Here is a 144,179-nt window from a genome sequence, read left to right as displayed (position 1 = left end):
CACCATTACACACAGGCCTCTGAACATTCAAGGTCCAGTACCTCTGACGTAGATCCCTTTAAAAATTTCCCCTGAAAGGAACATAAAATCACATCCGTCCTGTAAATACTCTGTGGGCTTTGGGAACATTGATGGCTGAATATGACGCTGTAGATAAGTCTTGCCAGCCTTGTCTTTCTGTCCTTTTTCAAGGTTGCATGTTTCTGTCATTGTGCAAATGTCCCTGACGATGTATTCTGTAGAAATGAATGTTTCCTCTATCCTCTATCTCACACAGTGGGAGGACATGTTGACTTTGAGGACTTTGTGGAGCTGATGGGGCCTAAGCTTCTGGCTGAAACAGCTGATATGATCGGGGTCAAGGAGCTGAGGGACGCTTTTAAAGAGGTGAGGATAAGGGATGGAGAGGAAGGGGGCTGGTATGGAATGAGAAAAGAATAAGAGAGCGAGTGATGGAAGTAGAGTGAGAGGGAAAGGAAGATAATGAAAATAGAAATGAGATAATAGAGAAAGGAAGAACCAAATCCAAAGGCGATGAAAGAAAGTTTACGCTAAAGGAAAGTTGATTCAATGAGGAGAAGCACGACTTACGAGGGGAACTCGATATTCATTTTGGAGCGATGACGGTGTTTGGAAAGGGCAGAATGATTAACTAGTTCACTATTAATTACTCGTTCAGTTTGACACCAATGGTGACGGCAAGATCAGCACATCAGAACTCAGAGAAGCAATGAAAAAACTTCTCGGTCAACAGGTAAGAAAAGTAGTCTTTCGCTTTGTGTGTTCCCTCACTCTTTCACTCAACTTGTCCACGCATCTGTCTGATCCTGTCACTGTAGCCTACATCGGAGTAGTGTCATTTCTCGGTTCTTTCCCTGTTCTGCTAGGTTGGTCACAGGGACCTAGAAGACATCCTGCGGGACATTGACCTGAATGGAGATGGTCACGTGGACTTTGAAGGTGAGCTGTCTAAGTGGGTTCTACGATACCTCTTCATAGGGCGTTTTTTGACCGGTATTATCGTCGTTGTTATTTTGTTGTGTGAAACATCCCAGGGGGAAGGAACTGGTTGAATCAACGTTGTGTCCACATCATTTTCAACAAAAGTCAAACGTGGAATTGAAAAAATCCTCAGTGTTAAGGAATTCCTTGGAATGTTTGTCTCTTTTTCACCCAACGTTTAACCTAAATCCAATGACATGGTTCAAATTGTTGTTGATTTCACGTTGAATTCACATTGGTTGAAAACTCAATCAAATGTAAATCCAAACTAGATGTTGAATTGACGTCGGTGCCCAGTGGGATTAAATTGCAGCACCTGACAAATCCCTCTCCACTATTCATGTCCAACCAGCCCCTTTGGGATTGCTGATATTGCTCAACATGAGCTCCCTCATAATAACAAGTCCTGTGAGAAAAGTGAGCTCCCTCATAATAACAAGTCTGCACAAGATTTTTTAGCTTGCTTTATTGAACATAAAGCAAGCTAGAAATCTTGTGGAGTCTATTCCCTTCGGACACTCTCACATACTCAAATACAAACACAGTGCACAAACACTCTCTGTCTCTCTACCGCTCACACACTCTCTCTCAATCACACATACACTCTCTCCTGCTTCACACTCACATTATCTATCACACACACATACAAGCACATACACATGCATCGACACGCTGCCTCAGTGCCAATCCTCACACACACACACATTTTGAGTCAGGATACTCCAGCACCATGCTGAGAGTGAGACGGGCGGATGAAGGGAGTCGGGCTGTCTGTCAGATTATCTCCACACCAAGGGATTATGTCACCTCATAGATGACCAAGAGAACAAGGAAAGCATGCTCTCTCTCTCTCTCTCTCTCTCTCTTTCTCTCTCTCTCTCTCTCTCTCCACCTCTCTCTCTCTCCCTCTAGCCTTTTCCTTTTTGAACAATCTTTTATTATTTCCTCTCGCTCCCTCTCTCTATCTCTTCTCCTTCCCCTAACACACACTCGAAGACAGGCGGGATAAAAATAGCAATGTGCTGCTTTTCTTCCTAGAGTCATTACCCACTAAATCCATCCATGTTTATGATCCCCAGTGCTCAAAATACATCTTTATTTTTATTGGCTGATAGCAGCACGTGCAGTTCTTCAAAGCGCCATGATCTTCAGCCCCTACACTTGATCTAAATCATGTTAATTCTCTAACTCTGTTGTTTTATTCATCTTTCTCCTCACCCCTCAGAGTTTGTACGTATGATGTCTCGCTGAGTGACAGGTTAAGCACCTGTAGGCCATGTTTCTGACTGGCCCCTTTCCTGGTAAGAGAGGAAGAGAAGGAGAAGAGATGCCGGAGCCCTTACCAACAGACCACTTACCTCTGACTTCTGTACAACAGAAGGGGGAAACGACATATCAACAACCGCCCTGCTACTGCCACATCCGAAGACGAGCACAGAAGCTGACGGAACAACGTCAGCGATCATGACGCTGTATGCTGCTGTCTCTAAGAGCAAAAGAGATCAACAGCCAGCCTCCCACAATTTTACACTGTACATTTCCGATATTAGAGAAAACATTTGTAGGTGTTTACAGGGGCTAAAGAGCAATGTGACGTTTGAGCTACTTACAATCATTACCATGGTTGGTTAAGGCTATGGGAAAGTAAAGGAGACATATTGACATTTTTAGCATTTTCTCATGCCAGCGTCTCCCATTACCAACCTAAAGCACTATATTCCCCTCTGGGCCTTTGTACTCCTAAGCTAAACTTTTTAATGGCAATATTATTTCAACGTACCTACTGTCAAAATATGTATTGTTCATGTGTGCGTACGTGTATGTTTGTGTGAAGCTCAATTCTCCCATATTGTACGATTCCATATGTCTTAAGCTACTGTAGAGTTAGTTTCAAACCCATGGCATACGCTAGCCAACTGTCTCTGTCTTGAAATACATCTCACGTATTAGCGCTGATGCACTTCTTCAGATTATCAAACACATATCGAGTTACATTATACAAGCTCTGAACATAGATGGGCAACTGTTTTGATAAAGGAAAGAGCATTTTGGTGAAAACCGAAGACTGGGGAATGGGGTAGCAATCATAAATAAACTGTTTACGTCTGGCCAACCCAAGACCCAAAGATGTGCACATTGTTTTTTGCATGAATACTGAGATTGCAAGCTCCACTTTTGATTTAACCAGACACACTGTCACGCTGTCCCTCCGTACAAATCAACAATGTGCACCACAGACAAACAAACACACTGTAATTTATTGTGGTGATCAACATAACACTGAAACCTGTGTCTCTCTATGTGTGCGAGATCAGTGTGTATCTCTGTACTGATGAGAGTGTGTTTGTGTTTGAGTGTGGAACTTGTGAGTTTTTGTGTGTCTCCCTTATGCAGTCTTATTTGTGACTTTGTCTTGTGCAATTCTATGCATGCCAAATACTAAAACAATGTGTAGTTGAGAATAAACAGCTTTATTGCAATTATCCACTTTGTGTGTGTGTGTGTGTGTGTGTGTGTGTGTGTGTGTGTGTGTGTGTGTGTGTGTGTGTGTGTGTGTGGTTGTGCGTGCGTGCGTGCGTGCGTGCGTGCGCGTGTGTGTGACCTCGTCTATGGTAGTAGGTGCCAGGTGTTTGTGTCAAGAACCGCAACGCTGCTGGGTTTTTCACACGCAACAGTTTCCCGTGTGTATCATGTGTGTGTGTGTGTGTATCATGGTCCACCACCCAATGGACATCCAGCCAACTTAACAGAACTGTGGGAAGCATTGGAGTCAACATGGGCCAGCATCCCTGTGGAATGATTTCGACACCTTGTAGAATCCATGCCCTGACGAATTGAGGCTGTTCTGAGGGTGCAACTCAAGGTGTTCTTATTGTTTTGTACACTCAGTATACTTCCATTAGCCTACAGGTTGCAAAAACCTGTCAGATACAGAAATAATGTAATTGATTACAAAATATTTAGAGAAGTGAAATAGCATATGCAAAGACCAAGTTTGCTTTACAAAAGGAGGGAGAGAGAGAGAGAGAAAGAGAGGGAGGAAGAAAGGAAGGGAAGAGATAGTGTATTAAGAGAGAGTAATAACAGAGAAAATAGAGAAAATGCAGGAGCGGTATCACAGAAAAAAGACACTCACAAAAGGTTCCCTTTAAACACACATACCACAGATATGGTTAGGCCTACTCACAGTTCATGTTGCTCTGCTGGCTCATCTCTATCAGCTCTAGCTTAGGCATCACAGGAGGTTGATGCCACCTTAATTGGGGAGAACGGGCTCGTGATAATGACTGGAGCGGAATCAGTGGAATGGTATCAATTACATCAAACACATGGTTTCCAGGTGTTTGATGCCATTCCATTTGCTCCTTTCCGGCCACTATTATCAGTCGTTCTCCCCTCACCAGCCTCCTGTGGTAGGCATGTAGCCAATGGTTCTCATACAGTTAGTTGCCCAGGCCTTTTCAGCCGATGATGCCTCACGCAACTCTGAGAGAGAGTCACAGAATCAAAATATAACCATAATCAAACACCTGTCGCGTACAAAAATGATAGAATTGATGACAAAATATTTAGAGAACTGGAACTGTATACAGAAATAAACAATTAGCTTGAATTAGCTTGAACTGTTTTCTCAACCGGCTGGTAGAACATGTTTTGACATTGGATTTAAAAGTAGATATAAAAGGGAAAAAACATCACTAGAACTTGATTAGTCAACCCTCCCAGCCCTCCTGCATCAATAATTCCTATTCTTTTGGGTAGCCGCAGTTTGTAATTGTGGCACTCGCTCGGAGGGCTGTAAGAAAACTCAAAATCAGGATAAAAGGCAAGAATTCAGTTGGTGGGGGATGAATATTGCACCAATCCTGTTAGTAAAGACCTTGAAAAGAAAGAATATGTAAATAAACAGTTAAATGTAAAAAGGCTTTAAAAAAATCTAGACTTTGGAAAAACTGTGCTCAACCAGGCATTTGATGTGTAAGGTAGGCTACTATGAACTAAGAATGTGGTAAATAAATGTTTTATTAAAAATACTAATTTTGGTTAAACATTTTATTGAATTGTTGTCAACACACTATATTATGCAATATAAATTGTTTAAACTACATTCGCCTTGGTGTCAATTTATCAATATTTAGACTACAGATTGTCTCTAAAATAATGCTTATAATAGTTTTAAAAAAGCTGCACTTTGTCACATTATGTCAAAATGTAGTCTAATCATGTGGGAAACATGATGGAAGAACATGGATCATTTGAAAATGAACTATATATACCATCTGAAAATGCCTTAATTTCAATGTAATTGAATATTTATGTTTGGAAACCAAAGAAATCCATAATTTGTTCAAATTTGATATCAGTCCTCATTTAACAATCCTTAACTAGGCCTAACTATAAATGCCATTAAGCAGATCTAAGGTAATTTATGTAATATTGTTGAGCTGAGAAAAAATGCTATACAAATTGTCATTCTAATATGGCATTGCTGGCATAACCATATTAAGTTGCCAAAGTGTTTTGAACATTGCAGATAGAAATACCATGAATAGAGCCGTGATTCCTTATTCTACATGTCAAAGAGGCATGTTTGTAGCATACTGCTGAATGCGTCCCCTCTTTTGGCCTGGTAGACCTCTGTAATTTCCTAAATAAACATCAAGTTAAAAAAACGATTGGAAGTTCTTATTTATTTGAGTTGTTAGTTGTAGGAATGTAAAGGTTAAATATTTTTTTGTATGTTTTTCAAGAAGAGATGGTTAAAGGGTTAAAAGACAATGGCTCAAGTAAAAGTGAAAGTCACCCAGTAAAATACTACTTGAGTAAAAGTCTAAAAGTATTTGGTTTTAAATATACTTAAGTATCAAAAGTAAATGCAATTTCTAAAATATACCTTACTATCAAAAGTAAAAGAATGAATAATTTAAAATTCCTTATGTTAAGCAAACCAGAAGGCACAATTGTCTTGTTTTTTTTATTTACGGATAGCCAGGGGCACCCTCCAAAACTCAAACATACTTTACAAATGAAGCATTTGTGTTTAGTGAGTCCGCCAGATCAGAGGCAGTAGGGATGAGCAGGGTCGTTCTCTTGACAAGTGTGTGAATTGGATAATTTTCTGTCCTGCTAAGCATTCAGAATGTTACAAGTACTTTCGGGTGTCAGGGAAAATGTATGTAGTAAAAAGTACATTATTTTTGTTTAAGAATGTAGTGAAGTAAAAGTTGTCAAAAATGGAAATAGTAAATTAAAGTACGCATACCCCCAAAAAATACTTAAGTAGTACTTTAAAGTATTACTTTTCACCACTGTGTGCTTAGCTGATGTGTAAAATACCTATCCAGGCGTTGTAAGATCTGGCAGACATCAGCAGAATTGGGTAGGTTACTTTCCGAATGTAATCCATTACAGTTCAGTGTTACTTGTCCAAAATTGTAATCAGTAACGCAACTTCTGGATTAGCCAAACTAAGTAAAGTAACGGATTACTTTCAGTTACTTTTGGATTACTTTCCCCTTCAGAGGCATTAGAAGAAGATAAAAAGGACCCGTCAAACGCATTTGGTGTATCATACGGTTACATACTAGCCGTCTAGTGTTTTATAAATGTGCAATAAACATAAAACACAATTATATAAGGAATTGACAACTCGTTCTCATTCTGAGAAATAAGGTAGGCCGCTTAATTTCTGTAAAGTGTACACTGGGAGTCGGGAAGCAAGTTCAGGGAGTGTATTTAATAAATAAATGAACATAGAACAGAACAAGAAACACGGCTAGTGTACAGACATGAACACTGGAACAGAAACAATAACACCTGGGGAAAGAACCAAGGGGAGTGACAGATATAGGGGAGGTAATCAAGAAAGTGATGGAGTCCAGGTGAGTGTCATGAGGCGCAGGTGCACGTAACGATGGTGGCAGATGTGCGTAATGATTAGACAACTGGCGACAATGAGTGCCAGAGAGAAGGAGCAGGAGTATACGTGACAATTTCAATATCTGAACAAAGTGGACAGGCTGGCATGCTTTTCAAACAGTTGGAAATAGACAGAATGGTGTGTTCATAACTATTCAACTGTTCAACCTTGTTAACTAGCAAATAGATCCAAGTTGGCTAAACTTGAAATACAAAGATTAGCTGGCTAATCACTAGCACGTGGGTTTGAGAGATTGTTGAAGAGTGTTCATTTTCTATGGCCTAATGCCTCCTACAAGAAGTTAGTCATTCTTAGTGAGTATGCATTATGCATGGTTCTAGTTCAATTTGTAACAAAAAAGGTAATTAGTGTTCATTGCAAAAAAAAGCCTGTTAAACTATTTTGATAAACACATTTCTTATATTTAGCCTAGGTGTAAACCCAGAATTCATTAGATTATTACTAACTGTTTGAAATGCAGTGTATTTGACCTTCAATTGTAAAACAATGCTTATTTAGATATTTAATTTTTTTTTAGATACAGTGCCTTGCGAAAGTATTCGGCCCCCTTGAACTTTGCGACCTTTTGCCACATTTCAGGCTTCAAACATAAAGATATAAAACTGTATTTTTTTGTGAAGAATCAACAACAAGTGGGACACAATCATGAAGTGGAACAACATTTATTGGATATTTCAAACTTTTTTAACAAATCAAAAACTGGAAAATTGGGCGTGCAAAATTATTCAGCCTCTTTACTTTCAGTGCAGCAAACTCTCTCCAGAAGTTCAGTGAGGATCTCTGAATGATCCAATGTTGACCTAAATGACTAATGATGATAAATTTCAATCCACCTGTGTGTAATCAAGTCTCCGTATAAATGCACCTGCACTGTGATAGTCTCAGAGGTCCGTTAAAAGCGCAGAGAGCATCATGAAGAACAAGGAACACACCAGGCAGGTCCGAGATACTGTTGTGAAGAAGTTTAAAGCCGGATTTGGATACAAAAAGATTTCCCAAGCTTTAAACATCCCAAAGAGCACTGTGCAAGCGATAATATTGAAATGGAAGGAGTATCAGACCACTGCAAATCTACCAAGACCTGGCCGTCCCTCTAAACTTTCAGCTCATACAAGGAGAAGACTGATCAGAGATGCAGCCAAGAGGCCCATGATCACTCTGGATGAACTGCAGAGATCTACAGCTGAGGTGGGAGACTCTGTCCATAGGACAACAATCAGTCGTATATTGCACAAATCTGGCCTTTATGGAAGAGTGGCAAGAAGAAAGCAATTTCTTAAAGATATCCATAAAAAGTGTCGTTTAAAGTTTGCCACAAGCCACCTGGGAGACACACCAAACATGTGGAAGAAGGTGTTCTGGTCAGATGAAACCAAAATTGAACTTTTTGGCAACAATGCAAAACGTTATGTTTTGCGTAAAAGCAACACAGCTGAACACACCATCCCCAGTGTCAAACATGGTGGTGGCAGCATCATGGTTTGGGCCTGCTTTTCTTCAGCAGGGACAGGGAAGATGGTTAAAATTGATGGGAAGATGGATGGAGCCAAATACAGGACCATTCTGGAAGAAAACCTGATGGAGTCTGCAAAAGACCTGAGACTGGGACGGAGATTTGTCTTCCAACAAGACAATGATCCAAAACATAAAGCAAAATCTACAATGGAATGGTTCAAAAATAAACATATCCAGGTGTTAGAATGGCCAAGTCAAAGTCCAGACCTGAATCCAATCGAGAATCTGTGGAAAGAACTGAAAACTGCTGTTCACAAATGCTCTCCATCCAACCTCACTGAGCTCGAGCTGTTTTGCAAGGAGGAATGGGAAAAAATTTCAGTCTCTCGATGTAAAAAACTGATAGAGACATACCCCAAGCGACTTACCACTGTAATCGCAGCAAAAGGTGGCGCTACAAAGTATTAACTTAAGGGGGCTGAATAATTTTGCACGCCCAATTTTTCAGTTTTTGATTTGTTAAAAAGGTTTGAAATATCCAATAAATGTCGTTCCACTTCATGATTGTGTCCCACTTGTTGTTGATTCTTCACAAAAAAATACAGTTTTATATCTTTATGTTTGAAGCCTGAAATGTGAATACTTTCGCAAGGCACTGTATATATCGTGAATCACCCACAAGTTAGAAAAAAAATCGAGGTATGATTTTTAGGCCACATTGCTCAGCTCTAGGTGGAACCAGATAGGATTAGACTTTGAGCAAGAGCCACATAGAGATGCAATTAAATTACTATAGTATTTTAGCCAATCCACTTGAACTCAGGGGTACAGTAGACGTAACATAGTAGACATAATATAGTCAATTTAAATCCGGGACACTCCAATTAGTATGATTGTCACAATCGTTATAATGAATGTCGGACCAAGGCGCAGCGTACGTAGAGTTCCACATGTTTATTCAGATGAAACTCACAAAAAACAGCAACCGAAACGTGCAGCAAATGGCGTGCTCACAGGCAACTAACCAAAAACAAGATCCCACAACAAACAGGTGGGGAAAAGCTGCCTAAATATGATCCCCAATCAGAGACAACGATAGACAGCTGCCTCTGATTGGGAACCATACCAAGCCAACCTAGAAATAAATAAACTAGAATGCCCACCCTAGTCACACCCCGACCTAACCAAAATAGAGAATAAAGGATCTCTACGGTCAGGGCGTGACAATGATACAGTGCCTTGAGAAAGTATTTACACCCCTTGACTACATTTTGTTGTGATAAAGCCTGAATTCAAAATGGATAAAATATTTTTTTTACACCTATCTACACACAATAACCCGTAATGACTAAGTGAAAACATGCTTTTAGAAATGTTAACAAATGTATTGAAAATGAAACCAAAAAATCTCATTTAAATACATATTCACACCCCTGAGTAAATACGTTAGAATCACCTTCGGCAGTGATTACAGCTGTAAGTCTTTTGGGGTAAATCCCTAAGAGCTTTCCACATCTGGATTGTACAATGTTTTCCCATGATTATTTTCAAAGTTTGTTCAAGCTCTGTCAAATTGGTTGTTGATCATTGCTAGACAACCATTTTCAAGTCTTGCCATAGATTTTCAAGCAGATTTAAGTCAAAACTGTAACTCGTTCACTCAGAAATATTCACTGTCTTCTTGGTAAGCAACTCGAGTGTAGATTTGGCTTTGTGGTTTAGGTTATTGTCCTGCTAAAAGGTGAATTAATATACCAATGCTTGGTGGAAAACAGACTGAAACCGGGTTTTCACTAGGATTTTCCCTGTGCTTAGCTACATTCCTTTATTTTTTATCCTGAAAAACTCCCCAGTCCTTAATGATTACAAGCATACCCTTAACATGATGCAGCCACCACTATGCTTAAAATATGGAGAGTGGTACTCAGTAATGTGTTCTATTGGATTTGCCCCAAACATAACACTTTATGTTCAGGACAAAAAGTTAATTGCTTTGCCACATATTTTGGCCGTATTACTTGTTGCAAACAGGATGCATGTTTTGAAATATTTCTCTTCTCTGGAGGCTTCATTCTTTTCACTCTGTCAATTAGGTTAGTATAGTGGATTTTAACTACAATGTTAGTTAAGTATGGCTGTATCTATGTAGTGACTGCGTGTATTGATACACCATCCAAAGTGTACAGTAATTTTCTTCCCATCTACCAATCAGTGGCGTGTACTCATGGATGCCAAGGGAAGCCAGGCTTCCCAAAGCATTGACCAAGAAAAAAGCCAATCAGCATTGAGCTAAACTGAGTGACCTCTGAATGGTCCTGCTCACCAAAAAAAAGTGTCAAGGGAAGCCAGTTTGGATTTGTGGCTTGCGAAAGTATTCACCTCCCTTGGCAGTTTTCCTATTTTGTGGTCTTACAACCTGGAATTAATATACATTTATGGGGGGTTTGTATCATTTGATTTACACAACCACAACATGCCTACCACTTTAAAGAAATATGACAAAAAAACTGGGGGTATGTCTCTATAAGCTTGGCACTTCTAGCCACTGGGACATTTGCCCATTCTTCAAGGCAAAACTGCTCCAGAGCTTTCATGTTGGATGGGTTCCGCTGATGTACACCCAGCCATCTTTAAGTCATACCACAGATTCTCAATTAGATTGAGGTCTGGGCTTTGACATTTAAATGTTTCCCCTTAAACCACTCGAGTGTTGCTTAAGCAGTATGCTTAGGGTCATTGTCCTGCTGGAAGGTGAACCTCTGTCCCAGTCTCAAATCTCTGGAAGACTGAAACAGGTTTCCCTCAAGAATTTCATCCATCATTCCTTCAATTTTGACCAGTTTCCCAGTCCCTGCCAATGAAAAACATCCCCACAGCATGATTGGTGTTCTTGGGGTGATGAGAGGTGTTAGGTTTGCGCCAGACATAGTTTTCCTTTATGGCCAAAAAGCAACATTTTTGTCTCACCTGACCAGAGTATCTTCTTCCATATGTTTGGGGAGTATCCCACAGGCTTTTTGGCGAATACCAAACGTGTTTGCTTATTTTTCTCTTAAGCAATGGCTTTTTCCTGGCCACTCTTCCGTAAAACCCAACTCTGTGGAGTGTACAGCTTAAAGTGGTCCTATGGACAGATACTCCAATCTCCGCTGTGGAGTTTTGCAGCTCCTTCGAGGTTATCTTTGGTCTCTTTGTTGCCTCTCTGATTAATGCCCTCCTTGCCTGGTCTGTGAGTTTGGTGGGCGGCCCTCTCTTGGCAGGTTTGTTGTGGTGCCATATTCTTTCAATTTTTAATAATGGATTTAATGGTGCTCCATGGGATGTTAAAAGTGTCTGATATTTTTTTATAATCCAACAATGGTCTGTACTTCTCCACAACTTTGTTCCTGACCTGTTTGTGAGAGCTCCTTGGTTTTCACCACTTGCTTGGTTGTGCTTCGGGGTGCTGCTTAGTTGTGTTGCAGACTCTGGGGCCTTTCAGAACAGGTGTATATCTACTGAGATCACGTGACAGGTCATGTGACACTTAGATTGCACATAGGTGGACTTTATTTAACTAATTATGTGATTTCTGAAGGTAATTGGTTGCACCATATCTTATTTAGGGGCTTCATAGCAAAGGGGGTGAATATATACAGTATGCACACGCCACTTTTTCATTAAAACATTTTTTGCATTTTTTTAAGCAAGTAATTTTACAAGGCACTGTACTGCCAAATTCTCTCAAATGACATTGGTAGAGAAATTAACATTCAATTCTCTGGCAACCGCTCTAGTGACATTCCTGCAGTCATCATGCCAATTGCACGCTTCCTCAAAACTTGAGACATCTGTGGCATTGTGTTGTGTGACAAAACTGCACATTTTAGAGTGGCCCTTTATTGCCCCCAGCACAAGGTGCACCTGTGTAATGATCATGCTTTTTAATCAACTTCTTGATATGCCACACCTGTCAGATGGATGGATTCTCTTGGTAAAGGATAAATGTTCACTAACAGGGATGTGAACAAATTTGTGCACAAAATTTGAGAGAAATACAGTTGCAAGAAAAAGTATGTGAACCCTTTGGAATTACTTGGATTTCTGCATAAATTGGTCATCAAATTTGATCTGATCTTCATCTAAGTCACAACAATAGACACTTAGTGTGCTTAAACTAATAACACACAAATGATTGTATTTATATTGTCTATATTGAATACATAATTTAAACATTCACAGTGTAGGTTGGAAAAGGTATGTGAACCCCCAGCCTAATGACTTCTCCAAAAGCTAATTGGAGTCGGGAGTCAGCAAACCTGGAGTCCAATCAATGAGACGAGATTGGAGATGTTGGTTAGAGCTGCCTTGCATGATAAAAAACACTCACAAATTGAGTTTGTTTTTCACAAGAAGCGTTGCCTTGAACAAAAGAGATCTCAGAATACCAAAGATTAATAATTGTTGACTTCCGGGTTACAAAATTATCTCTAAAAGCCTTGATGATCATCAGTCCACGGTAAGACAAAGTGTCTATAAATGGAGAAAGTTCAGTACTGTTGCTACTCTCCCTAGGAGTGGCTGTCCTGCAAAGATGACTGCAAGAGCACAGCGCAGAATGCTCAATGAGGTTAAGAACAATCCTAGAGTGTCAGCTGAAGACTTACAGAAATCTCTGGAACCTGCTAACGAGTCTACGATACGTAAAACACTAAACAAGAAGGGTGTTCATGGTAGGACACCAAGGAAGAAGCCACTGCTGTCCAAAAAATCATTGCTGCATGTCTGAAGTTTGCCAAAGTGCACCTGGATGTTCCACAGCGCTACTGGCAAAATATTCTGTGGACAGATGAAACTACAGTTGAGTTGTTAGAAAGGAACACACAACACTGTGTGAAGGGGGAAAAAAGGCACAGCACACCAACATAAAAACCTCATTCCAGCTGTAACGTATGGTGGAGGGAGCATCATGGTTTGGGGCTGCCTCAGGGCCTGGACAGCTTGCTATTAAAAATGGACAAATTCATTTCCAAGTTTATCAAGACATTTTGCAGGAGAATGTTAGGCTATCTGTCTGCCAATTGAAGCTCAACAGACGTTGGATGATGCAACAGGACAACGACCCAAAACACAGAAGTAAATCAACAACAGAAGAAAAGGCACCTGACCCTCACCCGATTGAGATGCTGTGGCATGACCTCAAGAGAAGTTCACACCAGACATCCCAAGAATATTGCTGATCTGAAACAGTTTTGTAAAGAGTAATGGTCCAAAATTCCTCTTGACCATTGCGCAGGTCTGATCCGCAATTACAGAAATAGTTTGGTGTAGGGTAGTGCTGCCAAAGGAGGGTCAACCATTTATTACTGTAAATCCAAGTGTTCACATACGTTTTCCACACTACACTATGAATGTTTGAATGTGTTCAAAAAAGACATGAAAACCTATAATTGTTTGTGTTTAAGCAGACTGTGTTTGTCTATTGTTGTTACCTAGATGAAGATCAAATTTTATGACCAATTTATGCAGTAATCCGGGTATTTCCAAAGGGTTTGCATACAGTTGAAGTCGGAAGTTTACATACACCTTAGCCAAATATATTTAAACTAAATTTTTCACAATTCCTGACATTTAATCCTAGTAAAAAATTCCTGTTTTAGGTCAGTTAGGATCACCACTTTATTTTAAGAATGTGAAATAACAGAATAATTGTTATGGTGAGTGAATGAGGACCCAAAAGCGAACTAACTTAAACAGAGCTTCTTTAATAACCAAACATAGGTAGGCTCAGATAGACCGGCAGATTCCGACAGGACAGGACAAGGTTACAGCAAACATGACGATAGTCTGGCTCAGGCATGAAACACAACAAACAAGAATCCGACAAGGACAGGAACAGAAACAGAGAGAGATATAGGGACCTAATCAGAGGGAAAAAGGGAACAGGTGGGAAACGGGGTGAATGGGTAGTTAGAGGAGACAAGGAACAGCTGGGGGAAAGCGGGGGAGAAAAGGTAACCTAACAACGACCAGCAGAGGGAGACAGGGTGAAGGGAAAGGACAGAGACAAGACACAACATGACAGTACATGACAGTACCCCCCCACTCACCGAGCGCCTCCTGGCGCACTCGAGGAGGAAACCTGGCGGCAACGGAGGAAATCCTCGATCAGCGCACGGTCCAGCACGTCCCGAGAGGGAACCCAACTCCTCTCCTCAGGACCGTACCCCTCCCAATCTACGAGGTACTGGTGACCACGGCCCCGAGGACGCATGTCCAAAATTCTACGGACCCTGTAGATGGGTGCGCCCTCGACATGGATGGGGGGGGGGGGGGGAAGACGAGCGGGGGCGCGAAGGACGGGCTTGATGCAGGAGACATGGAAGACCGGGTGGACGCGACGAAGGTATCGCGGAAGAAGAAGTCGAACTGCGACAGGATTAATGACCCGAGAAATACGGAACGGACCAATGAACCGCGGGGTCAACTTGCGAGAAGCCGTCTTAAGGGGAAGGTTCTGAGTGGAGAGCCAAACTCTCTGACCGCGACAATATCTAGGACTCTTAGTTCTACGCTTATTAGCAGCCCTCACAGTCTGCGTCCTATAACGGCAAAGTGCAGACCTGACCCTCTTCCAGGTGCGCTCGCAACGTTGGACAAAAGCCTGAGCGGAGGGGACGCTGGACTCGGCGAACTGAGATGAGAACAGCGGAGGCTGGTACCCGAGGCTACTCTGAAAAGGAGATAGCCCGGTCGCAGACGAAGGAAGCGAGTTGTGGGCGTATTCTGCCCAGGGGAGCTGTTCTGACCAAGACGCAGGGTTACGAAAAGAAAGACTGCGTAAGATGCGACCAATAGTCTGATTGGCCCGTTCTGCTTGACCGTTAGACTGGGGGTGAAAGCCGGAAGAGAGACTGACGGAAGCCCCAATCAAACGGCAAAACTCCCTCCAAAATTGAGACGTGAATTGCGGACCTCTGTCCGAAACGACGTCTGACGGAAGGCCATGAATTCTGAAAACATTCTCGATGATGATTTGTGCCGTCTCTTTAGCAGAAGGAAGCTTAGCAAGGGGAATGAAATGAGCCGCCTTAGAGAACCTATCGACAACCGTAAGAATAACAGTCTTCCCCGCTGACGAAGGCAGTCCGGTGACAAAATCTAAGGCGATGTGAGACCACGGTCGAGAGGGAATAGGAAGCGGCCTGAGACGGCCGGCAGGAGGAGAGTTACCGGACTTAGTCTGCGCGCAGACCGAACAAGCAGCCACGAAACGACGCGTGTCATGCTCCCGGGTGGGCCACCAAAAACGCTGGCGAATGGAAGCAAGCGTACCCCGAACGCCAGGGTGGCCGGCTAACTTGGCAGAGTGAGCCCACTGAAGAACGGCCAGACGAGTAGGAACGGGAACGAAAAGAAGGTTCCTAGGACAAGCGCGCGGCGACGGAGTGTGAGTGAGCGCTTGTTTTACCTGCCTCTCAATTCCCCAGACAGTCAACCCGACAACACGCCCCTCAGGGAGAATCCCCTCGGGGTCAGTGGAGGCTACTGAAGAACTGAAGAGACGAGACAAAGCATCAGGCTTGGTGTTCTTAGAGCCCGGACGATAAGAAATCACGAACTCGAAACGAGCGAAAAACAGCACCCTGACGCGCATTAAGTCGTTTGGCAGAACGGATGTACTCAAGGTTCCTATGGTCAGTCCAAACGACAAAAGGAACGGTCGCCCCCTCCAACCACTGTCGCCATTCGCCTAGGGCTAACCGGATGGCGAGCAGTTCGCGGTTACCCACATCATAGTTACGTTCCGACGGCGACAGGCGATGAGAAAAATACGCGCATGGGTGGACCTTGTCGTCAGAGAGGGAGCGCTGAGAAAGGATGGCTCCCACGCCCACCTCTGACGCGTCAACCTCGACAACGAACTGTCTAGAGACGTCAGGTGTAACAAGGATAGGAGCGGATGTAAAACGATTCTTGAGGAGATCAAAAGCTCCCTGGGCGGAAACGGACCACTTAAAGCACGTCTTGACAGAAGTAAGGGCTGTGAGAGGAGCTGCCACCTGACCGAAATTACGGATGAAACGACGATAGAAGTTCGCGAAGCCGAGAAAGCGCTGCAGCTCGACGCGTGACTTAGGGACGGGCCAATCAATGACAGCTTGGACCTTAGCGGGATCCATCTTAATGCCTTCAGCGGAAATAACAGAACCGAGAAATGTGACGGAGGAGGCATGAAAAGTGCACTTCTCAGCCTTCACAAAAAGACAATTCTCTAAAAGGCGCTGGAGGACACGTCGAACGTGCTGAACATGAATCTGGAGTGACGGTGAAAAAATCAGGATATCGTCAAGGTAAACGAAAACAAAGATGTTCAGCATGTCTCTCAGGACATCATTGACTAATGCCTGAAAGACAGCTGGAGCGTTAGCGAGGCCGAAAGGAAGAACCCGGTATTCAAAGTGCCCTAACGGAGTGTTAAACGCCGTCTTCCACTCGTCCCCCTCCCTGATGCGCACGAGATGGTAAGCGTTACGAAGGTCCAACTTAGTGAAAAACCTGGCTCCCTGCAGGATCTCGAAGGCTGAAGACATAAGAGGAAGCGGATAACGATTCTTCACTGTTATGTCATTCAGCCCTCGATAATCTATGCAGGGGCGCAGAGACCCGTCCTTCTTCTTGACAAAAAAAAACCCCGCTCCGGCGGGAGAGGAGGAGGGGACTATGGTACCGGCGTCAAGAGCTACAGACAAATAATCTTCGAGAGCCTTACGTTCGGGAGCCGACAGAGAGTATAGTCTACCCCGGGGGGGGGGGTGGTTCCCGGAAGGAGATCAATACTACAATCATACGACCGGTGTGGAGGAAGAGAGGTGGCCCTGGACCGACTGAACACCGTGCGCAGATCGTGATATTCCTCCGGCACCCCTGTCAAATCACCAGGCTCCTCCTGTGAAGAAGAGACAGAGGAAACAGGAGGGATAGCAGACATTAAACATTTCACATGACAAGAGACGTTCCAGGAGAGGATAGAATTACTAGACCAATTAATGGAAGGATTATGACAAACTAGCCAGGGATGGCCCAAAACAACAGGTGTAAAAGGTGAACGAAAAATTAAAAAAGAAATGGTTTCACTATGATTACCAGAAACAGTGAGGGTTAAAGGTAGCGTCTCACGCTGAATCCTGGGGAGAGGACTACCATCCAGGGCGAACAAGGCCGTGGGCTCCTTTAACTGTCTGAGAGGAATGTCATGTTCCCGAGCCCAGGTCTCGTCCATAAAACAGCCCTCCGCCCCAGAGTCTATTAAGGCACTGCAGGAAGCTGACGAACCGGTCCAGCGTAGATGGACCGACAAGGTAGTGCAGGATCTTGAAGGAGAGACAGGAGTAGTAGCGCTCACCAGTAGCCCTCCGCTTACTGACGAGCTCTGGCCTTTTACTGGACATGAAGTGACAAAATGACCAGCGGAACCGCAATAGAGACAGAGGCGGTTGGTGATTCTCCGTTCCCTCTCCTTAGTCGAGATGCGGATACCTCCCAGCTGCATGGGCTCAGCACCCGAGCCGGCAGAGGAAGATGGTTGTGATGCGGAGAGGGAGGCGACGGAGAGCGCGAGCTCCTTTCCACGAGCTCGGTGACGAAGATCAACCCGTCGCTCAATGCGAATAGCGAGTTCAATCAAGGAATCCACGCTGGAAGGAACCTCCCGGGAGAGAATCTCATCCTTTACCTCTGCGCGGAAACCCTCCAGAAGACGAGCGAGCAAGGCCGGCTCGTTCCAGCCACTGGAGACAGCAAGAGTGCGAAACTCAATAGAGTAGTCTGTTATGGATCGATTGCCTTGACATAGGGAAGACAGGGCCCTGGAAGCCTCCTCCCCAAAAACAGATCGATCAAAAACCCGTATCATCTCCTCCTTAAAGTCTTGATACTGGTTAGTACACTCAGCCCTTGCCTCCCAGATTGCCGTGCCCCACTCACGAGCCCGTCCAATAAGGAGAGATATGACGTAGGCGACACGAGCAGTGCTCCTGGAGTAAGTGTTGGGCTGGAGAGAAAACACAATATCACACTGGGTGAGGAACGAGCGGCATTCAGTGGGCTCCCCAGAGTAACACGGCGGGTTATTGATTCTGGGCTCCGGAGATTCGAAAGCCCTGGAAGTGGCCGGTGGATCGAGGCGGAGATGGTGAACCTGTTCTGTGAGGTTGGAGACTTGGGTGGCCAGGGTCTCAACGGCATGTCGAGCAGCAGACACTTCCTGCTCGTGTCTGCCTAGCATCGCTCCCTGGATCCCGACGGCTGAGTGGAGAGGATCCGAAGTCGCTGGGTCCATTCTTGGTCGGATTCTTCTGTTATGGTGAGTGAATGAGGACCCAAAAGCGAACTAACTTAAACAGAGCTTCTTTAATAACCAAACATAGGTAGGCTCAGATAGACCGGCAGATTCCGACAGGACAGGACAAGGTTACAGCAAACATGACAATAGTCTGGCTCAGGCATGAAACACAACAAACAAGAATCCGACAAGGACAGGAACAGAAACAGAGAGAGATATAGGGACCTAATCAGAGGGAAAAAGGGAACAGGTGGGAAACGGGGTGAATGGGTAGTTAGAGGAGACAAGGAACAGCTGGGGGAAAGCGGGGGAGAAAAGGTAACCTAACAACGACCAGCAGAGGGAGACAGGGTGAAGGGAAAGGACAGAGACAAGACACAACATGACAGTACATGACAATAATAGTAGAGAATGATTTATTTCAGCTTTTATGTCTTTCATCACATTCCCAGTGGGTCAGAAGTTGATATACACTCAATTAGTATTTGGTAGCATTGCCTTTAAATTGTTTAACTTGGGTCAAATGTGTCGGCTAGCCTTCCACAAGCTTCCCACAAGTTGGGTGAATTTTGGCCCATTCCTCCTGACAGAGCTGGTGTAACTGAGTCAGATGTGTTGCTCGCACACGCATTTTCAGTTCTGCCCACACATCTTCTATAGGCTTGAGGTGAGGGCTTTGTGATGGTCACTCCATTACCTTGACTTTGTTGTCTTTAAGCCATTTTGCCACAACTTTGGAAGTATGCTTGGGGTCATTGTCCATTTGGAAGTCCCATTTGCGACCAAGCTTTAACTTCCTGCCTGATGTCTTGAGATGTTGCTTAAATATATCTGCATCATTTTCCTACCTCTATTTTGTGAAGTGCACCAGCAGCAAAGTACCCCCACAACATGATGCTGCCACTCCCGTGCTTCACGGTTGGGATGGTGTTCTTCGGCTTGCAAGCCTCCCCCTGTAACGATGTTCGTCTGAGGAAGAAGGAGTAGACCAAAGCGCAGCGTGGTATGTGTTCATATTTCCTTTAATTAACTGAACACTAAATACAAAGAACAAGAGAATAAATGAAAACCAAAACAGTCCCGTATGGTGGAAACACTGAAACGGAAAACAACTACCCACAACCCATAGTGGGAAAACAGGCTGCCTAAGTATGGTTCTCAATCAGAGACAACGATTGACAGCTGCCTCTGATTGGGAATACCAGGCCAAACACCTAGAAATATAACACACAGAACAAAACATAGAAGGCCCACCCCAACTCACACCCTGACCAAACTAAAATAGAGACATAAAAAGGAACTAAGGTCAGGACTTGACACCCCCTTTTTCCTCCAAACGTATCGATGGTCATTATGGCCAAACTGTTCTATTAGACCAGAGGACATTTCTCCAAAATGTACGATCTTTGTCACCATGTGCAGTTGCAAACCGTAGTCTGGCTTTTTTATGGCGGTTTTGGAGCAGTGGCTTCTTCCTTGCTGAGTGGCCTTTCAGGTTATATCGACACAGGACTTGTTTTACTGTGGATATAGATACTTTTGTACCTGTTTCCTCCAGTATCTTCACAAGGTCCTTTGCTGTTGTTCTGGGATTGATTTGCACTTTTCGCACCAAAGTACGTTCATCTCAAGGAGACAGAACGCATCTCCTTACTGAGCAGTATGACAGCTGCGTGGTCCCATGGTGTTTATACTTGCGTACTATTGTTTGTACAGATGAACGTGGTACCTTAAGGCATTTGGAAATTGTTCCCAAGGATGAACCAGACTTGTGGAGCTCTACAATTTTTCCTGAGGTCTTGGCTGATTTCTTTAAATTTTCCCATGATGTCAAGCAAAGAGGTACTGCATTTGAAGGTAGACCTTGAAATACATCCACAGGTACACCTCCAATTGCCTCAAATGATGTCAATTAGCTTATCAGAAGCTTTTAAAGCCAGTTTTCCAAGCTGTTTTTAAAGGCACAGTCAACTTAGTGTAGATAAACTTCTGACCCATTGGAATTGTGATTAAGTGAAATAATCTGTCTGTAAACAATTGTTGGAAAAATGACTTGTGTCATGCACAAAGTAGATGTCCTAACCGACTTGCCAAAACTTTAGTTTGTTAACAAGAAATTTGTGGAGTGGTTGAAAAATGAGTTTTAATGACTCCAACCTACAGTGTATGTAAACTTACGACTTCAACTGTACTTTTTCTTGCCACTGTAAGCTTTTTGTTTGTATGGAAAAAGTCTGGGATCATTTATTTCAGCTCACGTAACATGTGACCAACACTTCCCATGTTATGTTTATATATTTGTACAGTTAGCTGGCTCATCATTGCTCATGAAAGGAAGTTAGGCTAGAGAGCAAACATTTCAGCCAGGTAGCCTAGGACAACAAACTGAAAGTGTATACAGAGTCATAGGCCGTTTCACCAACATGAAAGAGAAGAGGATGTCATTGCCATTTCTCTACAAGTAGGGGGAGTCAACATGTTTTTCTACTTGCACGCACTTACTCACACACACATCTCCATGGACGGCCACAACATTTTTAGCTTAAGTTGATTGGGCTAAATAGTTTTTTTGGTATATTTTAGTTGTCACTCTATTAAAGTAAGCATAGGTGATTTGGTGCTGGAATAGTGGAGGCAGCTCCTGTTTTGTTTTCGACTTGCAGTGGTTCCAAATCAATGGTTTATTTCTCCAATGTCAGAAACATTAACTTGCTTGACCATGCTGTAGAGCATGGAATTGTTTGTTACATGCAAAATGCTTTGTGGACTTCACCGGACATATGTTGCTCTCTGGTTTTGTGATGAAACAAAGGTGTGGTTGAATTTATTCTGCAACTGTGTCTTTTATTATCTCGGCCTGAGGCCTATATATCACGGTGGCAACGCATATGAACTAACAGGTTATAGAGCAAACAACGCAATTATCACAACACATAGGTTGTAATATGGCTTTTGAATTCCTGGATTAGCTTCTCCAGTGATTTTACCCATGCACCACTACTACTACCAATAGGTGCCCTTCTTTTGCAAGGCATTGGAAAGCCTACCTGGTTTTTGTGGTTGAATCTGTGTTTGAAATTCACTGCCCGATAATTGCATATGTGGGGTACAGAGAGGAGGTAGTCATTCAAAAAGGATGTTAAACACTATTATTGCACAAAGTGAGTTGTTTAGCGCATTTTTACTCGTGAACTTATTTAGGTTTGCCATTACAAAGATGTTGAATACTTATTGACTCAAGATATTTAAACTTTACATTTTGTGTTAATTTGTAAACGTTTCTAAAATCCGAATTCCACTTAGACATTATGAGGGATTGTGTGTAGGCTAGTGACCAAAACAATCTAAATGTAATTCATTTTTAAATTCAGGCTGTAACACAACAAAATGTGGAAAATGTCAAGGGGGTGTGAATGCTTACGTTTCAGGACACTCCAATTAGAATGATATGTTATGTTTCGTATGGTATGTATTCATTTGTGGATGTCCATCATCCATTTCGTATATGATCTGTTACAAATTACAATTTGTATGAAACAGTATTTTACAAATTGCAATTCGTACAACATATTATGAATTTGCAAAATGTATGATATATTATGATTTACAATTTGTTGTGGCTAACGTTAACTAGGTGTATAACGTTAACAAGGCTAGGGGTTAAGGTTATTTCGTTTTTTATTTAACACAATGACGGCCTAACCCGGAAGAAGCTGGGCCAACTGTGCGCCGCTCTACGGGACTCCCAATCACGGCCAGTTGTGATACAGCCTGGAATCGAACCCGTCTGTAGTGATGCCTCTTGCACTGAGATGCAGTGCCTTAGGCCGCTTTACCATGGTTTAAGGTAAAGGTTGAAGGTACAGGTTAGGGTTAGGGGAAGGGTTAGCAAAAGTAGTTGCAAAGTAGCTAAAAAATAAGTAAGTAGTTAAAAAGTTGCTAACTAGATCAATTAGGTCTGTTATGAGATTCGAACACGCAACCATCCAACCTGATCAACCACCCTCCTTTTGTTTGTCTTAAATAACCTTCTGTCTCATATAACCATACCAAAAGTAAAATTTCATACTAATTTGAGGGTGTCAGATGTACGTGTACTATGTTACGTCTAGTTTCGGGGACCAGGCTGCCAAGGCAGGGGTCTCTTTGGTTCAGATAAGATGCAGGCTCAAATAGGTGTGGTTGGGAGGGGGGAATATGGTAATGGTGAACTTGTACAACCTGTTTAAGAGACTAGCGTTGATGGCCCTTGGAAATGTAGAAGGTCAAGATAGGAGATAGGTAATGATTTTAATACTCATAGTACGCTCTGTGGAGGGTTACGGACTCCCAAGTGGCGCAGCAGTCTAAGGCACTGCATCTCAGTGCTAGCTGTGTTACTATAGACCCTGGTTTGATACCGGGCTGTCTCGCAGTCGGCCGCGACCAGGAGACCCATGAGGCGATGCACAATTGGCCCAGTGTCGTCCGGGTTAGGGGAGGGTTTTGCACAGCCGGGATGTCCTTGTCCCGTCGCGCTGAGCCACTCCTTTGTTGCCTTGGCCGTGAGTTTTGGGTCATTGTCATGCTGGAATACCCATTCACGACCCATTTTCAATGCCCTGGCTGAGGGAAGGAGGTTCTCACCCAAGATTTCACGGTACATGGCCCCGTCCAACATCCCTTTGATGCGGTGAAGTTGTCCTGTCCCCTTAGCAGAAAACCCCCAAAGCATAATATTTCCACCTCCATGTTTGACGGTGGGGATGGTGTTCTTGGGGTCATAGGCAGCATTCCTCCTCCTCCAAACACGGCGAGTTGAGTTAATGGCAAAGAGCTCCATTTTGGTCTCATCTGACCACAACACTTTCACCCAGTTGTCCTTTGAATCATTCAGATGTTCATTGGCAAACTTCCGACGGGCATGTATATTTGCTTTCTTGAGCAGCGGGACCTTGCGGGCGCTAGAGGATTTCAGTCCTTCATGGCATAGAGTGTTACCAATTGTTTTCTTGGTGACTATGGTCCCAGCTGCCTTGAGATCATTGACAAGATTCTCCCGTGTAGTTCTGGGCTGATTCCTCTCCGTTCTCAGGATCATTGCAACTCCACAAGGTGAGATCTTGCATGGAGCCCCAGGCCGAGGGAGATTGTCCCTGACATCCTTGGAGAGCTCTTTGGTTTTGGCCATGGTGGAGAGTTCTGATTCTGATTGATTGATTGCTTCTGTGGACAGGTGTCTTTTATACAGGTAACAAGCTGAGATTAGGAGCACTCCCTTTAAGAGTGTGCTCCTAATCTCAGCTCGTTACCTGTATAAAAGACACCTGGGAGCCAGAAATCTTTCTGACTGAGAGGGGGTCAAATACTTATTTTTCTCACTAAAATGCAAATCAATTTCTAACATTTCTGGATTATTTCATTGTTACTCTGTCTCTCACTGTTCAAATAAACCTACCATTAAAATGATAGACTGATCATTTCTTTGTCAGTGGGCAAATGTACAAAATCAGCAGGGGATCAAATACTTTTTACCCTCACTGTACACAGATGGTTCAAAAGATCCAAGGACAGGGCATACTGGGTCAGCATTTGTAGTGCAGGAATGTGGGGTGAAAGTCAGGGAACAGATATTACAGATCATCTGGCTGTATCTACGGTGGAGACGATGGCCATACTGTTGGCCTTGCAGTGGGTGGAGGAATTTAAGCCAGATGAAACCAAGATTGAACTCTTTAGCCTGAATGCCAAGCGTCACGTCTGGAGGAAACCTGGCTCCATCCCTACGGTGAAGCATGGCGGTGGCAGCATCATGCTGTGGGGATGTTTTTCAGGAGGCAGGGGCTGGGAGACTAGTCAGAATAGAGGGAAAGATGAACGGAGAAAAGTACAGAAAGATCCTTGATGAAAACCTGCTCCAGAGACCTCAGGACCTCAGACTGGGACGAAAGTTCACCATCCAATAGGACAAAGACCATAAGCACAAAGTCATGGGGTCTAAATTCTTTCTGAATGCACTGTACATGACAGCTTCTGACCATTAGTGACTCACCACCCTAGCCTGTACTGAGCTCAAAGTCAGTCTTATGGGAATTTGTTGAACACACTGGTTGTTTTTAGATTTCTGAGAAAGGCGGTTTTGTTAATGCCTCATTTAGTAGTTTCTTTGCTCTGTCCACAGTGAGAACAAACTAAAGAATGGAGGAATCTGTGTGTTCAATCACAACTGCAATTGACATCATCATCCTGGCCAATGACGGCTGCTTTTCTATGGTATGTAAATCCTAATGTGTCACTGTGAGCATTGTGTGTATGTGAGGCCTTCTCTGTGGTGTATGTGTGCAAGTTCGGAACGTGTGGGGCATTTGGTTGGCAGATGTATAACCCATTATTTGCAAAGATATTAAGTTGATCAAGATTGCCACTCAGTCTTCACGTCCTCTCTCAGGTTGGCCAGATACATGGTGGTCTGCCTGCCTGGGGTTGTCCAGGAGCCATGGTGAAATCCAGCCCCCACATTTGGTTTGAGATATCTGAAGTCAAAGACTGACACCTTGTGGCCAAAATGTAATACTGCAGCTGCTTGTTGAGAAACAACTGCACGCTTTCCTTCCATGTCTCATCCTCAGACTCTTGCCTAAGGGCATTAAAAAGCAGTGGTGGAAAAAGTACCCAATTGTCATATTTGAGTAAGTAAAGATAGTAAAGTAAGTAAAGATACCTTAATAGAAAATGACTCAAGTAAAAGCGAGTCTAAAAGTATTTGGTTTTAAATGTACTCAAATTAAATCAAATAGAATTAGTCACGTGCCGAATACAACCGGTGTAAACCTTAGTGAAATGCTTACTTAAAACCTTTAACCAACAATGCCGTTTTAAGAAAAAAATAGATACATAAAAACAATAACTGTAACAAATAATTAAAGAGCAAAAATAAAAAATAAAATAACAGTAGCGAGTACAGGGGGTACCGGTACAGAGTCAATGTGAGGGGCACCGGTTAGTCAAGGTTATTGAGGTAGTATGTCATGTAGGTAGAGTTAAAGTGATTGTGCATAGATAATAAACAGAGAGTAGTAGCAGTGTAAAAAGGGGGGTAAATACAAATAGTCTGGGTAGCCATTTAATTAGCTGTTCAGGAGTCTTATGGCTTGTGGGTAGAAGCTGTTAAAAATCCTTTTGGACCTAGACTTGGCGCACCGGTACAGCTTGCCGTGCAGTAGCAGAGGACAGTCCATGACTAGGGTGGCTGGAATCTTTAACAATTGTTATGGCTTTGCTCTGACACTGCCTGGCATAGAGGTAGGAAGGCAGGAAGCTTGGCCCCAGTGATGTACTGGGCCGTACGCACTACCCTCTGTAGTGCCTTGCAGTCAGAGGCCGAGCAGTTGCCATACCAGGCAGTGATGCAACCAGTCTGGATGCTCTTGATGGTGGAGCTGTAAAACCTTTTGAGGATCTGAGGACCCATGCCACTACCACTAACTTGTGGAGAAGTACAGATCAGGGTTGGGTTATAAAAAAATACCAGAAATGTTGAACATCCCACGGAGTACTAAAAAATGAAAAGAATATGGCAACACAACAAACCTGCCAAGAGACGGCTGCCCACCAAAACACATTTGGTGTTTGCCAAAAGGCACGTGGAATACTCCCCAAACATATGGAAGAACATACTCTGGTCAGATGAGACTAAAATTCAGCTTTTTGGCCATCAAGGAAAATGCTATGTCTGGCGCAAACCAAACACCTCTCATCACCCTGAGAACCCTATAAAACATTCCACAGCATGATGCCGACACCACCATGCTTCACTGTGGGGATGTTTTTCATTGACGGGGACTGGGAAACTGGTCAGAATTGAAGGAATGATGGATGGCGCTAAATACAGGGAAATTCTTGAGGGAAACCTGTTTCAGTCTTCCAGAGATTTGAGACTGGTACGGAGGTTCACCTTCCAGCAGGACAATGACCCTAAGCATACTGCTAAAGCAACACTTGAGTGGTTTAAAGGGAAACATTTAAATGTATTGGAATGTTCTAGTCGAAGCCCAGGCCTCAATCCAATTGAGAATCTGTGGTATGACTTAAAGATTGCTGTACACCAGCGGAACCCATCCAATTTGAAGTAGCTGGAGCAGTTCTGTCTTGAAGAATGGGCAAAAATCCCAATGGCTAGATGTGCCATGCTTATAGAGACATACCCCAAGAGACTTGCAGCTGTAATTGCTGCAAAAGGTGGCCCTACAAAGTATTGACTTTTTTTTGGGGGGGGGGGGGGGGGGGGGGTGAATAGTTATGCATGCTCAAGTTCAGTTTTTTTCTTATTTCTAGTTTTTTTCACAATAGAAAGTAAAGCAAAACCTTGAGACTTCCTTATATTTCGTGCACCAGCTGTTGTTTACAAATATACATAGACCTCCACCCCTTGCTGTTCTATCAAGCTGAAAAAGTGTAAAACCCGCCAGCAGTATGCTATTAACTTCCTTTACAACAGCTCTGTGCTGCAAAAAAAACAAGAACAGCTCTGTGCTGCTCTGCGACACACAAGAATGAAGATTGTTTGTGGAATGCACCTGAAGCTTTAAGCTTGTTTCCACACAATTCATTCAGTATATTTATAAGCTACTTGTGTTATCGTACAGTCTGCAATGTTTACCTGATGATATTAGAAAAACACCTTGAGGATGGATTCTAAACAACGTTTGCCATGTTTCTGTCGATATTATGGAGCTAATTTGGAATATTTTTCAGCGTTGTGGTGACCGCAATTTTGGGCGATTTCTCAGCCAAAAAAATTATATTTTGGGAAAAAATGAACTTGGCTGTCTACCTGGGAGTCTCGTGACTGAAAACATCCGAAGTTCATCAAAGGTAAACTATTTAATTTGATTGCTTTTCTGATTTCCGTGACAAGGTTGCCTGCTGCTAGCAAGGCATAATGCTATGCTAGGCTATGATAAACTTACACAAATGCTTGTCTAGAGTTGGCTGTAATGCATATTTTGAAAATCTGAGATGACAGGGTGATTGACAAAAGGCTAAGCTGTGTTCCAATATATTTCACTTGTGATTTTCATGAATAGGAAGATTTTCTAGGAAGATTTATGTCCGTTGCGTTATGCTAATTCGTGTCAGATGATGACAACAGTCCCGTTCACGGGATGGGGTGTCACTACAGGTTAACCTCTTACAGCTACCCCCCTACATCGTATTCTTTCGCAGTAAATCCTTTTTTAAATCTGACAATGCAGTTGGATTAGCAAGATTCTAGGCTTTCGACGCATGTGAGACACTTGTATTTTCATGAATGTTTAATATGACTATTTATGTAGAGATCACTGTATGTTGTCGAATTTAATCCCGCTAACGTGTTCGGTGCGCAGAGAGGTTAAAACGGGAACGTTTTTTTTTCCAAAAATGAAAATACTGCCCCCTAACACCAAGAGGTTTTAAGTATCAAAAGTAAAAGTAAATAATAAAAAATTCCTTATATCAAGCAAGCCAGACGGCACAATTTTCTTGGCAACAAAGAGACCAAAGATAACCCTGATGGAGCTTTATAGCAGAGATAGGAGCATCTGTCGATAGGACCACTTTAAGCCGTACACTCCACAGAGCTGGGCTTTACAGAAGCCATTGATTAAGAGAAAAATAAGCAAACACGTTTGGTGTTTGCCAAAAGGCATGTGGGATACTCCCCAAATATATGGAGGAAGATACTCTGGTCAGAATGCGACTAAAATTCAGCTTTTTGGCCATCAAGGAAAATGCTATGTCTGGCGTAAACCCAACACCTCTCATCACCCCAAGAACCCTATCCCCACAGGGAAGCATGGTGGTGTCGGCATCATGCTGTGGGGGTGTTTTTCATCGACGGGGACTGGGAAACTGGTCAGAATTGAAGGAATGATAGATGGCGCTAAATACAGGGAAAATCTTGAGGGAAACCTGGTTTCAGTCTTCCAGTGATTTGAGACTGGTACGGAGGTTCACCTTCCAGCAGGACAACCTTCCAGACAAACAAAGCATACTGCTAAAGCAACACTCGAGTGGTTTAAAGGGAAACATTTAAATGTCTTGGAATGTTCTAGTCAAAGCCCAGACCTCAATCCAATTGAGAATCTGTGGTATGACTTAAAGATTGCTGTACACCAGCGGAACCCATCCAATTTGAAGGAGCTAGAGCAGTTTTGTCTTGAAGAATTGGCAAAAATCCCAATGGCTAGATGTGCCATGCTTATAGAGACATACCCCAAGAGACTTGCAGCTGTAATTGCTGCAAAAGGTAGCTCTACAAAGTATTAACTTTGGGGAGGGTGAATAGTTATGCATGCTCAAGTTCTGTTTTTTTCTAATTTCTTGTTTTTTTCACAATATAAAGTATTTTGCATCTTCAAGGTGGTAGGCATGTTGTGTAAATGAAATGATACAAACCCCCCAAAAAATCAATTTTCATTCAAGGTTGTAAGGCAGCAAAATAGGAAAAATGCCAAGAGGGGTGCATACTTTCGCAAGCCACTGTATTCCAGTCTGTGCTAGCAGAACTGTCCTGTAGTTTAGCATCTGCTTAATAATCTGATCACTTTTCTATGCCCTGCTTTAGTTTTTCTTGTATGCAGAAATCAGGAGGCTGGAATTATGGTCAGATTTGCCAAATGGAGGGCGAGCTTTGTACATGTCTCTGTGAGTGGAGTAAAGGTGGTTGAGAGTTTTTTTTCTCTTCTGGTTGCACATTTAACATACTGATAGAAAATAGATAAAACAGATTTCAATTTCCATGCATTAACGTCCCTGGCCACTAGGAGATCCGCCTCTGGATTAGCGTCTTCCTGTTTGCTTATGGCCGTATACAGCTCATTGAGTGCGGTCTTAGTGCCAGCATCGGTTTGTGGTGGTAAATAGACAACTACGAAGAATATAGATGAGAACCCTCTTGGTAAATAGTGTGGTCTACAGCTTGTCATGATATACTCTACCTCAGGCAAGCAAAACCTTGAGACTTCCTTATATTTCGTGCACCAGCTGTTGTTTACAAATATACATAGACCTCCACCCCTTGCTGTTCTATCCTGCTGAAAAAAAGTGTAAAACCCGCCAGCAGTATGCTATTAATGTCATCTTTCAGCCACGACTTGGTGAAACATAAGATATTACAGTTTTTAAATATCCCTTTGGTAGGATATACGTGCTTGTGGTTCGTCTTTTTTATTATCCAGTGATTGTACGTTGGCTAATAGGATCGATGGTATGGGCAGATTACACATTCGCGGTCAGATTCTTACAAGGCACCCAGACCTACGTCCCCGATATCTGTCTCTAGTCTCTTTCTCCTGCGAATGACGGGGATGAGGGCCTTGTCGAGTGTCTGGAGTAAGTCCTTTGCGTCCCACTCGTTAAAGAAAAAAATATTTCTTCCAGTACGGTGTGAGTAAATGCTGTCCTGATATCTAGAAGCTCTTTTTGGGTCTTTAGACACGGTGGCAGAAACATTAAAATAAGTTAAAAATAGCGCAAAAAAACATACGCAATAGCACAATTGGTTAGGGGACCATAAAGCCGCAGCCATCTCCTCTGGTGCCATTATCCAAGATTCACGCTGTATTTAAAGATTCACCCTGTGTTGGATCTGTGTGAGTGTGTAATGCCATGGTGTGACTGTTTCCCACTCAGGCACCTGCATCAACAATACCTCAGTGATGATGTTGAAAAAGTGCAGCTTTGAGATCGACATGTTATGCTTGACCTGCTCAGTTTTCTACCACACAACACCAAAACATTCATAACAGATCCAGATAACCTGCTTTTACACTATGATTCAACTACTAGATATTAAATGTTTCTTTAGAATGTTTCTCTTTTTAAAGGAATAGTTTCACTATATTAAAATGAGAGTTAAAGTCACCTATCAGGGTGGCCCCTAAAATGAGGGACAAACATAAATTAATCACTACTAATGTTTTATGTTCTTAGGGTTTTACAATGATGGTGAACATTTTTGGGTTAAATGGATTAAAATAATCCCAGAAAATGGAAAAACATGAGGAAGGTCATTTTAGCCGATCTATTCATATAAAAAATTGGATTTATGGACTTTGTCATGTGTCTTACATTAACGGGAACTTTCAGAAAGCAATAGTGGTGCACAATTACTACTTAAAAAATCAAAGGGACGCAAAAGGCACTCTATCCGTGCAACAACTCATTTATGCATATTTTGAAAACGGGAGGCAAGGTTACCAAGCAACAGCAGACCAAAGATTCAGATAAATAGGTCTATATCTGTCCCTGTCCTAGATGATAGAGATCATGACATGGAAGACCGTGTTACCAATGCTCATTATCAAAGCTCATTGAATGTGTTGCATTGATAATTAAAACATACTCTTTTGATATTGTCAACTTTTGTCTCAGCTTTTGTGGCTTCCCTTGGGGGTTGTCCTAGCCTGGGTGGCAGTCTTTCTGCTCTCTTGGCAACTCCTTATGGAATTTTCATGGCAATTATGTTTGGCTTGACAGTAATGTTCGGCTTGACAATAATGGCAATGGAGTTGGCCAGAGCACAAGCAGATCTGGGACCAGGCTATAGTTGCCTTCATTCAATGGATCCTGTGGGGACACACAAACAAACACACTCACTCATTACCAGATCTTCTGTAAATCATTAAACCACACAATCAGTCATACTAGAATTGAATGAGCCTCTAAGAGTCTTGCCCAGCTGATATACAATTAATCTACCTGATGAATGTTTTGTTAAGGCTTGGCAAACATTGTTACAAGCCCTTTATGACCTGTAAACTTCACAAAACAACTAATGGTTCAATCATTAAGTTTATCTCTGCAATCCTTCACAATGCATTGTGACCAAGTGATTTGGTTCCCCACACTTATTCTTCAGATATAATGTAGGTATAATGGTAAATCCCCCCAAATTAGAGCCAATTTATGCTTGATCTGAAAATGTGTGGTCGGAGGCGACGTATGGATGGTGTGACGCAATTACCAAATTGAGCTCTGTATCGCAGCTCCAAATGTTGGAATAATTTGGAGGGCTCCGTATAGCTCCGCATTGACATGATTGGTTGACGGTAGGTGAGGGCGGGAGGTCCTGTATAAACACAAACTCATTTCTTTGACAACTTCCTTTACAACAGCTCTGTGCTGCAAAAAAAACAAGAACAGCTCTGTGCTGCTCTGCGACACACAAGAATGAAGATTGTTTGTGGAATGCACCTGAAGCTTTAAGCTTGTTTCCACACAATTCATTCAGTATATTTATAAGCTACTTGTGTTATCGTACAGTCTGCAATGTTTATTAATTAACACCCGAGTGTTACTGTTATAACCGTATTTTATTTTATTTATTACAAACAAATTAGGAAAAGACCCGCACCTGCACTTTCTGTTTCATTATCAGTGGTCTACATGGTCCGGGAATGTCATGGTCAGATCAACAATTACAAATGATCAAGTTTTACTTTACTGTAATTCAATGTGTTTAAAAAAAAAATCTCATTGTATGTAAATTGAGCAACTTGACTGAGCGTGACAGTCAGTCAGGTAGATGTATGGGTTGGAACTGAGAAGTTGAGACAGCCTTACAATGCTTGCACAGCAAAAGGTGGATTCTTTGGTCGTCATAGTTAGGTTTCAGGGGTCTGTCATAATCCCCATGCACTTCTGAGGTAACACCAGGGGCTTCCCCACTCTGCTCCCAGCAGCCCCCTGGTGTAGACAGACTGGGACACTCTGCTCCCAGCAGCCCCCTGGTGTAGACAGACTGGGACACTCTGCTCCCAGCAGCCCCCTGGTGTAGACAGACTGGGACACTCTGCTCCCAGCAGCCCCCTGGTGTAGACAGACTGGGACACTCTGCTCCCAGCAGCCCCTGGTGTAGACAGACTGGGACACTCTGCTCCCAGCAGCCCCTGGTGTAGACAGACTGGGACACTCTGCTCCCAGCAGCCCCCTGGTGTAGACAGACTGGGACACACTGCTTCCATCTCCACTTAGTCCGGCGGTTCTGGAACCATACCTGATGGGAGAAGAGAAGTTTTAGTGTGCACTGTAGTTTGTATCAACAGCTGGACTGACCACTACTTAAACAACATTTTGTCTTTGTCATGCAACAAACCCATTTCTGGAACCATTTATCAGGATAAAATGAGTGTAAGTGTGAAGGACTAAATGATGTTGGGCCATGAAGCAAACAGATTTACTTGAACTGTAGCCGTCTCAATTTACAGGAAATCGGTACGTGTGATTTCATATCACTAAAGTCCTCTGATGTTTTATGGCTTTATTGCCTCTTGTTGATTGGTTAAGATAGTAATGCTGTAAGACTGTGGGTGTAAAATTTAAACTGAAAGGGATGTATATAATTTATTATTAACTCGTGTCCAGTGTGCGAGCCAGCTTAGCAGTGGTGGAAAAAGTACCCCATTTTCAATCTTGAGTAAAAGTAAAAATACCTTAATAGAAAATTACTCAAGTGAAAGTCACCCAGTAAAACCCTACTTGAGTAAAAATAAAAAAGTATTTGCTTTTAAATATACTTAAAACCTCTTACAGCTACCCCCCTACATCGTATTCTTTCGCAGTAAATCCTTTTTTAAATCTGACAATGCAGTTGGATTAGCAAGATTCTAGGCTTTCGACGCATGTGAGACACTTGTATTTTCATGAATGTTTAATATGACTATTTATGTAGAGATCACTGTATGTTGTCGAATTTAATCCCGCTAACGTGTTCGGTGCGCAGAGAGGTTAACCTGTAGTGACACCCCATCCCGTGAACGGGACCGTTGTCATCATCTGACACGAATTAGCATAACGCAACGGACATAAATCTTCCTAGAAAATCTTCCTATTCATGAAAATCACAAGTGAAATATATTGGAACACAGCTTAGCCTTTTGTTAATCACCCTGTCATCACAGATTTTCAAAATATGCTTTACAGCCAACTCTAGACAAGCATTTGTGTAAGTTTATCGTAGCCTAGCATAGCATTATGCCTTGCTAGCAGCAGGCAACCTTGTCACGGAAATCAGAAAAGCAATCAAATTAAATTGTTTACCTTTGATGAACTTCGGATGTTTTCACTCACGAGACTCCCAGGTAGACTGCCAAGTTCATTTTTTCCCAAAATAATTTTTTTTTAGGCGAAATAGCTCCGTTTGTTCTCCACGTTTGGCTGAGAAATCGCCCAAAATTGCGGTCACCACAACGCTGAAAAATATTCCAAATTAACTCCATAATATCGACAGAAACATGGCAAACGTTGTTTAGAATCCATCCTCAAGGTGTTTTTCTAATATCTATTCGATAATATATCCGTTGGGACAATTCATTTTTCACTAGGATCGATTGGAATAATGGCTAACTCTGTATTTTACGCGAGAATCTCTCTCGGAGCCACCATGTGACCACTTACGCAATGTGGCCGCCTATGGCTATTCTTCAACAAAAATGCGTAAAACTACGTCACAATGCTGTAGACACCTTGGAGAATACGTAGAAAGCGTAAGCTCGTTGATGGTACATTCACAGCTGAATAGGGAGTCATTGGAATGCAGCGCTTTCAAAACCTGGGGCACTTCCGGACTGGATTTTTCTCAGGCTTTCACCTGCAACATCAGTTCTGTTATACTCACAGACAATATATTTACAGTTTTGGAAACGTTAGTGTTTTCTATCCAAAGCTGTCAATTATATGCATATTCTAGCATCTTTTCCTGACAAAATATCCCGTTTAAAACGGGAAAGTTTTTTTTCCAAAAATGAAAATACTGCCCCCTAACACCAAGAGGTTTTAAGTATCAAAAGTAAAAGTAAATAATAAAAAATTCCTTATATCAAGCAAGCCAGACGGCACAATTTTCTTGGCAACAAAGAGACCAAAGATAACCCTGATGGAGCTTTATAGCAGAGATAGGAGCATCTGTCGATAGGACCACTTTAAGCCGTACACTCCACAGAGCTGGGCTTTACAGAAGCCATTGATTAAGAGAAAAATAAGCAAACACATTTGGTGTTTGCCAAAAGGCATGTGGGATACTCCCCAAATATATGGAGGAAGATACTCTGGTCAGAATGCGACTAAAATTCAGCTTTTTGGCCATCAAGGAAAATGCTATGTCTGGCGTAAACCCAACACCTCTCATCACCCCAAGAACCCTATCCCCACAGGGAAGCATGGTGGTGTCGGCATCATGCTGTGGGGGTGTTTTTCATCGACGGGGACTGGGAAACTGGTCAGAATTGAAGGAATGATAGATGGCGCTAAATACAGGGAAAATCTTGAGGGAAACCTGGTTTCAGTCTTCCAGTGATTTGAGACTGGTACGGAGGTTCACCTTCCAGCAGGACAATGACCCTAAGCATACTGCTAAAGCAACACTCGAGGGGTTTAAAGGGAAACATTTAAATGTCTTGGAATGTTCTAGTCAAAGCCCAGACCTCAATCCAATTGAGAATCTGTGGTATGACTTAAAGATTGCTGTTCACCAGCGGAACCCATCCAATTTGAAGGAGCTAGAGCAGTTTTGTCTTGAAGAATTGGCAAAAATCCCAATGGCTAGATGTGCCATGCTTATAGAGACATACCCCAAGAGACTTGCAGCTGTAATTGCTGCAAAAGGTAGCTCTACAAAGTATTAACTTTGGGGAGGGTGAATAGTTATGCATGCTCAAGTTCTGTTTTTTTCTTATTTCTTGTTTTTTTCACAATATAAAGTATTTTGCATCTTCAAGGTGGTAGGCATGTTGTGTAAATGAAATGATACAAACCCCCCAAAAAATCAATTTTCATTCAAGGTTGTAAGGCAGCAAAATAGGAAAAATGCCAAGAGGGGTGAATACTTTCGCAAGCCACTGTATTCCAGTCTGTGCTAGCAAAACTGTCCTGTAGTTTAGCATCTGCTTAATAATCTGATCACTTTTCTATGCCCTGCTTTAGTTTTTCTTGTATGCAGAAATCAGGAGGCTGGAATTATGGTCAGATTTGCCAAATGGAGGGCGAGCTTTGTACATGTCTCTGTGTGTGGAGTAAAGGTGGTCGAGAGTTTTTTTTCTCCTCTGGTTGCACATTTAACATACTGATAGAAAATAGATAAAACAGATTTCAATTTCCATGCATTAACGTCCCTGGCCACTAGGAGATCCGTCTCTGGATTAGCGTCTTCCTGTTTGCTTATGGCCGTATACAGCTCATTGAGTGCGGTCTTAGTGCCAGCATCGGTTTGTGGTGGTAAATAGACAACTACGAAGAATATAGATGAGAACCCTCTTGGTAAATAGTGTGGTCTACAGCTTGTCATGATATACTCTACCTCAGGCAAGCAAAACCTTGAGACTTCCTTATATTTCGTGCACCAGCTGTTGTTTACAAATATACATAGACCTCCACCCCTTGCTGTTCTATCCTGCTGAAAAAGTGTAAAACCCGCCAGCAGTATGCTATTAATGTCATCTTTCAGCCACGACTTGGTGAAACATAAGATATTACAGTTTTTAAATATCCCTTTGGTAGGATATACGTGCTTGTGGTTCGTCTTTTTTATTATCCAGTGATTGTACGTTGGCTAATAGGATCGATGGTATGGGCAGATTACACATTCGCGGTCAGATTCTTACAAGGCACCCAGACCTACGTCCCCGATATCTGTCTCTAGTCTCTTTCTCCTGCGAATGACGGGGATGAGGGCCTTGTCGAGTGTCTGGAGTAAGTCCTTTGCGTCCCACTCGTTAAAGAAAAAAATATTTCTTCCAGTACGGTGTGAGTAAATGCTGTCCTGATATCTAGAAGCTCTTTTTTGGGTCTTTAGACACGGTGGCAGAAACATTAAAATAAGTTAAAAATAGCGCAAAAAAACATACGCAATAGCACAATTGGTTAGGGGACCATAAAGCCGCAGCCATCTCCTCTGGTGCCATTATCCAAGATTCACGCTGTATTTAAAGATTCACCCTGTGTTGGATCTGTGTGAGTGTGTAATGCCATGGTGTGACTGTTTCCCACTCAGGCACCTGCATCAACAATACCTCAGTGATGATGTTGAAAAAGTGCAGCTTTGAGATCGACATGTTATGCTTGACCTGCTCAGTTTTCTACCACACAACACCAAAACATTCATAACAGATCCAGATAACCTGCTTTTACACTATGATTCAACTACTAGATATTAAATGTTTCTTTAGAATGTTTCTCTTTTTAAAGGAATAGTTTCACTATATTAAAATGAGAGTTAAAGTCACCTATCAGGGTGGCCCCTAAAATGAGGGACAAACATAAATTAATCACTACTAATGTTTTATGTTCTTAGGGTTTTACAATGATGGTGAACATTTTTGGGTTAAATGGATTAAAACAATCCCAGAAAATGGAAAAACATGAGGAAGGTCATTTTAGCCGATCTATTCATATAAAAAATTGGATTTATGGACTTTGTCATGTGTCTTACATTAACGGGGACTTTCAGAAAGCAATAGTGGTGCACAATTACTACTTAAAAAATCAAAGGGACGCAAAAGGCACTCTATCCGTGCAACAACCCATTTATGCATATTTTGAAAACGGGAGGCAAGGTTACCAAGCAACAGCAGACCAAAGATTCAGATAAATAGGTCTATATCTGTCCCTGTCCTAGATGATAGAGATCATGACATGGAAGACCGTGTTACCAATGCTCATTATCAAAGCTCATTGAATGTGTTGCATTGATAATTAAAACATACTCTTTTGATATTGTCAACTTTTGTCTCAGCTTTTGTGGCTTCCCTTGGGGGTTGTCCTAGCCTGGGTGGCAGTCTTTCTGCTCTCTTGGCAACTCCTTATGGAATTTTCATGGCAATTATGTTTGGCTTGACAGTAATGTTCGGCTTGACAATAATGGCAATGGAGTTGGCCAGAGCACAAGCAGATCTGGGACCAGGCTATAGTTGCCTTCATTCAATGGATCCTGTGGGGACACACAAACAAACACACTCACTCATTACCAGATCTTCTGTAAATCATTAAACCACACAATCAGTCATACTAGAATTGAATGAGCCTCTAAGAGTCTTGCCCAGCTGATATACAATTAATCTACCTGATGAATGTTTTGTTAAGGCTTGGCAAACATTGTTACAAGCCCTTTATGACCTGTAAACTTCACAAAACAACTAATGGTTCAATCATTAAGTTTATCTCTGCAATCCTTCACAATGCATTGTGACCAAGTGATTTGGTTCCCCACACTTATTCTTCAGATATAATGTAGGTATAATGGTAAATCCCCCCAAATTAGAGCCAATTTATGCTTGATCTGAAAATGTGTGGTCGGAGGCGACGTATGGATGGTGTGACGCAATTACCAAATTGAGCTCTGTATCGCAGCTCCAAATGTTGGAATAATTTGGAGGGCTCCGTATAGCTCCGCATTGACATGATTGGTTGACGGTAGGTGAGGGCGGGAGGTCCTGTATAAACACAAACTCATTTCTTTGACAACTTCCTTTACAACAGCTCTGTGCTGCAAAAAAAACAAGAACAGCTCTGTGCTGCTCTGCGACACACAAGAATGAAGATTGTTTGTGGAATGCACCTGAAGCTTTAAGCTTGTTTCCACACAATTCATTCAGTATATTTATAAGCTACTTGTGTTATCGTACAGTCTGCAATGTTTATTAATTAACACCCGAGTGTTACTGTTATAACCGTATTTTATTTTATTTATTACAAACAAATTAGGAAAAGACCCGCACCTGCACTTTCTGTTTCATTATCAGTGGTCTACATGGTCCGGGAATGTCATGGTCAGATCAACAATTACAAATGATCAAGTTTTACTTTACTGTAATTCAATGTGTTTAAAAAAAAATCTGTATTCATAACCACACACTCCACATACACACTTGACATGCCATAGCAATAAGGTGTATGCCCAACTACAAGTGGCTCTGGGATTGTACAAGAGAAACGTAGTTATTTCAAGCTCCTCTTGTGTCTCATTGTATGTATATTGAGCAACTTGACTGAGCGTGACAGTCAGTCAGGTAGATGTATGGGTTGGAACTGAGAAGTTGAGACAGCCTTACAATGCTTGCACAGCAAAAGGTGGATTCTTTGGTCGTCATAGTTAGGGTTCAGTGGTCTGTCATAATCCCCATGCACTTCTGAGGTAACACCAGGGGCTTCCCCACTCTGCTCCCAGCAGCCCCCTGGTGTAGACAGACTGGGACACTCTGCTCCCAGCAGCCCCCTGGTGTAGACAGACTGGGACACACTGCTCCCAGCAGCCCCCTGGTGTAGACAGACTGGGACACTCTGCTCCCAGCAGCCCCCTGGTGTAGACAGACTGGGACACTCTGCTCCCAGCAGCCCCTGGTGTAGACAGACTGGGACACTCTGCTCCCAGCAGCCCCTGGTGTAGACAGACTGGGACACTCTGCTCCCAGCAGCCCCCTGGTGTAGACAGACTGGGACACACTGCTTCCATCTCCACTTAGTCCGGCGGTTCTGGAACCATACCTGATGGGAGAAGAGAAGTTTTAGTGTGCACTGTAGTTTGTATCAACAGCTGGACTGACCACTACTTAAACAACATTTTGTCTTTGTCATGCAACAAACCCATTTCTGGAACCATTTATCAGGATAAAATGAGTGTAAGTGTGAAGGACTAAATGATGTTGGGCCATGAAGCAAACAGATTTACTTGAACTGTAGCCGTCTCAATTTACAGGAAATCGGCACGTGTGATTTCATATCACTAAAGTCCTCTGATGTTTTATGGCTCTATTGCCTCTTGTTGATTGGTTAAGATAGTCATGCTGTAAGACTGTGGGTGTAAAATTGAAACTGAAAGGGATGTATGTAATTTATTATTAACTCGTGTCCAGTGTGCGAGCCAGCTTAGCAGTGGTGGAAAAAGTACCCCATTTTCATTCTTGAGTAAAAGTAAAATACCTTAATAGAAAATGACTCAAGTGAAAATCACCCAGTAAAACCCTACTTGAGTAAAAATAAAAAAGTATTTGCTTTTAAATATACTTAAGTATCAGAAGTAAAAGTAAATCATTAAAAATTCCTTATATCAAGTAAGCCAGATGCACAATTTTCTTGTTTTTTAATTTAATTTTACTGATAGGATGCATGCTGACTACGCACAGTCCTGCAGTCAATGATGGGACAGGATGGCTCCAAAGCTGGCCAATTCAGAGAGTAGGGCACCAGACCTGATGCCTCAATATCATGTTTGAACTTTGAGGTTCAATGTTGTGCTGGTCTTACCTGAGCTTGTAGAGGGTGGCCTGTGCTGTAAACCAGTGCATGAAGGGACTCATGTGGTCCAGAGAAAAGTGGGCCAGACAGCCACTGGGCAACCAAACCCTGGATTGTTAGGATTCATCTTGAACCCATGTCATCTCTCAGTTGATCAATAAGTTGTTGTTTCCCTTCCTTTTCAAAGGGTTGTCATTGATGTCTGTATGTAACTCTCTTTCTTATCCAGTTACCACGTTTCCATCCACAGTTTTAATACAAGTAAAGTCAGTGGGGAGAACAAGTATTTGATACACTGCCGATTTTGCAGGTTTTCCTACTTACAAAGCATGTAGAGGTCTGTAATTTTTTATCATAGGTACACTTCAACTGTGAGAGACGGAATCTAAAAATCCAGAAAATCACATTGTATGATTTGTAAGTACTTAATTAGCATTTTATTGCATGACATAAGTATTTGATCACCTACCAACCAGTAAGAATTCCGGCTCTCACAGACCTGTTAGTTTTTCTTTAAGAAGCCCTCCTGTTCTCCACTCATTACCTGTATTAAGTGCACCTGTTTGAACTCGTTACATATTTAAAAGACACCTGTTCACACACTCAAACAGACTCCAACCTCTCCATAATGGCCAAGACCAGAGAGCTGTGTAAGGACATCAGGGATTAAATTGTAGACCTGCACAAGGCTGGGATGGGCTACAGGACAATAGACAAGCAGCTTGGTGAGAAGGCAACAATTGTTGGCGCAAATATTAGAAAATGGAAGAAGTTCAAGATGACGGTCAATCACCTTCGGTCTGGGGCTCCATGCAAGATCTCACCTCGTGGGGCATCAATGATCATGAGGAAGGTGAGGGATCAGCCCAGAACTACATGGCAGGACCTGGTCAATGACCTGAATAGAGCTAGGACCACAGTCTCAAAGACAACCATTAGTAACACACTACGCCATCATGGATTAAAATGCTGCAGCGCACGCAAGGTCCCCCCGCTCAAACCAGCGCATGTCTAGGCCCGTCTGAAGTTTTCCAATGACTATCTGGATGATCCAGAGGGGGAATGGGAGAAGGTCGTGTGGTCTGATGAGACAAAAATAGAGCTTTTTGGTCTAAACTCCACTCGCCGTGTTTGGAGAAAGAAGAAGGATGAGTACAACCCCAAGAACACCATCCCAAACGTGAAGCATGGAGGTGGAAACATCATTCTTTGGGGATGCTTTTCTGCAAAGGGGACATAACGACTGCACCGTATTGAGGGGAGGATGGATGGGGCCATGTATCGCGAGATCTTGGCCAACAACCTCCTTCCCTCAGTAAGAGCAGTGAAGATGGGTCGTGGCTGGGTCTTCCAGCATGACAACAACCCAAAACACACAGCCAGGGCAACTAAGGAGTGGCTCCGTAACAAGCATTTCAAGGTCCTGGAGTGGCCTAGCCAGTCTCCAGACCTGAACCCAGTAGAAAATCTTTGGAGGGAGCTGAAAGTCCGTATTCCCCAGCGACAGCCCCGAAACCTGAAGGATCTGGAGAAGGTCTGTATAGAGGAGTGGGCCAAAATCCCTGCTGCAGTGTGTGCAAACCTGGTCAAGAACTACAGGAAACGTATGATCTCTGTAATTGCAAACAAAGGTTTCTGTACCAAATATTAAGTTCTGCTTTTCTGATGTATCAAATACTTATGTCATGCAATAAAATGCAAATTAATTTCTTAAAAATCATACAATATGATTTTCAGGATTTTTGTTTTATATTCCGTCTCTCACAGTTGAAGTGTACCTATGATAAAAAATTATAGACCTCTGTATGCTTTGTAAGTAGGAAAACCTGCAAAATCGGCAGTGTGTCAAATACTTGTTCTCCCCACTGTAGGTTGGAGTCAACTCCTCCTCAAATTTCTAGTTAACAAACTATAGTTTTGGCAAGTCGGTTAGGACATCTACTTTGTGCATGACACAATTCATTCTTGAATTATAAGTGAAATAATCACAATTCCAGTGGGTCAGAAGTTTACATATACTAAGTTGACTGTGCCTTTAAACAGTTTGGAAAATTCCTGAAAATGATGTCATGGCTTTAGAAGTTTCTGATAGGATAATTGACATAATTTTCTTCAATTGGAGGTGTACATGTGGATGTATTTCAAGGACTACCTTCAAACTCAGTGCCTCTATGCTTGACATCATGGGACAATCAAAAGAAATCAGCCAATACATCAGAAAAAAATGGAGACCTCCACAAGTCTGGTTCATCATTGGGAGCAATTTCCAAATGCCTTAAGGTACCACGTTCATCAATACAAACAATAGTACGCAAATTTAAACACCATGGGACCACGCAGCCGCCGTCATACCGCTCAGGAAAGGACTTTGGTGCGAAAAGTGCAAATCAATCCCAGAACAACAGGACCTTGTGAAGATGCTGGAGGAAACAGGTACAAAAGTATCTATATCCAGAGTAAAACGAGTCCTATATCGACGTAACCTGAAAGACCGCTCAGCGAGGAAGAAGTCACTGCTCCTAAACTGCTGTAGAAAAGCCACTACGGTTTGCAACTGCACATGGGGACAAAGGTTGTACTTTTTGGAGAAATGTTCTCTGGTCTGATAAAACAAAAATAGAACTGTTTGACCATAATGACCATTGTTATGTTTGGAGGAAAAAGGGGGAGGCTTGCAAGCTGAAGAACACCATCCCAACCGTGAAGCACGGGGGTGGCAGCATCATGTTGTGGGGGTGCTTTGCTGCAGGAGGGAGTGGTGCACTTCACAAAATAGATGGCATCATGAGGTAGGAAAATGATGTGGCTATATTGAAGCAACATCTCAAGACATCAGTCAGGAAATTAAAGCTTGTTCGCAAATGGGTCTTCCAAATCGACAATGACCCCAAGCATACTTCCAAAGTTGTGGCAAAATGGCTTAAAGACAACAAAGTCAGGGTATTGGAGTGGCCATCACAAAGCACTGACCTGAAGCCTATAGAAAATGTGTGGGCAGAACTGAAAATGCGTGTGCGAGCAAGGAGGCCTACAAACCTGACTCAGTTACACCAGCTCTGTCAGGAGGAATGGGACAAAATTGACCCAACTTATTGTGGGAAGCTTGTGGAAGGCCACCCAAACCATTTGACCCAAGTTAAACAATTTAAAGGCAATGCTACCAAATACTAATTGATTGTATGCAAACTTTTGACCCACTGGGAATGTGATGAAAGAAATAAAAGCTGAAATAAATAGTTCTCTCTACTATTATTCTGACATTTCACATTCTTAAAATAAAGTGGTGATCCTAGCTAACCTAAGGCAGGGAATTTTTACTAGGATTAAATGTCAGGAATTGTGAAGAACTGAGTTTTAATGTATTTGGCTAAGGTGTATGTAAACTTCTGACTTCAACTGTATGTATGGCAGGACCAAACTGGGGAGAGAGGTAGGAGCAAGCCCATATAATGCTTTGTAGGTTAGCAGTAAAACCTTGAAATCAACCCTAGCCTTAACAAGAAGCCAGTGTAGAGAGGCTAACACTGGAGTAATATGAATAATTTTTTTGGTTCTAGTCAAGATTCTAGTAACCGTGTTTAGCACTACCTGAAGTTTATATAGTGCTTTATCCAGGTAGACGGAAAGTAGAGCATTGCAGTAGTCTAACCTAGAAGTGACAAAGCATGGATGGATTTATCTGCATAATTTTTGGACAAAGTTTCTGATTTTTGCAATGTTATTTAGATGGAAAAAAAGCTGTAATTGAAATGTTTGTCGTGTTTGTCAAAAGAGAGATCAGGGTCCAGAGTAAAGCCACAGTCCTTTCAGTTTTATTTGAGACGACTGTACAACCATCAAGATTAATTGTCAGATCCGGCATCACCTCTACTTTATTGCAGACATGAAATAAAACAGTTAAAGTATAAATATTGCCAAGTCATTTTGCTAAGCAAAGACAACGTGATATGTGGAAGAGTGGGTAGGGGAGGCTGTGTTTTTATGCCACTCCCCCAACCTTTAACTGAAGAGGTTGTGCTGTCTCAAAACAAAACTATACACGCCACGCTAAGAAGAGCCAACATCACTGCTGCCTTGCTACTGTATCAGTCCAGTGTGAAGACTCCACGGGAAGAAGCCAACTTCAAGACTGGCAAACCTGAAGAGGATGGAGATTGGTATGAGCACTGGTAAGAATACAATATGAATATTATTCACATTCCGATGTATTCATCAATATCTGTCTAGACAGATATAATACGTGTACATAAATTAAATTAATTAGAAATGTAGATATAATTAGACATTCAAAATTTAAAATACTATTTAGCAACATTTTGCACAAAAAGTATGTAGTTAATTGATATGCATGCTTTCTAGAGAGTTAAACTGATTATCTGATACTGGCGCTCTGTAGCGTTGTGTTTTTATCAGTGGTGGAAAAAGTACCCAAATCTCATACTTGAGTAAAAGTAAATATACCTTAATAGAAAATGACTCAAGTAAAAGTGAAAAATATACATAAGTATAGTTAAGTATAATTTCTGAATGAGTTATTTATTTATTATTATTGTATTTTTAACCCTTTTTCTCCCCAATTTCGTGGTATCCAATTGGTAGTTACAGTCTTGTCTCATCGCTGCAACTCCTGTAATGGACATGGGAGAGGCGAAGGTCGAGAGCCATGCGTCCTCCGAAACCCAATCAAGCCGTACTGGAAACCAGCCGCACCAATGTGTCGGAGGAAACACCATACAGTGCCTTGCGAATGTATTCGGCCCCCTTGAACTTTGCGACCTTTTGCCACATTTCAGGCTTCAAACATAAAGATATAAAACTGTATTTTTTTGTGAAGAATCAACAACAAGTGGGACACAATCATGAAGTGGAACGACATTTATTGGATATTTCAAACTTTTTTAACAAATCAAAAACTGAAAAATTGGGCGTGCAAAATTATTCAGCCCCCTTAAGTTAATAATTTGTAGCGCCACCTTTTGCTGCGATTACAGCTGTAAGTCGCTTGGGGTATGTCTCTATCAGTTTTGCACATCGAGAGACTGAAATTTTTTCCCATTCCTCCTTGCAAAACAGCTCGAGCTCAGTGAGGTTGGATGGAGAGCATTTGTGAACAGCAGTTTTCAGTTCTTTCCACAGATTCTCGATTGGATTCAGGTCTGGACTTTGACTTGGCCATTCTAACACCTGGATATGTTTATTATTGAACCATTCCATTGTAGATTTTGCTTTATGTTTTGGATCATTGTCTTGTTGGAAGACAAATCTCCGTCCCAGTCACAGGTCTTTTCCAGACTCCATCAGGTTTTCTTCCAGAATGGTCCTGTATTTGGCTCCATCCATCTTCCCATCAATTTTAACCATCTTCCCTGTCCCTGCTGAAGAAAAGCAGGCCCAAACCATGATGCTGCCACCACCATGTTTGACAGTGGGAATGGTGTGTTCAGCTGTGTTGCTTTTACGCCAAACATAACGTTTTGCATTGTTGCCAAAAAGTTCAATTTTGGTTTCATCTGACCAGAGCACCTTCTTCCACATATTTGGTGTGTCTCCCAGGTGGCTTGTGGCAAACTTTAAACTACACTTTTTATGGATATCTTTAAGAAATGGCTTTCTTCTTGCCACTCTTCCATAAAGGCCAGATTTGTGCAATATACGACTGATTGTTGTCCTATGGACAGAGTCTCCCACCTCAGCTGTAGATCTCTGCAGTTCATCCAGAGTGATCATGGGCCTCTTGGCTGCATCTCTGATCAGTCTTCTCCTTGTATGAGCTGAAAGTTTAGAGGGACGGCCAGGTCTTGGTAGATTTGCAGTGGTCTGATACTCCTTCCATTTCAATATTATCGCTTGCACAGTGCTCCTTGGGATGTTTAAAGCTTGGGAAATCTTTTTGTATCCAAATCCGGCTTTAAACTTCTTCACAACAGTATCTCGGACCTGCCTGGTGTGTTCCTTGTTCTTCATGATGCTCTCTGCGCTTTTAACGGACCTCTGAGACTATCACAGTGCAGGTGCATTTATACGGAGACTTGATTACACACAGGTGGATTGTATTTATCATCATTAGTCATTTAGGTCAACATTGGATCATTCAGAGATCCTCACTGAACTTCTGGAGAGAGTTTGCTGCACTGAAAGTAAAGGGGCTGAATAATTTTGCACGCCCAATTTTTCCGTTTTTGATTTGTTAAAAAAGTTTGAAATATCCAATAAATGTCGTTCCACTTCATTCTTCACAAAAAAATACAGTTTTATATCTTTATGTTTGAAGCCTGAAATGTGGCAAAAGGTCTCAAAGTTCAAGGGGGCCGAATACTTTCGCAAGGCACTGTACACCTGGCGACCATGTCAGCGTACACTGCGCCCTGCCCGCTACAGAAGTCACTAGTGCGCGTTGGGACATTCCTGCTGGTCCAACCCTCCCCTAACCCAGACGACGCTGGGCCAATTGTGCGCCGCCCCATGGGTCTCCCGGTCGGCTGCGACAGAGCTTGGACTCGAACCCATAATCTCTACTCGGGAGACCCGAGTCTATTTATTCTAACCCATAAAAAGGGACCTTGACCGAGAGGAGAATGTAGACTATTTCCCGTAATTGAGTAAACAGCTGGGGGTTTCTAAATAAATATATACAACAATTAAAAACAATCCATTGTACAGATTTGATAAATGCATACTTCACAACCAGGATGTGAACAAAGCATCAAAACAACTGCGGTGAATCATTCAAACTATTTCAAAGGTCTTGAAATAACCAGGTAAAAACTAACAAAAAAATGGCAACTTTAATATTAAATGGTAACCTGTGAGATTAGGTTAATAACTGGAAAGATTTCCATTGTTGTTTGTGTGTAGATGGTGCAAGTAATGAAATGAACATCTATTTTTAAATTTGCTAATTTAATAATTAGGGACCAATTATTAGCAAGTATCTAACAAATGATTTAATGAAAGCCGCTGAGAAATGAAACCATACAATCACATACAGTGGAATGTTTGTGGAGTCATAATATGCTATGTATAGAGTTTAACATCAGTTTCAGTATAGAAAACGTGCTTCCCACGTGATCTTGTTAATCATGTAAAGCTAGGTACAAGGAGGATGTTTCAGAGAAATGTCTTGCTTATAATAATGTTAATAATGTACTCATTCATATGACTTTTGGACTATGGAAAAAATAGAAGGGTTTAGCACGAGACATATTGACATATAATGAAACTGAAAGATCCATAACATGAGGGTAGTGCGTACGGCCCAGGACATCACTGGGGCTAATGTGCAGTCATAAACTGTTCTCTCTACTACCGCATGGCAAGGGGTACGGAGTGCCAAGTCTAGGACCAAAAGGACATTTTTTACCCGCAAGCCATAAGACACCTGAACAGGTAATCAAATGGCTACCCGGACTATTTGCATTGTGTGCCCCCCCAACCCCTCTTTTACACTGCTGCTACTCTATACCTACATGTACATACTACCTCAATTAGCTCGACTAACCGGTGTCTGTATGTAGCCTCGCTACTGTATTTAGCCTCGCTACTGTATATAGCCTCTCTACTGTTATTTTTCACTGTGTTTTTTAGTTTTTATTTCGGAAGTTTACATACACCTTAGCCAAATACATTTAAACTCAATTTTTCACGATTCCTGGCATTTAATCATAGTACAAATTCCCTGTTTTAGGTCATTTAGGATCTCAACGTTATTTGTAGATTGTGAAATGTCAGAAAATAGCAGAGATAATGATTTATTTCAGATTTGATTTCTTTCATCACATTCCCAGTGGGTCAGAAGTTTACATACACTCAATTAGTATTTGGTAGCATTGCCTTTAAATTTGGTTTGGTGAATTTTGTCCCATTCCTCCTGACAGAGCTGGTGTAACTGAGTCAGGTGTGTAGACCTCCTTGCTCGCACACGCATTTTCAGTTCTACCCACACATTTTCTATAGGATTGAGGTCAGGACTTTGTGATGGCCACTCCAATATCTTGAGTTTGTTGTCCTTAAGCCATTTTGCCACAACTTTGGAAGTATGCTTGGGGTCATTGTCCATTTGGAAGACCCATTTGCGACCAAGCTTTAACTGATGTCTTGAGATGTTGCTTCAATATATCCACATCATTTTCCTACCTCATGATGCCATCTATTTTGTGAAGTGCACCAGTCCCTCCTGCAGCAAAGCACATCCACAACATGATGCTACCACCCCCGTGCTTCACGGTTGGGATGGTGTTCTTCAGCTTGCAAGCGTCCCCCTTTTTCCTCCAAACATAACGATGGTCATTATGGCCAAACAGTTTTTTTTTGTTTCATCAGACCAGAGGACATTTCTCCAAAAAGTACGATATTTGTCCCCATGTGAAATTGCAAACCGTAGTCTGGCTTTTTTTATGGCGGTTTTGGAGCAGTGGCTTCTTCCTTGCTGAGCGGCCTTTCAGGTTATGTCGATATAGGACTCGTTTTACTGTGGATATAGATACTTTTGTACCTGTTTCCTCCAGCATCTTCACAAGGTCATTTAATGATATTCTGGGATTGATTTGCACTTTTCAATCCAAAATACATTTATCTCTAGGAGACAGAACGCGTCTCCTTCCTGAGCGGTATGACGGCTGCGTGGTCCCATGGTGTTTATACTTGTGTACTATTGTTTGTACAGATGAACATGGTACCTTCAGGCATATGGAAATTGCTCCCAATGATGAACCAGACTTGTGGAGGTCTACAATTTTTTTTCTGAGGTCTTGGCTGATTTCTTTTGATTTTCCCATGATGTCAAGCAGAGGCACTGAGTTTGACGGTAGGCCTTGAAATATTTCTACAGGTACTCCTCCAATTGACTCAAATTATGCCAATTAGCCTATCAGAACCTTCTAACGCCATGACATCATTTTCTGGAATTTTCCAAGCTGTTTAAAGGCACAGTCAACTTAGTGTAGGTAAATTTCTGACCCACTGGAATTGTGATACAGTGAGTTTGAAGTGAAATAATCTGTCTGTAAACAATTAGTGGAAAAATTGACTTGTGTCATGCACAAAGTAGAAGTCATAACCGACTTGCCAAAACTATAGTTTGTTAACAAGAAATTTGTGGAGTGGTTGAAAAATGTGTTTTATTGACTCGAACCTAAGTGTATGTAAACTTCTGACTTCAACTGTAATATCGTTTTTTTTTTACTTAAAAATTGCACTGTTGGTTGGAGGCTGTAAGTAAGCCTTTCACTGTAAGTATGTATTCGGCGCACGTGACAAATAACTTTGATTTGATGTTCATATTGAAAGATTTCCCCATATTTAGCAAATAATGAAACCATAAACGAACGGACATTTCTGCTTAAGTGTAGTCAACACCATGATATAATAATAAAGTTCATGAATATTCTGTACAACACATGAAACATTTTTAAGGTACTAAGCAGATTAAATCCATAAACTTCATCTTCCCACATGTTTTGACTTGTCAGCCATCTGCGAGAAAGTTTCAAATGTGTGTTAGCTTTAGGTTTTAAAGGAAGGTAGACTTGCCTGGTAAATATTGTCAGCTGATTGTTTAATTGTGTTTCATAATGTTTTGCTAACAATTTTCCTCCCTCCCCTTTAGAGATGTATCCACCCAATATATGTGGGCGTCACTGTCTGGGGCCCCTGTCCTTCCACAAAGGGGCCTTGGGAACCGATGTGTGTCTGAGTCTGGGAGGTAGACGTGTGGAGAGGGACAGAGAGACCTTCCAGAATGGTCTGACTTTCAGCAGTCGTCCAATCAGGGTCCAGGAGAAGATACATCTGCGGGTGGAATGTTGTGACCAACACTGGCATGGAGCTCTGCGGCTGGGCTTCACCATCATACCCCCCTCCTCCTCTGGGCCCCTCTTCCCTCCTGCTATGGCTATCCCTGACCTCACCACCACCTACGGGTACTGGGCATCCATCGTGCCCTCCAGCCTCATCATGCCAGGGGCAGAGCTCCGCTTCTGGGTGACCCCTCGAGGAATGCTGGTTTACGAGGGGCCAAATGGTTTGAGGTACAAGCTACTGAAGGGGGTGGATGTGACACGCCCCCTGTGGGCCATGATAGATGTCTACGGACAGACCAGAGCTGTGCTCCTATTGGGTGAGGCACATGGTGAATTTCTTGGTTGATAAAGTAGCTTGTACAATCTTTTATTTTATAGATAGTATCACATTAACTCCGACTGATCAGTGCTTTATGTTCTTCCTTCCTTTTTCAGGATCAGAAAAGAAAGACTTATTGAAGTTGCGGATCCGGAGGTCCTGTCCTGTCCCTCCTCCTCCCTCTGTGTCTCATAGGGACAGCTGCATGTGTGTGAACGAGGATCATCCCTGTCGCACCCCTCAGGACTACAGGCTCTCTGCTGACCCTATCCCTACCACACAGATAGACCACTCTATAGGTGTGTAACTAACTGCATTATTAAAGCCAGACAGTGCCGGCTCCAGGCATAAGCGACATAAACTGTCTTAGCCAGTAGGGGGTGACCAAAATAAATACATTAATTAATTAATAAATAAATATATATAAATATATATATTTAGGAACTCAGTTGGTGACTCAACTTATTGTTGAGAATTAGAATTGCAGAATACACAAGGTGCAATTTCGAAATTTGGTTGTGCATCAGTAGTCTTTTTCTTATGTCAGTCATTGACAGTCACTCAATTAGCCATGTCAGCTAACAGTTTTTAGATTGGTAAGTTAGTCTAGCCAGCTATCTAAGTTTGTAGTAACCATGGCCGAGTACCATGTGCCCAATGGCCCTGAACTCCCCCATTGATTTTGTTAGTCACTCGCACTCAGATATCATTAATATGGCCTAAGTCTTGACAAAATGTCTAGAATTGCAGGAAATTAGCTATAAAACTGCATACTTGTTCTCTCTGCCCCATGGCAAAATTATATTTGTTATCAAATTGCTAAGCTTTTCTCCACCCAATGGCAACATGTGTAGAATTGTAGAAAGCTTGCTTTAAAACTGCAACATTTTCTCTTCTCCCCATTGAAAAATGTGTAGAATTGCAGGAAATTCATTTTAAAATGTACATTTTTCTATCCACCTCCAAGAGGGGGCTTCCCAAACAAATCTCACTTAGGGCCCCCCAAAGGCTAGGGCATTCAGGTTGGCGAGTGTAGATATTTACAAAGTTGATACAGTTGCAGTGACGATTTTAGCATATACAGTGCATTCGAAAAGTATTCAGACCCCTTGAGTTTTTACACATTTTGTTATGTGACAGCCTTATTCTAAAATGTATTAAATAGTTTTTCCCTCATCTATTTACACACAATACCCCGTAATGACAAAGCAAAAACAGATTTTTTGATTTTTTTGCAAATGTATTAAAAATCATAACTGAAATCACATTTTACATAAGTATTCAGACCCTTTACTCAGTACTTTGTTGAAGCACCTTTGGCAGTGAATTACAGCCTAGAGTCTTCTTGGGTATGACGCTACAAGCTTGGCACACCTGTATTTGGGGAATTTCTCCCATTCTTCTCTGCAGATCCTCTCATGCTCTGTCAGGTTCGATGGGGAGTGTCACTGCACAGCTATATTCAGGTCTCTCTAGAGATGTTTTATTGGGTTCAAGGCTCTGCCTGGACCACTCTAGGACATTCAGAGACTTGTCCGGAAGCCACTCTTGCATTGTCTTGGCTGTGTGCTTAAGGTCGTTGTTCTGTTGGAAGGTGAACCTTCGCCCAAGTCTGAGGTCCTGAGCCCTCCGGAAAAGGTTTTCGTCAAGGATCTCTCTGTACCTTGCTCCGTTCATCTTTCCCTTGATCCTGAATAGTCTCCTCGTCCCTGCCGCTTAAAAACATCTCCACAGCATGATGCTGCCACCACCATGCTTCACCGTAAGGATGGAGCCAGGTTTCCTCAAGATGTGACACTTGGCATTCAGGCCAAAGAGTTCAATCTTGGTTTCATCAGACCAGGGGATCTTGTTTCCTTGACACTTTTTAGGTGTCTTTTGGCCAACTCCAAGCGGGCTGTCATGTGCCTTTTAGGAGTGGCTTCCATCTGGAGCTCTGTCAGAGTAACCATCGGGTTCTTGGTCACCTGCCTGACCAAGGCCCTTCACTCCCGATTGCTCAGTTTGGCCGGCGTGCCAGCTCTTAGGAAGAGTCTTGGTGGAGTCAGCTCTAGGAAGAGTCTTGGTGGTTCCAAACTTCTTCCATTTAAGAATGATAGAGGCCACTGTGTTCTTGAGGACTTAAATGCTGCAGACAGTTTTTGTTACCCTTCCCCAGACCTGTGCCTCGACACAATCCTGTTTCAAAGTTCTAGGGACAATTTCTTCGACGTCATGGCTTGGTTTTTGCTCTTACATGCAATTTCAACTGTGGGACCATATATAGACAGGTGTGTGCCTTTCCAAATCATGTCCAATCAATTGAATTTACCAAAGGTGGACTCCAGTCAAATTGTAGAAAAAAAGGATTATCAATGAAAACAGGATGCACCTAAGCTCAATTTCAAGTCTCATAGAAAAGGGTCTGAATATTTAAGAAAATAAGGTACGTTTTTTATTTTGTATAAATTATTTAAAAAATTAAGACCAGTTTTTTCGATTTGTCATTATGGAGTGTAGATTGATGAGGAAACACATTAATCAATTTTAGAATAAGGTTGTAACGTAACAAAATGTGGGAAAAGTCAAGGGGTCTCAATACCGAATGCAATTTATATCTTGGTGGGGCAAACTCAAAATAAAAAATAAAATATGTAGATGCCTGCCGGCAAAGCCACTATACAAGCCTAAACAATAGATTCATTGCACTATAACGGTGACAAATGGTGCCCACACACTGTTAGGGTCTACATAAAGCTGTCCCAACTCCTTTCCACTGCTACAGCTGCCTATCAGTGGAGCCTTGTCTGGCAGCGAAACAGTTCATTCGGCGTCATTTACAGCCTTTAAAAAAAAACATAGCTGATATGGCTGACTTGCTAAAACAAATGTGGTTTCTACTGACAATTGAGATGTACAAACTTTGGCATAAGGGGACGATGAGCAGATAAGAGGCAATCCGTAATTTTGATTAAGATATTAATGATTGAGCTAGGATGGATTTAATATAACTATTTTGTTCAGCACTTTTGTAATGTACAGTGACAAAATTTAGAACATGGGTCGTTCTTACAGTGTTCTCCCTGTACACCAAGTCAGAACTGTAGGATAAATAAAGGGTGCATATAAGCAGACAATGAAAGCTCTTACAATATCAATGATTACATTTCTCTAAAACAGGCTATAGGCTACATGTGCACCACCAAGTCAGAACAGTAGGCTAAGTTATGAGGGGAAAAGGGACCAAATTATTAGGGTGAGGCACATGGGCTACCAACAGCTTACTACACACCATACACTTAGTATTACTTTCTTAGCTACAGTATACACATCTGACTGGCATATTACATAATTTAAGCAGCAGCATACAAGCCATTGTTGAACTCACGTTGTTGTGCTGTGCTCACTTGAACAGGAAGGTGGCGCAACAATCCTTTGTGGGCAGATTTTGTCATCAAAGTCTAGCATTCTCTGGATTTATGGTGCTTTCAAGACAACTGGGAACTCTGGGGTTAAAAATCAAGGTCATGACGTGTGATCTTCAGGTTGGAGCTCTAGAAAGAGGTCAGAGTTCTCAATATAAAATTCCGAGTTGAATGACCGTTATTTTCCCGGTCTGAGCTAATTTTTTTCCAGAGTTCCCAGTTGTCTTGAACTCACTAAAGTCTGAGATTTCCGAGTTTCCAGTTGTTTTGAATGCAGCAGAAGTCATAATGGATTGACAGCATGGCCAATGTTGAATGTTTATCATTTTAAAATTGGAAAAGAGACCCTTAAACCCAGACTTGGACCACATATCCACTCCACTGAACAGCAGGCTAGTGATTGCTTTGCAATTCTTGCCGTTAGCCACAGATTCCTCCCAAACCACTCATTGTTGAATTTCCAACTTGTTGTGTAATGTTTATGTCGAATGGCCGATGAGCACCGATATGTTTTTATCTGATTTTTCTTCATAATTTTTCTTCAATCAAAGATTGAAAAGGATTTTCCAGTAGATTATCGACTTGATTCATGATGACTGCTAGCTAAGATTTTGAAAATATGATGTTGGCATGATCAGTCCATTCAAAGCTACGGTAGATATAACGGGATTTGACGTAATTTTACCTTGGCCAATGACCTTGATCCTTCTTGGATGGGCACTTCTAATGTAACTCTATGGCTGCATTTCAAACTCATAAAAGACACGCCCTTGTCCACTTACCCTCACCTTTTGCCCTTGGGGGAATCCCCGTCACCATCTTGGACGTCGGTCCAAACTATTAGCCAAACAAGGGAAGTTCGCAAAGTAAGCCCCTCAGCCCTCATTTTTGATCGAGTTTGCGACTGTACAATTATGTTCACGTTGGGGCCTGAAATGTCCCATAATTCAATTCGCAATGATTGTACATCCGCTATGAAAAGTCAGCCAAAACTTAAAACCTCAACGTTAATATGGATAAGTCAACATACAAGTGTAATAAAAACAAATGTAAAAAGGTTAGAAATTGTGCTACTAACGCACATGACGGCACAAACACATCTCGTAAAAGTAATGATGTTTTTGTTTGGTTAGCTTTTGGAAATTGTAGAAATAAAACATTTTCCTTCAGAAGTTCCAGCTAGGCAGGCTAACGTTAGTTAGCTAATTAATTTGCTATCATACAGTAGGCGTATATTAATAATGATATAGTTAATATAAGTAAACATGCAATCATAATTGACTGTAGCGCATATTAAGCACCCACAGGCTACAGTGGCTGAAAGCACAATCATCGCACGATGAACGAGTGACGAATTTCCATGCAAGGTGGTCCATTTTAAAAATCATTCCTTCCTCCCTCGCCCCTTGCCCTGCAAGTGTATACTCATCAGACATCATGATACGTCATCAGAAGAGTCCACTTAATTTGAGGGCTGAGGGGATAGGGTGTGTCTTTTAAGTGTTTGAATGCAGCCTATTGCAGCACCTAAGAGGCTTGAATTTTCGAGCTCTCCCCATAGATTTGGAGGTGATGTAGTGTCACCATGAGTGACAGAACACTGAACCAATCACGGCGCAACAAGAGAACATTACCATTACATATTTTCCGCTGGCTGCCTCACCAACATATAAAGCACTGAGCTAGGCTGAAACACCTGCAAATTGGAGCTGCCTTAAGAAAGCAAAAAATAGACCATGTTTGTGTGCCGCTTCATTAACTTAATAATCTTTATTTTTATTGTTTGCAAACGGATGTGTCAGGTATTAACGTCAAAATAACATGCAAAAACAAAAAAACATTGTTTTAGCTAAATAGGTGCCCCACCTACCCTGAATGATGGGTCGCCACTTGTGCAGTTGTACAGTTTTATTTCAATGTTTGGATATGGATTTCTGTTGACCTAAAGGAACTGTGGTCTATTTACAATATAGTTTTCTTGGCAGCCTCTTTTGTTGGTGACCGTAAAGTTACTTGCTTTCTATTTATTCTGCACTGTAGATCGGGACATCGCTGGCGATTGCGTGGTCTGTCTATCTGCTAGAGCTTCTGTGGTCCTTCCCTGCGCCCACCGCTGCCTGTGCCTTCGCTGCGCCCTGCGGGTCACGGCCGAGTTTGGAAACTGCCCGCTGTGTCGCCAGTCAATCAGATACAGCGACGAGGACAGGGGGATAAAAAGTTGACCAACCGATGGGGAAAGGAGGGAGAAAAGCAAAGATAATCTAATCAGCATTATATTAGTTCATAATATTGCAAACATTTCCCTTATGTTCTTTTTTATATCAACTGTCTATTTTTCACTGTGACTTATGTTATAATGTAGGCATGTATACTACATGTAGGCATGAATACTTGATGAAGAACGTCTCACTGTAGATGTTTTATTTGTCAATGAATCCAAATCCAAATGTAAATAAATGCACCCAAAATGAAGACCGTTTCTCTTTTATTTGATAACTTTAAATAAATAGGCCTAGGGAAATTACAGTCAGACAACTATGTAGCCAACTGAAGAAAAAAATAGTTTATTCTCAAAATGAAAGCATATCAATATTTCTGGTACTACAAACACAGTTTCTATACCAGGCTACAGCAGAGATCTTGTGCAACTTCGGTGTGCAACATGCAGTAGGTCATGTCAGGATGAGCCTGCAGGAAGGGTACCACATGAGGGAGCGTTGAGATTGCCAGTGTTCTGCCATGGCCAGTGAAGAACCTGGATCTCAATCCCATTGAGTACGCCTGGGACCTGTTGGATGGAGGGCTAGGGCCATTCCACCCAGAAGTGTCCAGGAACTTGTAGGTGCTTTGGTGGAAAAGTGGGGTAACATCTCACAGCAAGAACTGGCACATCTGGTGCAGTCCATGAGGAGGAGATGCACTGCAGTACTTAATGCAGCTGGTGGTCACACCAGATACTGACTGTTACTTTTTATTTTGACCCCCCCTTTGTTCAGTGACACATTATTCCATTTCTGTTAGTCACATGTCTGTGGAACTTGTTCAGTTTGTCTCAGTTGTTGAATCTTGTTATGTTCATACAAATATTTACACGTTAAGTTTGCTGAAAATAAACGCAGTTGACAGTGAGTGGACTTTTCCATTTTTGCTGGGTTTATTCATTTTATCCACTTACAATACTTTGGCCGACAGAAAGTTTGTTCGAGACTCACAAGGGCCGGGTGAAGCAGCCCTTGTGGGCAGTCTCAGGGCTTGGATCTGGATACAGGTCGTGGTTCTCTAATCGTCTTTCGCTGTCTCCAAGCTTTACTGTCTGGGCACTAAATGACAAGGCAGGTGAGATTAATATTTTGTTGGATTTAATGCACCATCTATTCATATTTATCAAATAAATAATGATGGGCTATTCTAGGCTATGACATATCTAATGTTGTTTAGGCTACATGAGTTTTGTCTTTGAGTATTTGGCTATAAACAAGAAGCATAAGCATTTGTAATTCATGTGGAACGGGAGGGAGGCAGTTCAATATTAACAATAGTTTATTAGGCAGACATTGTAAAAGTAATGTCATCGGTGGGTTCAATTCCACAGACATTAGGCTTTAACTCTGTTATATGTTACTCTATTATAAACTGGATGGTTCAAGCTCTGAGTCCTGGTTGGCTGACAGCCGTGGTATATCAGACCATATACCATGGGTATGTCAAACATTTTTTTACTGCTCTAATTACGTTGAACCAGTTTATAATAGCAACCTCTGGGGGTTGTGGTGTATGGCCAATATACCACAGCTAAGGGCTGTATCCAGGCACTCTGCATTGCATTGTGTATAAGAAAAGCCCACCGCCATGGTATATTGGCCATTAATTAACCACACCTCCTCGTGCCTTATTGTTTAAGTGTATACCAGTAAGTCGACTTACTGACAGAGATACAATCTTTTGGGTGGAGGCTGTTCTTGGGTGGAGGCTCCATATCTCACAAGTGCATAGACGCTCAACTGCCTTAACCACGCTCTTTGCTATATGTGCGTTATATTACACTCACTTGTCAGATTTACTCAGCTTGCTCTGTTTCCTCGACCTCTTACCCTGATGACATGATGGTAACCCTGACTGGACCTCCATGGTGCCTCCGCCTCTCACCAAGGTAGCTGCAAACAGAGACTGTCCTGCCACACACACACACACAACACAAATGAACAGATACAACATTCTACATTTACTAAAATGTCAGTGCATTTTCTCACACCGTCTCTATATCTACAGGTGAATGGGTTAAGTGAAGCTGAGCTGGCTAACTTGTGAGTGGGTGATATCATAGTGGAGATAAATGGAGAGTCCTGCAGGGATGCTGCATGTGCCGGCTCAGAAAAACAGCCAGAAATTCAGACCTCAGCTCACATTCCTCATAGACAGGTATGCTGAGAAAGAGTTATATATTCACTTCATTAGCATATTGTAAACAGATGACTGGGTTCTGTTCACTTTGTTTCTCTCGGTCCCTTCATGACAGACCTGAAACAGTCTTTGGACTGACCAGAAGGGTGCCTTTTCTTCAGGAGTTAGTCTGTCATAACCTGGTTGGTTCTTTTACTGTAAAGAGATTTATTGAACAGATTTTTGTTATGTGCTGCATTTCTAATATGAATTGTATGACTATACTCTATACAGATTGAAGCAGCTATAGGCAGTTTAAAAAGCATTCAAGTATATTTTTTTAATGATTTAATGTCTCTAGATTGCTGCCAGTCAAAGGAGTAATGAGAACTACAGAAAACTAAAATATTGCATCACAGCGCCAGTACAGAAAGTTACCTTGATTTCCGTGCCTAACATATTTTCCATGATTCCTGTGGACAGGAAGACTGATCATATCCCCAACAACAATGAGGTGACTGATTCAGGACAGTAAATCGATGATCGTAGCCAACAGATTGTGATTAAAGTCATTTGCTGCCCCCATGTGGATACTCTTTAAAGTGTCCCACGCAGGGAGAGGTGACGCTTCCAATTACTGTATGCATTTTCATTACCTAAAGGTAACTCCTCTGTATATAGTGTATAACGAGTATCATAATTGCATTATTATTCACCGCTCCCTCCCATTTGTCACAGTTGTGATGTCCCCAGGCAGAGGTATCCTCTTGTGGATTCTGATGTCTACCAGACAATCCAGGGCAGGAGAGAGAGAGACACCCACAGCCCCTCAGCAGTCGTAACACCTTCCGCCTAGAAGAGGAGGTGCTGGAGAAAGACTGTAGAAGTGAGACAATTTATAGGTCAAACATCGAAGAAACAGGACTGAAGTGAATGCTTCCTTTTTCTTTTGACACGCGAAGGAGGTTCTGTAAGAACAGATAGTTAATTGTAGTGTGAATGATTTCGGGAGGTGCGGCCTGTACTGTGGGAATGTGGGAATTATTTGAGATACTCTTTGAAGAGGTAGGGTTTCAGATGTTTTCAGAAGATGGGCAGAGACTCTGCTGTCTTAGCTTCAGGGGAAAGTTGGTTCCACCATTGTGGTGTATGGACAGAGAACAGCTTGGGCTGGACTTAGAGGGGGCTGACCCATAGAGGATGGACGGCCAACATACCAGAGGTGGCAAAACACAGTGCTCGGGTTGGGGTGTAGGGTTTGAGCATAGCCTGAAGGTATGGAGGGGCAGTTCCTCTTGCTGCTCCATAGACAAGTGCCATGGTCTTGTAGTGGATGCGAGCTTCAACTGGAAGCCAGTGGAGGCAAGGAGGAAAGAGAGTTGGAAAGAAATGAATCGAAGGCAGATGTCAGGAGGTTGAAGTCGCCAAGTACAAAGAGAGGTGAGCGATCGTCAGGAAATTAGCTTATCAAAGTGTCAAGCTCATTGAGGAACTCTAAGGACACCTGGGGGGTGTAGATGACAATAATGTTAAGTTTGAGTGGACAAGTGACAGTGACTGCATGGAATTCAAATGAGGAAAAGGACAAGTGAGAGAGGGAGAAAAGAGAAGCTCCACTGAGTAGACCTGTGCCACCACCGTGACAACCAGATGCTCTTGGATGATGAGAGAAAACATTCAGATGAAGAGAGAGCAGCTGGAGTAGCAGTGTTATCTGGGGTGATCCATGTCTCCGTCAGGGCCAAAAAGTCAAATCAAATCAAATCTATTTATATAGCCCTTCGTACATCAGCTGATATCTCAAAGTGCTGTACAGAAACCCAGCCTAAAACCCCAAACAGCAAGCAATGCAGGTGTAGAAGCACGGTGGCTAGGAAAAACTCCCTAGAAAGGCCAAAACCTAGGAAGAAACCTAGAGAGGAACCAGGCTATGTGGGGTGGCCAGTCCTCTTCTGGCTGTGCCGGGTGGAGATTATAACAGAACATGGTCAAGATGTTCAAATGTTCATAAATGACCAGCATGGTCGAATAATAATAAGGCAGAACAGTTGAAACTGGAGCAGCAGCACAGTCAGGTGGACTGGGGACAGCAAGGAGTCATCATGTCAGGTATTCCTGGGGCATGGTCCTAGGGCTCAGGTCCTCCGAGAGAGAGAAAGAAAGAGAGAATTAGAGAGAGCATATGTGGGATGGCCAGTCCTCTTCTGGCTGTGCCGGGTGGAGATTATAACAGAACATGGCCAAGATGTTCAAATGTTCATAAATGACCAGCATGGTCGAATAATAATAGGGCAGAACAGTTGAAAGAAACTGGAGCAGCAGCACGGCCAGGTGGACTGGTGACAGCAAGGAGTCATCATGTCAGGTAGTCCTGGGGCATGGTCCTAGGGCTCAGGTCTTCCGAGAGAGAGAAAGAGAGAAAGAGAGAATTAGAGAACGCACACTTAGATTCACACAGGACACCGAATAGGACAGGAGAAGTACTCCAGATATAACAAACTGACCCTAGCCCCCCGACACATAAACTACTGCAGCATAAATACTGGAGGCTGAGACAGGAGGGGTCAGGAGACACTGTGGCCCCATCTGAGGACACCCCCGGACAGGGCCAAACAGGAAGGATATAACCCCACCCACTTTGCCAAAGCACAGCCCCCACACCACTAGAGGGATATCTTCAACCACCAACTTACCATCCTGAGACAAGGCTGAGTATAGCCCACAAAGACCTCCGCCACGGCACAACCCAAGGGGGGGGGGGGGGGGGGCAACCCAGACAGGATGACGCACCCCCTCCAGGGACGGCATGAGAGAGCCCCAGTAAGCCAGTGACTCAGCCCCTGTAATAGGGTTAGAGGCAGAGAATCCCAGTGGAAAGAGGGGAACCGGCCAGGCAGAGACAGCAAGGGCGGTTCGTTGATCCAGAGCCTTTCCGTTCACCCTCCCACTCCTGGGCCAGACTACACTCAATCATATGACCCACTGAAGAGATGAGTCTTCAGTAGAGACTTAAAGGTTGAGACCGAGTTTGCGTCTCTGACATGGGCAGACCGTTCCATAAAAATGGAGCTCTATAGGAGAAAGCCCTGCCTCCAGCTGTTTGCTTAGAAATTCTAGGGACAATTAGGAGGCCTGCGTCTTGTGACCTTAGCGTACGTGTAGGTATGTACGGCAGGACCAAATCAGAGAGATAGGTAGGAGCAAGCCCATGTAATGCTTTGTAGGTTAGCAGTAAAACCTTGAAATCAGCCCTTGCTTTGACAGGAAGCCAGTGTAGAGAGGCTAGCACTGGAGTAATATGATCAAATTTTTTGGTTCTAACTGAAGTTTATTTAGTGCTTTATCCGGGTAGCCGGAAAGTAGAGCATTGCAGTAGTCTAACCTAGAAGTGACAAAAGCATGGATTCATTTTTCTGCATCATTTTTGGACAGAAAGTTTCTGATTTTTGCAATGATACGTAGATGGAAAAAGGCTGTCCTTGAAATGGTCTTGGGGCGGCAGGGTAGCCTAGTGGTTAGAGCGTTGGACTAGTAACCGGAAGGTTGTGAGTTCAAACCCCCGAGCTGACAAGGTACAAATCTGTCGTTCTGCCCCTGAACAGGCAGTTAACCCACTGTTCCCAGGCCGTCATTGAAAATAAGAATTTGTTCTTAACTGACTTGCCTGGTTAAATAAAGGTAAAAAAAAAAAAAAAAAAAAAAAATGTTCTTCAAAAGAGAGATCAGGGTCCAGAGTAACGCCGAGGTCCTTCACAGTTTTATTTGAGACGACTGTACAACCATTAAGATTAATTGTCAGATTCAACAGAAGATCTCTTTGTTTCTTGGGACCTAGAACAAGCATCTCTGTTTTGTCCGAGTTTAAAAGTAGAAAGTTTGCAGCCATCCACTTCCTTATGTCTGAAACACATTCTTCTAGCAAGGGCAATTTTGGGGCTTCACCATGTTTCATTGAAATGTACAGCTGTGTGTCATCCGCATAGCAGTGAAAGTTAACATTATGTTTTCGAATAACATCCCCAAGAGGTAAAATATATAGTGAAAACAATAGTGGTCCTAAAACGGAACCTTGAGGAACACCGAAATTTACAGTTGATTTGTCAGAGGACAAACCATTCACAGAGACAAACTGATATCTTTCCGACAGATAAGATCTAAACCAGGCCAGAACTTGTCCATGTAGACCAATTTGGGTTTCCAATCTCTCCAAAAGAATGTGGTGATCGATGGTATCAAAAGCAGCACTAAGGTCTAGGAGCACGAGGACAGATGCAGAGCCTCGGTCCGATGCCATTAAAATGTCATTTACCACCTTCACAAGTGCCGTCTCAGTGCTATGATGGGGTCTAAAACCAGACTGAAGCATTTCGTATACATTGTTTGTCTTCAGGAAGGCAGTGAGTTGTTGCGCAACAGCCTTTTCTAAAAATTTTGAGAGGAATGGAAGATTCGATATAGGCCGATAGTTTTTTATATTTTCTGGGTCAAGGTTTGGCTTTTTCAAGAGAGGCTTTATTACTGCCACTTTTAGTGAGTTTGGTACACATCCGGTGGATCATCCGATGGATTATGTTCAACATAAAAGGGCCAAGCACAGGAAGCAGCTCTTTCAGTAGTTTAGTTGGAATAGGGTCCAGTATGCAGCTTGAAGGTTTAGAGGCCATGATTATTTTCATCATTGTGTCAAGAGATATAGTACTAAAACACTTGAGCGTCTCTCTTGATCCTAGGTCCTGGCAGAGTTGTGCAGACTCAGGACAACTGAGCTTTGAAGGAATACGCAGATTTAAGGAGGAGTCCGAAATTTGTTTTCTAATAATCATAATCTTTTCCTCAAAGAAGTTCATGAATTTATCACTGCTAAAGTGAAAGTCATCCTCTCTTGGGGAATGCTGCTTTTTAGTTCGCTTTGCGACAGTATCAAAAAGGAATTTCGGATTGTTCTTATTTTCCTCAATTAAGTTAGAAAAATAGGATGATCGAGCAGCAGTAAGGGCTCTTCGGTACTGCACAGTACTGTCTTTCCAAGCTTGTCGGAAGACTTCCAGTTTGGTGTGGCGCCATTTCCGTTCCAATTTTCTGGAAGCTTGCTTCAGAGCTCGGGTATTTTCTGTGTACCAGGGAGCTCGTTTCTTATGAGAAATGTTTTTTGTTTTTAGGGGTGCAACTGCATCTAGGGTATTGCGCAAGGTTAAATTGAGTTCCTCAGTTAGGTGGTTAACTGATTTTTGTCCTCTGGCGTCCTTGGGTAGACAGAGGGAATCTGGAAGGACATCAAGGAATCTTTGTGCTGTCTGTGAATGTATAGTACGACTTTTGATGATCCTTGGTTGGGGTCTGAGCAGATTATTTGTTGCAATTGCAAACGTAATAAAATGGTGGTCCGATAGTCCAGGATTATGAGGAAAAACATTAAGATCCACAACATTTATTCCATGGGACAAAACTAGGTCCAGCGTATGACTGTGACAGTGAGTGGGTCCAGAGACATGTTGGACAAAACCCACTGAGTCGATGATGGCTCCGAAAGCCTTTTGGAGTGGGTCTGTGGACTTTTCCATGTGAATATTAAAGTCACCAAAGATTAGAATATTATCCGCTATGACTACAAGGTCCGATAGGAATTCAGGGAACTCAGTGAGGAACGCTGTATATGGCCCAGGAGGCCTGTAAACAGTAGCTATAAAAAGTGATTGAGTAGGCTGCATAGATTTCATGACTAGAAGCTCAAAAGACGAAAACGTCATTTTTTTTTTTGTAAATTGAAATTTGCTATCGTAAATGTTAGCAACACCTCCGCCTTTGCGGGATGCATGGGGGATATGGTCACTAGTGTAGCCAGGAGGTGAGGCCTCATTTAACACAGTAAATTCATCAGGCTTAAGCCATGTTTCAGTCAGGCCAATCACATCAAGATTATGATCAGTGATTAGTTCATTGACTATAATTGCCTTTGAAGTAAGGGATCTAACATTAAGTAGCCCTATTTTGAGATGTGAGGTATCCTGATCTCTTTCAATAATGACAGGAATGGAGGTGGTCTTTATCCTAGTGAGATTGCTAAGGCGAACACCGCCATGTTTAGTTTTGCCCAACCTAGGTCGAGGCACAGACACGGTCTCAATGGTGATAGCTGAGCTGACTACACTGACTGTGCTAGTGGCAGACTCCACTATGCTGGCAGGCTGGCTAACAGGCCTGCACCCTATTTCATTGTGGAGCTAGAGGAGTTAGAGCCCTGTCTATGTTGGTAGATAGGACTGAAGAGCAGAATAGGCTGAGATGAACGCTGCGTTCTTGCCCACAGATCAGCAGTTCCAAATGCTGCCAGAGACCAGGAATTCCACATGGGTTGTGCGCGCAGGGTACACTAAATTAGAAGGGTTTCAGCCAAGGGGTAGGGAGCGTCTGTAAAGTTTACAGGAGGAGCGAACAGGTTTAGAAAACACACTTAGTTGCCAAAGCTACAAAATAGCAAAATGAAATCTGGAAAAAAGTAAGATACTCTTTTTCCATCCTTGAATAATTCTGCAGAACTGTCTTTGTTTCGGCAACGGTCTTAGTTTTGCGACGAGACCGCTGCTTACAGCTGGCGATGAGAAAATAGAAGACTGAAGTACTAATACTAATTGTTAATTGCCTTGCAGAGGTATAGAGCACGCTTCCCTGTACTAATTGCCTAGGAGAGGAGAAACCACCCTTAATCCTGGTTGATGTGTCAACAATCATCTGCAAGGTATGAGCAGTCAGCAGTTCACACACCAAGTAGGCTACTGGGAAGACAGGCAGCACTTAAAGTAGAAGGCCCCATCTAGCAAAAAGACAGTACTAGACAACAGATAAAGACAAACATTGTACTTATCACCTCTTGAGATATCAGGGCCCTGTTCCAGAAAGCAGGTGTAGTGAAAACTCAGTTGACTCAGAGTTGAAGGAAAATCTGGGATTTCGGTTTCACAAAGCCAGTTCAGTTTAAACTTCGAGTCAGTTACTATGGCAACATACTCCTTGAAGGAAGCTAACCTGCTCACGGGCAGGTTTTCTTCAATTTACCCGGAGTTTCTCCTCCTCTTTAGCTGAAGCCTGTATAGTGAAGGTGGTGTCAGACATGGCATGTCCTTTTCTGGAAGAGACAGTTGATATTGAAGCACAAATACTCCACAGAAATCTGTCGGGAGAGGGTGATCAGACCCCGCTTGGATGTTTAATCATTCCATGATGTTTGAGCGTTTCCGTTTCATTCATCTGAACACTATTCTCAGCCCTTATATCGTTCATTTGACACATCGTGGACATACTCTCAGTTCGGAAACAAATTATTTGTGTTGCACTTGTTTTTTTTTCTTCCAACGGGAGTTTTCTATATAACGTCGGTGACGCTGAGCATATATCCAAGGCAACCGTCTGTCTGGCTGTCTGTCAGAAATGTGACTCTTGCACTGAAACGTTTACTGTACTCTTGTGGTGTTCAAGTCACAGACCCACAAGACTCAGAAGAATTTCACAAAAGTGCAGGTATCAATCAAAGCAATAATTCGTTCATTTAGTATGAAGCTTTGAGACTTGAAGCTCTAACCAGTTAAGTTGATATAGTTTGTGGTTTCCAGGTGTGATTGGCTGCATATGTGAATAGGAAGTCTTTCCAAACACACCCCTATTTGCTGACCCCTTACCCTGATCCTATGTCCGGCCCTCAGCAATGTCATAACTTGGCTCACTGCAGGACACGAGCCAGGGTAGAGATGACCATTGGGATGCTCAAGGCCCGGTTCCAGTGCCTTCGTAGGCTCAGAGTCATCCTAGAAGGGCATGTGACATTGTGGCATGTGTGATTCTCCACAACATTGCCACAATTAGAGGAAATCAATGTCCTACACAACCAGTGAACGATCCTGATAATGATCCTAACCACCCCGCTGACGCATGAGATGGAAGAGCAGTCAGAGACACAATATGCTACCATTATTTCTGATTGATCCATCACCTCCCCAGTGTCAAATAAAGACAATATGCCTTTATTTTTATGAAGTCTTCCTTATTTCCTGCAAGTACAGTAGTTTGTATTTTTTGTGTTGTTCAGACAAGTAAAATCCACCTGTGGGCACCTCACCCACCTTTAACTGATGTTCTACCTGTGACACCTTTAACTGATGTTCTACCTGTGGACACCTCACCACCTTTAACTGATGTTCTACCTGTGGGCACCTCACCCACCTTTAACTGATGTTCTACCTGTGGACACCTCACCACCTTTAACTGATATTCTACCTGTGGGCACCTCACCCACCTTTAACTGATGTTCTACCTGTGGACACCTTTAACTGATGTTCTACCTGTGGGCACCTCACTCACCTTTAACTGGTGTTCTACCTGTGGGCACCTCACCCACCTTTAACTGATGTTCTATCTGTGGGCACCTCACTCACCTTTAACTGGTGTTCTACCTGTGAGCACCTCACTCACCTTTAACTGGTGTTCTACCTGTGGGCACCTCACCCACCTTTAACTGATGTTCTACCTGTGGGCACCTCACTCACCTTTAACTGGTGTTCTACCTGTGGGCACCTCACCCACCTTTAACTGATGTTCTACCTGTGGGCACCTCACCCACCTTTAACTGATGTTCTACCTGTGGGCACCTCACCCCCTTTAACTGGTGTTCTACCTGTGGACACCTCACCACCTTTAACTGGTGTTCTACCTGTGGACACCTCACCACCTTTAACTGATGTTCTACCTGTGGACACCTCACCCACCTTTAACTGATGTTCTACCTGTGGACACCTCACCCACCTTTAACTGATGTTCTACCTGTGGGCACCTCACCCACCTTTAACTGATGTTCTACCTGTGGGCACCTCACCACCTTTAACTGGTGTTCTACCTGTGGACACCTTTAACTGATGTTCTACCTGTGGGCACCTCACTCACCTTTAACTGGTGTTCTACCTGTGGGCACCTCACCCACCTTTAACTGATGTTCTACCTGTGGGCACCTCACTCACCTTTAACTGGTGTTCTACCTGTGGGCACCTCACTCACCTTTAACTGGTGTTCTACCTGTGGGCACCTCACCCACCTTTAACTGATGTTCTACCTGTGGGCACCTCACTCACCTTTAACTGGTGTTCTACCTGTGGGCACCTCACCCACCTTTAACTGATGTTCTACCTGTGGGCACCTCACCCACCTTTAACTGATGTTCTACCTGTGGGCACCTCACCCCCTTTAACTGGTGTTCTACCTGTGGACACCTCACCACCTTTAACTGGTGTTCTACCTGTGGACACCTCACCACCTTTAACTGATGTTCTACCTGTGGACACCTCACCCACCTTTAACTGATGTTCTACCTGTGGGCACCTCACCCACCTTTAACTGATGTTCTACCTGTGGACACCTCACCCACCTTTAACTGGTGTTCTACCTGTGGACACCTCACCACCTTTAACTGATGTTCTACCTGTGGACACCTCACCACCTTTAACTGATGTTCTACCTGTGGACACCTCACCACCTTTAACTGGTGTTCTACCTGTGGACACCTCACCCACCTTTAACTGATGTTCTACCTGTGGGCACCTCACCCACCTTTAACTGATGTTCTACATGTGGACACCTCACCCCCTTTAACTGGTGTTCTACCTGTGGACACCTCACCACCTTTAACTGGTGTTCTACCTGTGGACACCTCACCCCCTATAACTGATGTTCCAGCAGTTGCATTTCTCTGTTTATATTTAGCATCTGCAGCCTTGTGGTACATTTCTAAATGACATTTTTCAATTTGGTTCTCTAAGTACACTTTGTACAGCTGCTTCACAGGGAGCTATAGGAACACAAAAAAATGACATTCAATTTCACAGTGCCAGGTCTACTTAGTTCTATTGTAAGTCATGGACCAATGCTGAACAACATCTTACTGAGGTAAGTTGTACTGTGGAGGTGGAGGGACCCTCTTCCTCATTGTAATTTCCATCATTGCTCTGTTAGAGAAAAAGGTGAATGTTTTATTATGATACAACACTTTTAACTGTTAGATGGTTATTTTTAAGTTGTAAACCTCAATAGACTTCTCTGCATCTTCTCTCTGTGGCAGCTGACAAGGGGTCTTCATTATCCTCCTGTAATGAAAATGAACCATTTTGATGTTCTACTCTAAACCATTATGAGAAATCTGTGGAGTATTAAGAGTACTTACAACTGCATGGAGGTATGTTATGGCAGAAGGCTCCACCAGACAGAATACACCGTCAGTAACTGGTAGAAGATGAAGATTAGACAAATGAAAACTTTACCCAGAAAAGTGCCCCACCTAATTTGAATTTGGTTTTTACAACAGTGTGCAGGCCACATCACAATTTCTCAAATATATAACTCTGAGTCACCTTAAAATAGATTGATGTGTGAAGGACAACTACAAATCTGAAAAAGTAACAGCAGTCAATTGCAAAGAATTGCACCGCTACAAGAAAATCAACGTACTAAGTTGTGTCTAAGATGGATGGGTGGGCATCACTGAGGCAACACTGGCAAAAGGATGAATGTACATACAGTATATAATTAATTTGAATAACTAACCTCTTATATAGGCCATTGTGTCCTGGGGGGTGGTTGGGTCAGATGAGCTTCTTCCAATGATACCTTCAGTAATAGGTCACCCACTGTTTTGACTGAGGGTCATCTCCTCAGCCTCTGTGTGGTGGTGGACCCCTACCCGTTTATCAGCCCGCAGACGTTTTTATATTGGCTATAACGGAGGTCAAATTTTAACATATCCAGTAAGCACAACATTTGAAGACTTGTATGTATAAAGGCATTTAGGTGTTACTTTCAAATAAACAATATTAAATACTGGCAGTGTTGGGATGGCTGAACATTTTTTTTGTTGAAAAATGTCACTACTTAAAAATATATCACATGTTGAATGTAGCCACTGAATGCTGTTTAATTATGTAGTGTAGGCTTAACAACATCACAATTGCTTGTAATGAAATTATACCTTACCTGTTTGAAGTATATTTTTATATTTAATCTTCAGTTGCTGCCAAGTATGGTTTGTGCCTGTTGGGTTGCACCTGCATAAATATTAAACACACACACACACACACACACACACACACACACACACACACACACACACACATACATATTATATAAAATGTTGAATAAGTTTGACAGCTCAGAGTTAGTCAACACAGAGTTCAGGTTTAAACTCAGAGTTTGTTAAACCTGCTTTCTGAAACAGGGCCCTGGAGTCCTCTGGCTACAGAATGAAGCAGTAGGGGGCAACCTTTACACGTTGGCTGCCTGTGTTAGTTTGCCCAAAGTGTGTGCGATTTTATTACAATAAAACTACATAATTGAACTATGTGTAACCATGATTTTAATTGAATTTAGATATTGAGCTGTTATATTAAATTGATGAGTTTAAATAGAATGATCTGAATCCAAATCACGCTGTTATTATGTAAAAAAATTAAGTGATCACTTTTGAATAGGAGATGAGACATTTGCATGAGAGATATAAGAAAGCCCCGAAGGCATATGTGGAAGATGGACATTCAACATTCAGCAGGGGCCAGATGCAAAAATTATTATAAACCACTTCTTTCAATACTGAATGCCTCAAGCATTCAATCATAACTGGCTACTGGGTTTCCAGGATAACACTGAGAATAGTTTTTTCTTGTATAGCTTTAGAACTAAAACCATGATAGGGTGTTTTGGCAATTCAGTCATTTTCCAACAGACAAAATTAATATTCTCTGGTACAGAGACAGAGAGAGAAAGAGAGAGAGAGAGAGAGAGAGAGAGAGAATTTGGTTCATTTGAATTCTGCTCAGAGTCAATTCTACTGGAATGACAATTACTTTGATGTAAATAAAGATGGGTAAGGTACATTGGAGGAGATGATGCTGTCTGTGCAGAGATTCATTCATTTTTCCTCCTTCCCCGGCTCAGATGTTGCATGCATCAACCAATGATTGCGTACCACGTCATCGACCATGTCATCGACTGACAGATTTCTATAACATAAGATGTAGTTTGCTGATACGTATAATACCTATCTAGGCGTTGCAAGATCTAGCAGACGTCAGCAACACCTGGGGAGGGGAACATGCCCATTTTCTGCAGGCTCCTGCTTCAATAGACCTGTCCTGGTGAGCCTGGATCTCTCATTAAAGCCATGATGACTTGACTGACACAGGTTGGTCAGCTATCATGGACAGGTTGGTAGTAGCTACGAAGTCTCACATGTGTAGGCCTATACTGTCTAGTTTTGCATTAAGCGAAGACATGGACAAAATATAGTGTTTTCATCAGTGTACCTGGTAAAATATGTGCATGCATAATATTATATTTCTCCATATTGCAGCATAAATGTCACAACAAAACTTGTAAAGAGGATTCAGGGAAATGTCTGCACACCGAGAAAAGTCTTGACAGGAATTCTTTCAAAAATAATATACAGTACCAGCCAAAGGTTTGGACACACAAAATCATTGAAGGCCTTTCTTTATTTTTACTCTTTTCTACATTTTAGAATAATAGTGAAGACATCAAAACTATGAAAAAACACATGGAATCATGTAGTAACCAAAAAAAGTGTTCAAAAAATATTTTTTAGATTTGAGATTCTTCAAAGGAGCCACCCTTTGCCTTGATGACAGCTTTGCACAATTGGCATTCTCTCAACCAGCTTTATGAGGTAGTCACCTGGATTGCATTTCAACTAACATGTGTGACTTGTTAAAAGTTTATTTGTGGAATTTATTTCCTGAACCAATCTGAACCAATCAGTTGTGTTGTGATAAGGCAGGGGTGGTATACAGAAGATAGCCTTATTTGGTAAAAGACCAAGTCCATATTATGGCAAGAACAGCTCAAATAAGAAAATAGAAACGACAGTCCATCATTACTTTAAGACATGAAGGTTAGTTAATGCGGAAAATTTCAAATGCAGTCGCAAAAAACATCAAGCGCTATGATGAAACTGGCTCTCATGAGGACCGTCACAGGAAAGGAAGACCCAGAGTTACCTCTGCTGCAGAGGATAAATTCATTAGAGTTAACTGTACCTCAGATTGAAGGCCAAATAAATGCTTCACAGAGTTCAAATAACCGTCACATCTCAACTTCAACTGTTCAGAGTAGACTGCGTGAATCAGGCCTTCATGGTCAAATTGCTGCAAAGAAACCACTACTAAAGGACACCAATAAGAAGAAGAGATGTAAATGGGCCAAAAAACATGAGCAATGGACATTAGACTGGGGGAAATCTGTCCTTTGGTATGATGACTCCAAATTTGAGATTTTTGGTTCCAACCGCTGTGTCTTTGTGAGACCCAAAGTAGGTGAACGGATGATCTCTGCATGTGTGGTTCCCACCATGAAGGATGGAGGAGGTGTGTTGGTGTGGGGGTGTTTTGCTGGTGACACTGTTGGTGATTTATTTAGAATTCAAGGCACACTTAACCAGCATGGCTACCATAGCATTCTGCAGCGATACGCCATCACATCTGGTTTGCACTTAGTGGGACCATCATTTGTTTTTCAACAGGACCCTGACCCAAAACACACATCCAGGCTGTGTAAGGGCTATCTGACTAAGGAGAGTGATGGAGTGCTGCATCAGATGACCTGGCCTCCACAATCACATGACCTCAATCCAATTGAGATGGTTTTGGATGAGTTGGACCGCAGAGTGAAGGAAAAGCAGCCAACAAGTGCTCAGCATATATTGGAACTCCTTCAAGACTGTTGGAAAAGCATTCCATGTGAAGCTGGTTGAGAGAATGCCAAGAGTGTGCAAAGCTGTTATCAAGGCAAAGGGTGGCCACTTTGAAGAATATGAAATATAAAATATATTTTTATTGGTTTAACACTTGTTATGCTTACTACATGATTCCATGTGTGATTCCATGTGTGTTATTTCATAGTTTTGATGTCTTCACTATTATTTTACAATGTAGAAAATAGTAAAAATAAAGAAAAACCCTTGAATGAGTAGGTGTGTCCAAAGTTTTGACTGGTACTGTATATTTTTAAACGAAATAAATCCAAATGTAGACCTACCTCTATCATTTCCTACTATGATAAAACCAATTTCCGCATTCAATGGGAAATAGAGATTAATGTAAAAAATTGTAGTGCCTGAACAAAATTTTTAATGCAACATGTAACAATTTCAAAGATTTTTACAGAGTTACAGTTCATATAAGGAAATCAGTCAATTGAAATAAATTAATTCGTCCTTCATCTATGGATTTCACATAACTGGGCAGGGGTGCAGCCATGGGTGGGCCTGGGAGGGCATATGCCCACTGGGGAGCCAGGCCCAGTCAATCAGAATGAGTTTTTCCCCACAAAATGGCTTTATTACATACAGGATTACTCCTCAACACCCCTCCCCCCTTTCGAACGATACTCCAGGTGAAGAAGCCGGGTGTGGAGGTCCTGGCCTGGCGTGATTACACGTGGTCTGCGGTTGTGAGGCCGGTTGGACATACTGACAAATTCTCTGGGGGACATTCCTGCATTCAGCATGCCAATTGCATCCTGTGGCATTGTGTTGAGTGACAAAATGGCACATTTGAGTGGCCCTTTATTGTCCTCAGCACAAAGTGCACCTGTGTAATGACCATGTCAGCTTCTTAATATGCCAATCCTGTCAGGTGGATGGATTATCTTAGCTGATGAGAAATGCTCACTAACAGGGATGTAAACAAATGTGTGCACACAATTTGAGAAAAATAAGCTTTTTGTGTGTATGGAATATTTCTGGGATATTTTATGTCAGCTCATGAAACATGGGACCAACACTTTACATGTTGCGTTTATATTTTTGTTTAGCATATATACTTCTATTGGATAATGTTTCCTAATGATGTGGGTATTTTTTCAGGCATCCGGGGCCTGTTGCACAAAACTAGGATAAGGGATTAAGCCAGGATATCTTGGTGATCCTGGCTCAATTGATCCGTAATCCGGTTGCACTAAAGATGGATAGGGGGCAGGAGGATATGTTATGGTATAAATTACCATGGAGATTTATTCTGTGGAGCTAGCCTGCTCCAGACCAGGCTAAATTCCAGGATCTATTTAATCTCATCCCTAATGTCAATCAGCAGTCACCACAAATGGAAACCAATAGTTATTTCACTGCTCACTATACATTGTTATCACATATAACTAGACCCACTGTTATTTAAACGTTTGTGATCATTAATTTCAATGATTTTGGATAAAAAATGATTTTTAGATGATGTTGCTATCATTAGATAATTTACAGTTTCCCATAGACTATAAGGCTATATATAAAATGCTAGAATATTAGGGCCACAGAGGGGAAAAAAAACACAAGTCATAATATTGTAACCAGTTGTTTTAAAGGAGGACAGTTGTTAAAATGACAGATGTGGGGCATTTCGTGAAATTGTACTTCAGTATGGTTTCATAAACAAAGACATGCTGATGTGCCAGAATATTAAGTATCACATTGTCATAAGTATCAAAACTGTAAAAACAATATGTAGCTTTTCTGCAGAAAGAACCAGCCTCATAAATTTATGACTTTATCCTTTTTCTTCAGTGTGGCCCTAGTACTCTGTCATATAAACAAATACACATTCCATATGAATATAAAAACACAATGTGTAACATTATGTTCCTTTATTGAATAAGGACAAAACAAAGCAGGTAAACCATCAGCTCCTTTCAAAACTGAAGTCACAGTGACTCTACAAGATGGAAAGCACAGAATCTAAGCATATTATACAAAATGATACATATACAGACCTTTGAATGTGTATAACACACCCTGCATGTCTGCACACTAAAATAAATGCAGGACAAATCCATACACATCAACTGAACAGACAAATGAATGGATGCAGTAGCCTCCCTGCAGCCTTGTATTACACACAGTATACCGCACAAACATCATAAGAGGCCAAATTCGTCAAAAAACGAACCCAAAAAAACCCAAATTCCTCTGCCACCGCAGGACATATTTAACCAAAATTGAAAGCACACATACTAACTAAAATAATTCAACACATATTGGTCCCTCAGCAGCCGACCACTGTCGTCATCAGGGAAGATTGCCGGATTGTCCCAGTCCATGGCTGGTGGCACTCTGGGGGCCCTCTCCTTCCTCAGGCAGGCCACATTGTGGAGGACAGCACAAGCCACAGTAATATCACATGCCCTAACAGGGCTGACCCTTAATTTGTGAAGGCAGTGAAAGCGTGCCTTCAGGAGGCCAAAGGTCATTTCAACTCTGGCCCTGGTCCTGGCATGGGCATGGTTGTAGGCCTGCTGTGCTTCCTGGGGGTCTGTGAAAGGTGTCAGGAGAAAAGGCTGGCAGCCATACCCCCTGTCTCCCAGCAACACACCAGAGAATTCACCTGTCAACACAAAATCTCATCATTACTACCTCATAAACACAGTGATATTCTTGACACAGCCATGATGGTTATAAATAGGGGTTGTGTGGCTTACCTTGTGATAGGCACTGATAGATTTCAGAGGCCCGAAAGATTCTGGAGTCATGGACTGAGCCAGGCCATTTTGCCACAACATTGCTGATCACACAGTCAGCATTGCAGACCATCTGAAATCATAAGATGAGGAATATTACACCAATCAATGCACATCACTGGCAATGCAGAGTGTTCGTCAATGGACAATATCAAAAAGTTATGTTCACCTGAACATTAATGCTGTGAAAGGATTTCCTATTCACAAAATCGGCCTCATGGGCACCTGAGGGGGCTTTTATCCTTATGTGTGTGCAGTCCACTGCACCAATGACATTGGGGAAACCTGTCACACAAAGTAATGAGTATCCTACTATGTGTTAACAGTTGTCCTGTAATTTGTAGATCCTCTTACCTGCAATCCTATAGAACTCCTCTTTGATGTCACAGAGTCTTCTGTGGCCAGGGAAGGAGATGAAGACATCTGCTAATGCTTTGATAGCCAGACACACACTCCTTATTGTGCGGCAAATTGTGGCCTTGTTCAGCTGTTCTGCATCCCCCACTGAGTACAGGAAGGCTCCACTAGCAAAAAAGCACAAGGCCACACAAACCATTTGCTCCACACTCAGTGCATGGCTCCGTGCAGTGCGGTGCTTAATCCTGGGACCCAGTAGTCTGCATAGATACCTGATGCCATCTGCAGAAAACCTGTATCTTTCATATAGATGGTCATCAGGGAAGGCCAGTGGGTCCAACCGGTCCCTGAAGACCCTTTCTCACCTGAAGGCTCTCCTCAGCACAAGTGCTTCTTCATCCACCACATCTCGCACGAATGGGCATGCCATTGTCAGAGCAGAAAGGAACACACAATTTTGGGCCTTCATATAGGCTAGTGGCCACACCTGGTGCTGGGGGGGGGTGGGCAAAAGAGGGCGATGCCTTATAACGATGACTTGGTTGTACTGATTGCTGGGAAAATAAAAAAAACCTTAGAAAGATGCCACCGTCCTGTGTGCTCACAATAAGAGCTCATATGTCATGGCTCACTTGACTTTACGAGAATATACCTAATTTTTATTTTGAGCTGTGTCATCTTCTTGGAGCTGGGGGAGGAAAGAAAAATAATGATTAATACATTTGTGTTACAGTTAGCATACAGTGTACATTGAAGGCATATCTCACCTCCCTCTCAAGTTTTTTTATTTCAAGGTCCAGTTTCCTAATTGTCCTCTTTTTTATTTCGAACTCCAGTGCAAGATTTTCCATCTTTTTCTTCTTGTACTGAATGTCTATGTCTGCCAGTTCTATTTGGCACCGGAGGTGGTTGCCATACAACTTTCTGATAGCTTGTGAGCTCTGTGAACACAATACAATTAGCGCAGCTGGAATTTGGCAGGATGTGGTGTCCTTTTATTAATACGCACTATGTTGCCAGGCTGGTTTTCCCACTGTATAGCATCTGGGTCCTGTAAAAGAAATTAGATTTTTTGATTTTGATGAGGACTCCTCACCATTGTAGAGTAAATAGTACTTTCACAGTCTTAACATGATACCTCATGCCTTCTGGAATCCAGAGAGATGGTCTCCTCCTCATCATCGTCTCCATCATGTGCTGTTGCTGCTGCACTGGGGCCTTCACCCTATCACATTTAATCGGATTCATATTGAAGCTAGTAGACAAGACATGCCAGGCCTACAGTATGCCTTTGATGGAGTACTCACTGGATCAGCATCGTCTGGTGCTTGTGCTGGTGGCTCTAACAGGAACACAGTGCTGCCAGACACTGCAAGGCAATAGGTAAACCAAAGTCAGACAGTCCAAATTGATTCAATATGAATGTGGTTGTATCCCATGTAGAGATGGAAGGACATACCTTGAATGAAGCGGGTGGCATCTTGGGAGGAACCTATGCTCGTCTCTTTCCCCCCAGGGATCCCCTCTAAGACGGGCCTGCCTTTATTTAGCTCCAAGGCCATGTCCTCTGCTGGGGTAAGGTCAGCCTTTGGTGACCCACCACCCGTGCCTTGTCTGTGGGTATTCTTTTTCACTGCTAAAACAGTACAGACAATGTGTGAGCAGGCACCTTCTGGGTACAATATATGCTTGTGCTTTGTTAAATATTAGTCAGGGACCATACCATTCTGCAGAATGTTCTTGTATTTGATTTTGACCTGCTGCCATGTCCGTTTTGGCCCGTTCATGTTTAATCTACACACACACACACACACACACACACACACACTTAATGGAGTCACACTGCAAAAAATTACTTGGTATTTTTGTCTTGTTTTCAGTAAAAATATCAAAAATTTTATCATAGCTTTATACAGTGTGATGGAGTTACTTTACACAATTTCACTCATATCTGCAGTGCATTTCAATAAAAAAAAATTAACCGTTTCATAATTACAGTACAACTGCATTTTTGGAGATGTGAATTAAATATTTGAATTGTAATTGTGATGTTTCAGCGGAGCGGTGAGTGTGTAATTGTGCACTACTTACGCATTCAGGCGGTCTGCAATACTTTGCCACGCTTTTTCTCTTTGCTTTATCACTGTGGCGGTGTTGCCTTTCTTCTTAATTATATCTTTTACCTCCTCGTATGCCTCCATGAGGATTTGTGCTTCCGACGGGGAAAAGTACGCGGCTCTAGTTGCCATGGTAAATCAGTTAATCTGTGATCTGTGGCGGGGTCTATTTGAGTGAGCCGTGAGCGCGCACCTATCCAGGATTGGTTTCACCTGGCTTAATGAATCCGTGTATGCTCATCCTGGCTTGGTCTTTGTGCAACCAATTAAGCCTGGACGCACATGTTTTGGCTTCATTGAGCTCAGCTGAGTCATTTATCCCGGATGTCTTAATTCTACTTTTGTGCAACAGGCCCCCGGTCGAAAGTCAAGCTTTGTCATTCATTTGTGGGTGTGTCTTGGCTCAGCAAATAACCTGTCTCGCAAGAGTATTTCAACATACCACGCCCACTCAGCTGTTTCCTCAACCGTCCATAGGTAAAAGTTTTTCTCTGTCGCGCTACACTAACTTATCTACTTCTATGTAGCACACCAAAACGTTTCTAGACGTTATTCAGAGGCCCACTCGTCCAAACCTCCGCAGGTCTCAGCCATGTCTCTATCGGACCAGAGCCAACAGTGGTATCCCACCAGCGTACAGGTAACTGTGCTTCAGGCAAGAAGCCTGAGGATAAAGGGAAAAAATGGCACCAACGACTCATACGCCATCATGCAAGTGGCCAAGGATAAATTCGCTACATCGGTGGCAGAAAAGAGTGTGGCACCCGTGTGGAAAGAGGAGGCCACGTTCGAGCTGCCGCTCTTCCACAACGGTAACACAGAGAAGTGTACGTTGCATGTCCACGTAATGCACCGGGCTCTCGTGGGATCGGACAAGTTGCTCGGGCACGCAGTCATCAACCTGTTGGAGCTCAGCGAGGTTAAATCCCGCAATAAGACTGAGTGAGTGTTCACGTCTCTGTACAGTAATAATCACAGCTTTCTATTTCTACATTGCTCAAGTAAGTGTTTGCCGTTAATAACACAATTCCTTTTTAAGCGGATATTCTCTGTAGTTGTGATAGCACATTGGAGCACCACAATGTCACAACTCCATTGGCCTTCAATAGGGGTTGTAATTATACAAGAAGAACAGGGACTGCTCCCATATTCCACTTGTGTAATAATCACCCAACTCAACATGCAACAACAATGTTATGTATTAATTACAACAATACAGTATAAGCGCAGGCTATAAGGCCTAAAGTGTTATCCCACATGGTTTTACCCTGACAATTCACTCAGTAGAGTGCTACAACCAGTTGTTAGAGTCTATGGAATAATATTGATTGTTGCCCTGTTGCTTTTTAGTTCACTCCTCTTGCCTGCCTTCACCTCCCATTGAGTGACTCTGTTTGTTTTGACAGCCTACTGATTTAGCTCATAACAGTGTGGCATGCGAGCAGCACAACACCCCATTACCAATACCTCACAAATTGCCTGTCTCCTCAGTCATCAGTTCATAGCAGTGTTCTCTCCCTTTATGAATATCTGTTAAGGTTGAATATCTCCGAACCATTGGTTTGCAGTACTGAAGCCCTAAAAGGGGGGTTTGTTTGACTGTATACTGTATTTTGACTGTATTCATTTATGTTATAAAGAAGGTCATGTTATGTACATCAGTAAGTCTCAGGTGTTCATATATTATAATAACAGTCAAAACAATCCCTAATGTATAGTTTTGAACTGAACAATGAGGATTTGAGTCAACAGTAAAAGCCTCGGTCAAACAAAAGCTGAGCCTTGCGGTCGCCTGTTCTGTGACACTCTGTCCTGGAATAAAACACCCAGCTGAAGTCTGGAAGGAAATGAGGAGGGGGTCAGGAAGAGTCAACCAGGGGTCTCAGACCTGTGAGGTGTGTGTGGCCATGAGTGCCCTCTTGGAGGTTACAAAAACAAAATGAACACAATGCTGTGACTGCAGCTTCTTATCTTCGGTGAAGCACTCAATGTGAAACAGAAAAGCAATAAAAAACAGACTGACTGCTCATAGAATGACAAATATGATGAATAACTGTATGGGGGGAGAGAGAGCATCTCCTCACTATTACTGCAGCTTTGTTGTTGAGAAGACAGCATGGTGAAGCGTAGGGCAAGGTAGGTAGGGGTGGCAGCTTTCTTTGTTGTCCAATGTTATTATTCATTCACAGAAAAATAGAGCAATACATTTGGGAATCATACAAAAATGTAAAACAATGCGGTCAGGCTTGTTCAACATGTCCCTCTAGTCCAGGGCTCTCCGACCCTGTTCCTGGAGAGCTACCCTCCTGTAGGTTTTTGCTCCAACCCCAGTTGTAATTAACCTGATTCAGCTTAACATCAACAAATTATTAGAATCAGGTGAACTAGATTAGGGTTGAGTCAATTACTGTGAAATGTACATAGAGACATTCCATAATTGATGTAGATTACTGTGTGTGTTAACACGTTTTCTGTTTAGTTAACGCATCTCCCTTTGAGGGAGGCCATTGCGTCTAAAAAGAATACTGATCCAGTCTTGAATATTAGTCAGGTTCACACACCCTCCTTCCATGTTACGGAGTGACTGACAACACCCCAAAGACTCATCCTTTCCTTCTACACCTCCCTGCTAGTGTTTGGAATACTGAGCAAGCACGTCAGGGACATTCGTGCCCGCTTGTGGAATCTACTTAGGGGCCACATAGCAGTCACAGCTGTTATACTGTACGCAGTAGCTGCGTAGTTATGTAATCATTTTAAACCAACTCTCTGGCCTTAAGGCTGCACTATTACAAGCTGCATTGCCAAAGCAGTAAGGAATGGACACTTAAAGTAAGCCCACTTATTATTTCATCCCAATATAGCTCTGTAATTCAATTGACGTTAGACAACAAAGGACAGTTCATTCTTCTCTGTGGTGAAAATGTCAAGTTGTTTTGAAAGTTTCTCAGTGAACAGGACACACCCAGACAATCCTTGTAGTTGTTCACTGATTGGTGCCGGTGTGGACATCATGTCACACCTCTCAACTAGAGGTCGACCGATTATGATTTTTCAACGCCGATACCAATTATTGGAGGACCAAAAAAGTCGATACTGATTAATCGGACGATTTTTATATATATATATATATATATATATTTTATTTGTAATAATGACAATTACAACAATACTGAATGAACACTTATTTTAACTTAATATAATATAATATAAAATCAATTTAGCCTCAAGTAAATAATGAAACATGTTCAATTTGGTTTAAATAAAACAATTATGCTAAAACAAATTGTTGGAGAAGAAAGTAAAAGTGCAATATGTGCTATGTAAGAAAGCTAACGTTTCAGTTCCTTGCTCAGAACATGAGAACATATGAAAGCTGGTGGTTCCTTTTAACATGAGTCTTCAATATTCCCAGGTAAGAAGTTTTAGGTTGTAGTTATTATAGGACTATTTCTCTATACCCTTTGTATTTCATATACCTTTGACTATTGGATGTTCTTATAGGCACTTTAGTATTGCCAGTGTAACAGTATAGCTTCCGTCGCTCGAACCAGCAACACAACAGCCACCATCGAAGTAGCGTTACCCATGCAGAGCAAGGAGAACAACTACTAGAAGGCTCAGAGCAAGTGACGTTTGAAACACTATTAGCGCGCGTTAACTAGCTATCCATTTCACTTCGGTTACACCAGCCTCATCTCGGGAATTGATAGGCTTGAAGTCATAAACAGCGCAATGCTTGACGCACAACGAAGAGCTGCTGGCAAAACGCCCGAAAGTGCTGTTTGAATTAATGTTTACGCGCCTGCTTCTGCCTACCACCGCTCAGTCAGATACTTAGATACTTGTATGCTCAGTCAGATTATATGCAACGCAGGACATGCTAGATAATATCTAGTAATATCATCAACCATGTGTAGTTAACTAGTGATTAGGATTGATTGTTTTTTGTAAGATAAGTTTAATGCTAGCTAGCAACTTACCTTGGCTTACTGCATTCGCGTAACAGGCAGTCAGTCTCCTTGTGGAGTGCAACGAGAGAGAGGCAGGTCGTTATTGCGTTGGACTAATTAACTGTAAGGTTGCAAGATTGGTGCCCCGAGCTGACAAGGTGAAAATCTGTCGTTCTGCCCCTAAACAAGGCAGTTAACCCACCGTTCCTAGGCCGTCATTGAAAATAAGAATGTGTTCTTAACTGACTTGCCTAGTTAAATAAAGGTATTTAAAAATAATATATTTATATATTTTATATATATATATATATATATATATATATATATATATATATATATATATATATATATATATATATATTTTTTTTTTATCGTCAAATCGGCGCCCAAAAATACTGATTTCCGATTGTTATGAATACTTGAAATCGGCCCTAATTAATCGGCCATTCCGATTAATCGGTCGACCTCTACTCTCAACAGACCCTTGTGAACAACACCCTGCTAGGGAAGGGCCGGGCATTGGAGAAGAACAAGAGGAGAAGTAACTTTACTGAACATCAGTGAAAAGGAAGTAAACTGGAGGGAGTTGACTAAGAACAGAATAGAACAGTAAATGAAAGGGTAATTTAGTATGAAAAGGCCCGGCGTCAGAGTATCATCTCAACGCAGCAGTCTCGCATGCCAGTGTGAAGTACACAACGTGCAGTACTACTGCTGCTCACAGGCATGATAGACTAATGGAAAGAGATGGAACACTGTGCGAGTCAGCATTTAGGCTATTGTTCTCTTTCAGCATATACTCTTCCTGTGTAACCCTGAATGGCTGATAAAACAAGGCCTTCCTTGACACAAACTGTTCTTATCACAATGTGCAGCTGAGTCTCTCCCCCTCATACACATGCACACACACATTCACTGAGAGAGAGACATAACTGGAAGCCAGCCTTTTATTCAAAATATGACCCCTATAATAAGGTTTGCAGATTAAATCGGTGTTTGGTGCAGTCAGTCTTATAAAGTATCTGTTTATGAACAGCCTTGTCCTTGACATAGTTATGCCACAGAAGAGGTACTCCATGTACCTTCATTGTGATAAAAAGAGCTGAAGGAAAAATATGCACAGATAAATGTGCTGCTAAGAACAGGGTTGGAGAGCCCTGCTCTATATCATTGAGTCAATTCCCGTGAAATGTACATAGAGAAATGACATTGTTGTATATTACTGTGTGTGAGCAAGTTTTCTAGTTCTCTCGTTGAATGACAAACACTTAATTGAATAATAGTTTTGTAAGAGCGAACAGCTGAAAAAAAAAACCCCTGCCGAAAACCCAAACCAAACAAGAACATCACAAAATTTCATCATAATATATGCGGGAACTGTTTCAACTGGGAAACATGCAATAGTCTTTACTGTTTTTCATCCTAAATTAAGTAACATTCTTGTTAAGCCGGTTGCATGATTCCCAGTTGAAACAGTTTGTGCATGTGTTATGATTTGGTGACATTTTGGTGTTCCACATTTCCCAATTTTTTTTAGAGGCAAGTCAAAGTTATATAGCTAAAATCTACGCCCCTTCGTCATTGATTGGTCAACAATATACACTAGCAGGAGTGGGAACTGTGGACTGGATTCTTAAATTAAGTGTTTGTTGTCATTTCAGAACAAGGGACGACTAGTTTTCATGCAGATTTTGTCCCTTGAGAAATACTGCAGCGAACATCTTCGTTAGATGTAAAATTGCACGACTAAGACCTCCCCTGCAAAAACGTCAAATCAATAAATCTGTAATGAATATTATCTCTGACTAATCCAGACTATTTTGAGGAAGTGTTCTCGGTTATGTTATTACTACGATGGCTGAAGAGGGACAACAATAATATTGGCGCTTTTTTTTAAACCGTTTTTCAACCGAAGCTCTTCAGAGTATGCGAGCACAGACATTCGCTTTGCCTAGTGGAGTTCTACCAGGAGCAAGCCGAACCGATCTATGCCGGTTATTAATTAGGCTGCAGGCTTATTTATTTCATAACTTCTTGAGAAATTTTACATCTCACTAAGCTGTCTCTAGGTATTTCAGTCCACACTCAACATGTGACCATGTCTTATTTCGCTGCTATACACAGCACCAGGTGATGTGCACTGCACGCACACACTTAAGTCTGGTAAGTGGACACTCTTGAAAGTGGATATTGCTGTGTCTTGTGATGTGTAAGGAGAGTGCTTCTTGGTTAGACTTTTAGAGTAAATCTAGTTTGGTTTTTGCATCTTTCTGATGACCTATGCAAAGATCCATCAGGATTTGCCATCTCCTTATATAGGATCAGACTTCTCATGCCCTATGTAAAGTCCATTCTCCATGATGATAATTGGTTTCATGCTACATGCTTTATCTGAGTAGGAGACAGTCTGGAGACAGGACTGAGGATCTCCACGGCGGATAGTTTTTTTCCCCTCTGTGTGACAGTGATAGGTTCATGTGACGTTGTTGTTATCTCTGACCTTTAGCTAAAATGCCAAACTTCAGCAGAATTTTTGTAATTTTCTTCTCAGACCTGAATTCTTCCCAGAGCTACTTTTATATGCCATCTTCATAGCCTCTCAACCTGTTTTTCGATGTCTGGTCAAAGGATGTCCATGGTAACTCATAAAAAATTATTCATACACCTTATGCATTGTATATAGTCCTATCAACCTTCGTTTTGAGTTCTTCAGAAAATGTCTTAAAACCAGTGAGCCGTGTTCAGGGAGTTTTCTTATTGTGTTCTACTGCTTTCTCAAGGTTGACGATGGTGTATCTGATTTCTGCGGCGGCCAAATCCAGACTTAGCCTCACATTCCAGAGTGTTTAACTTGAAAAACAAACCTATTATGTGCTCCCCCTCTCTGGTGGTTGGGACTTGACCGTGGCTTTACCAGCTCCCAAACAGACCATGTAATGTTTGACTTAAAGCAGATAACTCAGTGTTACTGTTTACACCGCCTTCCTTCCAGTTCTCACTAGCCCCTGCCAGCTGCAGACAGCTTCTACCTCTCTCTGAAACAGATGCAGTTCATTCAGATTCATTCAGACATTTTTTTTTTCATTTTCTAAAGGACTAGTGGATTGTCTTTTGAAAAATAACATGTTTTATTTAAAGAGCAGTTTCAAACATTGGCACGGTATCTAGACATTGACACAGCACAAATATCCCTCTGGTAATGATTTCTTACTCTTAACTCTAAACTGTGTTTGTACAGTACCAGTCAGAAGTTGACACACCTACTTATTCCAGGGTTAATCTTTATTTGGACTATTTTCTACATTGTAGAATAACGATGAAGACATCAAAATAATGAAATAAGACATGGAGTTACGTAGTAGCCAAAAAAGTGTTAAACAAATCAAAATATATTTGAGATTCTTCAAAGTAGCCCCCGTTTGCCTCGATGACAGCTTTGCACACATGGCATTCACTCAACCAGCTTCATGAGGTAGTTTTTTCAACTGCAGTCGCAAAAACCATCAAGCGCTATTATAATACTGGCTCTCATGAGGACCGCCACAGGAAAGGAAGACCCAGAGTTACCTCTGCTGCAGAGGATAAGTTCATTAGAGTTACCAGCCTCAGAAATTGCAGCCCAAAAAAATGCTTCAAGTAACAGACACATCTCAACATCAACTGTTCAGAGGAGACTGTGTGAATCAATCCTTCATGGTCAAATTGCTGCAACAGAAAAAAACCTACTAAAGGACACCAATAAGAAGAAGATACTTTCTTGGGCCAGGAAACACGAGCAATGGACATTAGACCAATGGCAATTTGTCCTTTGGTCTGATGAGTGCAAATTAGAGAATTATGGTTCCAACCGCTGTGACTTTGAGATGCGGAGTAGGTGAACGGATGATTTTCGCATGTGTGGTTCCCACCGTGAAACATGGAGGAGGTGTGAGGTTGCTTTTCTGGTGACACTGTCAGTGATTTATTTAGAATTCAAGGCACACTTAACCAGCATTCTGCAGGGATACACCATCCCATCTGGTTTGCACTTAGTGGGACTATCAACTGTTTTTCAACAGGACATTGCCCCAACACACCTCCGGGCTGTGTAAGGGCTATTTGACCAAGAAGGAGAGTGATGGAGTGCTGCATCAGATGACCTGGCCTCCACAATCACCCGACCTCAACCCAATTGAGATGGCTTGGGATGAGTTGGACCGCGGAGTGAAGGAAAAGTAGCCAACAAGCGCTCAGCATATGTTGGAACTCCTTCAAGACTGTTGGAAAAGCATTCCATGTGAAGCTGGTTGAGAGAATGCCAAGAGTGTGCAAAGCTGTCATCAAGGCAAAGGGTGGCCACTTTGAAGAATATAAAATATATTTTGATTTAACACTTGTTATGCTTACTACATGTGTTATTTAATAGTTTTGATATCTTCACTATTATTCTACAATGTAGAAAATAGTAAAAATAAAGGAAAAACCCTTGAAAGAGTTTGTGTCCACACTTTTGACTGGTACTGTATATACCTGCTTCCCCATCAATTTAGTGAAGGGGGAACATGGACCTGAGAAATCAGCCTCAAATCCTGTCTGTGTGTGTTACTGATCTGACACATGTACAAGTAGGGTACATGTACAATGGGGACCATAAACTGTTGAATAGTAATGCCTCATTTTGCATAGTGTATTAATATAACATTTAGTACGTTTACATGCACACTAATAATTCAATATTAAACTGATTATGGCAGTAGGCTGAGCATGGCATTTGTCATGTAAACACCTTACTCTGCTTCTCTTAATCAGCCTAAAGTCATAATCACAGTCAGTATACGCCGATTGAACAACCAGGATTTGGGGCAATCTTTGGAATTATTAGTAAACACCTTGGTGTATTTGATCTGTGCATGTGCAAGCGTCCCTCTTTCGTGAGTTTGGTAAAACTGAAAGTATGCGTCTTAGAAATAGTTTTCACTTACAAACGTTATACGTCCCAACTCAGAATCAAATAGGCATCACAAAAGTAACATGGTTGCAGTAATAGAATGTTTATTTTGATTGGTGATTTTCTGCATTTCCCAAAGTCCCATCAGGTAACCTGATTTCAGATGTGTCCATGTAAACAGGATTATTAGGGAAATAATTATTCTTTCAAAGCATGTAAACATTTAAATTGAACTACTATATTAACCTGATTTATTCCTAATGGTCATATTCTTGTGTGCATGTAACCGTACTAATTACTAATGCATGATTTCCATGAGGATATGGAAAAGTGACATGGCAGCACATTTTTCGGTGCATATTTGTCTTCCGCTCTTTTTATCACAATGAAGGTACCTCCTCTGTGGCATAACTCTGTCAAGGACAAAGCTGTTCATAAACAGATACTTTATAAGACTGACTGCACCAAACACCGATTTAATCTGCAAACCTTATTATAGGGGCCATATTTTGAATAAAAGGCTGGCTTTCAGTTATGTCTCTCTCTCAGTGAATGTGTGTGTGCATGTGTATGAGGGGAAGAGACTCAGCTGCACATTGTGATAAGAACGGTTTGTGTCAAGGAAGGCATTGTTTTATCAGGCATTCAGGGTTACACAGGAAGAGTATGTGCTGAAAGAGCCATTAGAATAATAATAGCCTAAATGCTGACTCACACAGTGTTCCATCTCTTTCCATTAGTCTATCATGCCTGTGAGCAGCAGTAGTACTGCACGTTGTGTACTTCACACTGGGATGCGAGACTGCTGCGTTGAGATGATACTCTGACGCCGGGCCTTTTCAAACTAAATGACCCTTTCATTGACTGTTCTATTCTGTTCTTAGTCAGCGCCCTCCACCCAGCTAACGCCACTACAGTTTACTGTAACTGTTGTAACTTCCTTTTTACTGACTTTAAGTTACTTCTCCTCTTCTTCTCGTTGAATGCATTCAGTTGTACAACTGACTAGGTATCCCCCTTTCTCCAATGCCCGGCCCTTCCCTAGCAGGGTGTTGTTCACAAGGGTCTGTTGAGAGGTGTGATGTGACGTCCACACAGGCATCTGTGAACAACTACAAGGATTGTCTGGGCGTGTCCTGTTCACTGAGAAACTTTTAAAACAACTTGACATTTTCACCACAGAGAGAAGAATGAACTGTCCTTTGTTGTCAAACATCAATTGAATTACAGAGCTATATTGGGATGAAATAATAAGTGGGCTTACTTTAAGTGTCCATTCCTTACTGCTTTGGCAATGCAGCTTGTAATAGTGCAGCTGTAAGGCCAGAGAGTTGGTTTAAAATGTTTGTTTACATAACTACTCAGCTACTGCATACAGTATAACAGCTGTGACTGCTATGTGGCCCCTAAGTAGATTCCACAAGCGGGCACGAATGTCCCTGACGTGCTTGCTCAGTATTCCAAACACTAGCAGGGAGGTGTAGAAGGAAAGGATGAGTCTTTGGGGTGTTGTCATTCACTCCGTAACATGGAAGGAGGGTGTGTGAACCTGACTAATATTCAAGACTGGATCAGTATTTTTAGATGCAATGGCCTCCCTCAAAGGGAGATGCGTTAACTAAACAGAAAACGTGTTTACACACACAGTAATCTACAATAATTATGGAATGTCTCTATGTACATTTCACAGTAATTGACTCAATGGAATGGAGGGACAGGTTGAACAAGCCAGACCACATTGACCTTTTTTAAAAAGTTATTTTGTACATCTGTACATCTGGACATCAGAACAGCGATTACTTACCTCGAACTGGACAAAGATTTTTTAAACTTAACTAGTCCGACGCAAAGGATATACTGCTTTGTCGGGAATGGGCCCAAATCCCTGTCTTTGTGTGAAAAGACAGAGAAAAAGGTTGCGGAGGTCGGGCTGCCTTTTGTAGTCGAGTGACTAAACCTCCACTACCATCTGTTCTATTGGCCAACATGTAATCATTGGAAAACAAAATTAATGATATACGATCAAGACTATCCTACCAACGGGACATTAAAAACTGTAATATCTTATGTTTCACCAAGTCGTGGCTGAACGGCGACACGGATAATATAGAACTGGCGGGATTTTTCATGCATCTGCAGAACAGAGAAACTACATCTGGTACGACAAGGGGCAGGGGTGTGTGTGTCTATTTGTCAATAACAGCTGGTGCGCAATGTCTACATTTTAAAGACGTCTCAAGGTATTGCTTGCCTGAGGTAGTGTGATCTACAGTTTATCATAAAGTACTCTGTCTATCAAGAGATTTCTCATCTATATTATTCGTAGCCCGTCTATCACCACAAACCGATGTTGGCACTAAGACCGCACTCAAGCTGTATAAGGCCATAAGCAAACAAGATCATGCTCATCCAGAAGCGGTGCTCCTAGTGGCCAGGGACTTTAGTGCAGGCAAACAAATCTGTTTTACTTCATTTCTACCAGCATGTCACAGAGGGAAAAACAACTCTAGACCACCTTTACTCTACACACACAAACGCATACAAGGCTCTCCCTCGCCCTTCATTTGATTCATCCATTGGCATTGAGGAGTATACCACCTCAGTCATCGGCTTCATCAACATGTGCTTCGAAGACATCGTCCCCACAGTACATATCCCAACCAGAAGCCATGGATTACAGGCCACATCCGCATCGAGCTAAATGCTAAAGCTGCCGCTTTCAAGTAGCGGGACACTAATCTGGACGCTTATAAGAAATCCCGCTACGAACTCAGGCGACCCATCAAACAGGCAAAGCATCAATACAGGATTAAGATTGAGTCCTACCTACACCGGCTCTGACGCTCGTCGGATGTGGCAGGGCTTGAACACTATTATGGACTACAAAGGGAGACCCAGCCGCGAGCTGCCTGGTGACGTGTGCCTCGACAAGCTAAATGCCTTTTTATGCTCGCTTCGAGGCAAGCAACATTGAAGCATGCATGAGAGCACCAGCTGTTCCAGACGACTGTGTGATAACGCTCTCAGTTGCCGATGTGAGCAAGACCTTTAAACAGATCAACATTTCCAAAGCTGCGGGGCCAGACGGATTACCAGGACATGTATTCAAAGCATGCGCGGACCAACTGGCAAGTGTTTACAATTACATTTTCAACCTCTCCATGACCGAGTCTGTAATACCTACATGTTTCAAAAAGACCACCATAGTCCCTGTGCCCAAGGAAGCGAAGGTAACCTGCCTAAATGATTACCGCCCCATAGTACTCATGTTGGTAGCCATGAAGTGCTTTGAAAGGCTGGTCATAGCTCACATCAACAGCATCATCCCGGAAACCCTATACCCAATTCCAATTCACATACCACCCCAACAGATCCACAGATGACACAATCTCAATCGCACCCCACACTGCCCTTTCCCATCTGGACAAAAGGAACACCTATGTGAGAAATCTGTTAATTGACTACAGCTCAGCGTTCAACACCATAGTGCCCACGAAGGTCATCACTAAGCTAAAGACCCTGGAACTAAACACCTCTCTCTGCAACTGGACCCTGGACTTCCTGACAGGGCGCCCCCAGGTGGTAAGGTTAGGAAACAACACGTCTTCCACGCTGATCCTCAACATTGGGGCCCCTCAGGGGTGCGTGCTTAGTCCCCTCCTGTACTCCCTGTTCACCCACGACTGCGTGGCCATACACGACTCCAACACCATCGTTAAGTTTGCAGACGACACAACAGTGGTAGACCTGATTACCGACAACAATGAGACTATATGGAGGAGATCAGTGACCTGGCAGTGTGGTGGCAGGACAACAACCTCTCCCTCAATGTGAGAAAGACAAAGGATATGATCGTGGACTACAGGAAAAGGTGTGCCGAGAGTGTCGAGAGTTTTAAGTTCCTTGGTGTCCACATCACCAATTAACTTTCATGGTCCAATCACACCAAGACAATCTTGAAGAGGGCACGACAACACCTTTTCCCCTCAGAAGACTGAAAAGATTTGGCATGGGTCCCCAGATCCTCAAAAAGTTAAACAGCTGCACCTTTGAGAGCATCCTCACCGGTTGCATCACCGCCTGGTATGGCAACTGCTCGGCCTCTGACATAAGGCGGTACAAAGGGTAGTGTGTACGGCCCAGTACATCACTGGGGCCAAGCCTCCTACCATCCAGGACCTATATACTAGGCGATGTCAGAGGAAAGCCCAGAACTTGGGAAAGCCCAAGTCATAGACTGTTCCCTCTGCTACCGCACGTGAAGTGGTAATCCTAGCGCCAAGTCTAGGACCAAAAGCTCCTTAACAGCTTCTACCCCCAAGCCATAAAACTGCTGAACAGTTCATCAAATCGCCTCCCAGACTATTTACATTGACCCCCCCCCCCCCCCCCCCCCCCCTCTATTTGTTTTTACACTGCTGCTATTTATTATGTATGCATAGTCACTTTACCCCCACCTACATGTACAAATTACCTTGACTAACCTGTACCCCCGCACGTTGGCTCGGCACCGGTACTCCCTGCATATAACCTTGTTAATGTTATTTTATTATTTTTTAGTTTATTTACTAAATATTTTCTTAACTCTATTTCTTGAACTGCATTGTTGGTTAAGAGCTTGTAAGAAAGCATTTCACGGTAAGGTGTTGTATTCGGTGCATGTGACAGAGTTGGATTTGTTTTACGTTGTTGTACAATTCCCAAATGTATTGCTCTATTTTTCTCTGAATGAATAATAACATTGGACAACAATGAAAGCTGCCACCCCTACCTACCTTGCCCTACGCTTCACCATGCTGTCTTCTCAACAACAAAGCTGCAGTAATAGTGAGGAGATGCTCTCTCTCCCCCCATACAGTTATTCATCATATTTGTCATTCTATGAGCAGTCAGTCTGTTTTTTATTGCTTTTCTGTTTCACATTGAGTGCTTCACCGAAGATAAGAAGCTGCAGTCACAGCATTGTGTTCATTTTGTTTTTGTAACCTCCAAGAGGGCACTCATGGCCACACACACCTCACAGGTCTGAGACCCCTGGTTGACTCTTCCTGCCCCCCTCCTCACTCACTTCCTTCCAGACTTCAGCTGGGTTGTTGCGGAACAGGCGACCTCGGGCCTCATGGGTTTTGCTTGACAGACTTTTAATGCTGACTCAGCTCTGCATTGCTTAGTTCTAAACTATAAATGAATGGTTGTTTTGACTGTTATTCCATTATATGAACAGCTGAAACATACAGATGTAGGAACAGTACCTTCTTTATAACTGAATACATACAACAGTGATTTCTTGAGGGTCATTGAACCAATCAGCATGGACGACAAGAAATTACTTGATGCAGTCCTTACGATGTGAGCCTTTCTTTTGTACTCTGACCTTCTTTTTCCCAGAAGGCATCTTCTACACAAGTGAAACAGACTAGGTGTAGAGGAACTTGTTTTGTGATATTCTGATTATATTTAATATACTGCATTCATTAAAAAAAAAGTGCCTGGGGATTTTGTAAGTGATTCATTAAATATGAACCTAAATTGAGTGTAATCTTAACAGACTCCAACTATATTTTACCTGCATAGCCTGTAGCTATGATCACTCATAGAACCCTCCAATGTAAAGTCCATTAATTCAGTTTAGAAATTCACATTGCAAAATGATTTCACTCCCGGAACCTGGTCCCCCACCCATTTCCACTGCTGGCCTGTAGTAGCCTATACAGTACATTTTTAAGGCATGGTGTTCAGTCTTAACATACAACAGAAGTGTGCTGCAACTTAGTAGGACGGCAAGGATGAAATTGTCTTTCTTTCTATGGTGACCATTTAGTATGAATCATAATGCCCACTGACTCTCAAGATCACTTACCGCATCATCGGTCATTTCCCCTGGCTCCTCCACCCTTGGGCCTCTCCAAAAAATAATCACTGTTTCCATGGAAGGACTCTTAACATTTGAAAGGAAAAATAGCAGCAGCCTCAACTTACTGGAATTATTCTCTTGGCTATGATAAAACCCTTGGAACCAATAGGATTAGAGGTCAACAAATAAGGGGGAAAATACAGCCTTGAATAAAGCCATGCTATGGGTGACAGCTTTCTTTATTTGTGATAGCTAACAACATGTAGACACTATATATTTTTAGAACTGGAGGTGAGGCCCAGGGACTGCTGAACACATGACACTTATTTGATCATCAGCCTTCCTCTGCTTATGCATGCTGTGGTTGTTCAGACAGATCAGTCTGCTAAGTGTGCGTTATCTGAAAAGAGTGGTGAATGCCTACACATTTCTAGTTATTTCTGAGTGCCCTTACAAGTTATTGGAGGAGCTCAGTAGACATCTAAACAAATAAAACATTACCTTGGTTCTTTCTTTCACTGCCTCACATTCATAGACCTTGTTCTTGAGCCATCTCTCCGATAAGAACAGCATGTGTTTCATACCAATTCAATGAAACTATTTGATAAACAATAGACTTTCTCTCAACAGATGGCATAAGCTGTTGGATAAGGCAGGCAAGCCAGACAAAGACAGGGGAGAGGTGCTGGTGGACATCCAGTTTATGAAGAACAACCTGACCGCCAGCATGTTCGACCTCTCTGCTACAGACAAGCCGCGCTCCCGCCTGGGCAAGTTCAAGGACAAGGTTCGAGGCAAGAAGAAGGAGGGTCTGTCGGACTCAGCGTCTGCCGTGGTGCCGTCCTTCACCCAGGTTCTGACGGACAGCGAGGGAGAGGGGGAAGGGGAAGGAGGTGCAGACAAAGAAGAGAAAAAGAAGAAAAACAAGCTGAAGTCTCTGTTTTCCCCCAAGTCTAATCTGCAGCGTCACGGACTGTCTCAATCCATGTCTGTCCTGGGCCCTCTGCCGGAGAAGGACTCCTCACTGAGTGGCAGCCCCTCCTCAGGCCTCAATGAGGACTCCTCTGAAGGTGAGCATCATCACAGACTGGCCTTCCATTTTAAATATAGCAATCTATTAGAAAACTTGTTACACTGTGTTTACAAATCAACCCCCCCCCCCCCCTTCTTTCTCATCCACAGGTAAAAATAAATTCAAGTTTCTGACCCATAAGCGCACAGGCAGTTCCGACAGTAAGGCCTCTCAGGGCTCCCTGTCTCTAGGGCGCTCTAAGATCCATGCCCCGCTTGCAGAGCAGAGTAACCTGTGCATCAACGGCAGTCACTTGTACACAGAACATCCCCATCCCCGGAGCGCGCGCACCGGCTCCACCTTCAGCCTTGCCAGCTCAGGCCATGGTTCCATGGAAGACCTACGCAGGGCCCAGGGCCGTAAGAGCTCCAGCACCTCCATGGACTCTCTCACGGCCCTGAAGCAGCCCTCACCCTGGGCAGAGGGGGAGAGCAGCAGGGCAGAAGAGGAGGAGGAGGAGGAGGAGGAGGAGGAGGAAGAAAGAGTTAAGATGGACGAGATGAAGAGAAAGGAAGAGCAGGAGAGAAAGAAGTTAGAGGAAGAGAGGATGAGGAAGGAGGAACAAGAGAAAAGGAGGATTGGGAAGGAGGTAGAAAGACTTAGGTTTGAGGAGGAAGAGAAAACAAGGAAGGAGGAGCAGGAAAACAGAAAGAGGATGGAGGAGGAGGAAAAGATTAGGGTTGAGGAGGAAAGTAGAATGATGGAAGAGAGGAAGAGGAGACTGAAGGAGGAGGGAGAGGAGAGGGTAAAGAAGAAAGAACAGGAAATGATTAGGTTACAGGAGGAACAAGAGAGGTGGGAAGAAGAGGAAAGGATGAGGCGAGAAGAGCATGAAAGAATGAAGAGGGAGGATAGACTGAGGAAGGAGGACGAGAGGAAAATGAGGGAGGAGGAGGAAAGATTGAAGAGGGAGAAAGAGGAGCGGATTAAGGAGGAGGAAGAAAGGATTAGGAGAGAACAAGAGGAAGATATGCAAAGAAGGGAGGAACGGCAGAGGAAGATGAGGGAGGAGGAAGAAAGACTAAGGATGGAAGAGGAGATGCGGGAGGAAGAAGTAAGAGTGAAGAGAGCGCAGGATAGGCTGAGAGAGGAGGAGAGAAGAGTGAGGGAGGAGGAAGAAAGAGTGAGGAAGGCCAAGGAGGAAGATAGGCTGAGAGCGGAAATGGGGATAAAGAGGACAGAGGAGGAAAGAATTAAGAGGGAAGAGGAGGATAGGCTGAGAAAGGAGGAAGAGGAGAGGAAGATCAGGAAGGAAGAAGAGAGGATAAGGATATTAGAGGAGGAGATGTTGCGGAAGGATGAAGAGCAGAGGAAGATCAGGAAGGAGGAAGAGAGGATAAGGATATTAGAGGAGGAGATGTTGAGGAAGGATGTAGAGCAGAGGAAGATCAGGGAGGAGGAAGAGAGGATAAGGATATTAGAGGAGGAGATGTTGAGGAAGGATGAAGAGCAGAGGAAGATCAGGAAGGAGGAAGAGAGGATAAGGATATTAGAGGAGGAGATGTTGAGGAAGGATGAAGAGCAGAGGAAGATCAGGGAGGAGGAAGAGAGGATAAGGAGATTAGAGGAGGAGAGGCTGAGGAAGGAGGAAGCAGAAACAATGAGGCTTGAAGAAGAAAGGGGCAATGAACAGGAGAGGAGTGATAAGGAGCAGAAAGAAATATTTAGGGTAGAGGAAGAAAATATGAAAACAGAGGAGTTGAGACAGGAAGAGAAAAGGAGAAATGCACAGATGGAGGAAGAGCAAAGGCGTGAGGAGGCGAGGGCACCGTTGGAGGAAGTTGAGAAGCAGATGGAGCAGTATAGCGAGTCAAAGGTCACCGTGTGCAATAATCCTTTTGAGGAAGTCTCTCCCACCAGTTCATTTGATGACAGCTCTTCAAATAATCTGTTTGAGGAGAACCCTATGACCACTACTGGACCCATCAGCTGCCGGATAAATAAAGTATCAGCAGTCAAGCCAAGGTCAGTCACATACACACACTGTCTCAGTTCCCTTTGCCAGAATTCCATTAGCCCTTGGGTGCCATAAATTATGGATGCACTATTTATTTAGTCTCCAAAAGCAGCAGGGGGAAAATACCCAAGTGTCTTCTGGAACCCCCTGAGATCTCTCCTTTCATCCACACACACTAACTTTCCCTCTCTCAAATCCTCAGATTCTCTGATTCAGATATCCCATTTCATCTTCTAACAAAATAATATCAATAATGCTAACATTCTCTTTCCTCTGGGTGGCACAAGTCAGATTTATGTGGAAAACCTACCAACTTGTCTGAGACTTTTATACCACCAGTTAATCAAGGGAGGCAACAAGTCCAATGTATGGACATGGCACGGTGTGGCGGATTGCAGAGACTCGGCTGGATGGAATTGGGTTGGTTTTATTGGATCCTTACTGCTTTGGTACAAAATTGAGATTTGATCAGAACACCTGTTTCCTTATCAAATACTTTGGTACAGGGTGACGCTCTGTAGAGAATATTAAGTTCATCTCCGTGTGTTGGAGTCATGGCCGTTTGGTGTCAAGCGAGATGCCCTGGTATCTGTTGGCCTGCGGTGTATGACACTACTCTCACATGTGCATCTCATTAAAGCACAATCCCCTGAAGTGCTATGACACCGTCATGAAAATTGCAGTGCAGTGGAAAATGTGGTTGTGCGTGTTCGCGTTGGAAACCTTTGGCTCAGCTAGGATTGGCTGCTCCTCCCATGAATCACACCTTGCTATACAGTTTCTACAGATGCCATATTAAAAGCGTTACAGTGAGACACAAAGCATTAGGTGATTGCTCAAGTTTTTAACTAGGGCGTTGATGTTGAATGACTCATGAGAGTATGTATGCTGATGAGGATGAAACAAACCAACAGGATGATTTGACTCGGTGTATTCAAGCAAGGCTGTTTGGTCATGTGAACAGTTCACGGTTCAGAGGCTAGAAAAATGATTTATATTTTTTATTTCTCCTTTTGGTGTATTGTTTCATTCATGTTTGGTTATTTTAAATCTACAGGTAAAACCTTTCCGTGCCTTAGTGTGTTTGTGTTACTAACCTAAACATTATAACTAACCTTCATGTCCCTCTCATAATAAAATGAAATCCCACCCTTTCTCCCATGTTCTTGTCTGGTGAGTTATGAGCAACTAATAACAACTTTGTTATATAACACCTCTGTAGTTTGTAGTTTACATTGACTACCTCTCTGCTAACTGGAATGTGTGTGTGTTTGGATTCCAGCAAGACTTTCATAGCATTTCATCATTTAGCTTTAGAAACAAATTCTATGTACTTCAAAAAGTTTTGAAGGTTTTTCCATTTTCAATGTTTGGTAGTTAGACCTTGTCATCAGCAACAACAACAAAAAATCTCACTGCACCCTCCCCTTCCTAACCCTGCTCTTCCAGACCCTCTTCATGGGGGAACCCTTCAAAGCCTGCTATATCTTCCAACCCCTTCTTATCGTCCTCGTCTCCTGAACTGGAGAGTTCTATGGACTCCCCCAGAGGCGCAAGGGAAAATAGAGACGCTATTGACCCGTCTACTAATCTGATGGAGAAGAAAGACCCTGCCCCTGTGGCTGCCATCAACCAGCCCTGGGCTCGTAAGGACAACTGGTCTAGTAAATCTCATTGTGCCACACCTACCCTTGCTAAAACAAAGCCAACAAAACCGCCCCCTCCCCTCAGATGTCAATCTTCCACGGCATTGGTGGGAAGTGGGGATGACCAGGGGAGTGTTAGTGGTAAGGACCATTCCAGTGTCAGACAGGATAAGGGCCCTGCTCCACTGCCTCCAGACAACCAGCGATGGGCTCATAAGGACAACTGGCCCAGTAAGTCCAACCCTGGTTCTGCCACTCCTACCCTCACCCAAAAACCGCCAACAAAACCGCAGCCTCCTCCAAGACGCCACTCTGCCACGTCATTGGTGGGAAGCGAACATGACCTGCACTTAAATGAGAGTGTTAGTCAGGATGATTCCGGTGTCAGGAGGGACAAGCGTCCTGCTCCACTGCCTCCTGACAGACCAAACCAGGCTCCAAGCCAGACACAGAGTATGACCAGTGTGAATCAGGGACATAAGGACAGAGTGGGTGCCTCCATGTCCAAAGTTTCTCAACGTGTGGTACAGATGATCACGCCACTGAGATCTTCCTCCGCAGCTACAACAGAGCACATCAGTGGAGGCCAGAGCTCTACCCACCATGGGAACCAAGCAGAGGAACCCATGCCATCAGCCACTGGGGGGTTGGTGGTTGTGAAACACAATAAAGGTCCAGCACCCTCCAGGCCCCAGCACCTTCCAGGGAAGACAATGCCAACAGTTGATGTGTTAGATGAGCAATCAAATACTGAGGAACATGACTCTTCGGTTGAGTTTGGTCCAAATAATCCCTTTGCAGAAGACTGCAGAATGGAGAAGTCCTCTGGATGTGGTGTAGAACAGAGTCTAACTGGTGAGCGCCAGGGGAGCCCGCACTCTCACAATCAACAGAGTTGTACCTCCACAGATGCAGATCTAGGTCCGTTTCAGAAGCGTGTGGTTGGGGACACAACTGAGCTTCCAACGCCAGATGTTCTGCCAGCCGAGGATGTCTCCTGTCCCACCAAAAGCACATCAGCGAAGCGGGCCCGTGCTCCCTTGCCTCCAGTGAAGATAACATCCACCTTTAGAGAGGAGGGAGCTGGTAAACAGAGTTCTGGAAAACTACAAAGCCCAGGGGCTCCCACTTCGAGTAAGCTTTCCTCAGGTAACTGGGTAAAAAAGCAGAATGGCGGGGTGGGTGTGGCACTACCATGTGTTACACTTGCCCAGCCCCCATGTTTCCCCTCACCTGCCCCCTCCTCCATACCCCACCCCGAGCCCCTGAAGGGATCAGGGGGCAGGAGAGACTGTTCTCCCCAGACAACAAGCTCTGTCCCTGGCCAGAAGACCCTGCTTCATGCTGGAGCTCTGCCCTCCATTACAGAGCAGTACAGTGGAGAGGAGGCAGGAGGGAGAGGGGACAGGTCTGCCTCAAGCACACGCAGGTGAGAGAGAGATCTCAGCCTTTTCCTGTAGCATGTAGCAGCTATGTGCTGTCCACCAAACCTCTCCTGTAGAATGTACTGTGGTTAGAATTACTAAACCTCCCCAGTCGATTGTAAAATGCACTGTTCCAGAACACTTCATGAATGTGACCCTTTATAAAACTCTTCTACTCTCTTATCAAATGTTTAGCTGCACTTTCCTGAATTAAATCACTAACTTATGACTAGGTTGTATTTGCAATACTTTCAAAAATTGTGCAAAGGAAATCATAGCTGGTACTCTTTTAAAAATGACTATACTATAATTATTATGGAGTTTAACATAAAGCAAAAGGAACATAGCTCCCCAGAGCAATTAGCAGTATATTATGTCATCAAAGAGCACTTAGCTACTAATTACTGCAGATTTAATTTATTTTCTGCTAGTTGTTTAATTGTGATGTCATTCACACAATGCCCTCAGCCAGTATGAATCACGTCTATAGAAATGCCAGCCTTTGTAGCTTTCATTGCTTTTTGTCATATTATTCTTCCTGTAGAATCTGACAAAGCTCAGTGGAGCCTGTAAAATGCCATTACTCAGACTGCGTACACTGTGGATCCTCTGCAGTCTAACCTTATCTAAGAGAGAAAGAATAGATACTCTTGTCATTGTGTCATATATGGTGGGAATGAGTCAATTGTGAAGACGAACCCTGCTCGGATTTCTTGTCTAACTGATCAAACAAATCGTTTCCCACTGTTGGCAGCAAGCTTCAACTCTTTTTTCTTCTTCTGTGCTATGAGACATTTAATAATCAGACCTGCTTTTTGAGAAAAGGCATTTATTCGGATATCCCCCACATCCACATGCTGCATCCTCTAATAACAATACTTTTCAGAAAAGTTTGAGTGTCTCTTACTCTCTCTGTCTATCTCGATTCAGGCCACACCCAGTAAAGCCCTTGAGTTCCTTGGAAAACCAGCCAGCTTCCAACATCCATGAGGGACAGGCTGGCAAATCTACAGGGATCCTCGGTGGCCTTCAAGAGAAGATAAAGGTACTTTAAAGGAATATATTGTCAGGTCCATAATTATTGGCACCCTTGATAAAGATAAAATAAATAATACAAATACTGATCTGTATTTTATACTAATAAGCTTGCTCAGAGAAAGATTTTGTTTAACAAAATAATTGTCACCTATTTTCAATACTTTGGCACCCTCCCCTTGCGAGGATAATGAGGCTTTTTCAAAAAAAAAATATGAGATTGGAGAACACGTTGGGCGGGATCTTAGACCATTCCTCAATACAGAATCTTCCCAGATCCTTGATATCCTTTGTCTGTGCTTCGACTGCCCTCTTCAATTCAAACCACAGGTTTTCAATGGGTTCCAAGTCCGGAGACTGAGATGGCCATTGAAAAATGTTGATTGTATAGCCAATTAACCATTTCTTTGTCGATTTTGATCAGTGCTTGAGGTTGTCTTGCTGGAAGATATACTTGTGGCCAAGTTTTTTGGCTAAAATGTCCTAGTACTGTGTAAAGTTCATGATGCCGTTGACCTTAACAAGAGCCCCAGGACCAGTAGAAGCAAAATAGTCCCATAACATCATAGATCCACCACCATATATTGCTGTAGGTATGAAGTACTTTTCTGCATACAGTGTATGCTTCGGTCATCTGACCACTAACTTGTGACTAGGTTGTATTTGCAATACTTTAAAAAATTGTGCAAAGGAAATCATAGCTGGTACTATATTAATTATTATATTATTATTATGGAGTTTAACATAAAGCAAAAGGAACAGTATAGTAACAGTATATTATGTCATCAAAGAGCACTTAGCTACTAAGTAATTAATGCAGATGTAATTTTTCTCTGCTAGTTGTTTAATTGTGATGTCATTCAGACAATGCCCTCAGCCAGTATGAATCAGACAGAAATGCCCACTTTTGTAGTTTTCATTGTTTTTTTGCGCCTGGGCTGGAACAATACATTATGGCCAATGACATGGTGATTTGTATTTTTAATGATTTCATGTCAGTTGACAACTCAGCCAAATGTAAACTAAAAACTAGATGTTGAACTGATTCTCTATGTAGGATATTACATTATGTTAGCCAGTGTAAAGGACGTCACGCCGCTTCCTTAGCAAGTACCACTTCCTCCTGATTCGTCTCACACAGGGGCTCAATCCCAAAACCACGTGACCTCAGTGAGACAATTCAGACATGGCATGTGTACGTGTGCCATTCAGAGGGGGAATGGGTAAGACAAAAGATGTACAGTTGAAGTCGGAAGTTTACATACACCTTAGCCAAATACATTTAAACTCAGTTTTTCCACAATTCCTGACATTTAATCCTCATAAAAATTGCCTGTCTTAGGTCAGTTAGGATCACCACTTTATTTTAAGAATGTGAAATGTCAGAATAATAGTAGAGGGATTTATTTCAGCTTTTATTTCTTTCATCACATTCCCAGTGGGTCAGAAGTTTACATACACTCAATTAGTATTTGGTAGCATTGCCTTTACATTGTTTAACTTGGGTCAAATGTGTCAGGTAGCCTTCCACAAGCTTCCCACAATAAGTTGAATAAGGTGAATTCTGGCCCCTTCCTCCTGACAGAGCTGGTGTAACTGGGTCAGGTTTGCCTCCAAACTTACGACTTCAACTGTAGATATGTATAGGGGTAAGGTGATTAGGCATCAGGATATATGATAAATAGAGTAGCGGTACAACCATATGGTTGTATGTATGTGTATTGAGTCAGTATAAATGTGACTGCATGTTATGTGTGTCTTGTAGTTTCAGTGTGCATAGAGACAACAACAGAAATACAAGGGTCAACTCAGTCTGTGTAGCCACTCTGTTAGCTATTTAGCAGTCTTATGGCTTGGGGATATAAACTGTTCAGGAGCCTTTTGGTGTCAGACTTGATGCACCGGTACCGCTTTCTGTGCGAAAGCAGAGAAAACAGTCTATGGGTGGCTGGTATTTTACACCACCTGATATAGAGGTCCTCGATGGCAGAGGGCTTGGCCCCAGTGATGTACTGGGTTGTCGGCAACAACCTCTGAAGCACCATGCGACCAAGGGTGGTGCTGTTGCCATACCAAGCAATGATGCAGCCAGTTAAATGCCTAGTACAATAAAGGTTAAATAACAAACATATTTTAAAAAGTCCAGATGCTCTCAATGGTGCAGCTGTAGAACCTTTTGAGGATTTGAGGGCCCATGCCAAACCTTTTCAACCTCCTGAGGGGGAAGAGGCGCTGTCACACCTTCACAACTTTACGTGTGTGAGTGAACTATTTAATTTCCTTAGTGATTTAGACACCGAGGAACTTGTAGCTCCTGGCCCGCTCCCCTACAGCCCCGTCGATGTGTATGGGGCTGGCCCGTTTCCTGTAGTCCACGATCAGCTCCTTGGTCTTACTGACGTTGAGGGACAGGCTGTTTTCCCAGCACCACATTGTCATGTCGTCAGCAAACTTGATGATGGTGTTGAAGTTGTGTGGGTCCACGCAGTCATGGGTGAACGGGGAGTACAGGAGGGGACTAAGCGCACACCCCTGTGGGGCCCCCGTGTTGAGGGTGAGCATGGCGGAGGTGATGTTGCCGACCCTCACCAGCTGGGGTTGGCTCTTCAGGATGTCCAGGATCCAGTTGCAGAGGGAGTTGTTCAGTCCCAGGGTCCTAAGCTTGGAGGGAACAAGGGTGTTGTTGTATGCTGAGTCAATGAACAGCTTTCTCACATAACTTTACAACTACTTTGCAAGGTTAGGGGAAGGGGAAGCTAACATGCTAAGTAGTTGCAAAGTAGCTAAAAAGTAGTTGCAAAGTTACTAATTAGCTTAAATGCTAAAGTTGTCCATGATGAGATTTGAACAATGTTAGATGTTCGCGTTATACACTCGACCAACCACCTTACTTTCATTTTTGCCTTAAGCAACCTGTCTTATGTAACCGTACCAATTGTAACATATACGAATTTCAGTGTCCCGGATTTACATTTACTATGGTACATCTAGTCCGAGACCAGGCTGCTAAGACGTCTGTCCTCAAAAAAGTTTATGGACTTGGGCTCATGTATAACGCATTTAATGAACTTGCCCTGTCTGAGTGTAGCCTATGTCTTGCAAGATCACATAGGCCTAATGATTTAATTAGTATTTACATAACAGACCTGAATATAACAGCGTAGTAGTAGGCCTATATTACTGTTACACCAAAAACACCTGTCATTTTTTGACTTTTAGGGTTCTGGCTGAAGTCACTCTTTTTTTTCCCTCATGCGGCCAAAACTCAACTGAGCACGCAACTTGGCAGGATGTATAGCCAGTCTATGCTAGCTGTGCCATTCGAAATCCTGTTTCAAGTCCAGGCTCTGTCAAAGCCGGCTGTGACCGGGAGACCCATGGGGCGGTGTACAATTTGGCCTAGCGTTGTCCGGGTTAGGGGATGGTTTGGCCGGCAGAGATGTTCTTGTCCCATCGCACCGACTCCTGTGGCGGGCTGGGCACGCTGACATGGTCACCAGGTGTACGGTGTTTCCCCTGACACATTAGTGCGGCTGGCTTCCGGGTTAAGCGGGCATTGTGTCAAGAAGCAGTGCGGCTTGGCTGGGTTGTTTCGGAACACACGGCTCTTGACCTTCGCCTCTCCCGAGTCTGTGCAGGAGTTGCAGCGATGGGACAATACCGTAACTACCAATTGGGGAGAAAAAGGGCAACAACAAAAAAAATTAGAATAATTTATTGAGACAATATGTGTGGGCATAGGCAGACGTTGCAATTGGAGGATGCGTTATTCTATATTCTAGAATGCATCTGTTAGTCATTTCTCAATCAAAGTCGTCATTTAAAAAAACATGCATTTCCGCACCTAAAGGAAGGGCACTACACCCCTCTGTATGTGTACTGAATAATCAGACCCCATTGTGTCTAAGAAAAAAGATGCTATCTAGAACCTAAAAGGCTTCTTCGGCTGTCCCCATAGGAGAACCCTTTGAAGAACCCTTTTTGGTTCCTTTGACAGACATCATCAGTGCCCAGGGAGCAGTTGTTGTTGGGGGTTAACTGCCTTCCTCAGGGGTAGAATGGAAGATTTTTCACCTTGCCGGCTTGGGGATTCAAACCAGTGACTTTTTAGTTACTGGTCCAACGCTCTTAACCACTAGGCTACCTGCCGCCAGACATTATAGATAATTCATGGCATATATTATCCTTAGAGAAGTCTATGGAAAAATATAAATGGCACTGAATGATTGTACCACCTCCATTGCCTCCCTTTCCTTCTAGGTCAAAGACACAGGGGTCAAAGGTCCCTACTCCCAGCTGACCCAGGAAGAGCTGATCTCCCTGGTGCTAAAGCAGCAGGAGCAGCTCTCCAAAAGGGACGATAAGATTAAGGAGCTGGAGCAGTACATTGACAACCTGCTGGTGCGCATCATCGAGGAGCAACCCAGTATCCTGATGACCATGAACTCACTCAAATGAGTGTTCCTAATCATTCAGAGCAGGGCTTTACTAAAATGTTTATCTTCCTCAATGCACATGTATTGGGCTGGTTGAATATTTCAGTCTGAATTCACCTGACACCCATGTACAGTATACCATACCAAGCACTGGCTTTCTGTTTCTACTGAACAGGTGCACTTTTGTTCATTACATTTTGATTGTTGACTATTTGATTGCTCATTACATTTTGATTGAAGGATTTCTTAACTTTATGGTGTGTAAAGACCGTATAAGAACAACAAAGCACAAGTTTAAATAGGCCTGTGGGAAGTTGCCTTACGTTTTTGACAGTTTGATTTTTCTTAGTATTAATGTTTTGATTTTCTTGCGATGAGTATCATATGAAGGTTATATCCAGCGCAATGACACTGAAGAATGAATTGAATAATAAATAATGAACGCTCCAACAGAACAGTGGAGTTTGCATATTTGGTAACACTTTATGTAAAGCAGACAGACCGGCATAATAAGGTGTCATACATGCTTATGACAAGTATTACAATGAATTATAATCACATAATGAGTAATACCTGTTGGTAAAGTGTTTGTATTGCTTGTCTATGAGGTACATATATATTATTCCCTGATACTGTATAACTCGTATAAATGTTGTACATATTGAGATGTCCTTTTCCTATTGTCAACTTCATGTTGAATCACTTTGAGGAGGAAATAACTGATAAGTTGCTGGTCTTAAGAGATAAACATGGATTGATAATTATTACAATTTAGTCTACAGATAAGCAAGGTTTACTGGGAAGTGTGGACTGCAATGAATCTAGAGTGCATTAATCAAAAGGCAATCTCACTGACAGGTGCACCTCTGGAAACAAATTGCATGGGTGTAACCTATAGACACTGTTCAAAGTGGCATTTCCTTGTGAAGAAAGCTATTGAAATTCAGAGACTTTTCTTAAACCAGCTACCACTGGCCATAGGTAGATACTCTGACACATCTTGCTACTGTATGTTGGTCTGCCTTTGGTCATACAAATTATTACTGTATAGTTGGGTGAAAGTTCATCTCGGGACACCCAGAACTAAAATCTAATGTATCCCGCGTAATTGCGTCAAACGCTCAATTACATCTGTCCACGAGATATTAGGTGAACGTCGGAACGTTTATATTTGATCCATGTAAAGCCTATTTTACAATGATAAAATAAAGACTCATTTTCAAAAAATCATGTGATTTATTTCGCCTCAGGTTGACAAACACACACACACACCACTTTCTATCTTTGTCTCTCGCACACTTTCTATCGCTCTCTCATCTGTAAAGTGTGTATTAATATCTTGTGATAAACCTTTAAATAAAGCTTGACGCATCGATTACACACGATGAACGTAATGTATGGATAAAATGCGCTGTTCCAATAGAACGTTGCAGTAGTTTTCAATAGCGGAACGAAAGTAAGGGTGCCTTGTTCCTACACGGACTATAAAGGCTGAGCTCACATTAAGAACTCGAAACGTTCATTGGTCGTTCACAGCACATGAATGGTATTGACTCACAAGTTTATGATTTGCTAGCTAACTTTAACCAACATACATCAACCTGAAGATGGCTACTGTCGGTCTGAAGTGTCCGGAGTGTGGCTCGCTCGACATAGTGGACGACGAACATTATTCACAGCCACAACTTGTATGTGCAGATTGTGGCGCTGTGGTATCCGAAGGTCTACTCACCACTACCCGAAGTGAAGAGACACAGGGCACAGGTAGCTAACGTTAGTTATCTAACTTACAGGTTTATCTGTCACCATCTTAGCACAAATATTTATGCAGCTAAGAATGTGCTTTCCTACTGAGTGTAGGTCATGCATTCTTCTCTAAGGCTATTCCACATGCCTGCTGTCTATATTGTGACTGATTTAATTGAACACTTTGTTTGTATTTCCTTGTCTGCTTGTTTTGGTCCTGTAGATGTAAGATACAGTAATAGCACAGAAGTGGACAAGAAGCCATGCCGGAATCTAATCAATGGTAGGAACTGCACCGTTTCCCTGTAGAACTACTGACTACCTGTTTCTGACACAATGTGAGGGTTGGATATCACAAAATGCTGTGTATTTTAATCATGTTTGGCTGGCAATAATGTATCACTTCCTCCAAACAGGCATACACCGGGTGCGTGCTCTCTGTCGTATTCTCAGACTCACTTTCCTCATGGAGGAGACTGCAGAGACCCATTTTAAGCAGGCCTATGAGCACCCTAACTTCATCAGGGTTAGTCTGCAGAAGAAAGAGGTTCTGGCAGGATGCTGCGTGCTGGCGACCTGCAGGCAGCACAGCTGGCCCATCGCCATGGGAACCATTTGTTGTCTCCTGGAGGCGAACCCCAGGCTGATAGGCGTGGTCTACCAGGAGATGGTGAAGACTCTGAAGATAGAGGCTCCCCCCGCCAGTATCATTAACCTACTGGAGACACACTGTCAGGCGTAAGTCAATCACCTCAACTATAAACATTAGCCTTGATTGCCTGATGATAAATAAATTGCCTGACATAGCACATGTTGTTATTAGGTAGACATTTGATGTTTATTGAGAAACTGTCTTTTCTCTCCTTTCTCTGTCAGATACAAACTAAGTCCTCAACATGTCCATGAAGAGTTGTCGGAGTCCTCCAAGGATTTGACAAAGCGAGCTGCTGTCCTGTTGGAGCTGGCTGCAGATGCCTGGCTAGTGACTGGCCGCCAGCCCATCCCCATCCTCACGGCCTCCATCTTCCTGGCTTGGCAGTCCCTGAAACCCACACAGACCCGGCTCAAATACACACTGGCCAGGTTTTGCCAGATGGCCAAGGTGACCAAGTCCTCCATAGCTCCGAAGCGGGTGACCGAGCTGAAGGAGGTGCTCTGTAAGCTGGGCCAGGAGCTGCCCTGGCTGAGTGGGGATGAGGTGACACCCCAGACTGTGATCCAGATGGTGGATGACATCCTGAACCATAGACTCACCCTACTGAGGAGGGCCCTGAGCAGTCATGAGGAAGCCCTGGCCTCTGAATCAGTACTCCCACCAAGTTTAGAGGACTCCCTACCTGGATCCCACACCAACACGCCCTGCCTGGAGGGTGCAGCTTCATCCCAGACCCCAGGGAAGACCCCTAAAGAACCCTTTGTGGGGGAGCCAGACACCGGGAGCGTCCAGCAACAAGGAGATGTTGACCTGACATACACTGTTATAATGGAGGGGTTGCCACATACGGGGCCTGGCACAGACTCTCAGCACAGCCAGCCCTCAGTACCAAACTCTGGTAAGAGGAGTTTGTTTGAACCCCCTTCTGTGAGGTATGCTAAGATAAGGAGGGTGCAGGTCCCGGTGGTGGAGGTGACTGGTGATGAGGAGATCTCAGACAGTGAGATTGACAGTTACATCCGTACTCCTCAGGAGATCAGAGACTATGTTGAGGCTAAAGAGGCATTAGCTTCCTCTGATGATGAGTTATGACAGGAAGGGATCACATTGTAACCAGGTGACTTAGCTATACTGCGCTGTCTGATCTGTAATGCATTATAATACAACGATTTGGCTATTTATTTTGTATGAATATTGAATAATCTCTTGTACCCTTCAGGTCATAAGGCAACTCATTAAATCTACTTATTTCAAAACACTCACCAACAGTGTTTAGGACTATATTAATTTTAATGGTGATTGTATCCTTAATGTGTTAGTTTATTTGAAAGATTCTTCTTTGGCTGATCAATTTTATTGCATTGAAGGTGTGTGTGCATCCAAATATGTTACTAAATGATCTATACTTCAAACTGGAAAACAAGCCCATATACAGTACTTGAAGTGGCCCAATAGACTCCTTAGCTTTGGTTCTTTGCAAATTATCTATTTGACTAATTACAGTGGCCTAAACTCAGTTCATCATCTCAGGCCGGCTGTCAGTGATTTTGGAGCACATTCGCCTAATTAGTGTCAATGTTGTCACAGCCTGTAGCCTAAAATAGTTTTTTCAAACAGTCAGCACTGTTGTTTACAGCTGTCAGCCTAAAATATTTATATTCCTTTTTACATAAGTTCGGCATTAGTCATCTAGGGTTTAACTTTCTGAAGCCACGTTCTGTTTTTTTTTACTGATGTTGTGGTGAGAGGACTGTTACCATAGCAACCACAGGTGGGATTTGTGGACAGTCACTGTGTACTTGTCACAATAAAGTATACATATTTTTTTAAACTTGGATTAGTGCATTCTAGTTATTGTCTACCTGTAGTCTTGCCTCTCCATGTACTCCTCTTGTCAGTCCATTCATATCCCACTGGGCACACACTGGTTAAATCAATTTCCACGTAATTTCAATTAAATGGCGTTGAACCAACGTAGAATATAGGGGCCCCAAAAGGCTAGGGCCGGTTCTGACTATGTGGGTATGGAGACCCGCTAGCCACTGCAGCCCCTCATGATGAGTTCAGATGTTTTGTTGCCCCCACCCCCATCAAAGTTGCCCATACCTAATCCAAACATTTCATGCGAATGAATTTCTTGACGCATGGGAAAAAAGTCACGACCGGGCTGATAGAAACAGGAAATGATCAGTGGTGTAAAGTACTTATAAGTCTAAATACTTTAAAGCAGTACTTAAGTAGTTTTTTGGGGTATCTGTACTTTACTATTTATATTTTCGACAACTTTTACTTTACTACATTCCTAAAGAAAATAATGTACTTTTTACTTAATTTTCCATGACACCCAAAAGTACTCATAACATTTTGAATGCTTAGCAGGACAGGAAAATGGTCCAATTCACACACTTATCACAGGGAGGCAAACCAGTCACCTTTTTGTTGAAATTTGCTGTTTTGAATCCAAAATAGATGACCTACGTGATTTGTGTAGATTTGACGAGAAAAGTTTGGGAAAGGAGGGGGGTTTGGATCCTTACTGGCTGTGAGTGAGTGATGCGCGTTTGGAGCAATACTGGCTGTATCCAAGGCTCAGCCAATCATTCACATAACAACAGAATGCAGCACGCGACTGAAGAAAGAAGAGACAACCAACTTACTCGTTACAGCATCAGCGCACTCTCTGGAAAGACAGCTTGTCTGTTACAGCGGCGCGTCCCCTGAACGATAACGAAGGTGTAACATTACGTGAGAAGCCTGACCACGTAGACGACCGAGGTAAAGTTGGTTTTATATTCACACGTTTGGACGTTTGACATTCGCTAAAAGCCATTTTAAAATGTAAAAATCAATAATGAATTCACTGTTTGAATCATAAAACTAGATATGATTTATTCTATAAATGTCTAGCATACTATTACAACCTTTGTTTTGAGGAAAGATTTGAGTTTTGGTTTATAGAACTACTTAACATCTATAAGAAGCCATTTAAAGTGGGATAAATCAATAACTAATTCACTGTTTGTCACAGAAACAAACTAGGTATATGATTTATTCTATAAATGTCTAGTATACTTTTGGTAAACATTCCAGTTCTGATTTGATAGAAATGCAGTTGAAGTCGGAAGTTTGCATACACCTTAGCCAAATACATTTAAACTCAGTTCTTCACAATTCCTGACATTTAATCCAAGTAAAAATTCCCTGTTTTAGGTCAGTTAGGATCACCACTCTATTTTAAGAATGTGAAATGTCAGAAAAATAGAAGAGATAACTATTTATTTCAGCTTTTATTTCTTTCATCACCTTCCCAGTGGGTCAGAAGTTTACATACACTCAATTAGTATTTGGTAGCGTTGCCTTTAAATTGTTTAACTTGGGTCAAATGTTTCGGGTAGCCTTCCACAAGCTTCCCACAATAAGTTGGGTGAATTCTGGCCCATTCCTCCTGACAGAGCGGGTGTAACTGAGTCAGGTTTGTAAGGCCTCCTTGCTCGCACACGCTTTTTCAGTTCTGCCCACAAATCGTCTATAGGATTGAGGTGAGGGCTTTGTGATGGTCACTCCAATACCTTGACTTTGTTGTCCTTAAGCCATTTTGCCACAACTTTGGAAGTATGCTTGGGGTCATTGTCCATTTGGAAGACCCATTTGCGACCAAGCTTTAACTTCCTGACTGATGTCCTGAGATGTTGCTTCAATATATCCACATAATTGTCCCTCCTCATGATGCCATCTATTTTGTGAAGTGCACCAGTCCCTCCTGCAGGAAAGCACCCCCACAACATGATGCTGCCACTCCTGTGCTTCACGGTTGGGATGGTATTCTTCGGCTTGCAAGCCTCCCATTTTTTCCTACAAACATAACGATGGTCATTATGGCCAAACAGTTCTATTTTTGTTTCATCAGACCAGAGGACATTTCTCCAAAAAGTATGATCTTTGTCCCCATGTGCAGTTGCAAACTGTAGTCTGGCTTTATTTATGGTGATTTTGGAGCAGTGGCTTCTTCCTTGCTGAGCGACCTTTCAGGTTATGTCGATATAGGACTTGTTTTACTGTGGATATAGATACTTTTGTACCTGTTTCCTCCAGCATCTTCACAAGGTCCTTTGGTATTGTTCTGGGATTGATTGGCACTTTTCGCACCACAGTATGTTAATCTCTAGGAGACAGAGCGGTATGACGGCTGCGTGGTCCAATGGTGTTTATACTTGCGTACTATTGTTTGTACAGATGAACGTGGTACATTCAGGCATTTGGAAATTGCTCCCAAGGATGAATCAGACTTGTGGAGGTCAAAAATGTTTTTCTGAGTTCTTGACTGATTTCTTTTGATTTTTCCATGATGTCAAGCAGAGGCAGAGATTGAAGGTAGGCCTTGAAATACATTGACAGGTACACCTCCAATTGACTCAAATGATGTCAATTAGCCTATCAGAAGCTTCTAAAGCCATGACATAATTTCCTGGAACAATAAGTGAAATAATCTGTCTGTAAACATTTGTTGGAAAAACTAGTTGTGTCATCCACAAAGTAGATGTCCTAACCTACTTTCCAAAACTATAGTTTGTGGAGCACATACTATTCCATATGTGTTATTTCATAGTTTTAATGTCTTCAATATTATTCTACTATGTAGAAAATAGTAAAAAAAATAATAATAAAAAAAACCTTGAATGAGTAGATGTGTGCAAACTTTTGACAGGTACTGTATACACTGTATATAATACCTTTATTGTTTTTTTGTGCCTGTTTTGCAAGTTATTTTGGCAATAATACGTGTCACCTATCAGTTTGCAAACATAAAATGAAAAAAAATCATATTAATTGAGTTAATAAAGCTGCATACAAACATGTTCTCTTTTTATTTTCTTGAGTAAGGCAGCTCCAAAATGCAGGTGTTTCAGCCTAGTTCAGTGCTTTCTGTGGTGGTGGGGCAGCCAGTGGAAAATACAGAGCGCAGTTGTTGGTAATGTTCTCTAGTTGCGTCGTGATTGGCTCAGTGTTCTGTCACTCATGGGGACACTACATCACTGCAAAATCTACGTCTTCATGAATCAAGTCGACAATCTACTGGCAAATCCTTTTCAATCCTTATGACGAGAAATTATAGATAAATGTATCAGTGCTCATAGGTCATTGGACATAAACATTACACAACAAGTTGGAAATCGCAAATTCAACAATGAGTGGTTTGGAAGGAATCAGTGGCTAACTACAAGCTTTGCAAAGCAATCACTAGCCTGCTATACAGTGGAGACGGTGTGTTGTCCAAGTCGTGGTTTAAGGGTGTCTTTTCCAAGCTTTAAAGGATAAACATCAAATCAAAGTTTATTTGTGAGCAACATCAGACTCGATTACCTCTCTGCGCTATATTTTGAGTGGCAGTTAATAGAAGCACATCTGAAATTGTTTTAATATAAGTGCAGTTTTCCTTTTTTTTTTTTTACGGTCCTCATTGATGACATCTAACATTGATGAGTTGCTGTCAATAGTCCATTTATGCTGATTCCAAGCATACATAGTATTGATATGATGCTCTGCCTTTGAATGGAGCTTAAACCCAGAATCTTTAAACAGCGCCTTTTTCCAGTTAAAAAATCATGACTGGGATGTGAAGGCCGATTCAGGTGTATTGGGCAGAGAAAAAATGCCTACAAGTGAAACATTAAGTCGAATCTTGACTTACAGAATATTCAAGCCATTAAATGTCCTAATAACAGGAGCTCTTTTCCTAGTGCCATGCTGAGTTCTGGGAAATGTTTTCAAACACGGCTGTACCAGACCCACTTCTCTGGATCTTGAAATGTCTGAAATACACGTTAAATAATGTGTCATATCTCTATGGAAATGTATAATTAAGGGATCCACAAGATTATATACTAACAGCTGCTAACTATAATGTGTAGTATAATATAATAGTATAGGCTTGGCCTACCATTGGGTCCTTTTGGAACAGCATATCTGGTGCTTGACGCAGTTGGGAGGGACTCGATGACATCTCCTGGCAGCTCTGGCTCACTGTCTAGCTCAGAGTCAGGTCTCTGTGTCATTCCTTGATACATCTATTACATTAAAATAACACAAGAATAATTTGTGTATAATCACAATAAAAATGCCACAGCCATCAAAACAAGAAAACAAATGAATCAACAACCAACATTTTAAAGTGAGGCTTAATCTGACAAAATCATCTATTACAAGATTAAGCTAAACTTAAATTCTGAACTGGGCATGTGACTGACTGCCTGGTAGATGCTCTGACGTGGTGGTGGTAGACTGGGTCCTTGTGAAGTTTGACCACACTGACTGATTAGCCTGACTCTGACTAGCCTCAGGTAGGGAGCTGCTCTGGGATTCGGTGGTGATGTAAGGGCTGGGGTCTGTTTGCACCTGATCTGCCTGTTTGTGCTTATTTAAAAAGAAGTCTGATATCTCTCCATTTCTTTTCATGTTTAATTTACCCTATGCAAAAATAAGACAGTCTAAGCATCCAATTACCCACATTTTAGGCCAATCTCAATCTTAATCACAAATCCCCATTATCATAACTGTACCTTAAAATCAACTACCAGCCTAAATTACTGTTAGATCATGGCTAGCTCTGCTCTGCAGTAAGTAACTTAGCTAACTATAATTTCGTACACCTTTACGATAGCAAACAGCCTATCTGCAAATTGTGGTAATCTTTTGAGTAACGTTAACATATTGATAATAATAACAATTGCTCGTTTTGAGTTCAAGTACAAAAATCTAACGGAGTTAATGGATTTCAAATTGCTGAATGTTAACTTGCCTGACAGATGTAGCCTACTAATTACCCCACATTAGTTAACCATTCATATACTGTAACTTACGACACTGCACTGTATATGCGTGTATTACTAGCACAGATGTGAACATAATGTTAGGCTCCCTCTTCTCTGATTAACTGTCTTTGTTAATGGAGCCAAAGGTCTAACGTTAACTTACACAGCGACTCAACTTTCATAAAAGTTGTTCAGGAAACCTAAACCCGATGCTAAACCTTAAAACTTACTTCAAATATGATGCTTTCGCCAATCCGAAAAGAGCTTGTGGAGCTGTGGAAATATTCTCTCTTCTTCTTCTGTATGTTATTCTTATTCGTATTCTTCTGTATCTCGCAACCAACATTAATATTCTCTCTTCCTCGTCCTCGATTTGAAAAATGCGCCACCTAACGTCAAAATAAATGCTTTTTTCAACAACCGGTGAAATGAGATGTCAATCAGCATCAAACTGCCAGTAGGGAATTCAATTTTGAGGTGGCACCCAGGGTGACCAATCAGATGTCAGGGGTGTCCAGTGCCCACCGGACACCCCTCTGGCTTCGCCCCTGCTTATGCCCCATTCAAAACAACTGGAAACTCGGAACTGGGAAATCTCAGACTTCAGTGAGTTCAAGACAACTGGGAACTCGAACAAAAACTAGCTCTGACTGGGAAAATATGTTTTGAACTGTCATCCAACTCAGATTTCCATATCGGGAACTTGGGCCTTTTTTTAGAGGGGTAACATGAAGATCACTGACGTCATGATTCAATCTTGTTTTTTTCAGAGTTCCCAGTTGTCTTGAAAGCACCACAAATCCAGAGAATGCCAGACTTTGATGAGAAAGTTTGACGACAACATGTGCCCACAAGAACGACTGAGCGCCACATTCCTATTGAAGTGAGTACCAGTTGAGTCCAAGTTGAGTCCAAAAATGTATTGTATGCTGCTGCATAATTTATGTAATATGCCAGGGAGATGTGTATACTGTAGTTAATAAAGTAATACTAAGTGTATGTTGTGTAGTAAGCTGTTAGTAGCCCATGTGCCTCACCCTAATAATTTAGTTCCTTAGCCTACTGTTCTGAATTGGTGGTGCACATGATGCCTGTAGCCTGTTTCAGAGAAATCATTGATGTAATCATCAAATATTGTAAGACCTTTCATTGTCTGCTTGCAGTATATGCCCCCTTTATTTATCCTACAGTTCTGACTTGGTGTACAGGGAGAATACTGTAAGAATGGCCCATGTTCTGAATTCTATCGCTGTACATTTCAAAAGTGTTGAACAAATAGTTATATTGACCACATCCATCCTAGCTCGCTCATTATCATTGTCTTAATCGAAATTATGGATTGCCTCTTATCCACACGTCGTTCCCTTATGCCATAGTTTGTACATCTCAATTATCAGTAGAAACCACATTTGTTTAAGAAAGTCAGCCCTATCAGCTATACATTTTTTAAAGGCAGTAAATGAGGCTGAATGAACTGTTTTGCTGCCAGACAAGGCTCCAATGATAGCCAGGTGTAGTGGTGGTAAGGATTCACTTGGTGAATGGTGCTGAATTGAAAGGTCTGCTGTTGGGACAGCTTAATGTAGGCCCTAACAGTTTATGGGGATAATTTGTCACCTTTATAGTGCATTTAATCTCTACCATAGAAAATACAGGTTTTCTATGGTCAGGACGTGACCATGCTAAAACCGCCACTGTGTCTGTCCCAATGTAAAAATTCAGACCCTTTGCTATGAGACTCGAAATTGAGCTCAGGTGCATCCTGTTTCCATTGATCATCCTTGAGATGTTTCTACAACTTGTTTGGAGTCCACCTGTGATAAATTCAATTGATTGTACATGACTTGGAAAGGCACACATCTGTCTATATAAGGTCCCACAGCATGTCAGCGCAAAAACCAAGCCATGATGTCAAAGGAATTGCCCGTTGAGCGCCTAGACAGGATTGTGTCGAGGCACAAATCTGGGGAAATATGGAATATTTTTGGATCCACCAAGACTATTCCTTGAGCTGGCCTCACAGCCAAACTGAGCAATCGGGGGACCTGCCTTGGTCAGGTCAGCACCAGAGTTCTTCTGTGGAGATGGGAGAACTTTCCAGAAGGACAACCATCTCTGCAGCACTCCACCAATCAGGCCTTTATGGTAGATTGGCCAGACGGAAGCCACTCCTCAGTAAAAGGCACACGACAGCCCGCTTGGAGTTTGACAAAAGACAATTTAAAGACTCAAGATTCTCTGGTCTGACCAACTGTTTCGCTATCGCTCTCAGAATGATCTTCTTGACCTTAACCAGTCAGGCTTCAAGACCTGTCACTCAACCAAGACTGCTCTTCTCTGTGTCACGGAGGCTCTCTGCACTGCCAAAGCGGACTCTCTCTCCTCTGTTCTCCTCCTCCTAGATCTATCTGCTGCCTTCGACACCGTGAACGCTCAGATCCTCCTCTCCACCCTCTCAGGGCTGGGTGTCTCAGGCTCTGCATGCTCTTGGATTGCATCCTACCTACGTGGAGAGAATATGTGTCTGCACCACGTACTCTCACTACTGGCTCGGTTTTAGGCCCTCCCCTCTTCTCTCTATACACCAAGTCACTCAGCTACGTCATATCCTTACATGGTCTCTCCTGTCATTGCAATGCGGATGACACTCAGCTACTTTTCTCCTTCTATCTTTCTGACACATATCTCTGCTTGCCTGGCAGATATCTCAGCTTAGATTTTGGCCTACTACCTCAAGCTCAGCAAGCTCAGCCTGCCTAGTGTTCAACCTTCCCAGGTTCTCCTATGTCACCCCGCTTCTCTGCACACCTCACTGGCTTCCAGTTGAAGCTCGCATCCACTACAAGACCATGGTACTTACCTACGGAGCAGTAAGAGGATCTGGCCCTCCTTACCTTGCTTCTTCAAAGCGTATCATAAATAATCCCACAGCACCCCCTCCCCACCCACAAAAAAACGTGCCTTTCTTGAACTAACACATGTACTTGACTTTTCCCCCTACTATCCCTGACTTTGTTGATAACTACTTTATTTAGGAAAAATATACTTACTATGACTGAGATATGTGGTTGTCCAACCTAGCTATCTTAAGATGAATGCACTAACTGTAAATCACTCTGGATTAGAGCATCTGCTAAATGACTAAAATATAAATGTATGTGTCATTGGTCAGAATAATCTGATCAGATCTGGGTTCAAAATCTCCATCCCACCTGAACAGGCAGAAATTCCAGGCAATTACACAAAAATCACATTTTTGACTGCACTACCCTTTTAAGCTTATTAGCACTTCCAAAGGGAATTCAAGAAAACAAATTGGCCAATTGTCAGTGTTCGTTTATTGAGAATTTTACACATAATTGCATGCAATCACTTAATAAGGACAGGCATTTTATATAGCATGACACAAACCACAGAAGGCCATTTATTACAAAGGGATACATAACAACTTCAGCAAACCACCATTTTGCTTAAATGTATTGAAAGTGGGTAGTCTTGTGGTTTGTCTAAAAAAAAACCCAATGAGAATCAACACCTGAGTGAAACTTTCTGGAGTTATAATAATCAGTCAATAATGCAATCATGCAGTGGCAAGCATGATCTTAGCAAATGCCTAACTAACACCTAATTCTGAATGACTATTTTCAGAGGCGTGGTACATTCCCCACAAACAAAGATATGTAAGAGACTGAGAAGACTGCAATAAAATGAAGAATTTAACCATAGGGGAAAAAAGCTCACCTACTGTTTTATTAAGCATGTTTATTCACAGGGTGCAGACAGCGAGATCTGTAATCGCATCATTCAGCAGTGCTCCAGGGATGTGCAGTCCAACCTGGACTCAGTTAGACGTAACATAGTAAATGTAAATCCAAGTATGATATTTGACTTCTGGGTATGGTATGTATTAGTTTGTGGATGTCCATTATCCATTTTGTATGATATATTCCGAATTACAATTCGTATGATGCATTACGAATTGCATTTGTACAATAGGTTAGGAATTGCAAATCGTATAATATGTTATGAATTGCAATTCGTACAATATGTTCTGAATTTGCAAAATGTATGATATGTTACGAATTCCAATTTGTTGTAGCTAACATTAGCTAGGTGGCTAACATTTGCTGGGGGTTAGGTGTTAAGGTTAGGGTGAGTGTTAGGAGTTAGGTTAAAGGGTTAAGGTTAGGGTGAGGGTTAGGAGTTAGGTTAAAGGGTTAAGGTTATGATTAGGGGAAGGTAAAATGCTAAGTAGTTACAAAGTAGCTAAATAGTAGTAAGTAGTTGCACAGTTGCTAATTATCTAAAGTTGTCCGTGATAAGATTCGAACACGCAACCTTGGGTTAGTAGACGTTCGCTTTAGAACCCATCCACCCCGACCAACCACCCTACTTTCTGTTTGTAACCATACCAAACGTATCATATCATACTAATTTGGGTCTTTACAGATTTACATTTACTATGTTACATCTAGACTAGGGACCAAACCTGCAGTTGACTATTAACACAACAGACAGAAGCATACTGGACACTGAGTTGAGTTGACATTGTATAGTCTGTCCACTGAGTGCTGCGCTCTAACTTCAGCAGACAGCTGTCCATCTGGATGAATGGAAGATGTCTTCCTGTAGCAACTACTGTGATGATTACTTAACTAATGGTATTATTTACAAAACCTCTTACAGTGCTACTGTTTTCTCCTAGTGTTAAACATTAATCTCTCATGGACATTAATCTCTCTCTCTCTCTCTCTCTCTCTCTCTCTCTCTCTCTCTCTCTCTCTCTCTCTCTCTCTCTCTCTCCCTCTCTCTCTCTCTCTCTCCCTCTCTCTCTCCCTCTCTCCCTCTCTCCCTCTCTCTCTCTCTCCCTCCCTCTCTCTCTCTCTCTCTCTCTCTCTCTCTCTCTCTTCCTCTCTTCCTCTCTCCCTCTCTCTCTCTCTCTCTCTCTCTCGCTCTCCCTCTCTCTCTCCCTCTCTCCCTCTCTCTCTCCCTCCCTCTCTCTCTCTCTCTCTCTCTCTCTCTCTCTCTCTCTTCCTCTCTCCCTCTCTCCCTCTTTCCCTCCCTCTCTCCCTCTCTCTCGTCTCTCATCTCTCGTCCCTCGTCTCTTGCTCTTTTTGTCTCTTGAATTTCACCTTCTTCTTATTGTTGTTCAATCTGCTAATTTAATGATTATTTCGTCAATCACCGAATTTGTGTTCAATTGATTTACCTATGAACAATGAGGAAACCACCTCATATCTCTATAATCAGCTGTAATTCCAAGATTTCCTGTATTGTTCATGATGATCTCTTGTTATGTCTACATTAGGTCACCAACAAACATGAACATTATCAGGAAATTGGACCTACAACATGCTTACACAGGTATCACAGGTCTTGTGTCTCTTCTATCTCCTTGTCCCTGCACAGTCAGAGGACCACACTGGCCATAGCACAGTGGTTGGTGGGGATGCCGATGCGGTGGTGGCAGGTGAACATCTTGCGCAGCTCAGCACGAAAGCGGTCGTGCAGCCAGGCATACAAGAAGGGGTTACAGCAGGAGGAGCTCATGGCACACAGGTGGCACAGCAGCTGAATGAGCAGGAAGTGGCGCTTGTTGATTAGGCGGATATCGATATCACGCAGCACGTTGAACACATGGATGGGCAGCCAGCACACCCCGAAGGCCGCCACCACTAATGCCACCAGACGGAAGATCTTTCGCTTTCGGGCTCGCTGTGCCTCTGCCTGGTCTCGGGACCGATGTCCCGGCGCCACGCAGTTCCTCAGCTTGAAAGAGATGCAGAGATAGGAGGTGCAGACAGCGGAGAGTGGCAGGACATAGGTAACCAGCAGGGTGCTGTAGGCGTAGGCTAGCCTCTCCTTCTCCTGTCCCAGCCAGAACTCCTCACAGATAGTGAGGCCCTCCTCTCTGAACTCCACGTGGTACGTGTGGGCCACGGCCGGAGCCACCAGGCCACAGGACAGCAGCCAGATCCCTGACAGGACGTAAGCACAGGTGGACACAGAGGTACGCTTCTTCAGAGGATGCACAGTGGCGTAGTACCTGGCAGGGAAAGTGCACAGCAGTATTCATTTGAATGAATTGAAGAAAAAAAAATCATAGATATAGATCAACAATTACAACGTCATTATTCCAGATGTGGTGTTTAATTTATTTTTATTTTCACAGTTCATGTGTTTCACTTCATTTGAAACTGCCCTTTGAAAACCCATGGGCTTTTCGTTCTCTCGAGTCAAAGTGGGTACACTCACCTGTCAACAGCGATGGCGGTGAGGGTGAAGACAGACACATAGACGGTAACCGGCTGGATCAGGAACACCAGGTAGCACATGAACCTCCCAAACACCCAGCCACGAGGGTTGAATGCATAGGCCAGGGTTAAGGGTACACAGGTCACACACATCAGCATGTCTGAGAAGGCCAGGTTCCCTATGAAGAAGTTGGTGACATTGTGCATCTTGCGAGTGCGGCAGATGACGTAGAGCAACAGGTAGTTCCCCAACACACCCACCACCACCACCAGGGAGTAGCAGGGGATGATGAGCAGCTTGAAGCTCTGCAGCAGAGCCACGTCTGCAAACAGGGAGCTGTGGTTGGCCGAGTCATTCTGAACAGCCATCTCAAAGACCGAGTGCTCCTCTGTTGTCTTCTCGCTAACAGAGGGCAGCAGACCTCCAGTCCAGCCACTGCCACTGCCGTCCATACTGTATCTGATTAACCGCACAGCAATAGGGAGCCCTGGGTAGCAGCCTCTTAGCACCTTACCCTGAAAGAGTCAGAGCACAGAGGTTGGGAAAGTTTTAGTGACAAACAATAAGCAAAAATGTATTTTAACTACCGGTATATTCATCACAACTGGAAATGAACGGCATTCAAACATGTGAATGATACACAGTAGATCATACATTAATGTACAGTATATATTCATCAACAAAGTCAAACAGACTTTAACTTTTGCTTTTACATGACTTTTTCCCTTCGATGATTGGTTACGAGTATGATAGTCCCCAGGTCCAGAACAAATTGAAGGAAACGTACAGTACTATACAGAGCCATGAGTGCATGGAACTCCCTTCATCTTATATAGCCCAAGTGAACAGCAAACCTTTGCTTTGATTGTTTAAAAAAAACAAATAAAGCAACACCTCACAACGTCTCTCCCCATGTGACCTACTTGTTGTGTGTATGTACTAACATGTATGTGTAACTGATAGATGCACACACAAAACTACATGTTCATATTTTTAAATGTACTGTATGTAAATTGTAAAGTACTTTTTTGTATTTTTCGTGATGTGTCGGACCCCAGTAAGACTAGCTGTCGCCATTGGCGTCGGCTAATGGGGATCCTAATCAATCAAATAATCCAAAAAAGATCCATGACTATCTACATTACTTTAATCAATCAGAACATGCCTGTAGTGTGGGGCTTGCTACAGTATGTCTATTAAAGTGAATTAGCTTTGGAGTGATTGAGAAAATGTTCCCAACCCTTCAGATAGACTCAGCTGCACAGTATTCCAAATGCTTTTGGGAAACGAGTTTTGGGGAGGGGAAGCTCTTGTGAAACGTAAAGAATTTTCTACAAAAATATCTTATAGGATAAGTGCATGCATGGCCAATTAAAGGCCCATTGCAGTCAAAAAACGGGATTACCTGTGTTGTATACACAGTGCCAGTCAAAAGTTTGGACACACCTACTCAATCAAGGGTTTTTCTTTATTTTTACTATTTTCCATATTGTAAAATAATAGTATAGACAAAACTATGAAAGTAGCCGCCCTTTTCCTTGATGACAGCTTTGCAAACTCTTGGCCTTCTCTCAACCAGCTTCACCTGGAATGCTTTCCCAACAGTCTTGAAGGAGTTCCCACATATGCTGAGCACTTATTGGCTGCTTTTCCTTCACTCTGCGGTCCAACTCATCTCAAACCATGTCAATTGGGTTGAGGTGGGGTGATTGTGGAGGCCAGGTCATCTGATGCACCACTCCATCACTCTTCTTCTTGGTCAAATAGCCCTTACACAGCCTGGAGGTGAGTTGGGTCATTGTTCTCAAATCAAAATAAAATAAAATGTATTTATATAGCCCTTCTTACATCAGCTGATATCTCAAAGTGCTGTACAGAAACCCAGCCTAAAACCCCAAACAGCAAGCAATGCAGGTGTAGAAGCACGGTGGCTAGGAAAAACTCCATAGAAATGCCAAAACCTAGGAAGAAACCTAGAGAGGAGCCAGGCTATGAGGGGCTGCCAGTCCTCTTCTGGCTGTGCCGGGTGGAGATTATAACAGAACATGGCCAAGATGTTCAAATGTTCATAAATGACCCGCATGGTCAAATAATAATAATCACAGTAGTTGTCGAGGGTCCAACAGGTTAGCACCTCAGGAGTAAATGTCAGTTGGCTTCTTTTCATAGCCCATAATTGAGAGTATCTCTACCGCTCCTGCTGTCTCTAGAGAGTTGAAAACAGCAGGTCTGGGACAGGTAGCACGTCCAGTTCTGTTGAAAAACAAATGATAGTCCCACTAAGCCCAAACCAGATGGGATGTACTGCTGAGGAATGCTGTGGTAGCCATGCTGTTAAGTATGCATTGAATTCTAAATAAATCACTGACATTGTCAGTCACCGGAAAAGCACCATCACACCTCCTCCTCCATGCTTCACGGTGGGAACCACACATGCGGAGATAATCCTTTCACCTACTCTGCGTCTCACAAAGACACTGCGGTTGGAACCAATAATCTCTAATTTGGACTCATCAGACCAAAGGACAGATTTCCACCGGTCATTTTTCTTAGCCCAAGCAATTCTCTTCTTCTTATTGGTGTCCTTTAGTTGTGGTTTCTTTGCAGAAATTTGACCACGAAGGCCTGATTCACACAGTCTCCTCTGAACAGTTGATGTTGAGATGTGTCAGTTACTTGATGCATTTATTTGGGCTGCAATTTCTGAGGCTGGTAAACTCTAATGAATTTATCCTCTGCAGCTGAGGTAACTTTGGGTCTTCCTTTCCTGTGGCGTTCCTCATGAGAGCAAGTTTCATCATAGCGCGTGATGGTTTTTCCGACTCCACTTGAACAAACCTTCAAAGTTCTTGAAATTTACCGGTTTGACTGACCTTCATGTCTTAAAGTAATGATGGACTGTTGTTTCTCTTTTCTTATTTGAGCTCTTCTTGCCATAATATGGACTTGGTCTTTTACCAAATGTGCTACCTTCTGTATACTGTACCAGCCCTATCAGTCCCACCTAATTAAGTTAATTAAAGCTAGTTAATTGAAATGCATTCCAGATGACTACCTCATCTGACATCCCCAGGTAGTAAATTGGTTAATAGACCAATAAGAAAGAGAGTTCCACATCTCTGCCAATAACAGCTAGTTTTCAGTTTCCTCCTCCCCACTCAGACCACTCCCAGACATTCCTAGCAAAAATTCTTGCTTGAGAAATTGCTCTATGCTAAGAAGCTATTTAAAAATATGTTCTTGACAATTTTGGCTTTGATGAAATAAAACAGTTCAGATTGCTGACATGCCTACATAACCCTCAATTTGATGTACAAATACTTCTGGTTAATAATGAGTGTTATAATGATTAATACATACATTTCACATGATATGATGCAGTGATGGGCAACTTTGATGGGGGTGGTGGCCACAAAAACAATAGAACTTATCATGAGGGGCCGCAGGGGATCGTGGGTCTGATTGGAGACAAAGTAGAGAATCTAGACTATTATTCATCTAAGCATTACACCCACATTACACACACTGTCTAAGCTAACAGATACAACTATATCGAGATAAAGATGGATGCAATGTGAGATGAACGCATTCTATTTAAAAAATAATAATTCTAGTGGCTACCTGGCTGACACTCAATAATATGCAATTATTTTAAAACTCAATATCTTTATGCCAATGGCCTCTTGGGCTCCAATAACGTATGGGTTAATGAGAACTATTGTATTTTATTATCTTCTTGCCTGCTAGTCATTTTTATTCAATTCAGAGTAATTGTTTCCAGGCATTTTTTTTCACATTTGCTAAAAGGACAACTGCAGGGTGAATGAAATAAAGGTTTAGACATTAATTCAATGTGGAATCTTGTTCTAATAAAATACTAGTGTACTCTTGCTATACTTATTTTACTACCACTTCTATTATAACTACAACAACAACTTACTACAGAACATAATGATAACCACAGTAATATCCTGATTAATATCAACAACAAATTATTTTAGCCAAATAAATACTTGATCAAACACTTTTTATAGTAAAGATAAGAATGATAGCAATTAATAATAGTACATCACAAATGAACTTATCCTACAACTCTTAGGCTACCTTGCTTATGAGGTAAAAAATGAAAGTCATAATTATTTTTAAAAAATGAAGGAAACAAATATATTTGATCAAAGGCATCGTACCTCAAGTGCTGATGAGCAAAAGGAGAAGGGAACTCCTTGAAAGACTGAGAACCTCTGTCAAGTGCGCTCTCGACACATTCATATCCTTCCTGAACAGTGGTGAGTACACAGTTGCAGAGCCACTGATGCTGATATGGAAAGAGAGAGCAAGACAGAGAGAGAGAGAGAGAGACGGGCGGTTATCTCCCAGTCGGGTGGAGATTTTATTTTCTCCAATGTCAGACTCTATTGTACATTTTATTATCATTTTAGTAGGCCTACCTGTAATGGGCTGCCCATAGGCTATAAAATAATAGCCAGAAAAAATGGGTATCCTGGTAATTCACTTGGTTACTGAGCTTGCAGGATGTGTTTTGAAGAAAACCAATTGATTGGTCAAGATTGATCTCTTCAAGTCCATTACTTACAGACACCACGTGGTCCCCTGTGTCAGTCATCCATGTGCAGGGTGACATAGTTATTGTCCAAATTGTTCAGTTGGTTGGAGAATGCTCCTGGCAATTACAAGCTGTTACTTGAATAATGGCACACACAATGTGCCTCAATAGTAAGTCACATGAATAAAGGTGTATTTTTATCAACTATTCTATGGCAATCTAATCCTGGCTCACCTACTGTATTGTCACTCCAGGGATGGGATGAGGTTTAGGGCTCATAGAGGTTCCAAGGAAATGTACTGCACTGGTATATTCATGAATTATTGGGAACATGCCTCCCATGTTTTCCATGAAGTACAATATAATCTAGATAGATTGGTAAGACTTTACAACAGGATAGAGGTTGAACTCCATTCACCTGTTTTAAAGCTAGAGTCCTTAATTGAAACAGTAACAAAGCAGACACCACACCTCTGTTTTGGTAAAAAAAAAAGCTGAGGTAGGAGCCTGGAGAAATGTTACCACTCTCAAATTCATTCACAGAGCTATGGATGCAAGGACTGACCATTCATGATATCAAAATGATAGTTCTAACAAGGTTTTTAGTGGTTGTTTACATTTACTTTGTTTACAAACATTGGAGTAAAACAATCTATATTTTGTGTTCTGGTGGGGTACAACAGTTGAACTAAGCACATTAGGCATTTCTAAGTTATATTCTTCAAGAATCAGCGGGTATACAGTATATCATACATTTATACGTCCAAAAATTGATGTAGAAACTAAGGATTCTAGCTTTAAGTCTGCCCTGGTCTGCTCTACTGATCTGTGAAATTAAGACAAATTGCCTGCATGGGATTACTGTTTTGGGGCAGATTTAGGATCTTAATTTGAGCCAGTTTACTACAGCAGGAAAATAATAATGCAGCAACAGGAAATTGTAAAAAAAAAAAATATATATATATATATATATATATATATATGGATTGTAATTAATCTACATGTAGGAAAATTCTTAGCAACCAAATATGATGACCCTTTGGCTGGAGAGGATCTCTGTGAGCTGCAGACATATTTATGAATAATCGTCTCTTCACTGAGAACAGCCTACCTGTTTACTCAGTGCACTCAAGGGTGTTGTTATTTCAGTGTTTTATTTGTCTCTTTCTTCCAAAGATGTCTAGTTATCTGTGTCTGTGTCTATTCAGACCTCTCCAAACCACATCATGTCTGAAGAGCAGGTGGAGAGCATTAATACCTCTTTCAAACACAGCAGAGGACAATGGAACAGAACAGGAAACAAAACACTTACAATTCCTATTTCATTTGCTGGGTTAGGCTTGGGCGGGTTTGACCTTATTTTATACCTTTCGGTATAATGAAGAAGCCGGTCAGTATTACCAACATTGTAGGTAATGCTGTTTCCATTTCATCGGTCCTCCCTTATCATCTGATAACACGTATTTCATGTTTCCATGGGTACCTATTTGTGTGCTGCCGAACTATTGGTTGTTACCAAGCCATGAACAGTCACTAAATGTCACACAGGGAAAAGTTCTCCTTTGAATCAATTGATCACTCAGGGGTGAGTTCGCCACAGGGTTTCTACCTGCACATGAATCTCTCTACCTTGAAGGGATTATTGTGCCGAGGTTAAACTCAGTGAAGTGCTGATGGTTTTCTCACAGCCCATTCTGTCCATTAATACCCATGTCTCAGAACCATATGGGGGAACGTTATTCATCGACGGTGTGTAACCCATCACATAAAAATTCAATTTCTGTGGTGTAATAATAACACCACTCCCAGTATTTCTACCGGATGCATCAGTAACAAAGAGTCAAATAATGACGAGCTTAAAGAAAGCTTTTACTAACCGTAGCAGGTGCAGGTGCAGTTGAGGGGGGCCTGGGGAAATGGAACAAGACTAAAATAACTGGCTCTTTTCTTTATACGTATTTGACATTTAACACAATGTGTAGAAAACGTGTTCGCCATGGAATATTCTGCGAAATGTCAGTATTCAAAAAAAAATCACAGTAGAGCTTGAGTGTCACATCGCCAAAGCAACCCAGCTCACAAACATAAACATTTTTCAAGGTTTCCAAGAATACAGTTGTGTGCATAGCTCTGAAAAAGAAAGAAAGAAAGCTGCTCCAATTGTTCTGTTCTGAGAAAACGCTGATGGGTCCTGACTCCTCTTTGTACCATGAACCAGAGGATGAGATAACGAGAGCAGCCTGAACATTGGGATGAACGCTGTCCACCCCCTGTAACCAGGTGCTCAATTTGTAAATGCATGAATTACTTCAACACATCAACATCTTATCACCCAAAACATCTCTTACCATGTCCAGTAGCAGAATATCCTCCCTGCATAGGTTTTCATATTATATAACAAGGTAACTTGAAAATGGAATTATTAAAAAAGAGAGGTCTCACTTGACTGTACCTGCTGTTGATATGCCCCTGCATGCATTTTATGTTGTGTGAGATGTAGTTTTCCAGCTGCCATCTCCTTGTTGAGATTCATACTCTATTTTTACATTGTCATTGGGGTTTCAAGTGTGCCTGTTCATTTAGCTGTCTGTGTGACCAGTGTTTATCAATTGAGAGACAGAGGCATTGTCCGCTTGCTGGCACACTGTGCCCCCATTTCCCCACACCTCTTCTCCTCTTACCCAGGCTGACATTTCCATTAGGAAAATGCTGCATACTGCTTCATGCATGGCATTACCCCTGGGTACCCGCCAAGATATCTGCCAGCGTGGTTCCAGGACAACAACCTCTCCCTCAATGTCAGGAAGACAAAGGAGCTGATCGTGGACTATAGGAAACGGAAGGCCGAGCATGCCCCCATTCACATCGAAGGGACTGTAGCAGAACGGTTGGACTCACTGGACTCTACCCACACACTCACAAATACTACACTGACATTCTAACACACACACACACTCACACACTACATACGCTCACACACACAAAACACACACTCACACATTGACACATTTTCAAACTCTATTCTTCACACTTTTTTACACATGCGCTGCTGCTACTCTGTTTATTATCTATCCTGATTGCCTAGTCACTTTTACTCCTACCTACATGCTCTTGAGTGGCGCAGCGGTCTAAGGCACTGCATCTTAGTGCAAGAGGCGTCACTATAGTACCTGGTTTGAATCCAGGCTGTATCACATCCGGCTGTGATTGGGAGTCCTGTAGGGCGGTGCACAATTGGCCCAGCGTTGTCTGGTTTTGGCCGGAGTAGGCCGTCATTGTAAATAAGAATTTGTTCTTAACTGACTTGCACAGTTAAATAAAGGTTAAATAAAACAATATATAAATTATCTCAATTACTTCAACTACAGTACCTCGTACCCCTGCACATTGACTCGGTACAGGTACTCCTTGTATAAAGTATCTTATTTTGTTACTATTTCCTGACATTTGTTTTGCAAATTGTTCGTACTTTTTAACTCTGCATTGTTGGGGCTTGTATTCGGTGCATGTGACAAATAAAATTGTATTTTATTTTGTTATGGAGAGTTGACTTACAATTGAATGTTGTTATTGCAAAGAATATTTTCATATTCCTGAAAACGTTGTATTTTTATCAGTGGAGTACAGCAGTTTTGCAGGGCCCCCAAGCAAGGTCTGTTTTTGGGGAACACAGCTAAATTCCTACAATTCTACCCGTTTTGCAACACACCACCAGATCCAGCAGTACACCTCCTGTACTCCAGTGATTTTGAATCATTAAGTTTTAGATTTAGTTCATTAAGAAATTCTAGCGACCATGACTGAATTCAAACGTGAGTTGGTTTTGGGGTAAGGTTTGATGTGGGTGTCTCGTATGTGTGTTCAAAGGTGGGAAGAGTTAAACAAAATCTTTAGCCAATTCGCTTCAGCCGGCTGGCGTACAACTGTGGCAAAGTTGGTATGACTTTGGATAGTCTATCACCGAAGCCAGCTAGGGACTGTCAATAAATTACAAAATGTAAATGAGACAATATTTTCGTGTTGCACACCTTTAAGTTTTCTCATTAAAAGCTTTCAATATTTGTACATGGTTTCTACAATTTACAGTTGGTTTGAAATTTGTAGCTATTGGAATTTTAACATATGTACATTGTGTAATTTACCCATGATCCCTAACCAGCCCCATATGGATATCCAAAGTCAACCCACATTTACTTCAGGCATTATGATGGGGTCATATGAAGCTGCACTCTGAATCGATGATTACTTCTGTTTTGCCAGCTGTGGGCAGAGCATTAAAATGAATGTGCTGATGCTGTCATGACCACAAGACTGACTTTATGACCAAAATGATCAATGCCACATATTGTAGGCTGTTTTCTAAATGATAAGTAGTTTTTTAGGGGCTGTTGCTCTTTAAAGGTTTTTGCCAATGACAGGTTCCAGCAAACTGCCTTTGACATTTACTGAGGTTGAGACATCTTAGGAGGAGGAATGAGCTAAAAATAGAAAAGTGCAAGGTCAATGAAATGATTCCAATAGAGACAATTCCATTTCAACTTCTGCCTTGACACTGACACCATAATGTATCTTCAAAAAGGCTTGTCTGCCACCTTCAGCAGCAGAAGCTGCTGTAGATGACAGCTCTGCTACCTGCATTGGTAGAGGCTGCTGCCTATGTCAGCACTGTTACCTCCACTGGCAGCATTAGATGACAGGTCTGCAGTCATTCTGGGTAGTGTTTATTTATCCTCCAAGACAAATGATAATACACATGAAATGAATGTGTTGAACAGTGGAACAATTGTAGTTATAAGAGCTGTCATTGTTTTGACAAATGATTTATATATAAACTAGAATACAGACAAGGGGAGCTGTTTTGAAGCCACCGGGCCTCCATCTTGGCACTCCCCCACCGTTATTTTTATTTATTTAGAAGCAATAGAAATGCATTTATTCATGTCTATATTTGTTTTTGCTACATTTATTCTATTACAAAAACCTTAATGCATACTTCTGCATAATATTATGTGAGCTAAACATAAACAATTTAAAATATTAAAATATAAAATACATGTTTTCGTTAAAGTATAATTTTTGGAAAGTTATAATGTCACTGTCCCCACTACAACAACAAAAGATTTAAATACATGTAAATGTGTCATTGAAACATTTAATTGAAATACTGTAGAATTCCATTCATTCCTATGGAGGACTGCTTCTTCTGGGGAGTTCCAATATGGCAGATCATTGGCAACAAAACCTGGCCATTAAATAGCATTACCAATCTAGGGTTGATAGACAGGTTGGTTGTTTAACAACAAAACCAAAATGTCCACAACTATGGAGCAAACAGGCAGGATTGGCTCCATTTTTTGACAACATATATTTAGTCTCCAAATGTTTATTGAAAACATAAACACATTTGCACACTGAGCACTTATTGTCTCTGAAATACATTTTTACAGTTGTTGGTTAAATATCAAGACAATTTTAGTCATATTAGTATGATATGAAATCAGTCAAACACCTCAAAACAAGACATGGTATCAAGAACAAGCTAAAACTGAAACGAGCCACCTACAATTCCCCACATGGCAGCTTATTGCTGCTAGCTATCTGGACGTTCAGAATCATAACAAAGCATGGTTTCCTCCCCTATCGATGGGCGCGCATCATTTTCATGATGTTGTCAGCTAACCCGTCTATATACCTCATTGGTTTTGACAGGCAATCAAATCTAGATTTATTTTCTAAATGGTATTTGTTTACTTGGATCCCCATTAGCTTTTGCAGAAGCAGCAGCTATGCTTACTGTGGTCCAGAAAGAACACAAAACATGACAACTAACAAAACACTGATACACTTATAGACAAGGACAGTCACACAAATGCTATAAGTCATTATTGAGGAAAACTATCCACAGCAGCAGCAACAGAATGAGATGACAAACCCCTCAGGTGTTTTAATCTTTCAATTTTGGATATATCTTTTCATTCATTTTTCATCTTAAATGCAGTCAGTGTCGTTATTTTGTTGTCTCAGAACTAATTATCTGCTGTCTGCCTCTTCTGCCTCTGGCTATTGTTGAGGTATGAATTTTCTTCTGAGTTCGTAGGTGGAGAATGATCAAATATAAGAGAAAAAGAGCCCAGTTATAATGCATGCAATTACTATGGAATAACATTAGCATGCAAAACTGCTAAGAATCCCATGATGAGAAAAGCAAAGTAAATCCCACACTTTTGATTGGTGGGTTAAATATAATCTTATCTTGTCAGCACTAATCACACTGTTTCTATTACCATAATCACACACTGGGCTCGAAGTAATCTGGAGTCTTTTTATGGTACTGTACACTGAATATGCAGACAGGTAAAGACAGCTGTGTGACTGCTTGATTATCTGCGAGGAGCCAAGAACGGCAGAGAGCTGACAGCTTGTCCAACAATGCCTGTTGCTGTTGTCAAGGGTGTCGATCTCGGTATTTTCCTCTCTCCATATCTCCATCAGTCACGATTCACAGAGCATCTTACTCTGTTCTATTCTAGATCGCCTCAAACTGCCTGCCTACGTCACAACTCTGTTTTTAACTCCATTCGTCTCTTCTGCCCCAATGTCACTAATCTGTCAAGGAAATGGGCAAGCAATTTTCTTAACCTTTGCAAATGATATGGTGTCCATTATAGTCTATCTGTTGCTTGTCAAGTTACCATTCTTGGCTCTAAGAGTTCTCATTTAAAGTTTCAAGTTGTTATACAGTTTCAGTCTAGTCATATTAATTATCTGTTATAATAGGACACGACTACCGTAAAACATTTTCTATTTTCTTTTTAAAATCACAAACAGCCCCAGACTTATTAAGCTTATCCACGTTTTGCCCTGGTGATATAGAAGAGATAGTGAGAATTCTAACATCTGATTTGTTGCTCTCATCAGTGGAATCATCTCTGCAATAAGACTTTAGTGAGTGTGAGCACACACTGATTCAGTGTTTTCATTCAATACTAGCCTTTGTTTGTGTCATCGAAGCTCCAAAGAAGCCCAGTTAAAATCTTCTTATTACACTTTCATGTGCATGGATTGACTTTATTTATTTATTTATTTCACCTTTATTTAACCAGGCAGGCTAGTTGAGAACAAGTTCTCATTTACAACTGCGACCTGGGCAAGATAAAGCAAAGCATTGCGCCACATACAACAACACAGAGTTACACATGGAATAAACAAACATACAGTCAATAATACAATAGAAAAGTGTATATACAGTGTGTGCAAATGAGGTAGGATAAGGGAGGTAAGGCAATAAATAGGCCATAGTGGTGAAATAATTACAATATAGCAATTACACATTGGAGTGATAGATATGTGATAGATATGCAGAAGATAAGTGATACAGTAGAGATACCGGGGTGCATTAAGCTGGTGCTTAAAGTTAGTGAGGGAGATATGAGTCTCCAGCTTCAGTGATTTTTGCAGTTCGTTCCAGTTATTGGCAGCAGAGAACTGGAAGGAAAGGCGGTCAAAGGAAGAATTGGCTTTGTGAAATATATCTGCTGGAGCGCGTGCTACAGGTGGGTGCTGCTATGGTGACCAGTGAGCTGAGATAAGGCTGGGCTTTACCTAGCAAAGACTTATAGATGACCTGGAGCCAGTGGGTTTGGCAACAAATATGAAGCGAGGGCCAGCCAACGAGAGCATACAGGTCGCAGTGGTAGGTCATATATGGGGCTTTGGTGACAGAACGGATGGGACTGTGATAGACTGCATCCAATATGCTGAGTAGAGTGTCGGAGGCTATTTGGTAAATGACATCGCCGAAGTCAAGGATCTGTAAGATAGTCCGTTTTACGAGGGTATGTTTGACAGCATGAGTGAGGGATGCTTTGTTGCGAAATAGGAAGCCAATTCTAGATTTAATTTTGAATTGGAGAGTTTACAGTCTAACCAGACATCTAGGTATTTGTAGTTGTCCACATATTCTAAGTCAGAACAGTCCAGAGTAGTGATGTTGGACGGGCGGGCAGGTGTGGGCAGCGATCGGTGGAAGGGCATGCATTTAGTTTTACTAGAATTTAAGAGCAGTTGGAGGCCACGGAAGGAGAGTTGTATGGCATTGAAGCTCGTCTGGAGGTTAGTTAACACAGTGTCCAAAGAAGGGCCAGAAGTATACAGAATGGTGTCGTCTGCGTAGAGGTGGATCAGAGAATCACCAGCAGCAAGAGCAACATCATTGCAGTATACTGAGAAAAGAGTCAACCCGAGAATTGAACCCTGTGGCACCCCCGTAGAGACTGCCAGAGTTCCGGACAACAGGACCTCCGATTTGACACACTGAACTCTGTCTGAGAAGTAGTTGGTGAACCAGGCGAGGCAGTCATTTGAGAAACCAAGGTTGTTGAGTCTGCCGATAGGAATGCAGTGATTGACAGAGTCGAAAGCCTTGGCCAGGTCAATGAATACAGCTGCACAGTATTGTCTCTTATCGATGGCGGTTATGATATCGTTTAGGACATTGAGCGTGGCTGAGATGCACCCTGAGATTGCATAGCGGAGAAGGTACTGTGAGATTCGAAATGGTCGGTGATCTGTTTGGCTTTCGAAGACCTTAGAAAGGCAGGGTAGGATAGATATAGGTTTGTAACAGTTTGGGTCTAGAGTGTCACCCCCTTTGAAGAGGGGGATGACCGCAGCAGCTTTCCAATCTATGGGGATCTCAGATGATACAAAAGAGAGGTTGAACAGGCTTGTAATAGGGGGTGCAACAATTTTGGCAGATAATTTTAGAAAGAGAGGGTCCAGATTGTCTAGCCTGGCTGATTTGTAGGGATCCAGATTTTGCAGCTCTTTCAGAACTTCAGCTATCTGGATTTTGGTGAAGGAGAAATGGGGGAGTCTTGGGCAAGTTGCTTTGGGGAGTGCAGGGCTGTTGACCGGGGTACGTGTAGCCAGGTAGAAAGCATGGCCAGCCGTAGAAAAATGCTTATTGAAATTCTCAATTATCGTGGATTTATTAGTGGTGACAGTGTTTCCTAGCCTCACTGCAGTGGGCAGCTAAGAGGAGGTTATCTTATTCCCCATGGACTTTACAGTGTCCCAGAACTTTTTGGAGTTTGTGCAACAGGATACAAATTTATGTTTGAAAAAGCTAGCCTTTGCATTCCTAACTGCCTGTATATATTGGTTCCTAACTTCCCTGAAAAGTTGCATATCACGAGGGCTATTCAATGCTAATGCAGTACGCCACAGGATGTTTTTGTGGGCAGTCAGGTCTGGAGTGAACCAAGGACTATATCCGTTCCTGGTTCTTAATTTTTTGAATGGGCATGCTTATTTAAGATGGTGAGGAAAGCACTTTTGAAGATCAACCAGGCATCCTCTACTGATGGAATGAGGTCAATATCCTTCCAGGATACCTGGGCCAGGTCGATTAGAAAGGCCTGCTCGCTGAAGTGTTTTAGGGAGCGCTTGACAGGGATGAGGGGTGGTTGTTTGACTTCAGACCGATTGCGGATGCAGGCAATGAGCCAGTGATCGCTGAGATCCTGGTTGAAGACAGCAGAGGTTTATTTGGAGGGCAGGTTGGTTAGGATGATATCTATGAGGATTCCCGTGTTTACGGATTTGGGGTTGTACCTGGTAGGTTCATTGATAATTTGTGTTTGAGGGCATCAAGCTTAGATTGTAGGATGGCCGGGGTGTTAAGCATGTAACAGTCCCTAATGAACTTGAGAGTCTGACATTTTGTCTGACATCCATGCAGCTTATTTCTTGACATTTGCAAAACGAATAGTTTATTAATCATTTATTAATCCTTACTTCCACATTTATAAATGTTGGTAACCTAGTTATTCACACATTTATAAACAACTTTTAAAGTATTTAATAATCATTCATAAGATCATTCATATGATGTTTAATATACGTCCTTATAAACCATTTACTAATCGTTAGTTAAGTATTTTTGTGTGGCCTCATCTAAAGTGTGGGATATTTATACTTTATAGACATTTTATAAATGTTTTGGATGACCAATGTAATTTCTCATAAAAATAGGGACATGCCATTGGTAGACATTCCAGCATAGTGATCTTAAACATAAACTCTATATGACATGAGTTTTATGATATGGAAATGTGAAGTGCACATTTGGTCTCACGGGTGTTTGGCTTGTATGACATTAAAGCATTATTTATTATAATCTTTAACGTCTCATCTTTCAAAATACATTGAGTCCTTTTACTTTACAGCATTTCTCTCACTCAGACAACAAAAAAAATTGCATAAGTTGCCCAATTAGTGGGAGGGACGGGGGCAACTTCTTGTCACATGCAGTGCTCAAGTTCAGAAAGGCTGTAGTGTGTTGGGTGAGGGAGCTGAACACTGTGGGATATGTAGCACTGCCTAGCTTGCTTGCTAGCTTGTTAGCACCCACATGAGGGTGAGGCTAGTGTTTCTAGGCAAGTGCCACTTGTATAGTGTAAATGAGACAGCTCTGTGAAACGCAGAGGCTGAGATCTGATGTAATTTATAGCATGTTACACTTATCAGGAAACAAATCTGCATTCTTCAAGCCATGTATGGGTAGGAGTGGAAAGGTCTACACAACAAGCACACAATACCAAGGATGTTTAAGAAAATTGCAATGTGTAGCTTATTGGGCGACCGACCAAATTCACATAGAAATGTGAGTTATAGATCTGTCATTCTCATTGATGTGATTTATAGACCTGTCATTCTCATTGTAAGCAAGTCTAAGAAGTGGAAGATATGTTCTATGTATACTATTTCTATGCATCCCAATCTTAAATGTAGTTTTTGCTTTTACTTTTGGTTTTGTACACCAGCTTCAAACAGCTGAAAATACAACATTTTGGATTATTGAAAAGATATTTCACAGCGGATTAGTACAGATGGTACAATGATTGTCTTCATTGATTGTTTTGAAATTATGCAAAATATTTGAATTTTTGGCGACCAGGCAAAGTCAGAGCAATTTTTGCATATTGCACCTTTAATAAAACATATTGATCATTTTATTCCAAAAACAATCACTGTTGTAATAGTGTGATGTGTAACTTCAGACACTATGCTGAGTAAAATTGAGTTTTTAGTCCGAAAGTGCTAACATAAGCGTTTCCTGGCAATGAATGTTCTACCTATGTGGATTGCAGTCACTCCTTAGAGCAGTCTAATATTGGTTAACACAGAACTAACATCTTGATGAATGTTCTACCTATGTGGATTGCAGTCACTCCTTAGAGCAGTCTAATATTGGTTAACACAGAACTAACATCTTGATGAATGTTCTACCTATGTGGATTGCAGTCACTCCTTAGAGCAGTCTAATATTGGTTAACACAGAACTAACATCTTGCGTAATTTGGGAAACCAGGTGATTCAATTCAGCTCCATATGTGTTTGTGAAGTTTCCCCACCCGTGCAACTCTCAGCCAATTATTAAAGTGCTACCAGGTTACTCTTTCTAATGGAGATTAATGACTGTATGAAACGTGTATGTACAGTTGAAGTTGGATGTTTACATACACTCAGGTTGGAGTCATTAAAACTCGTTTTTCAACCACTCCACAAATTTCTTGTGAACAAACTATAGTTTTGGCAAGTCGGTTAGGACATCTACTTTGTGCATAACACAAGTAATTTTTCCAACAATTGTTTACAGACAGATTATTTCACTTATAATTCACTGTATCACAATTCCAGTGGGTCAGAAGTGTACATACACTACGTTTTCTGTGCCTTTAAACAGCTCGGAAAATTCCAGAAAATTATATCATGGCTTTAGAAGCTTCTTACAGGCTAATTGACATCACTTGAGTCAATTGGAGGTATACATGTGGATGTACTTCAAGGCCTACCTTCAACCTCAGTAACTCTTTGCTTGACATCATGGGAAAATCAAAAGAAATCAGGCAAGACCTCAGAAAATAAATTGTAGACCTCCACAAGTCTGGTTCATCCTTGGGAGCAATTTCCAAATGTCTGAAGATACCACGTTCATCTGTACAAACAATAGTATGCAAGTATAAACACCATTGGACCTCACAGCCGTGATACCCCTCAGGAAGGAGACGTGTTCTGTCTCCTAGAGATGAACATACTTTGGTGCGAAAAGTGCAAATCAATCCCAGAACAACAGCAAAGGACCTTGTGAAGATGCTGGAGGGAACAGGTACAAAAGTATCTATATCCACAGTAAAACAAGTCCTATATCGACATAACCTGAAAGGCCGCTCAGCAAGGAAGAAGCCACTGCTCCAAAACCGGCATAGAAAAGCCAGACTGCCTTTTTGCAACTGCACATGGTGACAAAGATTGTAATTTTTGGAGAAATGTCCTCTGGTCTGATGAAACAAAAATAGAACTGTTTGGCCATAATGACCATCGTTATGTTTGGAGGAAAAGGTGGAAGGCTTGCAAGCTGAAGAACACCATTCCAACCGTGAAGCACGGGTGTGACAGCATCATGTTGTGGGGGTGCTTTGCTGCAGGAGAGACTGGTGCACTTCACAAAATAGATGGCATCATGAGGCAGGACAATTATGTGGATATATTGAAGCAACATCTCAAGACATCAGTCAAGAAGTTAAAGCTTGGTCGGAAATGGGTCTTCCATAAGGACAATGATTCCAAGCATACTTCCAAAGTTGCAGCAAAATGGCTTAAGGACAACAAAGTCAAGGTATTGGAATGGCCTTCACAAAGCCCTGACCTCAATCCCATAGAATATTTGTGGGCAGAACTGAAAAAGTGTGTGCGAGCAAGGAGGCCTATAAACCTGAGTTACACCAGCTCTGTCAGGAAGAATGGGCCAAAATTCTAAAGCTTGTGGAAGGCTACCCAAAACATTTGACCCAAGTTAAACAATTTAAAGGCAATGCTACCAAATACTAATTGAGTGTATATCAACTTCTGACCCACTGGGAATGTGATGAAAGACATAAAAGCTGAAATAAATAATTTTCTCTAATTTTATTCTGATATTTCACATTCTTAAAATAAAGTGGTGATCCTAACTGACCTAAGACAAGGGAATTTTTATTAGGATTAAATGTCAGGAATTGTGAAAAACTGAGTTTAAATGTATTTGGCTAAGGTGTATGTAAACATCCGACTTCAACTGTATATGTGTGTGAACGTGTGGGTGGATGTGTATGTGTGTTTTGTCTCGGTGTGAAGCTGCACATTTTGAGTCCATTTAGACCATGTGTAAAGGAAAAATGTATTGATTAATTATTTTCCAGTATTTGATTTACTTTCAATATTGATTGATATACAGTGGGGAGAACAAGTATTTGATACACTGCCGATTTTGCAGGTTTTCCTACTTACAAAGCATGTAATTTTTATCATAGGTACACTTCAACTGTGAGAGACGGAATCCAGAAAATCCAGAAAATCATGTTGTATGATTTTTAAGTAATTAATTTGCATTTTATTGCATGCCATAAGTATTTGATCACCTACCAACCAGTAAGAATTCCGGCTCTCACAGACCTGTTAGTTTTTCTTTAAGAAGCCCTCCTGTTCTCCACTCATTGCCTGTATTAACTGCACCTGTTTGAACTAGTTACCTGTATAAAAGATACCTGTCCACCCACTCAATCAAACAGACTCCAACCTCTCCACAATGGCCAAGACCAGAGAGCTGTGTAAGGACATCAGGGATAAAATTGTAGATGGGCTACAGGACAATAGGCAAGCAGCTTGGTGAGAAGGCAACAACTGTTGGCGCAAATATTAGAAAATGCAAGAAGTTCAAGATGACGGTCAATCACCCTCGGTCTGGGGCTCCATGCAAGATCTCACCTCGTGGGGCATCAATGATCATAAGGAAGGTGAGGGATCAGCCCAGAACTACATGGCAGGACCTGGTCAATGACCTGAATAGAGCTGGGACCACAGTCTCAAAGAAAACCATTAGTAACACACTACGCCATCATGGATTAAAATGCTGCAGCGCATGCAAGGTCCCCCTGCTCAAGCCAGCGCATGTCCAGGCCCATCTGAAGTTTGCCAATGACCATCTGGATAATCCAGAGGAGGAATGGGAGAAGGTCATGTGGTCTGATGAGAAAAAAATAGAGCTTTTTGGTCTAAACTCCACTCGCCCTGTTTGGAGAAAGAAGAAGGATGAGTACAACCCCAAGAACACCATCCCAACCGTGAAGCATGGAGGTGGAAACATCATTCTTTGGGGATGCTTTTCTGCACAGGGGACAGGGCGACTGCACCGTATTGAGGGGAGGATGGAAGGGGCCATGTATCGCAAGATCCTGGCCAATAACCTCCTTCCCTCAGTAAGAGCATTGAAGATGGGTCGTGGCTGGGTCTTCCAGCATGAAACACACAACCTGTAACACACAGCCAGGGCAACTAAGGAGTGGCTCAGTAAGAAGCATCTCACGGTCCTGGAGTGTCCTAGCCATTCTCCAGACCTGAACCCAATAGAAAATCTTTGGAGGGAGCTGAAAGTCCGTATTGCCCAGCGACAGCCCCGAAACCTGAAGGATCTGGAGCAGGTCTGAATGGAGGAGTGGGCCAAAATCCCTGCTGCAGTGTGTGCAAATCTGGTCAAGAACTACAGGAAACGTATGATCTCTGTAATTGCAAACAAAGGTTTCTGTACCAAATATTAAGTTCTGCTTTTCTGATGTATCAAATACTTATGTCATGCAATAAAATGCAAATTAATTACTTAAAAATCATACAATGTGATTTTATGGATTTTTGTTTTAGATTCCGTCTCTCGCGGTTGAAGTGTACCTATGATAAAAATTACAGACCTCTACATGCTTTGTAAGTAGGAAAACCTGCAACATTGGTAGTGTATCAAATACTTGTTCTCCCCACTGTATAAGGGGAAGGGAAACAGGAGTTAACCATTTATGTTGAAGTAAGTAGTTTGCTAGTCTATAGTGATCTGTTTTACCTACTGTACGTACTGATGTTCTAACTTTGACCTGTATAGCTGCCAGTGTCAAATGTCCGCTGTTGAATGTTATCATTAAAGCTTGACGCCTGACTGACAGGCACACTAATAATGTATCTGTGACACTATGCGATTCTGTAGCAGCTGATGTTGTGACTTCCTGCAAGCCTCTCGGGCTGGTGTTTACAGGACAGAAGGTGCGGTGTGATTATTGTATAAGTGATTTTCTCTGCTTCTGTGCTGGAGGTGAAACTTGTATTAGACCAGATTTACTTTATCTGTGACTGCTCTTCTCTTTTATTCACCTTTAAAATCTCCATGTGACTTCATCCTCTTACCACTCACCATTAAGAAACACTTTACACTCCATCACTAATGATGCTCATTCAGAGAGAAGAACTTGTTTCCCTGTTGAGAGAGGCTTTGCATTCAGAGAGGGAAGGTCGGTTTGACTAAATGGCAGCAGGGACGTGGGAGTACTTGTTTAGTTTTGAGGGTAGTCACATAAGAGGCAGAGTTGCATGCTGTTGCTTTTGAGCAAAGGGGAGATTCAAGGATTCTGCGTGTCAAAGTCGGCATTGCTCAGTATATTTTATTTTATTTTATTATGATCTCTTTTAGTCTTCATTTGGACTAATCTTCCAAGAGTCCTTAATTAAACATTAAAATACAATTTACACAGGGAGCTTTGCAAAGAACATATTCGGCCCAAACTAAATGTACTAAAACTGGGAGTGCAATGCTCCCAGTGCAATTCAACCTCATGCCCAGTACACATAACTCTAGCTACATACTGTTTAGCACATGGGGATGTGTAAAACGTACTCATCAGCCTGAAGTGTCCCCACTTGCGCCAGCAAATAGGTAGCTTTTAGCTTGGCTCCGACTGGTAAGACGCTTCAGGAGAGTGGTCACGTGCTAGCAAGGCAGAGGTCCCGAATTCATGCCAGGTATGGGCTGAATCGTGAGGAGGTGGTACTCGCTAAGCAAGCAGCGTGGCGTCCTTTACACATGCCACTCAAAATAATGTAATAATGATTAATGCCCTTAGTAGGCACTTTCATCCAAAGTGACTATAAGTACAGGGACTGCATACAAAAATAGGATTATATGTTCTTTGCAAAGCTCCCTGTGTTACTTTGTCCAACAAAGACCCTTTGTGATTCCTTTGGGTGCAGCGTGTCAAAGGACACGTCTTGTTCCAATGTCAATGTGTCTCTGGCGAGAGAACAGTGTACCTCAGCCGTCATGCTGCTATTTCATCAACTACAGTTCACTACTCTGACCATGGGGAAAACAATCCTAACCTGAAATATACATGGCATTTTACTTACATTGTCATTTTTTCCATGACTGAAAATAGAATGGAGAGCTACAGCACAGTGGGATTTCAGACATTGCAACAGGGTCATAGCTCTCCACTTTTACTACTCCAACTCATCCCTGTCTTCTAATGTGTTCTATTACATAATTACAAATCAGCTTTGTCTGTCTGAGAGGATGGCACAATTTGTCCATGTTCCCAGCTGGGGACAATAAAAGGCCATTCTAAAATCTGCAGTTTTCGGCGAGCGGTTCACTGATGTCAATGTTGAGAACAGAGTGTCCCAGGGTGGCGGTGGGGTTACGGTATGGGCAGGCATAAGCTATGGAGAACGAACACAATTGCGTTTTATTGATGGCAATTTGAACGCACATCGATACCGTGATGAGATCCTGAGGCCCATTGTCGTGCCATTCATCTGCCTCCATCACCTCATGTTTCAGCATGATAATGCACGGCCCCATGTCGCAAGGATCTGTACACAATTCCCGGAAGCTGAAAATGTCCCAGTTCTTCCATGGCCTGCGTACTCACCAGACATGTCACCCATTGAGCCTGTTTGGGATGCTCTGGATTAACATGTACAACAGCATGTTCCAGTTCCCACCAATATCCAGCAACTTTGCACAGCCAATAAAGAGTAGCTGGACAACATTCCACAGGCTACAATCAACAGACTGATCAACACAATGCGAAGGAGATGTGTTACACTGCATGAGGCAAATGGTCACACCAGATACGGACTGGTTTTCTGATCCACGCCACTAGCTTTTTTAAAGGTATTTGTGACCAACAGATGCATATCTGTATTCCCAGTCATGTGAAATCCACAGATTAGGGCCTTATGAATTTATCTCAATTGACTGATTTCCTTAAATAAACTGTAACTCAGTAAAATCTTTGAAATTCTTGCATGTTGGTCAATGCTTTTTGTTCAATTACGTTGTCAAGAAGCAGGCCAACTCAAGAGCATCTGAAATTGATTGAAAGAAATAGACTGTATAGGAACATGCCCAACTAATGACCAAACCATGTATGATCTAATGTCATCTCCTATTTCAAGACTCTCAGTTTGATATAATAGAACATGTTGAAATGTTTCACCTTCAGACCTGGCTGAAAAATCACTGGAGAAGCATTATTGATCACAGAGCTCATTATATTAGGCCTGCTTGCTCATTCCTCTCCTGTATCTCCAGCACTCACCCCCTAATCCTTATTTCATGTTGCTGTGCTTAGTCACCTCACATCATGTGGAAGTTCTTATGACATATCAATTGTCACCTCAATTGTGAAACATCTGGCAGCACTTAGAGGGATCTCTCTCTTGGGTTATCAGTTCCACCTTATGGACAAGAGCAGAGCTCAGATACCGATTGTGAGTATACAGAACTTTCCTTCCCTCTGAGCAACCAGCAATGTGCAAATAATGACACTACCAGCAGAACCACTGCTTTGCAGTCATCAGAAGCAGAGGGTTAAGAATAAATGCTTTTATCCAGCCCAGCCAATTCACTTCAATTCACTCTGATTGAGAACATGATCTTGGTGGAAGGAGAATATTACTTCCCCCAATGCGACAGCGGGTTGATATATCCATGTGAACATTAGAGGTGCGAATGGAGTCATGAGAGATTGGAAATATTGAAATTGTAAATCAGATGATGTGAAAGGTGATTATTTCCGAGTCACGCGCTCAGATCATTTCCTATTTGATGGAAAACCTCTGTGAAAGGAGAAGAGTTGAATTCTGCTGCTGTCATTCACTCTGATGGGTCTTTTCAGAACAAACGGCTCTTTTTGAACATCTGTTTTTGTTGAACATTGAGAACCGAATCTCATTTGTGAAAGAGCTGTTCATTTGACTCTGATTGACATACTGTTACTACTGCTTAAGTTCTAAAAACATTCTCTGACGATTGTGATTCCTCACTCCAGGAACAATAGATAGTGAGGAGAGATACTTTTTATGGGCCACACACATTTTTACAGTGTGTTATTTTCTATTTTTTTTGCAAGCCATCTAATAATTGGGTCAGGTAAAACGTGTATTAACTCACACGTCACGATCTGACATAATGGCAGGCAACTTTGTAGACTTTACATTAGAGATTTGCAATTTTTAAGTACTACTGAACAAAGAGCTGATTGGGAGCCCGCTTGGGAGCCAAATTAACATCTCTTTTGCTGAACGGAGCCAAATGATACGACTCACTGGAAAGACTCGGAATGCCCATCACTGATTTACTCCCTCTGGCTGGTAAAAATAATGCATACAACCTTGTGTGCCATATGTCTTCCTGTGGCAGGTCATCACCTTAGATGGAGCGTTCCATTTGCACATAATTAGCAGATTTCATTTTGACTGGGCCATTCTCTGTCTCCATGGAGGTCATGCATAGAATGAAAGATATGTGGAAAAGGTCTGTCTGACCCTGTCCTAAAGAAATAACTTTAACTAAGATTAGTAGTTAATACAGTTAATAGTGTTTTCCTAAATTCACAGTTAATACTCTTTTCCTAAAATGTATTTATTTGTTCCTCTCAAGTTTTTATTGGATAGCAGTAATTAGATTTTTCCAAAAATTACCCTGGTTATTGCATTCTTAAACACAGGCAAATATTTTGTCACAGGTTCTGTGTGCTCAGAATAGTTGCCAATTTACTTTAGTTCCTCTTGCCAAGCCAAGTGCAAATAATTAGCATTTCTACTTGTCTACACAATTATAAACCATAAGCAAAATATGGAGAAAGTTTTCATACCCTTCAACTTATTCCAAGTGTGTTTGTGTTACAGCTGGCATTCAAAATTGATTAACAGATGTTTTTTTTCCTCGCCCATCGACACACAACACCCCATAATGACAGTGAATTTTTGGTTGTTGAAATATCTCATTTACATACAGTACCAATTTAACGTTTGGACACACCTACTCATTCCAGGTTTAAAAAAAACTATTTTCTACATTTGTAGAATAACAGCGTATACATCAAAACTATGATAAAACACACATGGAATCATGTAGTAACCAAAAAGGTCTTAAACAAATCAAAATATTTTTTAGATCTTAGATTCTTCAAAGTAGCTACCCTTTGCCAGCTTTGCACACTCTTGCCATTCTCTCAACCAGCTTCACCTGGAATGCTTTTCCAACAGTCTTGAAGGAGTTCTCACATATCTTGAGCACTTGTTGGCTGCTTTTCCTTCGCTCTGCGGTTCAACTCATCCCAAACCATCTCAATTAGTTTGAGGTCAGGTGATTGTGGAGGCCAGGTCATCTGATGCAGCACTCCATCACTCTCATTCTTGGTCAAATAGCCCTTACACAGTGTGGAGGTGTGTTAGATCATTGACCTGTTGAAAAACAAATGATAGTCCCACTAAGCGCAAACCAGATGGGATGGCATATTCCTGCAAAATGCTGTGGTAGCCATCGACAGTGCCTTGAATTCTAAATAAACACTGACAGTGTCACCAGCAAAGCCCCCCCACACCATCACACCTCCTCTTCCATGCTTCACGGTGGGAACCACACATGCAGAGATCATCCGTTCACCTATTCTGTGTCTCATAAAGACACGTGCATCTCAAAGTTTGGACTCGTCAGACCAAAGGACAGATTTCCACTGGTCTACTGTCCATTGCCTGAGTTTATTTGGGCTGCAACTTCTGAGGCTGGTAACTCTAATGAATTTATCCTCTGCAGCAGAGGTAACTCTGGGTCTTCGTTTCCTGTGGCGGTCCTCATGAGAGCCAGTTTCATCATTGAGCTTGATGTTTTTTGCGACTGCACTTGAATGAACTTTCAAAGATCTTGAAATTTTCCGCATTGACTAACCGTCATGTCTTAAAGTAATGATGGACTGTCATTTCTCTTTGCTTATTTGAGCTGTTCTTGCCATAATATGGACTTGGTCTTTTACCAAATAGGGCTATCTTCTGTATACCACCTCTACCTTGACAAAACACAACAAATTGGCTCAAATGCATTAAGAAGGAAAGAAATTCCACAAATGTACTTTTAACAAGGCACACCTGTTAATTGACATGCATTCCACCTCATGAAACTGGTTGAGAGAATGCCAGGAGTGTGCAAAGCTGTCATCAAGGCAAAGGGTGTCTACTTTGAAGAATCTCAAATATATTTTGATTTATCACTTGTTTGGTTACTACATGATTCCATATGTGTTATTTCATAGCTTTGATGTCTTCACTATTATTCTACAATGTATAAAATACTAAAAATAAAGAAAAACCCTTGATTGAGTAGGTGTGTCCTAACTTTTGACTGGTACTGTATGTTACAGCGCTAATAAATATGTTTTAATGGAACCAAATGATCGGTTTCTAGTAAATCCCTTTTAAATGGCTCGATGGACTAGATGGGTTATATGGCCTACGGTATAGGTCAAATGTGATCATCTGCCTATAACCAGCCTGAGTAGGCCTATCACTCCATTCCTATTCAGAGTTTAGAGAAATTAATTGAATTAGAAATGAGCTAATATTAGGCTGGTTAATGCGATGCATGTCTGTTGAATTTGGAAAATCCCCCTGCACTCGGCCCCGGCCTACCTACTCAGCCAGTCAGGATCTGCTACTGCGTTGCGGCCATGCATACTGCACAGTTTTGACTAAATGATACGTGCTAAATAGTATATCACAATGAGTACATAGTATGTCATTTAAGTATGCAGTACGC

The 144,179-nt window shown here is 42.2% G+C and overlaps 5 protein-coding genes and 1 long non-coding RNA gene across 12 annotated transcripts in view; 4 read left to right on the top strand and 2 right to left on the bottom strand.

The window, feature by feature from the left end:
• LOC110522925 (calcium-binding protein 1) overlaps window positions 1-3,485 on the top strand; it is a 20,245-nt gene extending 16,760 nt beyond the window's left edge. For all 4 annotated transcript variants that reach the window (XM_021601362.2, XM_036977395.1, XM_036977396.1 and 1 more), the window contains 4 exons: window positions 278-387; window positions 680-754; window positions 888-960; window positions 2,228-3,485. In XM_021601362.2, coding sequence (XP_021457037.2) covers window positions 278-387; window positions 680-754; window positions 888-960; window positions 2,228-2,253 — 284 coding nt within the window. In that variant the 3' untranslated portion in view covers window positions 2,254-3,485. The remainder of the gene's footprint in view (window positions 1-277; window positions 388-679; window positions 755-887; window positions 961-2,227) is intronic.
• A 40,464-nt stretch (window positions 3,486-43,949) lies between these two features.
• On the top strand, window positions 43,950-56,204 carry LOC110523717 (E3 ubiquitin-protein ligase NEURL3-like). Of its 3 annotated transcripts, XR_002473482.2 has the most exons (5): window positions 43,950-44,137; window positions 49,573-50,082; window positions 50,201-50,383; window positions 55,529-55,914; window positions 56,160-56,204. XR_002473482.2 is itself a non-coding variant. In XM_021602656.2 (4 exons), exons 1-4 carry the CDS (start codon window positions 44,116-44,118, stop codon window positions 55,708-55,710), a joined length of 897 nt encoding a protein of 298 aa, XP_021458331.1. In that variant the 5' UTR covers window positions 43,950-44,115; the 3' UTR covers window positions 55,711-56,141. The 3 variants fall into 3 exon arrangements, 2 of the variants coding, with proteins under 2 accessions (XP_021458331.1, XP_036833289.1); XM_021602656.2 differs by lacking the exon at window positions 56,160-56,204 and having other exon boundaries at window positions 55,529-56,141; XM_036977394.1 differs by lacking the exons at window positions 43,950-44,137; window positions 56,160-56,204 and adding an exon at window positions 46,911-47,354 and having other exon boundaries at window positions 55,529-56,141.
• A 21,116-nt stretch (window positions 56,205-77,320) lies between these two features.
• Window positions 77,321-104,418, top strand: rab11fip1b (RAB11 family interacting protein 1 (class I) b). 2 transcript variants are annotated; one of them, XM_036977391.1, is made up of 6 exons: window positions 77,321-77,829; window positions 92,252-92,691; window positions 92,804-94,658; window positions 96,100-97,725; window positions 98,651-98,765; window positions 103,016-104,418. In XM_036977391.1, exons 1-6 carry the CDS (start codon window positions 77,480-77,482, stop codon window positions 103,211-103,213), a joined length of 4,584 nt encoding a protein of 1,527 aa, XP_036833286.1. In that variant the 5' UTR covers window positions 77,321-77,479; the 3' UTR covers window positions 103,214-104,418. The 2 variants fall into 2 exon arrangements, with proteins under 2 accessions (XP_036833286.1, XP_036833287.1); XM_036977392.1 differs by lacking the exon at window positions 96,100-97,725 and having other exon boundaries at window positions 77,324-77,829.
• A 215-nt stretch (window positions 104,419-104,633) lies between these two features.
• Window positions 104,634-107,429, top strand: brf2 (BRF2 RNA polymerase III transcription initiation factor subunit). Its single transcript, XM_021602655.2, has 4 exons — window positions 104,634-104,955; window positions 105,161-105,220; window positions 105,354-105,675; window positions 105,814-107,429. Exons 1-4 carry the CDS (start codon window positions 104,799-104,801, stop codon window positions 106,682-106,684), a joined length of 1,410 nt encoding a protein of 469 aa, XP_021458330.2. The 5' UTR covers window positions 104,634-104,798; the 3' UTR covers window positions 106,685-107,429.
• Window positions 107,430-110,896: 3,467 nt separating this feature from the next.
• Window positions 110,897-112,699, bottom strand: LOC110522857. The gene is made up of 3 exons (XR_002473377.2): window positions 112,632-112,699; window positions 111,531-111,657; window positions 110,897-111,402 (listed from the first exon to the last, which is right to left on the bottom strand). It is a non-coding gene; the product is annotated as an uncharacterized LOC110522857 (long non-coding RNA).
• Window positions 112,700-117,448: 4,749 nt separating this feature from the next.
• LOC110523714 (prolactin-releasing peptide receptor-like) lies at window positions 117,449-122,991 on the bottom strand. Its single transcript, XM_021602653.2, has 3 exons — window positions 122,844-122,991; window positions 118,657-119,171; window positions 117,449-118,447 (listed from the first exon to the last, which is right to left on the bottom strand). The coding sequence occupies exons 2-3, from the start codon at window positions 119,106-119,108 to the stop codon at window positions 117,811-117,813; spliced, it is 1,089 nt and encodes a 362-aa protein (XP_021458328.1). The 5' UTR covers window positions 119,109-119,171; window positions 122,844-122,991; the 3' UTR covers window positions 117,449-117,810.
• Window positions 122,992-144,179: the final 21,188 nt, after the last annotated feature.

This window comes from Oncorhynchus mykiss, chromosome 5, assembly GCF_013265735.2.
Source record: "Oncorhynchus mykiss isolate Arlee chromosome 5, USDA_OmykA_1.1, whole genome shotgun sequence".
NCBI lineage: Eukaryota > Metazoa > Chordata > Actinopteri > Salmoniformes > Salmonidae > Oncorhynchus > Oncorhynchus mykiss.
The sequence above is the reverse complement of the archived record's forward strand: the minus strand, read 5'-3'. Positions and strand labels throughout refer to the sequence as shown.

Coding starts and splice junctions, on each gene's coding strand:
- LOC110523717 (XM_021602656.2), top strand. CDS start 44,116: ATGGAGATTGGTATGAGCACTG. Junction 50,083..50,200: donor CAGAGCTGTGCTCCTATTGG/GTGAGGCACATG, acceptor TTCCTTTTTCAG/GATCAGAAAAGAAAGACTTA. Junction 50,384..55,528: donor ACAGATAGACCACTCTATAG/GTGTGTAACTAA, acceptor TCTGCACTGTAG/ATCGGGACATCGCTGGCGAT.
- rab11fip1b (XM_036977391.1), top strand. CDS start 77,480: ATGTCTCTATCGGACCAGAGCCAACAGTGGTATCCCACCAGCGTACAG. Junction 97,726..98,650: donor TCTGCCTCAAGCACACGCAG/GTGAGAGAGAGA, acceptor ATCTCGATTCAG/GCCACACCCAGTAAAGCCCT. Junction 98,766..103,015: donor GCCTTCAAGAGAAGATAAAG/GTACTTTAAAGG, acceptor CTTTCCTTCTAG/GTCAAAGACACAGGGGTCAA.
- brf2 (XM_021602655.2), top strand. CDS start 104,799: ATGGCTACTGTCGGTCTGAAGTGTCCGGAGTGTGGCTCGCTCGACATA. Junction 104,956..105,160: donor TGAAGAGACACAGGGCACAG/GTAGCTAACGTT, acceptor TTGGTCCTGTAG/ATGTAAGATACAGTAATAGC. Junction 105,676..105,813: donor CTGGAGACACACTGTCAGGC/GTAAGTCAATCA, acceptor TTTCTCTGTCAG/ATACAAACTAAGTCCTCAAC.
- LOC110523714 (XM_021602653.2), bottom strand. CDS start 119,108: ATGGACGGCAGTGGCAGTGGCTGGACTGGAGGTCTGCTGCCCTCTGTT. Junction 118,448..118,656: donor ACCGCCATCGCTGTTGACAG/GTGAGTGTACCC, acceptor TTTCCCTGCCAG/GTACTACGCCACTGTGCATC.